Here is a 144,179-nt window from a genome sequence, read left to right as displayed (position 1 = left end):
ATTCAGCGGCCTGCAACGAACTTGAAAAAGTAAATCATTCTGCAATCGCCAGTTTTGTGAATGAGGGTAATAGAAAAATATTTCCAGAATCTTCTGCAGATGAAAGGGTGTTTGTGTTTATTTCAGATGCTGCTCCGTATATGATCAAAGCAGCAAAAGCCCTCCGAGTATTTGCTTTGTTCATGGAGTACATCGCGATGCTGGAGTAGTACGCTTCAGGTTTGTGAAAGTAAATGAACTGATTTCAACCACAAAGAAAGTGTTTATAAGGGCTCCTGCTCGCATCAAGATCTACAAAAAAAAAACTACCAAATGTGCCTTTACCTCCTTAACCAATGTTAACTCGTTAAAGTACGTGGGTCGAAGATGTGTTGTTTTTCAATGATAATTTCGAGGCGATTTGAGGGATAGTAAACGACTTCGATAGTGCAGAGGCTTTGGCAGTTTGCCAGTGCATGGCAGCTTTTAATGATTCTGTTTTTAAAAAAGACATTGCTGTGATTAGCTTTATTTCTCCCAAATACTTGCAAGTATTAAAAAGCTTGAAACTCAACGTGTTGAATGGATCTATCCAGTTAATTAATAAAATTATTTTAGTTAACTCCTAATTGCAGGAGATATTCCCAAGAAAAACATGAAGAAAAGTTTGAACCCTTGTGCCAAATTGATAGTGTTATTAATAGGATGGCTGAACTTTTACCATAAACAGTAAGTACCAACATAGCGCCAAAATTCAAATACTGCCGTCACCTCAGTTGATGTAGAACGGTCCTTTTCTGCTTGTAAAAAAGCTTTGAGTGATCGAAGACACAATCTTACAACCGAACATTGGTAATAGTACTTGGTCATTTATTTATACAATAGCCTAGTAGAAAAATGTAAAATAAATTGTAAATGATGCTTTGGCCCAATGTATTACTTAAATAATAATGCTGTTCAAAAAAATCATGATTGTATGTTGTTTTTTAAATAAAAATACGGAATTTTTGAGCATGCCCCCTCTGCGTGCATTATATCTCGAAGTTGGTCGTGTACATATTGACTGTTTCACTGCGACTCACTGGCATAGCAATCCGACATGAGGTATTCTTACCTCCATGGCATCCGACGACGATAGCAAAGAAAGAACAAGTCTTGAAACACGGCATGCATCCTCATTTTGCATATTTTTAGAAAATAATCCCAGAAAGGCCTCCTTCCTAACCTCTAACAGAAATTATTCGGAAAATTATATCAGCGTTCTAAATGTTCTGATTTTTCACGTGGCCGGCGCTCTTCCTCGTAACTGATGTGCAGATGTGACGCTGAGATATAATGCACGCAGTAACTACCATGTTTTTTTATTATTTGATTTCATATTTCGACACTTTTCATGCACATTTTAAGGTTCTTATGATGCGCATAATCCAGTCTCTACTGATTATTATTTCCTACTGCGTGGCGTCTGATGCAATAACAGACGATTGCGGGATTGCAGTGGGTTGCTTGAACAAACAATCGCACTTGCCACAGTGCAGTCTCCAGTGCAATTATAGCTATTTTTATCGTCGACAATATACTCTAATCGTTTTCAGTGCATTTATTTAACACGTTCACTTTGAATAACAAGTCAGTTTTCTTAAATGTATGCACATTCTGTTAAAAGAAGCACAAGAAACTTCCATATAGGCAACAGTTTAGAGAAGAATGGATAAAAGATGCGTTAAACGACCGTATTCAAAAGATGCTGACAGATAAACTAAAACTACCGTTTTTTGTCAAAGCCGAGGTTGCTGGATTCGGGATCGTTCTAAATCGGACAAGCATGCCAATTGAGGAGCTACTCGACCGAATAGTAGTCAAAGAAATTCATCATAACGACCGGGAGAGCGGTGTGCTGACCACATGCCCCTCCTATCCGCATCCTCAACTGAGGATGACACGGCGGTCGGATGGTCCCGATGGGCCACTTGTGGCCTGAAGACGGAGTGCCGCCGATGACTTGGAGACGAAAGCACCGACATTATCATTACGAAACAGCTAGGTATCTGTATTTTGTACTTCTCGGAAAACAAAAGGCGTTTAGTTTCAACATCATTGATGCTGCTAGAGATGCAAAAACAATTGCTATAAGTGTGAAATCTAAAAATGCTACCTTTGTACTGAATTTTCGGTACATCTCTGGTATAAACACAGATAAGACATTTGTTATGATCGACAAAGACAATGGACTTTATGACCCCCTTAAGAGAGAAATTCCACACCTAATCCTCATACCACTTTGTCACTCCATTCAGTTGGGCCTTCTTCATTCTTGTAAATAATTCATTTTTTCGAAAACACACCAATGGTTTCACCACTCCTCAATAATGCAAAATGCCTACAATGATCTGTATAATACACTTTATGATGCAGATCACTAGAAGATACTACAGCATACTGGAACACGATGTATCTCCATTGAGCTATCTGTGAATGAGTGCTTAATTAGTGGAAGGCCCTATTAGGATTATTTCAGGGAAACGTCAGTGAATGAAAAGTGCTACGCAGAGCAGACACTATATAAAATGTATAAAGACAGTACAGCAATATTTAGCCATTTTTCATATTTCTACTACGAGTTCAATGTAATTCGTAAGGCGGTGAAGTCCGGATCTGCCGACCCACCAAACCGCTGCAAGATATCACTGTTTTAATCAGAATACTTGCACACATGGTAATCGTAAAAGGCTGTCGAGAGGACTTGCTATTTGTATATGTTAAGTATTTTCTTCATCCTAGGCATTTGGATTCCGCTTTTGCAAAGCAAGTAGAAATTTTGCGAACCTTTCTCCCATCGTGCACAGTCGCTGGGCGACATCTATCATGATAGTCAAGAAGCTGAATGGTGCTTTATGTGCTGATTTTAAGGTCTTGGTCAATTCTCAGTCCGTCATTGATGCATATTCTATCCCATCGGTGGATGACATATTCACACGTCTTGTGGGCTCCACCGTTTTCGCCAAAATTGATTTGCGCGATTCTTACTTGCAGCTGTCATTGGATGAGGAATTGCAGCAGATCCTAGTCATCAATACCCCATGCGGCCTTTTCCGGTACAACCACCTCCCGTTTGGCATTGCCGGCAGCCCCACCATTTTCCAACTTTATTTGGAATGCCTCACAAGCCAGGTGCCCGGGGTGGCCAATTATCTGGATGATGTCATCGTCGGTGGCTCGTCCGCTGTGGACCTTCTGGACAAGCTGGATCGGCTGTTTCAGGATTTTTTTGAGGCTAACTTGCATTGCCAGAAAGAAAAGTGTGACTTTTTTGCGCAAGAGGGCAGCTATCTCGGTTTCACGATTGATGCCCGCGGCCTACACGCCTCTAAGGAATATGTCAAGGTGATTAAAATAAAAAAACACTATAATCTATTTTGTGCTGCATCTTTGAAACATACAAATCAGTCTCATTACATATTTCCACTCAATAATGTCTTATGGAATAATTTCCTGGGGTAGCTCATCACTTAACAGTTGCATACCAATGGGGGGGGGGGGGGGGGGGGGGGGGGGGTCAGTAACTGACCCCAACGAAGTTTTTAGGCTAAAACTCCTGTCGTGTTCAGTAGTTTATTTAATAAATACATGACATTTATCGTAATTATAATTGCTACAATCAACAATAAGAACAGCTTTTGGTTTACACTCATTGTTGAGTTATAGCGATTGTTATAACTGAAGGTGTAGCAGGTCAACAATCACCACTCGCAGTCAACCGGTAAACAGTGTGGTGAGTGGAAGGTAATATCTTTGTGGCATTTCAAAGAATGTACAAGAAGATTAAATTGACAGATGACGAAATTAGAAATTTACTTGAGAGTTCAGACAATGAATTTAGTGGTGAACTATCCGAAAGCTCAAGCAGTGAAACTGAAAATGTAGTCATGGAAATTCCAGATCAAGTAGTTTCTGACAGCAGCGAGTTGGATGAAAGTGAACAGGGTAAGTATTGATTTTTATTACTTTTTGCAGATATTTTGGAGTAATTAGGATGTGTGTCTTGGTAGAGTGCTTAGTTTGCTAGTGTTCGGTTCTGTTTTCATATTTTTATAGATATTCAACCAACAAGAAGACGACCCAGGCCGAAAGCACAAATTATCAACTTGATAAAGACATGGTGGCCCCGTCAAGTATGATATGGAAGAGAAGCCCTTACGTAAATCAGAGCAGGAGGTCTGTTGCTAACGTAATGAGAACCCTGAAAGGAACTAAGCCAGGGATAAAACCTGATACACCACGTAAAGCTTTTCTCATGTACTTTGATGATAACATCCTGGATATCATTTTGATGTGTACCAATCAAAAGCTTGGAAATCTTAGGGAATCATCTGAAGATATTTTCATAAAAAATTCGAAAGCATTTGAAAGGGAAGAAATTGTGTCAGCAATTGGAATTCTATTGAACTGTGGAGTCCATAGACAGAACAAGGACAGTTTATGTGATATATTAGTAAAGAAAACTTTCTGATGTACCGAGCTTGATTTTTGGAGCATAGGTTGAGGCTCTTTCTGAAGTGCTTGCATTTTGATGATGCTCTAACTCGAGCAACTAGAAAACAGACCGACAAATTTGCTCCTATCAGGGATATATGGAACATGATAGTTAGTTTTATAATCCTAGTGAGTCAGTCACAGTGTATGAAGAACTTGTGATCTTCCATGGGCGATGCCCATTCAGGCTATATATTCCAACAAAACCAGGAAAATATGGAACAGAGGTGAACCTGTTATGCGATTCAGATACGAAATACTGCTTTGCTGTGGATCCCTACACTGACGCTAATGAGAAGAACTATAACATTGGCCCTGAAATAGTTAGAAGATTGATTGAAATGTCTAACTTGAAACAATCTGGAAGAAAGTTCATTACCATTCCACTCATATCTGATCTTTTGAAAGAGAAAATAGCTACAGTTGGTACTATTCAAAGTGACAAACGCAATGTTCCTACAGAACCTGTCCTGTTTCTTTAAAAAAAAGCTACACCGGGAACAATCCGATTTGCCTTTAGTGATGATGCCACTTTAGTCAGTTACGTGCCTAAGAAAGGAAAGGTTGTTACAGTATTGTCAACCCAACATCATGATATGAATGTGACGGAAGAGAAGCCAGACATCATTCCATTCTACAATTGTACAAAGTCAGGAGTGGATACATTCGATAAGTGTGTAAGAACGTACAACTGCCTTCGAGCAATGCGTCGATGGCCAATGGCGGTGTTTTTCAACTTGATTGACATTGCAGCATACAATTCATATGTTGTATTTCAAGATACACACAAGGAATGGACACAGAATTACCCGTCAAAGAGTTCTGGAAGAAAGAAGTACCTGAAAGATCTTGCTCGTGAACTTTGTGACCTCAACATGAAAAGAAGCGCTCAAAATGCTGTAGGCCTACATTCAAAATACACTACAGCGATATCAACTTTTTGGTATGAGTGTAATCAAAATCAAGGTGCTGTGAGCAGAGGAAACAACGTTACGGAGCCGTGACAGAAAGTAACATGTGCAGCTGTGCATAATCTGCCAAAGAAAGGACGCTGTTACTTATGCGCCAGAAGCAAAGACTGTAAGTACATGAAGGCTTGCACTTCTTGCAGGAAGTATATCTGCCCTGCACACACCAAGAAAGAAGAAGTAGCTCGTACTGTAAAGTGTTCTGGACATGAATCTGAGTAATCCTTGTAATTGTGAAATTAATACAAATAAATGTAAAAAAAACTATTTATTTTTTACTAAAAATGTCCCAGAAACCCTTTCCCAGAAATAATAATCAACATTTTAATGTTCTAATTTGCCAAAATTATGGAAATATGTGATTTATCCTAGACAGAGAATGTGTGATGGTTGTGGGGTCAGTCGCTGACCCCTCCCATTGGCGTTGGCCAGTGCAACATACAGCATTGGTATGCAACTGTTAAAAATAAAGTATTCATTGCACAAAAGCGTACATTCAGAATAATGTGTGTTCACCAACAAGTATCATGTAGGTACCTCTTCAAGGACCTAGGCATTTTAGTTTCGTAGTCACAATACGTATATTCACTAATGAAATTCATCATAAATGGTACATCACAGTTTGAGAGGAACAGTGATGTCCATACCTATACACTATAGGTAATAATGACCTTTATTACCCATTTTTAAAGCTGTCAGTGGCTCAGAAAGGAGTTAAATATGCAGCAACAAAAATCTTTGATAATTTGCCCAATGACATAAAATGTGTGACAGGTAGTAAAGCATGTTTTAAATCTAACTTAAAATAATTTTTCGTGGACAACCCCTTCCATCCATTTCATTGATTAATTTCTACACTCCTGGAAATGGAAAAAAGAACACATTGACGCCGGTGTGTCAGACCCACCATACTTGCTCCGGACACTGCGAGAGGGCTGTACAAGCAATGATCACACGCACGGCACAGCGGACCCACCAGGAACCGCGGTGTTGGCCGTCGAATGGCGCTAGCTGCGCAGCATTTGTGCACCGCCGCCATCAGTGTCAGCCAGTTTGCCGTGGCATACGGAGCTCCATCGCAGTCTTTAACACTGGTAGCATGCCGCGACAGCGTGGTCGTGAACCGTATGTGCAGTTGACGGACTTTGAGCGAGGGCGTATAGTGGGCATGCGGGAGGCCGGGTGGACGTACCGCCGAATTGCTCAACACGTGGGGTGTGAGGTCTCCACAGTACATCGATGTTGTCGCCAGTGGTCGGCGGAAGGTGCACGTGCCCGTCGACCTGGGACCGGACCGCAGCGACGCACGGATGCACGCCCAGACCGTAGGATCCTACGCAATGCCGTAGGGGACCGCACCGCCACTTCCCAGCAAATTAGGGACACTGTTGCTCCTGGGGTATCGGCGAGGACCATTCGCAACCGTCTCCATGAAGCTGGGCTACGGTCCCGCACACCGTTAGGCCGTCTTCCGCTCACGCCCCAACATCGTGCAGCCCGCCTCCAGTGGTGTCGCGACAGGCGTGAATGGAGGGACGAATGGAGACGTGTCGTCTTCAGCGATGAGATTCGCTTCTGCCTTGGTGCCAATGATGGTCGTATGCGTGTTTGGCGCCATGCAGGTGAGCGCCACAATCAGGACTGCATACGACCGAGGCACACAGGGCCAACACCCGGCATCATGGTGTGGGGAGCGATCTCCTACACTGGCCGTACACCACTGGTGATCGTCGAGGGGACACTGAATAGTGCACGGTACATCCAAACCGTCATCGAACCCATCGTTCTACCATTCCTAGAGCGGCAAGGGAACTTGCTGTTCCAACAGGACAATGCACGTCCGCATGTATCCCGTGCCACCCAACGTGCTCTAGAAGGTGTAAGTCAACTACCCTGGCCAGCAAGATCTCCGGATCTGTCCCCCATTGAGCATGTTTGGGACTGGATGAAGCGTCGTCCCACGCGGTCTGCACGTCCAGCACGAACGCTGGTCCAACTGAGGCGCCAGGTGGAAATGGCATGGCAAGCCGTTCCACAGGACTACATCCAGCATCTCTACGATCGTCTCCATGGGAGAATAGCAGCCTGCATTGCTGCGAAAGGTGGATATACACTGTACTAGTGCCGACATTGTGCATGCTCTGTTGTCTGTGTCTATGTGCCTGTGGTTCTGTCAGTGTGATCATGTGATGTATCTGACCCCAGGAATGTGTCAATAAAGTTTCCCCTTCCTGGGACAATGAATTCACGGTGTTCTTATTTCAATTTCCAGGAGTGTATGTAAAACTGGTAGCCAGTAAAAAAATAAAAATAAGAATTGTTGTCTTAAAGATAACATGAGTAGGACTAAAATAATAACATGTTCATTAATGTTCCTAATCGTGCACACGTAGCCTCTAAACTGACTCTTTCCACATTATTTTGATAAAAGAATTGTTCAAATGATCTATGGAATATGTAACTAACTACGCAATGCCAGAAGGTAAAATGACATTCATTCCTCAACATTGAAGTTGTCTTTAGAGCAAAAAGGGGTGCAAAATGTAGCTAAAACTTCTGATAACTTACAAAGTGATATAAAATATCTGACAAGATACCAAAATAAAATTTGAAAACAAACTGAAAATGTTTCTAGGTGGCAACTTCTTCTATTAAATAGAAGAATTTCTGTTATTGTAATATGTAAAAGGTGAGGTGGTGGATAGGAATTACTAACTCACATTTGTATATTTAATAATAATAGTGATGACGGTAACAATAATAATAATAATAACAAGACACCTACAAATGTTCAGCTTGCAGCAATAGTTACAAATTAATTTGTGATGTGAATGTAAAATGAAAAATGACTCATTCTGCATCATTACAATTTATCATGCAAATGATCCATGGAACATGAAACTAACGAACAAAATTTAGTATTAATAGCTGCCACCTGTGGCAGTGAGAATGACTATAGTGCAACTGGACATAGTGTTGAACTGAGCTTTGATGATAGGTTAGGGTATATCTTTCCATGCTGCTCCAACTCCGTCTGAGTTCATCAATTGCAGTGGCTGGTGTGTGGAGGTGTGCCAGTCTCTCAGTAACACAGAACCAGGTGTTCTCAAAGAATTAGAGATCTGCAGCACAATCTGGCTTTGGCAACAGTCAAGTACACTTTGTAGTGAAGGAAGTCAGGACAGCATGGGCAACATTTGGACATGCTGAAATTAAAGTCTTGTAGGCCTGAAAGATGAGGGACAACCACCAATATTAGCATATCATAAATATAATGGCTGCAACCTAAATTATATGCTATCTGAGTCAGAGATGGTAGTGTTGTGTTCACAGTGGCACCCCACACCATCATCCCATTTGCTGGGCTTGTATGACTGTGATACATGCAATCCGGTAGTTTTTGTTTGCCTACAAGCCTCTACACATGGACATGTCCAGCATGATACTACTTGCTGAACCAGAATTTGTCTTAAAAGTCAACATGAGCTTGCGTGAGTAATGATGGGACAGTTTACCTACTGGAAGCTACTATCACATTCACCCATCAGCAGCTGGGGAAGTGGACTGTGGATGGCCACATAACTAATGACTGTGAAAAACTAAGAGAGACCAACAGGTTGTTGGCAGCTTTGTAGACTCACCTTTCAGATTTTTCCATTGACCAAGGCTACCTAGCACCTGTCCCCAGATACCACAATTGGAGGCAACTTGGAAGAACCACCCCCCACTCCTCACTGTCTAAGCTAATGGTGAGCATCCTCTACAGTTGGCTAAATGTGGGCAAGTAGTGCCAAAGGCGGTAGATGGGTATTGTGTTTGGGGCTCTCAATGTCAGGCTGTTTTGTCTGTACTGGTTTCCTCTGCCTAATGTCCACAGTTGGTACCCATTTTCCCAGCCTGAGACTTTTAATGCAGCTTTCTTGCCCTTACTTGGAACATCACCACTTTGCTCAATTTAATGTGCTGTAGATATCACATTTCAAGTGTCAGTAGGACAAGTGGAGGAGAGTTTAGTGGGGTGAATGGCTACCTTGGCAATGTACTCATTCAATTAATATATGTAACTGGCCAATTAATAATTTTTCAAAGTGAGTACAGCAGCTGTCCCTTTGCCATCCATTTGAGAAATGAAGTGTTACAGTAAAAATGTGGAATATTGATGATATTAGCAGAAAACTGGTATTCACCTTATTGGTTCTTGCACACAGTAACTTTCTGATTGTGACTGTCTTCCTCTTTTCATTTTCAAATTTTCTTATAAGCTTTCTATTCATTGTACAAGCCATGGTCAGGTAGCATTACCCCACATTGCACAATACAACAAATTTAAATTAACAGTCTAAGATATGACTAACAGGAATACTGGTTGACTCTTTCATAGAAGATAACAGCAACCATCCATTTTTTATAATGCTATTTATTTATCCAAATAGTGCCGTTACTGGTTTTGAACCAACAGGTTCATCTTCAGACGACTGGTTCATGTTAAGATACATCTTAACGTGAACTATCTGTCTGAAGATGAAACCAGTAATGATGCTGTTTGAATAAATAGCATTGTAAAATGTGGCTAGTTGCTGTTATCTTCTATGCAGTAGTCAATCTATATTTTGTACACAGCCACAGGCTCATAATGTCAGTTTTTGACAAAATAGCATAACATTGATATTGAATGTATACGAAGAAGGGCAGCACAAAAGATCACAGGTTAGTTTGACTCATGGGAGAGCATCAAGAATACGGTTAAAAACCCAAACTGGCTGATGCTTGAAAATAGATGGCTATTATCCCATGAAAGCTTACTTGTAAAGTTCCAAGAATCAATATTAAATGAAGAATCTAGATGTATTCTTCAGCCTTCAACATACCACTGCCTTAGGGACTGCAAAAACTAGTTACAGAGACTTTGAAAGTCATTCTTCCCATACTCTAAGATTATAATGGTTAGAAATTCTTAAAATGTGGTAAATAGCTAAGTACCCTCTGCCATGCAACGTCATGTCAACAACAAGGTGAGATTGAGGAATGGTGGTGACAGAAATCAGCAGTGCCCTTTCTAGGAGCGTAAGCCGCACATAATTTAGCAAACTCATGGAAAGCCTAAATCTGAATTCCTCTCAAATATAAGTCATGTGTCTTAATCTCTGTGCCATCTCATTCCAGTTGGAAAAATTGGGCTAGTGCTGTCAGTGGAATAGCATCTTCCTTCTTGCAAACAATGACGTACCAAAAGAAAAGCCCAAAAAAAGTGTAATATGTGGTGGGTCCTTATTTTATTTTATTTACTGAACTAACAAGAAAATTGTACTTGCCAAATAATTGCATACAACCCCACAGATTTTGCCACACCAAACCAAGACATAGTCATGGGCATTACCACAATGGGAGTTGTATGATGTTTATAATGGGGAAAGGAAGGAAGGAAGGAAGAGTATAGTTTAACATCCCATCAATGACAAGTGTATTAAGAGATAGGCAACATGCTCACCTTTGGGAAGGATAGCATTTAGCTGAAGTGATTTAAAAAAACCATAGAAAACATAAATCTGGATTGGCAGATGGGAATTTGAACCTCATCCTCCAAAATGTGAGTCCAGTGCAACAAGAAATTAAATGTTGTCATTAGTATTGGAAGAACTGCAACCCTGTATTCCTAGAGACTGATGCACTAATACCAACTCAATACTGATTTAGGTTTCAGAATTTTGACCTGAAATGGAAATTTATGGATTCTTTTTCACAGAAAAGGGGAAGAAGATAGAAAGATCTTGATGAGCGGGCTGTCCAGGAGATGAGGGCAAAGGAAAAAGTGCCTTACCCGGTCACTCACAAGTTATTGGCCAGTCACAAATCCTGCATTTTACCATCTGGCACTTACAGTGTCGTCCTTCCTACATCTCGCTTCCTGAAGGACATGTCCACACAAACGTGCAACCTCAAATTCAGCACTGCAGTTGTGAAATCACCCAGTGTCTTGGTAGCATTGCTGTCTCCTCATCCAGCTCTGCAACAAGCCACCAAACATTTGCCCCACAGGGTGAAGCCACCAACTACACAACTGGCAGGCCAGTAAGGATAGAAAGAATACTCCTACGAAGATTCTTGTGTCTCTCCAGCCAACAAACATCTGAGTCTTCCTCTGCCATTCAGAAAGGCTCCAAGAAGTCAAAGAAAGGCAAAGGATCTTCTCCTTTGACCACTAGGAGATCCTCTTCGACAGTGTCGCCACAGGAAACCCTTGCCTGGCCAACCTCTGTGTCGCCAGTGTGCACTGCCAACCATTTTCCTGCCCTGGACTATGCAGATCGACACAGGGAGAATGCCAATGCCTCTGAAGATATCATGGAGCAGGATCCTCCAGGCTCTGTACCCTGCAGCAGTGAGTATTTGAAAGCTGGTACTCGGTAGCCACTGAGGTGACACTCCTTCATTTTTTCCCCTCCTCCCCTTTCCTCATTATGACTCTCCTTCAATAGAATGTTCATGGCCTTTGATCAAACAAAGAGGATTTATGGCTGCTCACACAATCACAGCATCCACTTGTTCTCTCCCTCGAGGAAGCAAAATTGCGTCCTCATGAGCACTCTGAGCTCTCGCATTTCTTCCCATTCTATTTTGATCTCCGCCCCCCCCCCCAGCCCCCCCCCACCCACCCACCCACCCACCCCCCAAAGAGGACGACATTCCATCTCATGGGGAGTCATGCTGCTCACACAGGAACCGTTCACAGTCACTCTATCTCCCTGACTAGGTGCCTTCAAACTGTTGCACTTTTCCTTTCCCTTCCTCACTTGACCTTTTCCCTCTGTACTGTTTACACCCCTCCATCATTCGATGTCACCAGCATCAGGGCAGACTTTCTCCAGTTTATTGGCAGCTACCTCACCCTTTCTGCTGCTCGGTGACTTTAATGCGCCCATTAGGGGTACTCCCAGAACCTGTCAGAGAGGTGCCATCTTGGCTGATCTTCTCAGTCAAATTAATCTCCTCTGCCTTCATACAGGAGCATCCACGTTTCTTTCAGACTCCACCACTGCCCAGCTTGCCAGTTGTCTCGAGTGATCCATTCTCTCTGACACATACTCAACTAACTATTTCCCGCGTGCCATACATTTGCTGACTCCTACTCCACCACTGCCCAGCTTGCCAGTTGTCTCGAGTAACTATTTCCCGTGTGCCACACATTTGCTGACTCCTATCCCACATACTTGCACACCCAAATGGCAGCTTACTGGAGGCTTTATTCCTCTGATGAACAACATTTCCCCCAGTTGTAGTGACCAGGTAGAATATCTTACAAACAGTATTCTGACCACTGCAGAATGTACCACTCCTCACACTTCCTCTCTACCACGCCGTGTTCCAGTCCCTTGGTGCACTGAGGCATGCCGCAACGTAATTCGTGAACAGAGACGTGCTCTCTGCATTTTTAACCATGACCCTATGACGGCAAACTGCATTCATTATAAACTGTTGCGCCAGTGTTGCCCAGTGTTGTCACATTCTTCAGTATAGCAAAAAAGCTAGCTGGGTTTCATTCACTAGTTCTTTTAACAGTTCTGCTCCCTCTTCCATCATATGGGCCAATCTCTGATGGCTCTCTGGGACCAAGAACCATTCCCTAATTTCCAGCCTGATAGTAGCAGATGATGTCATGGGGGATCCTGTTGCTATCTCCAACACCTTGGGCCATCATTTTGTGGATATTTCAAGTTCCTCCCACTATTACCCTGCTTTCCTCCACCAGAAATGAGCGAAGGAGGCTTGGGTGATACCCTTTTCTTCTCAGAATCATTAGTGCTACAATGCCACCTTTACGATGAGGGAACTAGATCATGCTCTCACTTCATCCCAAACTTCCGCTCCAGGGCCATACGATTTTAAAATTCAGATGTTGCAGCGCCTTGCTCTTGTGGGCATGCACTTCCTGCTTCAAGCGTACAACCGCATTTGGGCAGATGGTACATTTCCCATATGCTGTTGTGAAGCCACTGTCATACCCCTACCAAAGTGTGGCAGGGCTAACACCTTCCTTCTAGCTACCACCCTCTCACCAGCTGTTTGCAAGTTGATGGAATGTATAATTCATGCCTGGCTGGTATGGTGGTTCGAGTCTCGCAATTTACTAACCATTCCACAGTGTGGATTTTGAGTGTGCCATTCTGCAGTTGACCATCTCATCACTTTGTCCACTCATGTCATGAATGGTTTTCTGTGGAAATCCCAAACTTTGCCCGTTTTTCGCTTTCGAGAAAGCCTATGACGCCTGCTGGAGGACAGGTATCCTTACTCTCTACATGTGGCTGCATGCCCCATTTCCTTCAGGATTTTTTAAAAGACCGAATTTTCAAGACACGTGGGTTCTGCCTTGTTGGACACCTTCACCCAAGAAAACGGTGTGTGTCAGGGTTCTGTCCTGAGAATTATCATCCTTGCTATCACCATTAACTCTGTAATTGCCTGTCTCCCAATGGGCATCTCCGGCTCCCTTTTTTTGTCTATTTTGCCATCTATTGCAGTTCTCCATGGACTTGTCTCATTGAGCACCATCTTCAGTGATGTCTCGATCGTCTTTGAAGCATTGACAATGGCTTTCGTTTTTCCACTGCCCTACATGTCCTCAATGGTTCTTCCCGGGGAACAGATTGTATCACCCTCCTCTGTTTATATCACTCCCTTGTCTGTTTGAAACTAGACTATGAGTGTTTCATTTATGCATTTGCACATCCGTCCTTCTTATGCCACCTCAATACTATCAACCACTGTGGCTTCTGTTTGGCCACTGGCATCTTTTACACCAGCCTGGTTGAGAGTTTGTATGCAGAAGCTGCTGAACTACTGGTGTCCTTCTGCCATGACTTTCTCCTCAGCAGATATGCATGCCGTTTGTCTGCCATGTGTGGCCACCCATCCTATGCTTCCTTCTTCAATGACTTCTTTGATCGCCAGTATGGGGCATGTCCCTCTTCTTTGCCACCTCCTGGAGTTCACTTTCAACTCTTGCTCCGGCAGCTTAACTTCACATTACTTGCCACTTTCCCCATGCGAGTGAAACCCTCACCACCTTGGCTTCAGGCGGCAGCCCCTGTTCTCCTTGGCCTTCATTCGCTTCCTAAGAACTCTACTCCACCCTCACTCTATTGCCTTCAGTTTCACAACCATCGCACGGGACTTCTTGATAGTACCTTTGTGTACACTGATGGCTCTCGGACTGACCGTGGTGTTGGGAGTGCCTTCATCATTGGCACCAATGCTTTTCAGTATTGGCTTCCAGAACACTGCTCAGTATTCACAGTAGAGCTCTTCACCCTATATCAGGCCACACAGTACATCCAACAAGACAGGCTTTTCAATTGCGCCATCTGCTCAGACTCTCTCTGTGCCCTTCAAAACCTCTGTGTGCTGTACGCCGTCCATCTCTTGGTGCAATGGGTCCAGGAAATCTGTCACTTGATGGAGCTACTTGAGTGGATTCCTGGTCACATCGGTCTGACAGGAAATGAGGCTGCTGACACTACCAAGACTGCATTCCTCTTACCTCAGCCCGCTAGTTCTTACCTTCCCTCCAAAGATATCTGTGTTGCCATCTGTCAGTAGGTGGTGTCACTTTGGCATCACCACTGGTCCTGTCTTCATGAGAACAAGTTCTGGGTTATTAAGCCTCTCCTAGCAGCTTGGAAAACCTCCTCTCACCAGAGGAGATCAGTTTAGCTAGGTTGCGTATCGGGCACTGTTTTTTCAGCCATTGCCATTTGTTAAGTAGTGCTCCCCAACCACTTTATGCTCATTGTGCCCAACCTTTGATGGTCCGCCATTTCCTGATGGAATGCCATTTTTTTTACCCACTTACATTCTCATTTGTGTTTGCCATCTGAGTTGTCAGATGTTTTAGTGAATGACACACAAGCTGTCGAGTGCGTTTTGCTTTTTATCTGTTGTAGCAATATGGCAAAGGACATTTAATTTTTAGTTCAGGACCTCTGTTTCTCTATGGGGTATTTTATAGACATTTTTCCACATCCCTGTTTTTAGATGTCTTCTCTTCCATAGATTTGGATTAATGTGTAGTCCTTTTTAACTCCTCTCTTTGTCTTTGTGTTCTACAGTTCTGATATGGGCGCATATGACCCTAGTTGTTTTTTTGCCGTAAAACAAAGACAAGATAGAAAGATGTATGGAGAATGCTTATATGAGCAGCAAAATTATGTACTGTAGGAAGTGGGGAGGAGGAGGAGAGCATAACAAAAAGAAAAACAGTATGTCCATAAAGACCAGGGAGTGATTGATTTTTAACTCATCATTGTCTGAAACAAGAGAGAAAATACTAATGCCAGTGAAACCAGATTGTGCAGCATTCTTTGTTGTCAGTTAATATGGAACACTTGCTGTTGCTGCTATCTTTCAAGACGCCCCTGCAATCGGGTAGAACTGGATGGAGTTGCAAATACCAAGTTAGTGCACATTAGTGACTGTTTGGCCTGGGGAAGTTTTTCTGTATGAATAGCTATTCATACAATGGGAAATCCAGGCTGGAATAATGACAATATTATGAAAAGTATAGACTCCTACTCACCATACAGCAGATATGTTGAGAGATAAGCACTACAAAAAGACTACTTAACACGTAAGCCTTCAGTCAGAAGGCCTGCTTCTGAAATAGATGCGCGCGTACATATACAGACAGCCAGAGGCAGTGGTTGTGTGTGTGTGTGTGTGTGTGTGTGTGTGTGTGTGTGTGTGTGTGTGAGCTTCATTTGTATGAATGTGTGTATGTGTGTGAATGTTGTCTATTTCAGACAGCCTTCTGGCCGAAAACTTATGTGTTTAGTACTCTTTTTGTTGTGCCTGTCTGTGACTCAAAATCTCCGCTGTATGGTGAGTAGCAATCTATCCTTTTCAAAATAGTACCTATTCATTGATGACAACAAAGAATTTTGTATGACTCTGATAAGGGGCAGCTAATTATCAGTAATAACCATTCCACAAAATACAGTGATCCATATAAAGTTTTGCATCACTTGCATATCTCTGAATGTGTCTAGGATTAGATTCAAGGAAAGAAGAAAATAAAGCAATAAGCCATAAGGAACTAAAAAAAAATAAAAATAAAAAAATAAAAATAATTGGGAAATAAAAAACAATAGCCAAAGACAGTCTGCTGGAATGCTTACATCTCTGTACAGCTGTGAAATTAAATCTACCACAGTGTAACATTTAATACCATATTACTTCTCCTCTGATATCTGCCCACAAGTATATTGAGACATCACTGTTCATGCCTGTCCGTATCTTTGATAATGGTCTCCCTGAGGTCATCCTGTGAGGGAGGAGGGTACCGGTGATATTGCACTATAAGTTTCATATCAGCTGATATCACAGGCCATTCTGTTCACTTGATTGAAGACTCCTGAGGAAGGTGTTCATGAGATGGGAACAGGGTATTTGTGTGTTATCATCTTGAAAGGAGAACAATAGCCAAAATGTTGATCCTAGGACTGAACAATAGGTTGGAGGATCATATCCTGATACTGCATAGCTCTCAAATTACCCTCAGAGATAAGATACAGCCCGCATATATACATCATAACAGTCAAAAACATTACTGACTCAAATCCCTGTTGAATGGCGTGCCTAGGACAAGCATTGGTGCCTGGCCAACTCCACATTCTTATATGATGATCATCAGGCATTGAACAAATCCTGCACTTACTGATAAAGAAAAAACACTGATGTCATTAATCCAGGTTCCAGTCTAGATATCCCTCACCTACCTTCTTCACGCACCACAGTGCTGAAGGTTAGTACTGTTGATCACAAAATGTCTGAAGGCCAAATTGGTCCTGTGGAGGCCATCACATGCGGATTGACACAGCCCTTGCAGTTGCCTCCAAAAAGGCAATGCACAATTCTGTTACATTCTCATCAGGATACTTTAGATTCATCTGTAGGTAGTGACCAACAGCTGGAATGGTTAACTGCAGGTGACCATCATGAAGCACATTTCCAACTTCTCAGGTCTCACAATAGCAGTTCAATGTTTTAATGACATAACATGACAATGCACATTTCGTCTCAGCTCAAAATGACCGTTCAAAGCACGCTGACAGACTGTTCAGATTGTAGATGTAGCATAGTCTACAGAACTGCGCTGAAGGTACAAGTTTATTTTTATCTTCATTACACAGATGTCTGTACGTACCGATTTCTTTTACTTGAAAGAGTATTGAGAAAGAGGCTTCTGATCAAAATAACACAAACCGTGAAACTTTTGAGTGTGGTGCAAAACTTTTTTTTAATGGTTTATATGAAAAACAGTACTGGTGCAAAAATAACAACCTGCTTCATGCTGTAGATGATGTAAATAGTCAGACAAAATACTTTTGACACAGACCTTACTTTGCATCTCATCATGGCATCTATCAACATTAACAGAAATATCAGAGAATGGCCCCTTTTTTGAACATGTACAATGTGGTATTGTATTAAACACCTTCTCGAGATCAATAAAACATTCATATCATGGCCAGTACTTATCTTCAAAGTAGGCACACTTCGAAAACAGATTCAACAGTATTGCTGCTTCTTCAAAATTCCTAGTAACTGAAATTTTCCTACTGAGTGAGATCTTTCTGCTAAGCAGCAGCCTTGCAAAAACTTTCCCTACTCTGCTGAGAAAAGATATTCTGCGATAAGATATTCTGCGACAAGACCTGCAGTCTCAAGTACTTCATATATTCTTGCAAATAGAACAGACCTGGTCAGATGATCTTAAGTTGTCAGGAAATTTCTCTCTCTTCCACATTTTCTGAAAAGTCCATTCACCACATACTGATATCGGATTCCTTCACTTCCATATCTCAGGATTACTCCAAGAAGTTCATTTTCACAAAGAGTCTTTCCTGCATTAAAGTTTTCAACTTCCTGCAGCATTTGTGATTCATTAAGTCGTTTAGCTAACAACTCTAGACACCACTTTTTACAATTTTCCTCCTAGTAATGGCATGTTCACGGTTCAGTGCTGGCTCCATAAGAAGTATACACTTCTCAATGTGCATCTGCAGTTACACTCTGAAAGCCATCTTTCACTGCACATTGAGGGCTCTCCATGTACCCCTGGTACTCCCACAGACCCCTTTTTTTCTGTTTCAGTCGCAAATAGTGCATGGGAAGAACAAATGCTGGTAAGCCTCTGCATGAGACTGACTGTCTCGAATTTTATCTTTGTAGTATTTCCATGAGAAAAAGATAGGAGGAAGCAACATGTTGGGCAAATCTTCTAGAGATACACATTCTAGTAATTTTAATAGTCAATTGCATAGTAATGCACAATACCTCTCTTGTCGCAGCTGCCCTTGGAGCTAGATGGGCATCTTCCTGACACTTTTGTGCTTCCTGAATGAACTCATAATAAAATTTGCTGCTTTTCTTGGGATATCCTTGATTTCCTCTACCAGTCCTACCTGTCACGGGTTCCAGATTTAGGATAAGCACTGAAGTATTGGTTGAATGAGGCTTTTGTAGGCTACCTCCTTCATGGGAGGGGACTACACTTCCTGAGGATCCTTACAATGAATCTCTATCTGGCATCTGCCTTTTGGATGATTAGTTACATGAGATCATTCAGATTAAAATCATTCCATATGCATACTCCCAGACATTTAATGGCTGTGACTGTTCCCAGTGCTTGTTCTTAACATTCCTATTGATACTTGTAGTCAAAGATGCTGTAAGAATCTTCTGATCATTGGTTCCCCACTTTGCATTAATTTGGTCAAAAATATCAGGCCTGTTTGTAAGCAGATCTGAGACGTTACACTCACTCATAAGATGGTTCTGCAGTTAACTGCTCAAGGTAATTTGCAGATAAAGTACTTAGAATATCATCACATGAATCCCTGTGCCTACCATCCACCCTAATCATGTCTCCACATCTATAGCTGTTAATATAATAATAAGTACATAGGACAAATAAATTAGCCTGTCCCAGCAGATATAACACTAATAGCACATAACATGGCGTCTGGTGCCAACAACTGTCTAAATTTGATGAGGATGAGAGTTCAGCTAAAGAACGTCTTGATAAATAAATGCCAAAGAGCTACGAAATTATGAGGATGTTTTCTGATACATTTCACCTACTGCTCTAACCATAAACATTTTCTGTAGGATTAAGACTGGGTTATTTAGTGACCCAGTCAAAGTGCACCCCCCACCCATAAAAAAAAAAAGATTACAAAACCACTTCTGGCCTGAAATAAATACTCCACACACAGAGTTAAACACCCATTGGGCCGTTGGACCTTAGCACACGCCTCCACTCAACCGATGACCAGTTTCTGGGCCACCAAAGATGTGCAGTTCTATGTGCCACTGTGAGCAAGGTACCTGACTACAGATATACATCACATACACAGTATTTGCCTGGAAACTGGTTAAGAAGGATCTGTGTTGACTGGTGGCATCGGCACTTTTGTCAAGTCTGAAACAGATTGTCATTGGCAAGGTGCGATACTCATCCTGGCTGATTAGAATATTCTAGAATATTCGCACAACCACTGTAATTATAGTGTTTAGATGGCGGTACAAATGTTGGACATTCTGAATTGACACACCAACAAATAGAGCAACTCAGCGTGAGGTCACAGGCACATCCAAATGTGATACATCCTCTCCATTATTCTGTCATGTCTTCACACTGATTCCATGTAACCAAATGACAAATACAAACCACATCGGCAGCAAGATATCATTTACTAAAAATGTAATAAAGAAAATAATCAATTGTTGACAGTACAGTGTGAATGGATATACAAAAAATCTTCTCACCAAGCGGCGGCAGGAGAACATGCACACAAATAGCTTTAACTTGCACAGGTTTTCGGAACCAGTGGCTCCTTCTTCTGGCAGAAGAGTTGAAGGGGAAGGAAAAGCACTGGAAAGGTTTAGGAGAAGGGGTGCAGTTCAGAGAAGATCACCCTGAACCCCGTGCCAGGGGAGACTTAACGGATGGGACGAGAAAGAAAGACTGATTGTAGGGGACTGCATCAGACAAGATTTGAAAACCTGAGAGCTTAAATGTGGAAGACTGAATACTATGCAACACAGAGATTACTACTAAAACACCATGTACGAGTTAATAAGAGTGAAAAGATAAGTGTAGTGTATGTAACAGAGGTGGAAGCGGGGATGGAAAACAATAGTCAGGTCAGGAAATGACAGATGTAGAAAAGTAAAATGGAGTGAAGAAAGGAATAGTTGCTGTGAAGAAATGCTGAGATGGAAGGAATTAATGTAAATCAAGGCCAGGTCAGTGGCAAGAACCAAGGACATGTTGTAGTACTAGTTCCCACCTGAGGAGTTCTGAGAAACTTGTCTCTGGGGGAAGAATCCAGATGGCACGTGTGGTGAAGAATGCACCAAGGTATTAATGGTCATGTTGTAGATCATGCTCTGCAACAGGATATTATGTGTTGCCGGTATACAGCCTCTGCCTATGCCATTTATCCTGACTGATAACTGGGTGGTAGTCATGTTGATGTAAAAGTACGCACAGTGTTTACATAACAGCTGATATATGCAATGTGTCATTTCACAGGTAGCTCTCCCTTTGATAGCACATGTTTTGCCAGTTACAGGGCTGGAATAGCTGGTGGTAGGAGGGTGCCTAGAGCAAGTCTTACAGCGAAGACAGTCACAGGGTTAGGAGCTCTAGAGTAGGCAAAAAGGTGCAGAAGGAGCATAAGGTCTGACAAGGATACTGCAGAGATTGGGAGGGCGACGAAAAGCTATTCTAGGTATGGTGGGATAAATCTCAGATGGAATGGATCTCATTTCAGGGCATGATTTTAGAAAGCACAGCCTTCTTGAAGAAGCTGATTAATACATTCAAGACCACAATAATAGTGATTGACAAGTGGTGTGCTCTGAAGTTGTTTTTTGGAGGGATCAGCAGGACTGGATGTGATGGCTCAGGAAATCTGTTTTTGAACTAGGCTGTAGCACTAATTACGCCCAGTGAAGATTTAGGTGAGAACAGTGGTGCACTGCTTAGAGAGTCTGCATCCTAACAAATATCTTTGCCTTGTTCGCCAAGGCTGTATGGGAGGGCACATTTGACATGGAAAAGATAGCCACTGTAAAAATGTAAGTACTGTTGTTTGTTGGTAGGCTTGATGTGGACAGAAGAATGTAGCTGAAGATGAGATCACAGTCAATGAAATTCAGAATAGGATCATGTAAAATTTAACTGGGAGAAGGTATTTAGAGATTCCAGCAATTTTAATAGTTCAGCCTCACTATGAGTCCATACAACAAAGATATCATCAATGTATCTAAACCAAACCAGGAGCTGGAGGCTTATTGATCCCAGGAAAGCCCACCTCCAAGCAGCCCTTGAAAAGATTGGCAGCCCTTGAAAAGATTGGCATAGGAAGGACCTATCCTGGTTCCCATCACCATGCCTCTGATCTGTTTGTATGTCTGCCCCTCAAAAGCGAAGTTACTGTTGGTGAGTATAAAGTTGATTAAGGTAAGCAAGAAGGATGTCATAGGTTTGGAATCAAGTGGGTGTCGACTGAGGAAATGTTCAGCAGCAGCCAGACCACGTATGTGTGGGATGTTGGTATAGAGGGAGGTGGCATCAATGGTGACAAGCAAGGTGTGTGGTGGGAGTGGGAGGGGCACAGATTTCAGATGATCAAGATAATGGCTGGTATCTTTAGTATAGGAGAGAAGTCTTTGTACTATGGGTTACAGGTGTTGACCAACAAAGGCAGAAGCCAGCAACTATAGGATGGCCACGATCACTGGGTTGTGGATCTTAGGAAGAAGGTACAGGGGTGGGTGTGGTTAAGAAGTCCTATGGATTGAGGTATAAGTCCTTGTGAGGGGCCTGAGGTTTTTAGGAGGGATTGCAGGTCATTTTCAATCACAAGGATGGGATCTTGATGGAGATGCTGTATGTACAGGTGTCAACAGCTAGCTTAGACCTTCACTAGCATACTCCTGTTGGTCAAGTACCACAGTGTTAGATCCTTTGCCTGCTAGGAGGATAATGATGGACTCATCAGTGTTTAGGGAATGTAGAGCCTGGAGTTCTGAAGAGGACAGGTTAGGGTCATGTTGTAGGGACCTGAGGAAAGGTTGTGAAGTGATGCTAGATGTGAAGAATTCTTGGAAGGCTTGTATGGGATGATTCTGAGATAGTGGTGGTGGATCAAGTTGGGATCATGGTCAGAACTGTTCAAGGCAGGGTTTGTTGTCAGGTTTGCTGTTGGAAAGGTTTTGGGATTGGGTTGCAAAGTGGTATTTCCAGTTGACTTTATGTGTAAAGGAAAGTATGTCCAAAGGAGCATAGTTAAATGCTGGTTAAACGCTGAAAGTGAGACCCTTGGCTAATATAGATAATTAAGGGGGGGGGGGGGGGGGATGGCAGTGCTTTGGGTGAGAGGTTGAGAACACAGTACTGTTGTGACTGGTTCTTGTGATTATGAGTTATTACTGATCTGGGAAGCAGTGGTGGAGTTTGTAGGGTGGCCAAGCTTGCTTTGTAGGAGAGGAGTGGTGGTTAATGGTGTAGCTGTTTGGGGAGCTGCCGAGGGACAGGAAGGGAAAGACCACTGTTGAGGCAGTTTAGGAGAAGGTGGGATAGATTTTTGTGGTGAAGTCTAGCATGTTGTTGCAATCTGAAGTTGGCTTGGTGGATGATACCATCCAATAAAACATGAGGGGCAGATAACTGCAGGGTTCTGTATAAGGAGAGAAGTCTAGTGGAGTGGAAACTAGCAGATGAGGCATATAGGTCACAAATTAGTCAGGTAAGTGCAAGAGATTGCTGTATTTGAAACTGTGACAGAGCCTGGTGTAAAGCAGGATTACTTCCACAGACAGGGACTTTCAATATTAGGCCTTTGGGAGTAACTCCAAGGGACAAGCAGATTTCAAGAAACAATGTAGGACCTTAATTTTGATAGTGCAAAAGCATGTTTTCGAAAGGAATGGATGTAATATGTGATGGGATTCACCATGACAAGAGGGAATGGTTTGGAGTGTTAGAGACGGTGGGAGTGGCAAAAAGGAGAGGCAGAGGGTGGAAAAACATAGAAAAAGAGAAAAGAAGCAGGGGAAAAATTGGAAAAATCAGAAAAATTTGCACAAAAAGTCATTAGAACAGACAGTGTTTAACAAGAGGCATTGAGTGTGTGAGAATTTCTCATCAGAAGAGTGGTGTATATGAGCCGAATAAATGATTGGAAAAGAAAATAACTGATAGTGAAAGTTGTGAAAGGAGATAAAATTTTAAAAACTGAGCGGACAGAAAGGTTTAGCTTTTGAAGCCAGTGGCTCCTCCTTCTGGCTGAAGAGTTGAGGAGGGAAGGAAAAGGACTGGAGAGGTTTAGGAGAAGAGGTACAGTTCAGAAAAGTCACCCAGAACCCTGGGTCAGGGGAGACTTACCAAATGGGATGAGAAGGAAAGACTGATTGTTGGCGACTGTACCAGATGAGAAGTGAAAACATGAGAGCTTAAAGGTGGAAGACACGTGAGTATGCAAGACAGAGATTACTACTAAAACTTCACGATCGAGGTAATAGGAGTGAAAAGCTAAGTGCACTATATGTAACAGAGGTGAGTGGGGGGACAGCAAAAAATAGACAGGTCAGGAAATGACAGATGCAGAAAACTAAAATAGTGAAGAAAGGAGAAGTTATTGTGTAGAAATGCTGAAGTGGAAGGAATTGACATAAAATTAAGACCAGGTGGGTGGTGAGAAGAAAGAAAATGATTTTGTGCTAGTTCCCACCTGGTGTTTGGGGAAAGAATCCAGATAGCAAGCACATGGGGTGAAACAGGCACCAGGGTCATAACTGTCATGTTGTAGAGCATGCTCTGCAACATGATATTATGTGTTGCTTGTATACAACCTCTGTAATAACTGGGTGGTAGTCATGCCAATGTAAAAGGCTGAACAGTGTTTACGCAGCAGCTGGTATATGCAATGTGTCATTTCACTGGCGGCTCTCCCTTTGTTAGTTTTGCCAGTTACAGGGCTGGAATAGGCAGTAGTAGGAGGATGCTTAGGGCAAGTCTTGCAGTGGGGTCAGACACAGGGATGGGAGCCATAGGCTCATAGGATAGAGAGAGGGGTGCAGCAAGAGCATAGGGTCTGACAAGGATATTGCAGAGTTTGGGAGGGCAATGAAAAGCTATTATAGGTGTGGTGGGCAACTTCAAACTACAACAACATGCTCAACTTCACCTCAAAAAGCTATCCCACCTTCTCTAAACTACCTCAACAGTAGTGTTTCCCTCCTGTCCCTCTGCAGCTCCCCAAACACCCACACCATCAACCACCACTCCTCTCCTACAAACCGAGCTTGGACAATCTTCTTAACATCCTGTAGCCTTCACCACTGTCTCCCAAACCAGTAACAACTCATAATCTCGAGAATCAGTCATAACAGTACCGTGTTCTCAATCTCTGGTCCAAAGCACTCCCCCACCCCCCCCCCACCCCACCCCGAATTATCTGTATTATCCAAGGGTCTCATTTTCAATCCTAAACCTGCATTTAACCATAACCTGACACTGAACCCTGCCACGAACAGTTTCGACCATGATCCCAACTTGATCCACCACCACTGCCTCAAAATCACCCCTTAAATGTCTTCCAAGAATTCCTCATATTCAGCAGTGCTTCACAACATTTCCTCAGGTCCTTACAACTAGACCCTAACCTGCTGAACTCCAGGCTCTACGTTCCCTAAGAGCTGATGACTCCATCATTATCCTCCCAGAAGACAAAAGATCTACCATTGTGGTCCTTGACCAACAGGAGTACGTTAGTGAAGGTCTACGCCAGCTGTCTGACACCTCTACATACAGCATCTGCTATCATGATGCAAACTGACCTGGAGTCCCTCCTAAAAACCTCAGGACCCTCACAAGCACTTATACCTCAATCCGTAGAACTTCTTATCCCACTCAAATCACACACTCCCACCTTTTACCTTCTTCCTAAGCTCCACAAACCCAAACATTCCGGCCATCCACATTTGGGAGGACAATGGTTCAAACCAGTGTCCGGCCATCCTGATCTACATTTTCTGTGATTTCCCTAAATTGCTTAAGGCAAATGCCGGGATGGTTCCTTTGAAAGGGCACAGCCGATTTCCTTCCCCATCCTTCCCTAACCCGAAGGGACCAATGACCTCACTGTTTGGTCCCCTCCCCGAATCAACAAACAAACAACAAACTGGCAATCCTATAGTTGCTGGCTTCAAAGCACCCACCGAATGTACATCTGCCCAAGTTGATCAACACCTGCAACCCATAGTACAAAGACTTCCCTCCTATATTAAAGATACCAGCCATTAATTAGGTTGTCTGAAATCTGTGCCCATCCCACTCCAATCACACACCTTGCTTGTCACCATTGATGCCCTCTCCCTCTATATCAACATCCCCCATGTACAGTCTGTCTGCTGCTGCACATTTCTTCAATCAACACCTGAGTAATTCCAAACCTATGACATACTTCTTGCTCGTCTTAATCAACTTTATACTTACCAACAATTACTTCACCTTTGAGAGGCAGACATACAAACAGATCAGGAGCCATTCTGTGGGAACCAGAATGGTTCCTTCCTATGCCAACCTTTCCAGGGGTCACATGGAGAGAGCTTTTCTGGAACGCATAACCCTTCAGCCCCTGGTTTGGCTTGGATAAATTAATGACATCTTTGCCTTATGGATTCTTGGTGAGGCTGACCTGATAAAATTCCTGGAATCACAGAATACATTCTCCCAATTAAATTCACATGGTCCTATTCCAAATCCCATGCCACTGATCCTCACAGAAGGCTAGCCAGCTACATACTTCCATCCACATTAAACCTACTAAAAAAACACCACCACTTACAATTTGACAGTTGCCATCCTTTCCATGTAAACATTCCCTCCCATACAGCCTTGATATTCGAAGCAAACAGATTTGTTCAGATGCAGATTCTTTACAGCAATACCCCACCATTCTCACCTGAGCCTTCACTGGATGTAATTACCCCATCAGCCTAGTTCAAAAGCAGATTTCCCGGGCCATCACAACCTATCCAGATACTGCTGCTCCCTCCAGAAAACAACTTCGGAGCCCACCACTTATCAGGCAGTATTACCATGGTCTTGACTGTATTAATCAGCTACTTTGACAATGCCATGACTTCCTAAAATCATGCCCTGAAATGAGATCCATTCTGTCTGAGATTTTGCCCACCACACCTAGAATAGCTTTTTGTTGCTGTCTCAATCTCTGCAACATCCTTGTCAGACCCTATGCTTCTTCTGCACCCATCTCCCTACACTATGGCTCCTAAACCTTTGACTGTCTCCATTGTAAGACTTGCCCAAAGCAGCCTCCTACCACCACCCATTCCAGGCCTGTAACTGGCAAAATATATATTATCAGAGGGAGAATCACCTATGAAATGACACATTGCGTATACCAGCTGTTACGTAAACACTGTTCAGCTTTTTACATTGACATGTCTACCATGCAGTTAGCAGTCAGGTTGAATGAGCATAGGCACAGGGTGTATACCAGCAATACACAACATCCTGTTGCAGAGCATGCTCTGCATGCTCATCATGACCTTGCTTCATGATGATGCATGATCATCATGACCTTGGTGCCTGTTTCACCACACGCACCATTTGGATACTTCCTACAGACACCAGTTTCTCAAAACTCCCGCAGGTGGGAACTAGTGCTACAACATGTCATTGGTTCTTGCAACCCGTCTGCCCTTAATTTACATTAATTCCTTCTGTCCTAGCATTCCTTCACAGTAATTAATCCTTTCGTCACTCCATTTTAATTTCCTACAACTTTCATTTTCTGACCTGTCTATTTTTCGCAATCCCCCCTCGCACCTCTGTTACATTCAATGTACTTAGCTTTCCATTCTTATTAACTCGTGCATGATGTTTTAGTTGTAATCTCCCTCTTGCATACTGTCCTGTCCTCCACCTTTAACCTCTCAGGTTTTCAAATCTTGTCTGATGCAGTCCCCAACAATCAGTCTTTCCTTCTCATCCAGTCCGGTACGTCTTCCCTGTCCTGGGGTTCTGGGTGACTTTTCTGGACTATATCCCATCTCCTAAACCTCCCCGGTCCTTTCCCTTCAACCCTCTTCCTTCCCCTTCAACTCTTCTGCTAGAAGGAACCAGTGGCTCCGAAAGCTTGTAAAAGTAAATCGTCTGGTGAGCAGAGTTTTTATCTACCCATTTACATTATAAAAATGTAATAAGTATTAAAAGCATTATTAATGAGCCTAGTGTGATGAAAACAAATGATAATATACTGAATCAAAAATATGAAGCATTATTTTATACATTAATTTATTTTCCATGTGGAGATATTCCCATCAACAATGTAAGCATTAGAACCAGTATACACACACAAGTTCATAATCCATTTTGTGAAAATTTGCATCACAAAGAGCTTCCTCTGTAACTGCTAATTAATATCTCTTAAGTTAGTGCCAGAGCAGCATTACATGTATTGAAATGTATGGGGTGTAGCTAGGAGCATTCTTAACTAATAACAAATATCATTCCATTGACAGTCAAATTGTCAACTTATAAAAATAAAAACATCAAAAATGGAAGATAATTGTAACGTGTAATTCATTCAAGGAGAAATAACATTCAGGAACAATTTAGCAATTTAGTGAGCATATTTCACTCTGTCAGACTTATGGAGGCCGAGGATTGATAATAACCATCCTTCGCAGTAGAATATCTCTGAGAAAGATGAAGTGTTTCCACCAGCTGTTCACCGAAGTGAAAATTCTCAAATATCTGAAAACAAAGTAGTATACATTTCAGAATGCAATAATACACAATGAGGACTGAATTTTGAACTTTGAAAATCTTAGTATCAAATAAATAAGCAAATATTTTTCCACCACAAAATTAAATCAAGCCTACTGAAACAGGCTTTTAAACTGATCAAAGAATTTTACAGAAACTACCTCAATGCCTGTGGAAGACAAAAGAAAAGTAGAAAGGATACCAAAAAACCATGCAACATTGACATCAGTCTCTTCAAAAGATTCTTTGAAAAAGTTACTGTATTTACATAAGAGCACCTGCTCACTAAATACCAACTCTACAAGAGCAGGGCTGACAGAACATACAGAGAAAAACAACTTTCGACTGTCGGTTGAAACAATTCTGACTACTCTGAGTTATGTTTATTCCCTGCATGCAAAGCTGCATTGCTAAGTTACGTATTTTGATTTAGAAAAATCATTTACTTCCCCCAAGTTGTGAAAAAGACATAAAATTTGAAAAAAACTGTGATTTCTTGTGAACTGAGAATAGAATTTATCATAGTTTTGTGGCACTCACTGAACAGAACATTTTTTTTATTTGAGGGGAAGGGAGGGGGATGTACTGTAGCTGATTCCTTTGTTATCTAAAGAGCAGGAAAGGGATAGTTTGCCTTTCACATTATGAAACATTTAATGCTGCAATCTCTATGTCTGTCACAATGTTCTGTACTATTGAAACTTATGCTTATATTAATTAATGACTTGTATTAAACATAACAAATGGTCCAACAGATTTTTACGACAGTGTCATAGATGTGAAGTGTCTGGACAACATACTTAATGAGACGCTAAATACAATGCACACAACAGGACACACACTAATTTAGTTTCAACAAATATGTATGCCATAGCTGGCCACTGTGAATGAGTGGTTCTAGGCGCTTCAGTCCAGAACCGCACTGCTGTAATGGTCGCAGGTTCAAATCCTGCCTCGGGCACGGATGTGTGTGATGTCCTTAGGTGAGTTAGGTTTAAGTAGTTCTAAGTCTAGGGGACTGATGACCTCAGATGTTAAGTCCCATAGTGCTCAGAGCCATTTGAACCCATTGTTGTATGCCATATCCTGATCAGTGAAGCTGAAGAATTAAATCTTTGCACCTAATAACAAAACCAAATTTTTGTGGAAGGTACATATTAATGAACTTTTACAAAAATGTTATACAGCCATTTTCTTTATCAGAATGAAGATGTCTGTTAGAAAATACATCATCTTTCATTATTGCCACAAAAACTTTAGCATGGTTCAACCAAAGTGAAAATTAACTACACAGAGTTTCTGGTGTTCCACACTAAATGACAGGTCATTATACAAATGACTGACAGATGATTCTTAGGTTGGGACAATAGATGAGTAGGTCACTGCACCTACTAAATAAGTATGATGTTCAAAATGAGCTTTGGGATGAAGACCATCTTGTTTTACTTAAAGTAAATATTTTAACATCAACCATATGAAAAAAAAAAGTTTTGATGGTACTGTTCTGAATGTATCAAGTGATTTGCTGTTATGGTATAACCATGATGTATCTATGTATTTGCTATTATGTACCTGATGCACTCTGCCCAAATTTAAACTCACAGTATCTGATACCATATGTAGATAAATATTTTCCATTCATAAAACATGACACCGATTGGCAGTCAGTATAAAGGTCTGAAAGACTTATATTCTTCTCATGGAAAAAGCTCTGCCAAAATAATTAAAATCCAAGAATAAGAAATTGCAGCACCAGTAAGAATATGAACTGGGTAGTTCTGTTGATAATAATGCTGTAACTGTAAGAGTTTCCGACTTACATTAGTCTGTTACAAATAATGAATAATTTTACACCAACCTTCAGTACTGCTGTTGCATCAAATGATTCTCTTGGTTTTTGTTTCTTTTTTGATGTTTCAGTTTCAGACACTCCTCCTTTGTCCTCACGAAATAATGTGTTCATAACAGTTGCATGCAATTTGACTTGTTCATATTGCTTTTGCATGAGACCTATGAAGAATATGTAAAATTCACTGAAGGTAGTATAAATGCAATATTAAATGTAGCAAAGTAAGTATACTCTGTCACTAATTACATCACATACTCTACATATAACTGTATTACGTGTGAGTAAATGAACGTACTTATGAACAAGAGGATTGATCACTACACGCAAATAGAAGAGATGCTAAGCACCAGATTCACAGCTATTAGGCTTTTAGAGGTTTTTTTAGCAGGTTGATATTCTATTCCAAGTATTTATCTGCTGCTCACTCTCTCTTCCACTTGGTGAGTTGTGATCTATCCTCTTATACTTGCCTTGTAGTACTGTGTTGCACCAAGATCTAACAATAATTTATAGGCATGCTATCAAAGTAAAAATAACAGTTATATGAAAACATATGCTTCCAAGGTTATTATTACTAACCTCTATTTGCGAAGTATTCTACAATACCATCTGCAAGCTCCTGTAGCAGGTATTCAGAACTCCCTTCAACTCGAACCTTACCATACAGAACATCCACCTCTGCCGGATCATCATTCATGTACTCAACTCCAGTCATACGTAATTTCAAAGGCCGCTTTCCAAGAAGTGGGCTGGAATTATTTTTGATAAATTTTTGCAGTTATTCACATGCTACATGACACTATAACAACTGTTTTATAGAAATATGAAGCACTTATGCCGATTCACAATTTTAAGATGGCTTGATTCTCAAGCTTTTTCAGTTTCAATTAAGAGTTTATAATTACATTCCATGAATTACATTCAGTAAAACCCAGGGAGTGGTCTCCAAGGTGCCGAAAGAAGAAAAACATATAAATTTTATTTATGTTCAATACAATATTATGATTAAATTAATGAATATTATAACATGACTTGCTAATATGAAAATACTCATTAATACCCATAATTTGAATAAAAGGAACTGAACTACAGAAAATCCTTTAATACGTTCTTCATTGTGCCTTTATTATCCATCACACATTTAACGTGCTCAGCATATAGGAGAGTACATGTGTTACCACATGTCTGATTACTTGCTGTCTTTATCTCCAGCTCTTGAAATTTTGTAAATTTTGTTTTTGGCCATAGAATTAAATATACTACTGGCCATTAAAATTGCTACACCATGAAGATGATGTGCTACAGATGGGAAATTTAACCGACAGGAAGAAGATGCTGTGATATGCAAATGATTAGCTGTTCAGAGCATTCACACAAGGTTGGCGCCGGTGGCGACACCTACAATGTGCTGGCATGTCGAAAGTTTCCAATCGATTTCTCATACACAAAAAGCAGTTGACAGGTGTTGCCTGGTGAAACGTTGTGATGCCCCGTATAAGGAGGAGAAATGCGTACCATCACGTTTCCGACTTTGATAAAGTTTGGATTGTAGCCTATCGCGAAAGTGGTTTATTGTATCGCGACATTGCTGCTCTCGTTGGTCGAGATCCAATGACTGTTAGCAGAATATGGAATTGGTGGGTGCAGGAGGGTAATATGGAACGCCAGCTGGATCCCAACGGCCTCGTATCTCTAGCAGTCGAGATGATAGGCATCTTATCCGCATGGCTGTAACAGATTGTGCAGCCACGTCTCGATCCCTGAGTCAACAGATGGGGATGTTTGCAAGACAACAACCATCTGCATGAACAGTTCAACGACAGTTGCAGCAGCATGGACTGTCAGCTCGGAGACCATGGCTGCGGTTACCCTTGAAGCTGCATCACAGACAGGAGTGCCTGAGATGGTGTACTCAACGACGAACCTGGGTGCACGAATGGCAAAACGTCATTTTTACGGATGCATCCAAATCGAATGTCTGTCTTACTGTAGTTATGTTACAGTATATTAAGCAATGTCTGAATGACAAACCGGAGTTGGTGCCCAGTCAAAATTGTGTGAATTGATTAAATCCTTTTGCAAAAGATTTTAATTGGCCTGAAATTAATGCTCAGCTAATGGCACTTCAGATTTTTCATGCAAAAACCATCACTCTCGTTCATATTCAATGTGCAGTAACAGTCACCCTTAAATAATTCCGGACTGGAGGAAGACTGATGGTTCAAATTTGGTCTACCGGTGTAACAGACCTTGGTCTAAGATAAGTTTTAGAAACCACAATTTTCTGGGAGGTTTTTTGAAGCTCACTACTTTAAACTTGTACGAACCATTTCAAACTTTCCGCAAAGATAAATAAAAGGACAAAGCCAGAATTCTTGTAACCCAACAATCTTTATCAGTTATTACGATATAATGGTTTGAATTCGAGATAAATGCAGCGCATAAGATTCGTTCTTATATGAACTGAATGCATGGAAATGATTTGAAGTGGGTCAAATAAATAAAAAATGCATTCTTATGATAAACTTGCTTTCAAAAATGCAGCTTTATTTATATTTTACTTGCAAAAAACACTTTTTTGTGAGTTTTTTTTAGGTGTGCCACTTCTGTGTTTTAGACTTGTGCTTATTGGTTCAAATTTTGTAAGAAGGTTGACAAATACGTGTAATTAGTGGTCACCCTGTGGTCTTGTGAAAGCTTTACTATTGTCACACAACAGTCTAAAGTTGCACATAAAATGCAAGTAAAAGCTGGTTTACAGCAAATTGCATGTGCTGTGAGAGTTTAAAATGATACAGATGATGATGAAAAATATATTATTATGGTAATTATAAGAAGTGTTTGCAGAAATATTTCATTGTTTAGATTTTACATGCAAAAAATTACATGCCTGCATGTGGAACTGTTTTTTTGTAGAAATGTGTTATGTTTTAAGCATAGCATTTGCTTATAATTAAAGAAAAAGAAAAAAGCATGTTATTACAGTTGATTATTGTTTCACTGATTATATGTTAAAGATTTATTCACCAGTTGCTTAAAATTATCAAAAAATCTTTGGACATGCAAAACAATGTATGTACCAAACAAGAATTATGCCCAGTCCTGAACAAAATGATATACTGTTTGATCAAGCACTTAAAGCTTTAATACAGAAAATTAAACTAATCCAAAAATTGCTATAAAAATAATTTTCATAAAAAAGGTCACATTATTTCTAAACAGTAGAAATTGTTTTACTGTGTTTTCTTCAAAGACAACTATGCTATCTTGTAGAGAATTTATTTTCAGACAAAACAAGCTTAAGTTTGTCATTTTTCATACAGGATTGAAAAGTTGATAGTATATTGTCATGCATACATTGTTTCACGTTTGTTCTGCTTATTTCAGCCAACCTATTATTTCCTGTTTTCTTATTGTTTAGATTTTCGGTTGAAGTTGCTAGAAGCCAGATAGAGGGACTGCATGAAGCATTAGCGATGTACATTTACCACCCCAGTGATTGGAGTGCTTCTCGTGAGAGAATTTCGGTAGCCATAGGGTTTTTAATTATTGATTTTGGTGTAGTGAGAAGTTGGGAGCCTGCCTTGTGGCTGAACGTGAGGCTGCCAGAACTTTTATAGACTGATCTTACCAGTATCGTTAAACAACACACTTATTGCAGTAACACAAATGCACAACATACACTGAGGTGACAAGATCATGGGATGCACATATACTGATGACGGTAATATCGATTACACAAGGTACAAAAAGACAGTACATGGGCAGAGCTGTGAGCTGTACACAGGTGAGTCATGTGAATAGGTTTATGACAAAATTATGGTTGCACAATGGAATTAACAGACTTTGAAAGTGCAGCTAGATGCATGGGACATTCCATTTCAGAAATTGTTAGGGAATTCAATATTCTGAGATCAACAAGGTCAAGAGCATGCAGAGAATACCAAATTTCAGGCATTACTTCTCACCACAGACAATGCATTGGATTGCATTTCATGCCAAAATTATTCACGTGAGTTTTTCTAGTGGTGGTTTTTTAATTTTTGATTTTTATTATTGCATACTTTAAATAAACAATGAAAAAACTTGCAAGATTAGAGACAATAACAAGATGTGTGCTCTTCAGCAGTTTTTTATTTGTTGCACAAATTGTTCAGCATTCATGTAGTGCACAATTCATTACATTTCCACCCTTTTTCTAGTTTTGTTTCAAATGAAACATTTCATTTACGCTATCATCTGGGAAATTTTCAAATATTTCAAAACAATACATTCATTCAGCTGATAGGGAAGGTAAATTTAATCACAGATCCATAGGGTTCCCAGTAAGCTGGGTATACTTTGGTCCATCAGTTAATTGGTCAACAGGTTAAATCCTCAACTACTTAAATGATCAAATGAATTGTCAAATAAATTAAACTGTCAGCTCGACAAATCACTGGATGCTGAAGAGCCGGCCTATCCTAGCGCATTGTTGCTCGCATTTCGTCACTGATTATAAAGCTACTTTCACATTTCACAATGGCCAACTGTATCTTTGTCTGCGTATTATTTTGTACTTTTTCACCACATGGTTGGTGGTCACATGTTTCTTATGGGTTACTTTGTAACTACTTTTAAGAAGCATAATAATGTAGTCTCATGCTGTTGTTTAATTAGGAAAACACCTTTTGCTATCCAAATGCCACCTGACAAGCAACCTTCTTTAGCAGCGGTATGTGGACACAGAGAGATTCACATTTTTTTCCTATGTTTCAAATCTGCTACTTCACATGAACCATATGACCACCTCTTTTTTTGTACAACAATTCTACATTTTTGTTTGCATCATAAGTTTATATATGTAATATGGTCATATTGTATAAGTTTATCTACATAATGTAAACTATTTACATACATTATCATCATAAACTTCACACAGTATTTTCATATTTTGCTCAGTATCAAATTTATGTTTGCTGTTATTTTGTGCAATGTATTAAGTATTTATGGTTGTTTTTCTTATGTTTGTGCGTACAATCTCATGCAGATATGAATAAAATATGTGTAATTATAAAACAAAAAAGTAAAAAGAAAACAATAAAAAATTTAAACACAATTTTAAATAAACTAAAAGATATACAACAAAATAATAAAACTAAGACTCTCCCATGGGCATGTGACCTTGACGTGCTGTTAGTTACCACGCTACAGCGGCCTAATGTCAAAGGCAGAGCAAAAATTGGGAACCAGAATGAAAACTGCTCGTATCAGAGACAAAAAAAAAAGTGAATATGTCCTGGGAAAAGTTAAGGATGTAAAAGGAGGAAAGTAGCTTTTCGACTTATATGGCACCATCAAAGACATTTAAAATCAAAACATTTTTAAGTCTTAGCACTTTTTTACGAGTTAACCCTACATCCTCAGTGCAATGAGCTCTCTTTGCTGCAAGGTACTGGCACACATGCACCTTATATTTTATAGGCTAAAGCCTCTCATCCTGCACCCATAATCCAAAAGATTCACCGGCCATAGTAAACATTACATAATATCGTATGGCTGAAGAGCATACATGCAATAGATAAAAAAAGTTTAACAGGAGATAAAATTTCTGGGGGTGGATTTGTTCATGGAGATACATTAAAAATAGCTTTTGATTTCTGGTTGGGGGTTGATTTTTTTCCCTGAGCGACCATTTCTCTCAGACCCACCCCCAGTTACATGTATGGTGATGCATGTAAGAACAAATACACAAATTTTTGTGCTTAGAGAGAGTGGAATGAATCCACAATAGGAAATACCCACGTTGGATGACATGATGGATGTTATACAACAATACATCATGTATCATGTTACTTTACTTGATATTATATACTATATTACATGACATGGGTACTAATGCTAATAAGCAAAAAAAGTGCAAATAACTGTTTTGATTTAAATACCTTTGAAGCTGCCACAGAAGTCGAAAAGCTAGCTGAACAGCTGTGAAAGTAACCAATACTTTTAAAAGAGTTGTCCTCGACTAACACCAGACACACACCCTTTTTAATATTTATGTATTTTGAAAATGTTCTCTCTATTAGTCAAGTTTTCTCAAACATTGATTCTGTAATTCATTAGTGAATCAGAATATACTAAAGTCTTCATTTATAAATCAGCTTGATGTGCAATAATCTGCAATGCAAATGTATCTGAACTACAGCATTTCATCAAGTGTATTGTGTGGGTTTTCCAAATAATGTTCTACAGTTTTAACCCCAAAAAAGTTAATGCTATCTACTGTCTGAGCATACTACTTTTGTATTCTATGAGAGACACTGAGCGGCTTGCAGTGACTCCTGTCTAGTGTACTGCTTGCCTCCGGCAGCAGACAATGTGCAATATACTTCCGTAAAAGTGAACTTTATTTACCATGAAAAACTTTGTTACAAATTATAAACTGTCAAAAACTGACAATGATGAACCTTCTTTACAAAAAAATTATGAAAAATATTAATTAAATGTGTAGTGACCTACAAAGAAGTGTTATATGGGAAACTAAGATCTATTATCATTGTCATTCTTAGAACAAACGCTCTGATTTTTTTTTTTTGTTCTCACTTCTTCTTCTTCTTCTTCGATATCTGATGTTGTATCATGAGCAGGCTGGAGGCCAGATGTGATTTCTGTAAATGTAATTTGGTAATTTCAAGCACTGGATGAAATTTTACCTAATTTTGTACTCTCTTATTGTGGTATTGTAGTATTTGCTTACCCCACCAGCCTTAAGAAATGTCTGTGAATATTTTAAATAATGCGTGAGAGGTACAAATGTTATTCATATTGTTGTTGGCAATCTTTAAGACAAATGACATTATTTCATTATCTTTCTGGACTAATTAATAATATTGAACACAGACTTGTTTAAAAAAACAATAACCCTAATGATACTCCTTCAGAGTGGATAGGTATTTTGCTTAATTTCAAGGAATTTTATGTAAAAATATCATGCTTGTGTATGCTGATAGAATCTGTGGGAAAGATGTTTTATCAATAGTTAAAGAATGCAAATATTTATCGAGAGAAGTTTAAAATATTATGGGATGGTACATACAGTTGTTCACGCAAAGAAGTAACCCATGATAGCTGGATATTTTATTAAAGAACTATTTTTGGTATTTAATAAAAAGATATCCTTGAGAGCTTACTAGTCAGAACTTATAGCCCTACCCACCAAAGATATTTTAGTACCGTATGGTTGTAGTTTGTGTATGTAGATGAGATGTAGTTTCTGATAAAGCAGATGAACAATTAATAGGGTCTTACCACTTAAGAGAACTGCTGTTATGTAAGTGCATGCTGCTTCAATTTAAAGAAAATTTCAGAGGTAAAGATGACCTGCATTTTGACACATTCACGATCCTCACAGATTATTTTTAGTATATATGTTACCGGCCAAACCCGATTTTAGAATGAACTAGTTTCGCCTAGGTCAAACTCGTTCATCCTGTTACCAATAGGGTACAACAGTTTAGCCTATGTCGAATCAGTTTATCCTAGTTAGAATTTACATGCTTTAGGATAAACTGGTACGCCCTAGTCTGAACTTATTTTGCCCAGTCAGATCGTCATGGATGAGCCTTCGTGTAGTGGGCAAGCCAATCAAAAGCTGTGGAGAGAAAAGTTTCTGGAGGAAATTTTGAAGAGTGGAAACAAAAAGTCTTCTCATTATAATGTGTTATCAGTAGACGAATATGCGGATTTGGTTAAACAAGTAGAAGACGCAGAAAAGTTGGAAAAAAGATCATCGTTACAAAAAAGAAGACTGAAATGTTTGCTGTTTTGAAAATTGGCAATGTGAAGAAACTCACTGCACGATGTGAAGGGAATACAAAATACTTTGTTCCAGTTGATGAACTTTATGATGTGATTGACGCAGCTTGCGTAGCTGTGGATCATGGTGGTCGCAACAGGATGTTAGCAGAGACATCAAAAAAATATGCCAATATCACAAAGGGAATGATATGCCTCTATTTATCAATGTGTGATGTTTGTCAACAATTCGGAAATGAATAGCAGATGCCAAACTGATTTGATTCATTTCCAAACACAATCAGATGGGAATTTAAAATTCATTTTAGTTTACCAAGACCACCTCACAAAATTTGTTCTCCCTCGTATGTTAACATCAAAGAGGGCTGAAGAAGTGGCTTATCATTTGAATGACATATTCCTAACTGTAGGGGTGCCGTGCATTCTTCAATCTGATAATGGCAGAGAATTTGTCAATAACGTTATAAGTGGACTCGCAAAGCTTTGGTCAGAACTGAAAATTGTGCATGGAAAACCAAGGCACAGCCAAAGTCAGGGTTCTGTTGAACGTGCCAACCAAGACATTGAAAATATGATAAGTTCTTGGTTAAAGGACAACAATTCGATGAAGTGGTTAGAAGGATTAAGGTATGTCCAATTCATGAAATATTGAGCTGGCATAAAACAATCACCTTACAAAGCATTATTCAGAATCGAACCTAGAGTAAGACTTTCCACTTCCTCGTTGCCTCAAGAAATTATAAATGATATTCAGGATGAAGATGACCTAATGAAGGCAATTGAAGATGACAGCAATACTGAACAGTACGAAGACAGCAATGATAACATTATGAAATTGACACAAACGACATTCAAAATGCTAGAAAAATTGTGAAAGAAAATCTAAGAAAAACAACCTAATAGAATGAAAGCTTCCTCTGACAAATCCCATCCACCCACTGACATTGGAGACAATGTAACCATACCTATTCCAGATGTAGATAAAGGCAGAGGTGACCTTCGAAACATAATTGGACTAATACTTCAAAAAACTGATGAGGGCCTCTACAAAGTTGGCACCAAACATGGCGTACTTCAAAAACATTATTTCAGTTATAATTTTATTAAAATTTACCGTAATTTTTTGTAATAAAATATTAAAAAATATTTGTTTTACCTTCTTTTTAATTTTTTAGAACTGATTTCGACATATGCATTCAGAAGTTTTTAGATGTGGAAGATATTAACCAGGATACTGAAATATCTTTAAGGACTGCAGCCACAAAACATTCTGTTTGATCAGGGCAATGCAATTGTAAGAAAAACTGTACAACAAACAAATGCAATTGTAAGAAAAACAAACTCTGCAATTGTAAGTGCCACCAAAGTAAACCTTGCAAAAATAAGTAAATAAGCAAATTGAAGATAAGGTGATTTCTGTGGATGGATGGATGTAAGTTGATCTAGTGATAGATGTGAAATTAAAGATTAGTTAATAAATAACTTTAATGAATCATATTGACTATTTTATTTCTATTCCTTTATTCAGTTTACTTTGTAAAGCTTATGGGAAATACAAACAAGGTGAAATTAGTTCAGACTAGGATGTAGCAATTTATCCTAAGGTATGTAAATTCTAACTAGGATAAACCGATTCGGCCTAAACTGTTTCATCCTATCGGTAACAGGACGAACGAGTATGGCCTAGGTGAAACTAGTTCATCCTAAAATCGGGTTTGGCCGGTAACATATATTTTGAAAGTTTCACATAACAAATTACGCAAACAATATTAAACTATGCCCACATCCAAAGATTTACTTTACACAAACAAGCTTTATCAGATTCGTACAATACATTTCACAGTGTGTGCATGTCTTTACAATACATTAATACAAAAACACAATTCATATAGACAGACATTCTACACGTCACGACATGGCGCATACCACATTTGGTGCCTAACATGAGAGGCTCACAAGGCACTTGTATTTACCACAACACAATATTTGTTTTAAGTACTAATGTGTATTGTATTTTTCTTTCATGTACTTAACAACCAAAAATCAGGTACTTCAACAGAAAGTAACTTGGTTACAGCACTGACTATAAATGCTATGCCAATGCCAGCAGTCAGGAATGATTTTTAACCTTACTCTTTGCCAAACTTGATGAGAAAGAGAAAGAGAGAGAATGGATAAGGGAAGAGAAAGATCGAATTAAGGAGAAGGAATGAGATGAGAAAGACAGACTTTTATTGAAAATGGTAGAGGAATCTATTAAGTTGAGCAAAAAGGAATGTGAAGAGAAAGACTGAATTAGGGAGAAGGAATGCCAAGAAAAGCAGTGTTTAAGCAAGGGGAAAGGAAAGAGAAAGAGAAAGAGAGAGACAGAGACCGTGCTTTGCAGAGCAATTACATAAAGTACTTGATGCGTGTGATGAATGTATTATTGAGCAGATCTCTGAGGAGATGAAAAAGATAAAGTTAAAGGTAGATAAAGTGCTCACTAAAACACTGGACTTACCTGAGAAAGTGAACACACTTGATGCGAAACTTGAAAGCTTGAGCGAAGCTCACAAATGCTTAGAAAAGAATGTTAAGAGCGTAGTAAAGACGGTAGACGATTTAACTACGAACTTCGAACAGAAAATAGAGACAGAGGTAGCTGCTGCTCTACAGTGTTTAAATATTACTACATTTCAATTCCCTCCCATGTAACATGCATGATTTACAAATACAGAGGACAGACAGAGAGAAAAATGTAAATGTATGCAGCACTATGGTATAAAATGTTATCCCTTGTACCAGCCATCAATAAGGCAACATGCTAATTCAAAACAGGCAATATGAGAATGTTGGTAACACCCAGCTGTGGCTCACACGCTGTGAAAATTGTATTGTTGTGCTGCCACAGTCAGCTGCTGCGGTACCAACACTGACTCATTTAAAACATGAAGAGACATTATTGAAGCACCACCACTTCCAAATGTTTTTTGAAGAGAAAAAAACAACACATCCTGTCATTTTTATTAAAGGTTTTTGAAAGGTGGAGTGAACACAAAAAGGTGCAATTTGTCACTTCTTTCAAAATGGGAGATGGCACTCTCTGGGCAATGGAGACAGCGGATAATTGCGAAACTTTTACCGAATTTCAAAAGGCATTTTTAGGTAAATTTTGGTCTAAGTCAGCCCAAGGGCATCTTTGTAAAGAAGTTCACAATCTGGAAGTATACAACCTGTGTCAGGGAAACCTATGTAGGTATTTTTAAAAATATTTGAACAAGACACATTACTGGGATGAACTGATTTTGGCAAGGCACAGTCTAAGAATTCTGAAAGGTAAATTTCCAATATTGATTAGGGAAAAGTTATTCCATATTCCAGACACTGATCTGGACTTGCTTATGGCTACAATTGATTCACAAGACTTGATTCAAGAGGATGCAAAATAGAATGAATCACATGTGAATCAATCAAATGGCTATGTGAAAAATAAAAGTATTGAATGTAAATAGCCCAAGAAACAATGGAAATAAGTAGAGTGATGACCAAGGGATGTGGCAACAAACGGTCACAATAACAGTGTGAATAACCAGTCAAATTATCACAGAAACAGAAATAACAATGAGAACTTGTTCCATGGAATGGAAATAGTAATTTTAACTGGAACAACAATAATTTTTCCAACTAATTCCAACCTAGGAACATGCATGGGAATAATGGAATGTCACAAGGTAATAACACAACATGTCCGCACCAGCTAACTCGCAAGGTAACCACAGTGCAGGTCGAAACCATCCTGTGAAAGTATAAATGTTATTCCCATGCTGTCAACAAGTCAAGTGCAGTCACAGTTGCCTCAGCAACCGAACATACCACAGACATTCCAGGCACAACAGCAGAATGTACGTATAATAGAGGTGACTGATGAACCAAAAGTGGGAACATCCCAGGTGTCAAATTCCTCACGTCCAATGTAAGCTCTTCGCAGTCAGTTGTGTGAGAACAAAAGGGGGGGGGGGGGGGGGGCAAAGTACACCTCTCACTGTGTCCATGCTTTGATACAAGAAAGGCACTGAAATTCAAGATGAACTGTGCACTGACACACATCTATGTGCTCAGCAGAACCAAGAATTAGTTCAGGCTGCATTTGTCGGCACAATTCACGATATTCCTGTGAATGTTATCGTAGATACAGGTATGGGTGTCTCGATCATGGATCATGGCTTATATAAGAAAATCAGAGTCATAGGTTGCCTGGTTTGCCAGTTCAGATTGTCGGTGCAATAAGAGGCTGCACTCAGAGGAATCAGCAGAGATGCGCAGGTCAAGATCATCGTAGGAAATGTTTCCATTATATGCTCATTCCTAACTGTAAAGAATCTTGTGGTTCCTTGCATAATTGGCTGGGAATTTCTCTGGGAAAGGGACGCTATGATTGACCTTTCTCGTGCACGCTGCTCGTTGATGTACAATGGTAGAAAGTTAGAACTGGCAGTAATCACTACTATGGCCTTTCATGGACAGTATTGCTGGGGGCTAAAAGTGACTTATGGTGCACTGCAGCTCTTGCACATCACAAGAGAGTACACCGGGAAAGATTATTCTCCTATACAGTCTGATGATGATGGCACCATACACAAGATTTGTCAGGAAATCAAGCATAAGGTTACTGATTCATACTATCTTGAAACTCACCAGCAACAACAACTCATACAGTTGCTTAAAGGTTATGCCATGGTTTTCACTGAAAAACCTGGTATAATAAATGGATATGTGTATGACATGGCAGAAAAGTCACACAAAACTTACTGTTGAGCCACTTACTCGGTACCATGGAGTAAGTAGGAGGCTGCGTCTGAGGAGATACAAAGAATGATGGAATGGGGAATAACTGAGATTTCATTATCACCCTATAGCAGTCCCGTGGATGCAGTACCCAAGTCAGACAAAAGCATCTGACTTGTACTTGATACCCGTGATATTAATAAGATTATTATATCTGTGCGAACACGACGAGAAAGCTTAGAGGAGCAAATACCGAAGTTCCAGGGTGTTAGGTATCTAACTAGCTTTGATCTCCATGCTAGTTACTGGCAGGTCCTGTTATCAGAAAGATATAGGAGATATATAGCCTTCATCTTCGCAGGTTGAAGCTACCAGCTTAGAATCTTACCCTTTGGGCTCAATGTCAGCACAGGGGTGTTTATAGCGGCTCTAGACACTGTAATCGGGCCGGATCTGCTTGATAGTCACATTGTACATTGACAACCTCCTCATAGCCACTAGGACATGGGAGGAGCATCTGGAACTTATACAGAGAGTTCTGAAAGATTCACAGATGCGGGAGTAGCAGCGAACATGCGAAAATCAAAAGGTTTTGGGACACATTGTAACTCCTGTAGGAATTTTCCTAGATATGTGTAAACTTGATGCCATCACACATGTATCATATCCTAGCACCAAGAAACAATTTAAATCGTTGCTCGGGTTAGCATATTTCTTTCAGCATTTTGTTTCTGTACAGCTGTTAAACAATGATCTGTTGTTGGGACTGCTGCAAAAGAACACATCGTGGTTCTTTTCATAAGAGTCTAGGATCACATTCGATAGGATTTGAGATGCAATAGTACACTCAGAGATTTCACACCATCCTGACATGTCTCAGGACTTTTACTTAGCTATGGATGTGTTGAACTGTGATCTGGGCTTTTGCTTTTTCCAAGTAAACAATGTGAATGGGCAAGCCGATGTTAAAAGAATCAGTTGCGCTAGCCACGTATTTACTGGCTGCTACATGGCTTATTCAACAACCAAACTGGAGATTTCGGCCATTTGGTTCTCAAACGGCATCACTACTACATGTACAGGCATCATGTAGTCATCTTTAGTAATCATCATTTGTTGAGTTTCATCTTAACATGCCGACTCTTGCATGCAAGACTTACCCGATGGGTACTTGCATTGCAAGAGTATGACTTCGAGATCAGGCCTGTAAAGGGGAAAGACAACATAGTGGCAGATATCTTAACGCATTAAGGCTTGCCAACGTTCACAGAGTTGGTTGAGCAATCTTCTGAGTATAAGATCCTTCTTGAAAGGATGCAGGAAGAAGACAACAGTACTTACACAGGTGTCGGAATATCAGAGATTTACAGAGAGCTGACCCTTTATGGAGCAAAACAACTGTATCCTTGGCTGGATCAGAGGGCGACGAGCAAAATGATTATTACAAATTGTATGATGGCATTGTGTTCCTTAGGAATGCACCCGATAATGAATATTGCTGTGTGTATACCTGCTGAAAACTTAGAAAATGTAATCTGTTACACCTACCATTCATGGGGACATTTTGGCATAAGAAAATGCCACTCATTGCTAGTATCCTAATTTAGCCAAAAAAGTGAAAAAGCTCATCAGAACATGCCCTATCTGTCAGAGAGTTAAGCCCACAATGTTAGCACACACCGCAAGTTACACATAACAATACCTGCGAAACCTAAACAACTTATAGCTGTGGACATAACAGGACCACTACTGATAGCCTGAGGAGGGAACAGACACATTGTAGCCATATGCGATGTCTTCTCTAAAATGATAAAGCTTTATTCCACTAGAAATGCTACGTCACATGCTCTCATAAGAAAATCTGATAGTTATTACATTCGTCAAGTGGGAAAGCCTGCCATGATGCTGATGGATAACACACCATACTTCAAAAGCCATAAGTGGAAACAATTAATACACAATCATGGAGTTAAAAATATATTAATTTCAGCCTTTAACCTTAAGGCTAATCTGGTAGAAAGGAATTTTAGATAATTTAACAGGTTCGTACATACATTCGCTCCTAAAAAACATATGAAGTGGACTCAGTACGTTCCAATATTTGAAAGTATCTATAATAATCTACCTCACGAGACTAACGGATTCACACTAGTGGAACTGATGTTGAATAAGGAGGAGCTCGATGAGTGGATTAGACCACTCCCAAGGATCAAAAGAAAGACAACTTTTGATAAAAATGTGACTAAATCACTGATGGAAAAGCCGAAGCCAGGAGGATAAGGCATACACGCTCGAGTAAGATTGTTCACCTGTATCAAACAGGTGAACAGGTCTTACTGAGGGCCCATCCTAGAGCCTCTTGTGATAAAAAAGTTAACAGGAAGTGGCAGTTATTGTATAATGGTCCATATATAATAACAAACATTCCATATGATGGATGCTATATCCCAGATGGACGGATGCTATATCCCAGCACATCCTAGGACCTAAAAGTAAGAGGACTCTATCCTCACCACGACATACAAACAGTTATAGAAATGGAATAGATGTCAACAGTGTCATGAGTATTACAGAGAACATGATTCTCTCAAATTGTAAATAGTAGCATTGGTTAGTTATAAGATTTGTACTTACACTCATTTTTAACTTGTGCTCAATTTTGTATTTAGTCTGTAGCCAAAGTTACGTAGTCAAAGTTTTACGTAGGATTAACCTTTCTACCGAATTTTCCATGCAGTTCACAATTGCAATGGTTTCTAGCTAGGTTAGATTCATGTATATGTGTTTTCTGCCTTAGTAGTAAGTTTTATGCTTTCATTGTTTTCCTTTGTGTAAGAATCAGTGTTTAGTTGTAGGTTATTGCCACACCTTAAAGACATTTTTGTGGCAGATTTCAAAACATTAAGCCACTAATGACAAACGGTGTCAGAGGCACCTTCAAATGAGAACTGATTTTAATTTTTGTGTAAAGAATTAGGCTGAGCTCTCAGTAAGGCAATAAACTTACCCCTGAGGCTACTAATTGTTCCTTTCGTCCATTACAGAATCAGGGCGTTCTGGTCAGGTGTGGTTTTGCAGTTATCTACCGATCAGAAAAGTCCGTTTTAGACAGTCTATGCATTTCAATGCATATTTTAACTTCATTTTGTGGATGGGTGTTAGCGTTTAGCTAAGGATTTTAGATGCACACATTTCCGATTAAGTTAGGAGTACCTGCAAGAATTGGTATGCATTACATGAACTGTAAATACTCTTTCATTCAAATATTAGATGAACTTTATTGATTTTACAATGTCAATGGTGTACAAACTGTAAAGTGGCTTTTGATGAACTAACTAAGTGATGACATTAGGAAGTGAAACTTACAAACTGGTGCGCGAACGATTAAGTGACAAGTGACAATGATGATTTTTTCTGCTCTCACTTCTTCTTCTGCGATTTCTGATGTCGTATCTTGAGTGTGCTGGGGGCCAGATGTGACTGCTCTAGTGTAATTTGGTAATTTCAAGCAATAGATAAAATTTCATCTAATTTTGTAATCTCTTATTGTAGTATTTGTTAACCCCACCAGCCTACACTTTAAGAAGTATCTGAGAATATTTTAAATAATGCGCAAGAGATGCAGATGCTATTCATACTGTTGTCTACCATCTTAAGACCAACAACATTATTTCACTATATTTCTGAACTGATTAATAATATTCAGCTCAGACTTGTTTAAATAAAATAATACACCTTCAGAGTGGATAGGTATTTTGCTTAATTTCAAGGAATTTTACATAAAAACATTGTGCTTGGTTGGTTGGTTGGTTTTGGGGAAGGAGACCAGACAGCGTGGTCATCGGTCTCATCGGATTAGGGAAGGATGGGGAAGGAAGTCGGCCGTGCCCTTTCAGAGGAACCATCCCGGCATTTGCCTGGAGTGATTTAGGGAAATCACGGAAAACTTAAATCAGGATGGCCGGACGCGGGATTGAACCATCGTCCTCCCGAATGCGAGTCCAGTGTCGAACCACTGCGCCACCTCGCTCGGTAAAACATTGTGCTTGTGTGTGCAGATAGAATCTGTGGCAAAGACTATGTTTCATCAATACTTAAAGCAAGCAAATATTTATCGAGAGAAGTTTCAAGTATTATGAGAGGGTACACACAATTGTTCATGCTAGGAAGTGACCCATGATAGTTGGATATTTTATTAGAGAACTATATTTGGATTTCATAAAAAGATAGTCCTGCGAGCTTACTAGCGGGAACTTACAGCTCTACCCACCAAAGACAGTTTAATACTGTGCAGTTGAAGTTTGTGTGTGTAAGTGAGATTTATTTTCTGATAAGAACAGATGAACAATTAATATAATCTTATCACATAAGAGAACTGCTATTAATATGTGCATGCTGTTTCAATTTAAAGGGAGTTTCAGAGGTAAAGCTAGCTACCTACATTTTAATACATTCAAGATCCTCAAAGATTGTTTTCAGTGTGCAGGGTTATTATAATTAAAGTTAAACTTTCAAAACGCTATAGAAATAACACCACGGGTCAGAATGACATCAAATTGTAATGGAATATTATCAGAGAAGGGGGAAAACGTACGGCAGAAGAAAAAAAATTGTGTGAAAATTGATCAATAGATGGCACTGTATGTGTCAGAATATGTAAATGGAAACACTTATCATGCGCATTGCCCATTGAAGTTGGTATAAATATGCCGGGTACACTGCTTTACCTCCTTTTGCGTCTGTGACATTCACCATGACTGTCTCAATGCAGGATACCGCTCTTCTTGTAAAGCTGTAGTGGAAGAACGATAACTGTGAACACGTCGCTCTGCAGAAGGGTTGGAAAAAGGGCATTGGTCCAATGACTGCCATGGGTCTGGAGAAAATGATTTGGAAATTTGAAAAGACAGGTTCTTTTGGTGTACAACCTGGTAGAGGGATGAAACGGACTGATTTGACGTCAGTCCAAGCAGTGACCACAGTAATGCAGGAGGAGACAAGTGGTAGTGCGCAAACATGTAGTGCATGGAGAATTGCCCGAACACTGTACATACCCGTAAGCGCAGTGCGTAAAATCCTATGGAACATCCTCCTTTGCTATCCATTCAAAATTACCCATGTTGACCTGCCAGCAAGAGAGACCTTTGCTTTAGATTTTCTTGCTCGCATGGAAGTGGACAATGATTGGCCGTGGAAGCCCACTTCTATACGACATGATATGTCAATACACAGAATTGTCGAATAAGGGCAACGGAAAACTCACACACAAATCAACCAGTACCACTTCATCCTGAAAAGGTCACTGTGTGGTGCAGGTTTACTGCATCATTTAACATGAGAGGAGCTTCTGGTCCTGTTACCTGTACCATCACTGGTAAGCACTATGAGTGAATTTTGCGCAACCATGTCATTCCAGTTCTCCAACAGCATAGATGGGATCATTTTTAAGCAAGATGGCACACTTCCGCACACTGCAAATCCAGTTAAGCAGCTGCTGAAGTGCCATTTTGGAAATGACAGAATTATCATCTGCCATTTCCCTACAGCCTGGCCATCGCGATCACCTGATCTTAATCTGTGTGACTTCTGGCTGTGGGACTATCTGAAACATGTTGTGTTTAGTGTTCTGATTGCAAACTTAGCTGCATTTATGGCATGCGTTGCGCAACGCATTCTGAACGTGACCCTGGAAACACTTGTCAATTGTGGAACATGCTGTTTCTCAATTTAAACTTGTTGCAGAAAACAGTGGACAGTATACTGAACACATTTTATGCCAGTCACACGGAAATTAATAACCTGATTTGATTTTGATTCATGCTTTTTATGCAGTTTGTGGTCTCAGGAAAATTAAAAACTGACGTGAGTGATACTTTTTATGCGGTTTTTGGCCTCAGGACAATTACAAACTGATTTTTCTCATCTAATGTGATATGACCTTACTGTGGGGGATGGGCTTATGTAACTAACAGTATCACACCTGTACACCCATGCACAATGAGTAGTACAGTTTGTTTAATGTCAAACATACACCTCAGGCATTGTTGTATGATTCATTTGTCATTTGCAGCTGACTACTATTAAATTAACATTACTTTGTTTTAACATTACTATTTAAATTATATGGAGCCCTTCTTTTTCCATCTTCAGCACTCATCTGAAAATAAGAACAAAGCCACCTACATGAGCTTATTTTACATTCTTGTTCTTACTTATTCTTCCTTACCAGTACTTCTACCTTTTGGAATACTTGAAACATCTTGCACTTTCTATTCCAAACTTGAACTCTCCCTAGTTAACAATTTTCTCAGATATTGGCTTGTTTTCACTTTTCTCCTATTCTCCCTCCACTTTTGAAATCCAGTTTGTCACTCACTTTGCAGCCTATTTCCTTCATGTAATTTTCATTTTCACTGATATCTCTCAAATTACTGCACCCATTTTTCACATAATCGCTAGTCTCCAAATTAATGGTTTCACTGCATTCAACACAATGACAAATATGTCCTCTCCCCTGATCTCCTCTATATTTCTACACCTCTCCCCTCATGTTCTTCCATTAGTTACTAGTAATATTTGCTTCCAAAGCTGAAGATTCATATTTGTTTTATGCTGTTGAGACCTGCTCCAGTTTTTCCATTACCTGTTCAGCCTTTATAAGCTGTTAAATATGCAATACAGAGCCGTTCCACCAATTTTAATTCCATGTTTACATTATCTGATCTGATGGTCTCACTGTTGGTAGAAATAGTAGAAAGACATGCTTTTTAATGACAAGAAACTTTTCATCCTCCAGAACAGACCAATGATATAAATGATTTATGAAATGGTTTTGACAATCCAAAACTAATAAAACACAAGGGGCAAAATCATAAACTGAATATTAAGAAAAGTTTAAAATTCATGTTATCTATTGTAGCATAAAATTCAGTGGCTTTAAATACATAAAACTGGTATGAGCAAGTGCAAGCAGGATTTTTCAACACTGGAAAAAAAATCACAAATTAATAAAGTATCACATACTACATATAGCAGGGGAAGTACTTGTCTCTATGTTTGCTATCCTACTTATCACTTAGAAGAATTAAATAGTGGATAGGCAGTTAAATCATGTCACGGAACTACTCACTCTATAACAATGTCTTTGCATTCCTTTAGCACTTCACCAGCTTTTTTCCGTTCTTCGTTATCTGCAAGAACTAATGTCCCTATAGTTAAATGTAGCTTCTCTGGTACTTGGAAAATTGATGCATCTATGCCGCGGTTTCTACAAGATTCCAAAACTTCTTCCTGCAACAGTAAAAAGTTATTTCATGCTGAACATCTTTCGCCATAAAAATATTGACCTCAAAAAGCAAGAAATGAAGCTATAAGTAAACAAACAGATTTTATTTTCTGTGGTTATGCAGTTCTCTTCTTCTTCTTCTTCTTCCCTAATCATTCTTCTCTGCTCATATTTACGTTATGTACACTTTTTTTCATCTTCCCTATTCTCATCCATAATTTTCCAATTTTTGTCTCCGTCCCTTCACTTTCCAGGTTTTCAAAATACATTTGCCATTAATCGTTCTGTTATTCTACCCTCCTGTAATCCCCTTTAACTGGATTAATGGCTGTCCATCTTGCCTAATTCTTGCTTGGGAATTTGCGCTATACCTATATAGCCCTTCTGCCAGTGAAGACATCCTAGTTTACATACACTACGACTGTCAGGATCTGTATTTGTTGATCTTATACTATATGACAAGTTATAACCTGAATATTGTTTGCCAGAAAAGGAAAAGATTAACACAAGAAACTAGTACAAAAATTACTGAAAATAATATTATTGTGTTGTTGCTATCACACTATCTGCACGTAAAATGTGATATGTACATGGCAATAAAATATTTATTACCACAAGTACCGAAACCCTGGACTAACTATGGTAAATTTATAATTTCATCAATATCATAGAATACTGTTTGATTTATTAATTTTCTACTCGTTCTCCTTAAAATAGTTGTATAAATTGTTTACATTCAGTTAAGGGGGAGGGGAAGTATAGGGAAAGCACTATCATTTTAATGTAAACTCCATTTCACAATATTTGTAAAGTCATGATTTTACAGCCTGTAAATAAAATAGAACCAATAAAGTTTTACACCCAGTGAAGACTGTTATCAAAAAAGAAAGATATTTAGATCAAAAATATAAGGGGCAGTCAAATGAATGCGAGGCAGATGGAAAAATAGTAAGTAAACTGTTTATTATTTCAAAGTAATTGCCATATCTATTTATCCCACTGTGAGACGAGATGGTCAGTGCCTTCATGAAAAAATGCTTGTGGTTGCCTGCTTCCCAGAAAAAAAGTGTCCCTGTAGACACTTCACAAAAATTGAAGTGTGCCATGAAGTCCAAATAGCCAGTAAAATTAACAGACTGTGTCAGTCTGTTGCAGGATAATGCCCACACACGTTGCCAACATTGTTCAGACTGTGCTGCTGAAGTTTCATGCTGGGAGGTCCCTACACATCCGCCATACAGACTCAATCCCTCCCCATGTGATTTTCATAGTTTTGGAGCCATGAAGAAAGATACTCTAGGCCTTTGATATGCTTTGAACAAAGAGTTACATGCTTGGGTACAATCATGGTTCCGTAGACAGCCACAACCATTTTTCCATGAAGGCACTGACCATCTTGTCTTTCAGTGGGATAAATGTGTGAGTGTCATTTCAAAAGTTCTGTACACTGTAAGATAGAAATGGGAAATAATTTATTTTACGAAATACCTTTACGGGCCTTCAATATGGGCCTATGATCTCCATTCTTGCTTATAACAGCTTTCCAACATTTTCATTGTTTAGGTAGCTGATTACTGAAGTTACCTTACTGGAAGCTTCATCAACTGTATAAACATGTCTTCCACAGAGGTGTCCCTTTAACTTGGGAAACAAATCGAAGTCTGCTGGGCTCATATCAGGACTGTATGGTAGGTGGTGAAGTATCCCCACCCATATTTGTCTAGAGTTTCTCTCACTGGTAGAGCAATATGCAGTCTTGCACTACCATGCAAAATGAGGACATCAGCTGCAAGCATGTCAGGCCTTCTTTTACACATTTTTGGGTGCAAAACAATTCACAGAAACAGCTTGGCATACATGCCTGGCACACACTATTTGTGGCTATGACTCCATTCATGCCATGTTTACAGCTATTGGCTATTTCTGCCAGGTGAATAAGATACAAGTATTGAGAATGTTTATTCATGAAAAAGACTTTGTCAAAGGTATATAACAACAGTATAGCAATTCAATTAGCACAGCTACAATCTTAAATCTGAAATTCATTACAGTGAGTGTCACAATACACTTTTGTATTGTACATTAGATTGTTTGACAGCAAGTGAGACAGTTCTAGTTCAAAAATTTTCAGTGCCATGTATATATTAAACATTCGGAGAGCATTCACTTTATGTGAATTTCCAGATGTAAGTCAAATTTTGTGTTATTGTTGGTGTCACAAGGTGAATTTCTTTCCTGATAACACTTCATGTAATGTCGTTACTGGCAGAGATAAAATAAATATACATATTCAGAACTGCTAGTACCCTGAATGCTGGTAAGAAGAGGCCAACAGTGTTACATATGACCAATCTTACATACTGTGTGTACAATATCAAAAAAATGGCTCTGAGCACTATGGGACTTAACAGCTACGGTCATCAGTCCCCTAGAACTTAGAACTACTTAAACCTAACTAACCTAAGGACAGCACACAACACCCAGTCATCCCTGAAAATCCCTGACCCCACCGGGAATCGAACCCGGGAACCCGGGCGTGGGAAGTGAGAATGCTACCGCACGACCACGAGCTGCGGACTGTACAATATCGTATCAAATTTTTAGAATGTTAGTTACAAAACAGAATGTCTCCATATTAATAAAATATAAATACATACATAAATAGAAAAGCATGAAATACATCATACAGAGATAATTGCTGTTACACCTCTCAATTTCCCCATTGAAACAGAGGACCAGTCACGCCTTTCGACAGATTTAATTAACATGTTCTCCTCAATTAAGTTTTAGTCAAAATGAATCCTAGAAATCTGTACTTTTAATTTCTATTTTCTTGAGTAAATAGAGCTACATGAAACAGATCTTTGGATGGAAAATGATAATGATCGTGATCACCACCACCACTGCCAGCACCATGACTACTATTACAAAAACAACAGCCCTAAAGTCACATAATAAAATCTGTTGAGCTTTATCTGTATATCAAAGGAGTTTACTGGCTGTAAACCAGAAGTGAAGACAGTTCTTTTCACAAAGCACTACTGAGAAAATTTAGAGAACTCAAATTTGCAGCTGACTGCAAAACAATTCTACAGCTGTCAATGTGCATTTTGAGTACGGACCACGAAGACAAGATAAGAGAAATCAGGGCTCATATGAAGACACATAGATAGTTACTTTTCCCTTGCTCAATTTGTGAGTGGAAGAACAAAAGGACTGACTAGTATTGGTACAAGGTACCCTCTGCCGTACACTATACAGAGGCTTGCATAGCATGTATGTAGATGTAGATTTAACCACATGAACTGAATATTAAATATACTCCAAGCATTCATCCAAGTTCCTACATATGGAAAGACTGAAAAAAGATGCCTAATGAAGAATGGCAGCTTCATGTTTTCAAAGTAGCTTGTCAACCTGGGCAGACCGAAGACACAATATTGCAGATCAAAATGTCCTGTGCGCATGTATGTCACAATTGTTTGCTTTTTACTTGTAACTCATGGCAATACACATTTCAAAGTACAGGTTGTTGTGTTTTTTGCTTGCAATCCTACAGTTGTTCCTCTCAATACACAGCCAACAAAGAAGATAGGATCACCATTATGCCACAGAGCTTACACTATAATAAGGGCAATGGTGGCAATAATAAATACTATCACCATTACAGATGAGGTCAGTTAGCTGGGTCAGTCAGCTGTGCCTCCTCACCCAGAAAGAGTGTGTTTAGTGCCAGGCAGTACCACCTCTGCGCAGAGCAACAGTTGTCACAGTCAGTCTCAGCCACAACAACAAGGTCTTTCCATCATTTCAGGTGGTCGGTGGACAGATTTCTGACCAACGGAAGTGACAGAAAGGCCATGCACATTCTGAACTTATTTGTTGTTCATCCTTGGTAGCTTGTGCTTTGTACCTATTTATAACACTGATCTGCCCTTCTGTCAATTTATGTGCTTTGCCAATAATGGCTGGACTGAATCACTGCTTTTCTTCATTTTTCTTATCTGCTGTAGATTGTGTTGTATGACAAACCTGTCAGCAATATGTTTGTTTTTTGCAAGGCATGCCAAAAATCTAGAAATTCACTGCAATACATATGCTGAACCGAAGAGAAATTAAATTGAGATATATTTTTTTAACTGGATAAATTTATATCATTTTGTAACATTACAAAATGATGCTTTTAGGAGGATAGATATTAAAAAGAGCCACACGACAAGAATGCAAAATTTAGAGCTTCTAATTTTATTGTTCATAAATATATGAAAAGCTGGGAAGGGCAAGAAAGACAAACATTTCAGACATGTCAGTCATATTTAAAGGAAGTCAAATCACATGATTAATGGACAAGATCTGAAGTTCTGGGGAATTAGTGTAACAATATCGAGGATTAAACAGTCAACAAGTCATGAACTGACAAGTTGGAAAAGACATAGAAAGTTGAAAACTGGCAAAGCAAAACCAGAGAAAGAAGAGGGAAAATCAGGATGAAGGGAGAGAAAGAAAGAAAGAAAAAAATTCAATTACCACGTGATATCAGCACAAATTAAGGTGAGGTTGTGACAAAGGTGAATTAGATGTTGTAGGATGAGTTTGCATCCATGAATTTAGCACAATGCTGCCATGATAGTTAGCATTAAGCTCAAATAGCACAGTATGTAGCCCACCAAACTTTTATAATATGTATTGACTGACACTTGTATACAAATCTACTCCAGGATATTACAATTAAGATGATCAATGCTGAACATATCAGTATCCTCACTAAAATATTTTGAGAATACTGTGGTTACAACATTTAAAATAGTGTACTAAGAGGTAAAATCTGTTACTGATGTCTGGTTCATTTTATTCCATTCTCATTTATATACATTCATTAATTCAACAGAAGTGCAAAACAGATAATACTTGCTCATTTGTCACTGCATAAAATCCACTGCCTACATACAAGTCAATACAAGAATACTTTGTGTTCTGCCTAATAACTTACAAAGAAGATCAGACACGAAATGCTAAATCTCGACTACATTCACCTCGTTGTCCTCTAAAATGCCTGCTTGAGAAAGAACTGTTCTGGTTAGTCTTTGGACTCTGTACAATTGTGCTTATGATGAAGCCCAGCTGTGTTGCTGCATTCTCCAAGCTGAATAAAATAGCAGTACTTTCACTAGACCTTGTTCAGTACTGCAACATACTGCAAGCAGCCTTATTTTAGAAAATACTTACAGTATTTGCATTGTGGTACCAGAAACATCTGCTCCTACAGGTACAAAGCTTCATTTTAGGAATGTTTGAGAATAGAGAAAATCATTCATCATATTACATCATGCACTTCAGTGACTCCACCTACCCACTCCTCTAGAAGCTTAGCAGTGTCTAATTGCATAATGTTCCTACACATTATGATAGTTTTCCTGAGTGTGGACAGCATTTCCACTACAGTGAAGTAAACCTCTAGTTATTTTTAAATATATGGGTAGACAGCCTGCTGTCAAGTTGCTGTTTATTCTAGCAATGTACTTCCAAACAATTAAATCATTCAGGGTAAACAAAAGGCTGAAATCTTATCAAAAGTACTTGCTTCATATTCAACGATTATTTTGATGTGTGTTCAGGAAGACTATTCTTCTGGGCTTCCTTTGTTTATTTTGTTGGGGTTGGGTTGTTTGGGGAAGGAGACTGGACAGCGAGGTCATCGTTCTCATCGGATTAGGGAAGGACGGGGATGGAAGTCGGCCGTGCCCTTTGAAAGGAACCATCCCGACATTCACCTGGAGCGATTTAGGGAAATCACGGAAAACCTAAATCAGGATGGCCAGACACGGGATTGAACCGTCATCCTCCCGAATGCGAGTCCAGTGTCTAACCACTGCGCCACCTCGCTCGGTGTTTATTTTGTGTTTCTCCTATACAGCCAATCACTCTGCTCTCACCAGCAATTAGGGAAATAAAGCAGTCAATTGCATGGATTCCTGTGAAAGGATCAGGATTAGAACTTACAGACACTAATTTCCACCTGTGCAATGGACTTTCCCAACTCTTGATCCTGGTGTCTGAGAATACAAGCTGGAGTATTTTCAGACAAGAAAGTTGGTGGAAAAGAACAAGGAGCTCCAACAAATAAATGAAACTGAACAGCTATATATGATAAGAAACTACTATCGAATTCCACAAGACGTTAACATAACAACTATGTATGTTGTGCAATCCTGTATCTACCCTGTGCAAATCCCATGAGAAGCTAAGTCTTATACCAAAGGCAGACTAACACAAGTCTAGTGTCTGAGACAAACTGTTATCAGAATATCCAACAGCGATGGATACAATGCTTACAGAGGCTTGCATGGAGGTTGGATGTGGTGCTCCACTGCAGACTGTTACTAAAGGTCTCAGCATATGGACTACATTCCCAGATATGTGAGTGGCTCAAGGGCAAGTCTTAGAAACCAGTACGTTGTCCTCGATGGCAGTGTTCATCAGAGATAATGGTTCTGTCAACAGTGCCTCAGGGAAGTGTGACCACTCTTATTTTCTATATATGTACATGATCTTAGGGACAGGGCAAGCAGCAATCTGTTGCTGTTTGCTGATGACACTGGTGTACAGGAAGGTATCATCATTAAGTGACTGTAGGAGGAGGCAAGATGACTTGCGCAAAATTTCTAGTTGGTGGGATGAATGGCAGGTTGTTCTAAATGCAGAAAAAATGTAAACTAATGCAGATGAGAAAGAAAAGCAATCCCATAATGTTAGAATACAGCATCGTTAGTGCGGTGCTTGATAAAGTCACAGCGATTAAATATCTAAGCGTAGTGATTTGAAATGGAATAAGCATGTAAGGGCAACAGTAGGAAAGGCGAATGGTCAGCTTTGTTTTATTGAGAGAATTTTATGAAAGTGTAGGTCATCTATTGAGAAGACCACAAATAGCACACTAGTGCAATCCATTACTGAGTACTGCTAGAGTATTTGGGAACTCCACCAGGACAGATTAAAGGAAGACACTGAAGTAATTCAGAGAGGAGCTAATAGATTTGTTATTGGTAATTTCGATCAACATGCATTACAGAGATGCTTCATAATCTCAATCAGTAATCCCTTGGGGGGGGGGTTCTTGAAACACTACTGAGAAAATTTAGAGAACTGAAATTTGAAGCTGACTGCAGAATGATTCTACTCCTGCCAGTTTATATTTCGCCCAAGGATCTTGAAGACACAATAAGAGAAATTAGGGCTAGTTCAGAGTTAACAGAAATTAGAGCTTGTATAGACACTTACAGATAGCAGTTTTTATCTTGCTCTGTTTGCGAATGGAATAGGAAAGTAATTGACTAGTAGTGGTGGTACCAAATAACCTCTGCCTCATACCTTATAGTGGCTAGCAGAGTATGTATGCAGGTGTAGATGATGTGCCACAAACACATCACAGGCTGCTCTCTCCAGCCCAGTTTCTCTGTTACTTGTCACTTAGCCACACTACACTGAAAACAAAACACAGTCTCTCCAGCTTCTTAACATCCCACCTGACGTTAAGCTACACTTATATGGGGTGTCTCAAACCTCTTAGATCAAATTGAAACAGGTGATAGTGGATCCACAACTAATTATACTGAGATAGGGACCCAATAGTTGGAAATGTATATTTATTGTGTTATGAACATACACAGCGTAACCAAATAACAACAACGCAGCACATAGTAATTGTTCAAAGTGTGAGCACCAGTCTCAGTGCATGTCCTTCAATGGTGCATGCAGTTCTGCTACACTCTGTAATGATCACAGGTGTCTGTGGTACACTAGAACAGGCAGCGGATGATAAACAGCATACACCTCTGATGGCCACAACCCTGACAGACATAATGTACGCAACTTACACTATGTGATCAAAATTATCCGGACACCCCCAAAAACATATGTTTTTCATATTAGGTGCTTTGTGCTGCCACCTACTGCCAGGTATTCCATATAAGCAACCTCAGTAGTCATTAGATATTGAGAGAGAGAGCAGAAAAGGGCTCTCCGCAGAACTCAGACTTCGAATGTGGTCAGGTGACGGGGTGTCACTTGTGTCATATGTGTGTACATGAGATTTCTACACTCCTAAACATCCCTAGATCCACTGTTTCTGATGTGATAGTGAAGTGGAAAAATAAAGGGACATGTACAGCACAAAAGCGTACAGGGCGACTTCATCTGTTGACTGACAGAGACGACCGACAGTTGAAGGGGTCATAATGTGTAATATGCAGACAGCTATCCAGACCATCACACATGAATTCCAAACTGCATCAGTATCCACTGCAAGTATTATGACAATTAGGTGGGAGGTGAGAAAAATTGGATTATATGGTCAAGTGGCTGCTCATAAGCCACATATCGTCCCAGTAAATGCCAAACAATGCCTCGCTTGGTGTACAGGGTGTAAACATTGGATGATTGAACAGTGGGAAAACGTTGTGTGGAGGGACGAATCACAGTACACAATGTGGTGAACCAATGGCAGGGTGTGGGTATGGCGAATGCCTGGTGAATGTCATCTGCTAGTGTGTGTAGTGCCAACAGTAAAACTCGGAGGTGGTGCTGCTATGGTGTGGTCGTGTTTTTCATGGAGGGGGCTTGCACCCCTTGTTGTTTTGCAAGGCGCTATCACAGCACAGGCCTACATTGATGTTTTAAGCACCTTCATGCTTTCCACTGTTGAAGAGCAATTTGGGGATGGCGACTGAACCTTTCAACACGCTCGAGCACCTGTTCATAATGTACGGCCTGTGGTGGAGTGGTTACACAACAATAACATCCCTGTAATGGACTGGCCTGCACAGAGTCCTGATCTGAATCCTATAGAACACTTTTGCGATGTTTTTGAACACCGACTTTGTGCCAGGCCTCACTGACTGACATCAATGCCTTTCCCCAATACAGCACACCATGAAGAATGGGCTGCCATTCCCCAAGAAACCTTCCAGCACCTGACTGAACGTATGCCTGCGAGAGTGGAAGTTGTCATCAAGGCTACAGATGGGCCAACACCATACTGAATTCCAGCATTACTGATGGGAGGTGCCACAAACTTGTAAGTCATTTTCAGCCAGATGACCAGATACTTTCGATGACATAGTGTATATACATTTATAAAAGGTAGTTCTTCTATTATGAGTGTCAAAAATGATTCATTATACTTGATTATATATATTCTTCTCCAGTATGTAGATTTGCAAATGCAGTACTTTTATCATGAACACTCAAAAACAATTCACCATCTTGAATTACACATATCCTTTTACAGTATGTAATTTTCCTACAAGCTGCACTTTTATCATGAACACATGCAAGCTTTTTCAATATATACATTTTTTAAAAGTAATTTTTCATTATCTTGCCAAGGACAGCATGCAATACCATTATGGATATATGACTAATTTACAAATATACTCATTCTTTTTAATACTGCTTTAATACCTTTTTTATCTCTATCTGCTCGAGACACTAACATCAGAGGTTGCCTTTCCTCTATATCTTACAAATATTGCAGTGACACAAGACCTCTTTCATATGTTACATTACCACTACTCCTTCTCTCATATCTGATGGGCATTCTTTCAAACACAGTTTCCTCTTTCTCTCTGAAATCTCTCTGAGCAGGTTGGTATCTGGCCAATTCTCTGCCAGGATACAGATTCACTATCTTATGCTTAACAATCATTTTTCCACAGCTATTGTCATCCACGGGTCTAAAAACCAACTGCAAATTATCTAGACAATATTTACAGTGTCTACAAATACAGAAAACCACTATCATAATTACTGCACTTGATCCCACATAACTGCACATTCATATAATGCTAAGTGAAAAGCCACTAAAAGCAGCCCTTTGCTGATACAAGATTTCATTTTCCAGCTCTTATACTTCATTTTTTTTGTTCCATTTAAATCATACAACAATCTTCCCACATGTTCAATGGGTAAATTTAAAGCAAATTCTGTTACATTCCTTTTAACAAAACAGCAGTCTACATCCACATTCAGCTTTGGAACTATATCAATATTCATTATGTCTGTCTGAATAATGTGTTCTGACTGTAACAATATTTCAGCACTGTATTTTCTACACTTACCCAGAAATTTCAATTTACCTGTGACCAGAATAATTAAACCAGTGGGTTTATTACTTCTACATGACACTGTGGGGCCTTCATACTTTGGCACTACTAACAACTATTCATTACTCTATATTTGCATTCACACACTTTCATTTAATATAATATACTTTTGAGTGCAATTTGTAGGTATTGCTGTAACAGGCTACATCATTGTGGTTTCACACATAATGGTTGTATGTAGACAAAAGAACAAATATCTGCTTAAATATTCCATGGCTCGGATCAATTCTTTTACACAATAAGTGATCATTACTTAGTTTCCCATACTATCTTTTGGCATCATCTATTGACAACATGTCCACTTCTGGGTCTATATACATAAATTACTGCTTCTTAGCATTTACTTCAGCAGGAAGTGGCAACATTTATATATATTAAAAACACTGCTATCTATGAAGGAAATATTTACTACACAACTTAGAATATTTCCAGGAATGATTATGTAGGAAGTATGGTATTCGGGATGGTAGTTACCTACAACAACAAATATATTTTATTGTCATACAAAGTACAAAGTATGTTGTCACAAACATTGATCAGAGCGAACTAACTGCAGATTCAGAGAGGTTAGTTGAGCTACCTCAGGGCAATGATATTGTTCAAGTGGCTCCACGGAGTTACATCCCCACTGAGCTGCCCCCCTTGCTTCTATAATGTGGTCCTGTGGAAGAAAGCTGTGTGTACAGGCGGGACGTCAGTGTTAATCACTGAAATGTCATAATCAGCAATGTGCGCTGGTGGATACAGTGCGTGGCCAAAGTGCGAAGTGGGAGGAGCACCGAAGGATGAGGAGAGGGAGATGGCACTGCAGTGTAGGCAGTACAATGGTCTGTGACCGTCAAGGCAGCGGGAGGCATGACATCATCATCGGCTATGGAGAAGGGGGCAGCATACCCAATCTGATGATTAGAGACTGGCGAGTCAGCGGCAGAGGCAGTGTTATTCCTGGCATAAGTGACGGGAGTGGCTTATACAGGGGCAGTGACAATGAAGGCTTCATCAGTCATGAGGTGAGATGTTAAACCCACTGTACCAATGAACGAGGGCAGGGGTGTGGCATGTTCAATTGACCTAGAGACTACACTGGGGCCTGCCGGTCTATTTGTGAAACTGGCAGAGATGACAAAGTGAGTTACATAAAGTGACATTGATATCTTCCAACAGAAACTACTTAGTTGTACTCTGAAGTGAATGGTGTTGGCTGTGGAGGCGCCAATTCAGGGCAGAGCGTGCCACTGGGGGGTCAACTTAAGTCCATGGAGCTTCAGCAGTCTGCTTAAAGACACCATAGTGGACTTTCCCAAGATGATAATGTCAAATGTGTTGGTGTCCCGTGATATGGGTCACTGCAGGAGTGGCAGGTTAGTACAAAGCCGGCCATATGGCATCTGTGCGAAGCATAACATGGGAACAGGTGTTTAAGCCCTTGTGAATGAATGTGATTGGCTTTACGTGATGGATAGTTGGTGGTACAAGGATGCTGCATACATGCTCATGTACTCGCTGTGCTAGTTCTGGTTGGTCATCGTCTGGTATAGCTATACCTTGAATGACAAATTCTGCAAGGAGGCAGAGTGATTCACCATATAGGACCTCAGCAAGTGAGGCATTCAAATCTTTTTTACGACCAGTCCTAATTCTGAGAAGCACCCAGGGCAGGGAATCGGTCCAAAACTGCAAGTGGCAGATTAAAACTGCCTTGAGCCTGCAGTGCCATAATTCCACTAGGCCATTTGACTGGGGTTGGTAAGCAGTCATGTGCAAACAAGGGCCCCCGAACAGTTGGCATAGTTCATTGAACAAGGCAAACTCAAATTGCTGGCCTTGGTCTGTCATCAGTGATGTAGGACAGCTGTATCTGGAAATCCAGTTGCAAACAAAGGCCAGGGCAACTGTGTCAGCTGAAATGTCTGGTAACGCAGTGGGCTCAGCCCAATGCATCATACAGTTCATCCTGGAAAAGATGTAACTTGAACCCTATGACTCGGGGAATGGCCCAACTAAATCAATGTGAACATTCATTCATGCAGTGCAATCATGCTTGACATTGGACCAGATGAAGCATTTCATGACTAATTTGAGTATGGGATGTTCACTGCGATGTGCAAGATTGTGCAGTAAGTTGAACACAGTTTTATGATAGGATTGTGGGACAACTGATTGTATTCTCTCACATGACATATCATACCACACAGGCTTGGTGGTTCCTGGCAGTGTACACTGTTTTAGTTATAGCCCAGTGTCTTGTCCAATGAGTAGCTGTTGTAGGTTGGTATCTATGGCTTGTGTGTCAGTGAGTAGATCAAACTCTAGCTGAGTAGATGTGCCCACCAAGCAAGACAGGTAGTCTGTGACTATATTTTCTACACCCCGTACATGTCTGATGTCGGTGGTAAATTGCGAGACCAGGATGAGGCAGAAAAAGTGCCTTGGCGTGTTGTTAACAGAAGGGTTATTGATTGTGTCTGCAAGAGGCTGTGGTTGGTGTAAATGGTTAGAGGGCATCTTTCAAGTCATCCTGGAAATAGATAGAGATATAGATGTCCAAGAGCTCTCTATATCTCTATCAAAAGTCAACTACTTCTGCTGAGTATCAGTCAACTCTCGGGAGAAGAAACACAGTGGCTGTGTTACACCACTGATCTCTTGTTGCAGTATTGCACCAACTGTATGGTCAATGGCACCTGCGGTGGTCATGATTTAAATTAGCTGAAGACACAGTGGCTTTTTCCACATTAATGTTATCTTTGCAGTAACAGTTCACCATCCATACTCACTGAAGCTGTGTATCCTTGGGGAACTAGTGATACATAATTTCAGTTCCCTTTGTCTTCCTGTTATAAGACATGCAATCAGTGACAGCACACCCATGCATTCCTGTCATAAAACACATGAACTATTGAAACAAAACTTTCCCATGTGTGCACTCACCAAATCTAAGCTTCTGCAACAACAGTAGCCTCCGCGCAGCTACAACCAAGTGTTTCAATGTCATGCACAGAACAACGATTTTCTCACTCAGTCTGAATATTCCATTCGGGGCCCCCTCTGGCGCTGCCTATCTCCTCCCTTGCAGGTGGCTTGTACTGACGTCACCTGTGCCCTTGGGAGCAATTTCAAACTTCCACTCTGCCTAACTGTTTTTATTATCCATCTTGCATCCATTTCCTTCTGGTAAATTCTACTGTTTTCTGTTTCATTATTAGCTGTTCTTAGATGTTTTATCCTCGAGAGGGCATCCACAACACAATATCCTTTACCTCTTTTGTATAAAACTGGGTAGTCATATTCTTCCAACTTTAATATGAATTTCAACAATCTTGAAAACGAGTCCGAAATACTACTTAACCACGTCAGTGGTTTGCAATCCGTGCCTACCGTTAATTTTCGACCAAACAAATATGGTCAGATTTCTCTTTCTATTGTGCTATATGACTATTTCACCTTATTTAATGTCTAGATGCTTATGTGGCAGGTAAGTTGCTGCCAATTTCCCCTTGACTCAACACAGCTCCTATTGAGCTCTGACTCGAATCTGTTTTGACAAATTCTTTGTTAAAGTCTAGATCCTGTTACATCGGAGGGCTTTGGGGTTTTCTCTTTAACTGCCAGAACGCAACTTCCTGTTCTATCACCCAGTTATATGTTACCCCTTTCTTTAGTAATTCATACAGGGGTTCAGAGGTTCCTGCAGTTGCTTATAAAACAACAATAACATTTGTGTAGTTTTGTATTAGTCTTTGGTTGAGGAAACTGTTTTGACCTACATGGGATAAGGCTTTAACCCCTCTGCTGTATGTCCCAAAAATGTAATTTCCTTACACAATAATTCACATTTATCTATTTGCAGTTTTAAATTGTAACACAGAAGTCTCTCAAACATCTTTCCAAGTCGATTATTGTGATCTAATGAGGATCCAAGCAGTATGACATCACATAAATATATAAATACCTTCTCTCCTTGAAATCCCATTATAATAGAATTTATTATTTTTTGAACTGTGCTTGGGGATGTCTTCAAACCCACTGCCATTTTTCCGTATTCATAATACCCATATGGTGGACTAATCATTGTTTCCTGTCAATCTTTTTCACCTAATAACACTTGATCCATTCACATCCATTTTATTTGGAATTACAATCAAGTGAAAACTCCATTCAATATTACTTGGGACTATGCTATGGTCTCGCAACATTGTATTTATTCCCTCCAATCTACTTTTTGCCTCTAGTATTAACTAAATCTCATGTCTAATAACATCTGTTTGTGTCAAATGGTTTCCTGGTTGCATTTCTTTCTTTGCTATTCAAATGATCAACTCTTGGAGTTTTCTTTTAATTTACTGGCTCTGGATGTTATCTCTGACTTTAATTTCATCACTTGATGTACCTTAAACTACTCACCAGTGGCAGTTACAGACACTTCACTGAACTGATTTCTTCTGTTGTGTTTAGCACAGTCGTTATGCATGTACCATCTTTTACTGTTACCAGTGTTTCTGGTACATATACTCCCAGTTATTTCTTTCTTAGAAATGATCACTACTGACGCATTCCTTAAATATATTTGCACTATAAAATTTTGTTCCTCTCCAGGATGTATTATCACACTTTTCCTATCTTGTTTCCTGCAGTTTTTCTTCCACAATGACATTTCCTCAGTTTCGTAGCTCCAACTGCAACAGAATTAACACCCTGTTGTTCTGCAATTCCTAATGCTGTTGTACCAGCTTCTACCATGTTTGATGTAACTTTTCCCAGTCCTAAGGCTCCGACCATTAACAAACCAACACTGTGTTGTTTCGTTGTTGCTGCAGCATTCACACTAATGTAGCCGTTTTTCCCACCATTCCCTACTATTAAACTGGTTCCTACCATTTTAGATATAATTTTTCCCAGTTCTGTGCCTCCAACCACTACTGAACAGACACACTGCTGTGTAGCAGTCTCTTCATCTTCTTAACATCCATCCCAGTTGATGTTACATTACACTTCTAGACACACACACACACACACACACACACACACACACACACACACACACACACACACACACACTGATCAATAGTAAAACTCTTGAAAAATATTCTTGATACCTCATGCAACTTATTCGTGACAAAGCAATATGAAATGAAACAACAACATAAGATCAGTAGTAGGGTAAGTGAATGATTGTAATTGGCTTATTGTGAGAATTTTATGTAAGCGTAGCTCATCTATTACAGAGAGCACACATAGGACACTTAAGTGACCCATTATTGTGTACTGCTCAAGAGTTTGGAATCCCCACCAAGTCAGGTTAAAGGAAGACATCTATACAATTCAGAGGTGTGTTCCAATATCTGTTACTGGTAGCTTTGACTGAACATGAGTATTACAGAAATCTCCATGGACTTGAATGGAAATCTTTTTTGCGAAACAGTGTTGAGAAAGTTTAGAGAACAGGCATTTGTGATTGACTTCAGAACAATTCTACTGCACCTACATCTTTTGTAAAGATGATAAAGACAAGACAGGATAAATCCGGACTTGAATGGAGGTACATAAATAGTCATTTTTCCCTCACTCCATTTGTGAGTGGAACAGAAAAGGGAATGGTTAGTGGTGATACCAAGGTACCCTCTGCCATGTACCATATGGTCTCTTATGGAGTATCTATTTAGATGTAGATGTATCTCCAGCTGTAGCTGTAGATTAAAGGTTGATTTAGACAAAGTCTTGTTTTATCGAGACAAGCTTTCTACAAATGAAGTGTGACAGGTACCATACTCATTCTGCCAGTCTTCTATAACCCTAATTCTTATTAACATGATCAAGTGACCACTGTAGACTGTGGAATTGTGTGTGTCATAGGAAACAGGGATTTTTGTTTTGTCGCCAAATTGAAATGACAGTACAAATCATATGTAATACAAGATGCCCTCAGCAGTTGAGCCAAAGTCGCTGTTCCCTGCAACAGCTTTGTTGTTCCACACAGTGGTCACTCAAACATGCCCACTACTTATAGTTATAAAAAACTGGACATATTGAACAGTCCTTGATCCCCATGTTTGCCAACCACAGGCAGACTCAGGATTGGTCAAGTTCCTCAAGGTGCTTGCCACCTGACATGACCTGGAACTATATGTGGTTTACTGAATGTCAGGGATACAACAAGTATTATCATCAATGTACTTTAACAGTCTCCTCTCTGGTAGCAAGGGACAGACCAAACTCAAGAACAACACAAGTTTCATAAGATACAGCAAAGGTTTTTATGTAACTTAATATCATATAGTGTTTTATGATTAGTATTGGTAACTGATGTATTAGCAGCTTACCCTAAACTTGGTAAAGCCTTCTATAATTGAATTCCCTGTAAGTGGAATGGAGATGAAATGTGTAAATGGCTGCTTCTGTCGTGCTGACATAACAATAAGGTTAATTCTTCTCCTGGCTGCTGCAACGCCTTTTTTGTCACTTCCTGTTATCACTGAAATGAAAAAAAAATGAGAACTAGAGTTTGAAATGTAGCAAATTATTACTGATATATGTACTAAACTCCCTAAAACCCAAATGGTCAGCAGAGACTCTGTTTTGCAGTTCAGAATTTTGCAAGAAAACTGGTACCAAGAATTAGACATAAACTGACAGCACTGAACACAAACAGGATTTTCCGAGTTAATTATAACCAAGAAGCACTGAATTTATGAAATGAAATAATAAACAAACAACAATTATTTGATTTTTTTATTATGGGAGAACTCATGTGATGCAGGTTACAGAGAGAGCCTCAGTAACTTTGCAGCATGTTGTACCTAACACCCTTAACTTAAGGGTTAATGAGCTGGATCTTTATCATGAAAGAAAAAAACCAACTGATAGATACTGAAATTCAACGCTCGTTTCTTTGTAAAAATATGACAGACAGTTACTGCCTCTTACCAGTGACTGTCTTTTTGAGCTCCCCTTTCAAGCCTATACAATGAATAAAAGTTAGCACTCTCTTTGTGGGAAACAGGGATTTGCTGGCTACAACAGGACAGCCTCATATCCAAATACCAGCCTCCTGCTTTTCTGCTTTAATGGAATAAGTAATAAGGCCATGGTTCACATTTATAAGAATGCATCAAATATGAATGTTTTACCACAGCGAAAAACTATATTATGAAATCACTCCCACTTCTCTTTGGCACCATTTAATCAACACCTACGGCAGTAATTATATGAAGATTTTGAACCCTTGGTTAAACTGCATGGCAGTTCAGTCGAATCATACAATGCACTGAGTTGTGAGTTAATCACATAATATCTCTCAATGGATAACCTTCATAGAAGTATCGCACTACTTGTACACTGCTTGTACATTCTCTTGTATCCTTTAAGTTCCACTTACTTCATTTCCCCTGCATTATGAAATTTCTTCTCACTTAATTTTCCCATTTCATCTCTCTTTTCTCTCCCTCTGATTTGTCTGTTTCTTTTTATGAATCATGTGCAACGTCTCTGTCTTGGACACTAATCCTGTTCACACAGCCACAGTCTTATACACATAAATATGCAAGCTCTGTTCATTGCATTCCAACATACTACTCCCTCATTAATTCACAGATGTGTTGTTATTTGTGTAAAGTACATCTAGCCCAGTGTGTGGAAGAATGAATGGTACATCACCAAAATTACTCTGATAACATTCTTCATTCTAATATCTAACAACAGTTACAACACACCAATTATTGTTACCTCACAGGGGTATTCTGATGCAGAACATAACATTTTCTCTATTTTGACAACTTCCTACAATCAGCCATGTCTCTGGTGAGGAGTCTGCTGAACAAGATAAGAATAAGTTTTGAAAAGAAGCTTTCCTTACCAATATCACCATCCATTCCTTGTTTTGGCACCCATATGTTTGTTTTTGTTTCAGTCTCGAGACGTTTTCTAGTAGCTCCTTTGGAGCCAATGACATAGGGAAAGTACACCCTAAAACATAAAATAAGCACAATAATAAACAAAATGAAAAATAAATATTGTTACACAAAATTTTAACGCTGTGCACACAGTTGACTGACAGCCACAGTAATTAATAAGCCAATTTTTTTCCTTAGAAAGTGAACATTTATGTGCTGCAGCAGCACATTAATTCAAGTGGCCAATCCAATATAATTAACTAGATGAAAATGGTAATGTCACAATGGCACTGTCAACAATGTTTTATCATAATGATACAACTGCAATGTGATGTAGCACACTCAACATGGAATGGAGGGTGAAAGGAAATTTTACGTAACTACATACACAATTTTAATGTTACATAATTAATAACAATGCCCTCAAGGATGTAATTCATTTGCAACTTCTGAAAATGATGAGAAAAATTTGTGAATTGTAAAATTAACATTGATACATTGAGCTATACATGGTTGGTTGCTTGAAACATGGCAACCAACTGTTTAAACAGCTACTGAGAAACTCTGAACAAATATACAGTTTTACTGACGATGGTCAAAATTAAAATCCTCCCATGACTGATGCCATGCACCAGTCAGACCCACAGCAATTGCCTGTTCACAACTCCAGAGTGATGAGTTACGTATTTTGCTTTTGTGTGTGTTCCTAGTAGGATATTTCTTAAATTTCATGCTTGATTTTTCTTTTTTTCAGTTTAAGAGTTTTCATCTGTAACTGTAAATTCAGGCGATCTGTGGTGCAGTGATTCAAAGAAAGTCTATGACCAGTAGCACGTAAATATCCATATCATACAATACTAGTTGGAAGCAATTTTTACCTACCGAGTATAGACTGGAATGTCTATGGATTCATTGCAGGAGGTATAGATAATCTAACAAAGTACTTTTAAACACTGTTCAGAAAACTGTCTTGAGCAGCTAGTTTAGGAGCCCATGCGCAATGGAAGTATCTTATATCTTGTAGCTAGCAACAGACCAGACGTTATAGACGGCATCAGTATAGATATGGAAATCAGTAATCATGATGTCATCATAGTGACTACGATTACAAAAGTTAATAATCAGTCAAGAAGGCTCGGAGACTGTTTCTGCTAGGGAGAGCAAATAAGCAGTTGTTACCATCTCACTTAGATTGAATTGATGTCATTTACTTTTACTAAGATAGATATAGAACAACTATGGGCAAAGTTTAAACATATTGTAGTTGTGGTCTGGAAATCTAAGTGCCTAGTAAAAGGATTAAGGACAGAAAAGAACCACCATGGTTTAACAATAAAATTCAGAAAATGTGGCAAAGATTAGCAGAGATTTGTGCATCTTTGAAAACTACAACTACAACTACTGCCACAAACATACCTTAGCAAAAGATCTTGCCGAGAACCTGAGAAAACCCTGGACCTTCGTAAAATCACTAATCAGGTCTAAGTCTTCCATCCAGTCACCAATTGAGCAGTCAGGTGTGGCAGTTAAATTTCGTGTTTAAGGAAACATTCATGCAGAAGAATTGTACAAATGTACCATCATTTGACTGTCAAACAGACTCCCGTATGGACGACATAGTAATAGGCATCCCTGGCATAGAGAAACAACTTAAAGAGTTAAAAACAAATAAGTTTCCAGGTCTGCATGAAATCCCAATTCAGTATTACAAAGAGTACTCTTCAGCATTGCCACCTTACTTATCATGGATTTATTGTGAATCTGTCGTACATATAAGAAAGGTAAAAGAACATACCCACAAAATTCCAGATAAGTATCCTTAATATAGATTTGCTGCAGAACTACTTATGCATATTCTCAGATCAAATATAATAAACTTCCTTGAGACTGAGAACCTTATGTTCACAAACAAGCATGATTTTAGTAAGCATTGCTTGTGCGAAACTCAGCACGCACTTTCCTCACATAATATACCGTGAACGATGAATGAAGGGCAACAGCAAGATTCTGTATTTCTAGATTTCTGAAAAGCATCTGACACGGTGACCTACTGCAGATTTTTAACACAAGTAAAAGTGTATTGAATTTGTTCCCAGATATATGAGTGGCCCAAAGAGTTCCTAAGTAATAGAACCCAAAATGTTCTACTTGATGGAAACAAGGCTATTGTCAGAAGTGCCTCAAGGAAGTGTGATAGATATGCTATTATTTTCTGTATACATAAATGATCTGGCAGGCAGGGTAGGCAGCAGACTGCGGTTGTTTGCTGATGATGCTGTGGTGTATGGGAAGGTGATGAAGTTGAGTGCCTGTAACAGGATACAGGATGACTTAGATAAAATTTCTAGTTGGTGTGATGAATGGCAGCCAGCTTTAAATGTGAAACAATGTAAGTTAATGTAGATGAGTAGGAAAAGCAATTCCAGATGAGTAGGAAAAGCAATCCCATAATCTTCAGATACAGCATCAGTAATGTCCTGCCTGAAACAGTCACGTTGTTAAAGTATCTGGGCATAACATTGCAAAGCGATATGAAATGGAACGAGCATGTGAGGTTTGTGGTAGGGAAGACAAATGATTGACTTTGATTTATTGGGAAAATTTTTTGGAAAGTGTGGTTTATCCATGAAGGAAAGATGGAAACCACATATAGGATGCTAGTGTGACCTAATCTTGAGTACTGTTTGAGTGTTTGGGATTAAAGGAAGACATCAAAGCAATTGAAAGGTGAGCTGCTACATTTGTTACCGGTAGCTTCCAACAACAGGCAATTGTTACGGGGATACTTCGGAAACTCAAATGAGAATCACTGCAGAGAAGGAGACTTTCTTTTCAAGGAGTATTTTGAGAACCGGCATTTGAAGCTGACCGCCGCCAACATACATTTCAAATAAGGATCACGAAAATAAAGATACAAGAAATTAAGGCTCATATGGAGGCACAGAGTCTGTCATTCTCCTCTCACTCTATTTACTAGTGGAACCGGATGTAAAATGACTAGTAGTACCCTCTGCCATGTCTTGTGGAGTATGTGCAGATGTAGATCACCTTGGAACATCTGCACCTGAAATGTTCCAAATAAGACTGAAACAATAATTTACTTAAACTTAATGCTGAATTAGGGGAACAAGAGGAACATGAGAATCCACAGCCTGTTTCAGAGGTACATTTAGAAGTTTTTTGGTAGAAATTGCATAATGTTCTTCATGCAGAGTTAGTTTCTTTTCAATAAAATTATAGACACACTTGTCTGCATTCCGAGCACTATCTGTGAGGCAGTCTGTACCATGAACGAACATGGTGTGTAGAAGGTATTATGTAACTATTGTTTTAGAAAAGAATATGTTACAGCAATGAGAAAAACTATATGCAATTTCCACAAGAAATGTATGACACGCCTGAATACAGGCTTCAGCTCAATCCAATTACAGCTAAATAAATTATTTGTTCAGTGAGATTGTGAGTTGTTACAGGGTTTGTCAATATTGTAATTCCAAACAGTCAAGGAGATCTCATGCCATACTACATTAAATATTGTAAAAATATTAACTGCAAAGAAAACTTTTCATTGCTGGAAATCTACCACTTTCAATAAACTCATGTGCCATCAACGGTAAAGTAGGAGGAAGAAATATTAAGATTAATGCCCCAAAGATGACGTGGTCATCAGAGAGCACAAGTATGGGTTAGGGAAAGAAGCTGGCCATGTCCTCTTCATAGGAAACATCATGGCATTTGGCTTCAGCAATTTAGGGAAAACATGGAAAAATGAAATCTAGATGGCAGGTTGGGACTTTGAACGGCTGTGCTCTTAAATGCAAGATGAGCGTCTACATCACCACTGTGCCAATGGACCAATGGAAGTTCCCCCCCCTGCCCCGCCCCAATCTTTAGTTTCTCTTCTGTTTTTATACTCCTCCAACTGAACAGGCTTCTGCCCTTAAATTATAAGTATAGAAAGTACAGCTAATACATATTTCTGTCTCCATGTGGCAGGCTAGTCATTTACCTCTCTTACACAAATAAATATTGTAAAAATAAATAAATAAATAACCAGGAGTAAATGTAACCATCAGAAGGTCAAACACTAATTGATACACAACAAATAAAATATCTTTACAAGATTTTCTCATTCTCTTCCATTGTTGAAAGCAATTTATTTTTAAATCCACAACAGCTGCCTTAGTGTTAATTTCTTACTAATTATGTGAGTTAATTTATTTACATACCTTGTTGGACAGACACCGAATGACTGAGCATGGTATAGTTGATAATACTTGCACAAATTGTGTAATACCTAATAGCAAGCATAGTTAAAATAATTGATAACACATATACCCACAATTTTATGTCTTAATATTAAGATTAAATTATTAAAAATTTTATTTTTACCTTGGTACTCGGAATGATGTCCTAAACCTGCCACCATCTGTTGTTTCAATTTCAAATTCATCGCATGGATCATCAACTGTACATTCAGAATCTGTAAACAACAAACACATTACTTTGCTTGAATACAGTATATATTTTTAAGAAGAGAAAATACAACTTGGGGAAGTTGTACTTGAGACATATATGAAAAAGAATGAAAGAAATAGAATTAAGGAATTTGTAGTGGGATAGTTCTGATAGAATGTGAATACCTTAAGAGTACAGGAGACTACTCAGCAAAAAAGCAGAAGTGTTGAGTTGTTGACAGGACACACAAAAATGAATGAAAGAAAGGAAACAAACAAACAAACAAACAAACACACACACACACACACACACACACACACACACACACACACACACATGTGTAACCATGCACATGTTGGCGTGTCCTTACATAGTGCTCGTTGCACACAAACTCTTCGTCCAGCTGCCACTACGTAGGAGTACAGGCGAGCACATGTTCTTGCATGCATGAGCACTTTTGTGTGTGTGTGTGTGTGTGTGTGTGTGTGTGTGTGTGTGTGTGTGTGTGCGCGCGCGCGCACAGGGTTTACTCTGGAAGCTATCAAGTTTCCTTTCTCTTTTTGCGTTTCCCTGCCAATGACTCAACGCTTCTGTTTTTGATGAGTGGTCCCTTTCACTCGTAAACAGGAAACATAATAGTAACACAATAGTTATAAAAGGATTTAAGAAACAGAGGCCATCAACCATCTTACACAGGAGGCTACAATTATTATTAACAGAAGATAATGATTCTTTCAAATTAGCTAGTTTCTTATCAACAAATGGGAAATAGGAAAGAGTAAAAACCCATATCCATAGCTGAGGCTGCTAAAGCACGCACGAATGCACTGTCAGTATTTGGTCGGCTAAGGGAAGAGAGGTGGTGGTGGTGAAAAGTTCCTAATCACCAGTATCTGCATCAGTGTCTTGCATTATATCTCCATCTACAGCTATACTCTGCAAACCACCGCAAAGTGTGTGACAGAGGGTATGTCCTGTAGTATCAGTTACTGGGGTTTCTTTCTGTTCCATTCACGTATGGAGTGCAGGAAGAATGATTGATTGAATGCCTCTGTGAGTGCATTAATTATTCTAATCTCATTATCCCTATGTAAGTGATATGTGGGAGTTTTAATATATTCTTAGAGTAATCATTTAAAGCTGGTTCTTTATACTTTGTTAATAGACTTTCTCAGGATAATTCACATCTATCTTCAAGAGTCTTCCAGTTCAGTTCCTTCAGTATCTCTGTGACACTCTTCCACAGATTAAACAAACCTATGACCATTCATGCTGTCCTTCTCCATATACCTTCAGTATCCCCTGTTAGTCCTATCTGGTATGGGTCACACACACTTGAGCAATATTGTAGAATCTGTCAAATGAGTGATTTGTAAGCAATCTCCTTTGTAGATTGATTGCACTTCCCCAGTATTCTACCAATAAATCGGTCTACCACCTGCTTTACCCAAGACTGAACCTATGTGATCATTCCATTTAACATCCCTACAACGTGTTACACCCACACCCAGGTGTTTGTAAGAGTCGCCCGATTCCAACAGTGACTCACTGATATTATATGCGTAGGATACTATGTTTTTTTTCATTTTGTAAAGTAAACAATTTCACATTTTTGAAGATTTAAAGCACTCTGTCAATCTTTGCATCACTTTGATATCTTATCAAGATCTGACTGAATATTTATGCAAATTCTTTCAGATAATAATTCATTATAGATAACTGTATCATTTGCAAAATGCCTGGTTTCACTATTAATATTGTCTGCAAGGTCATTAATATACAATATGAACAGCAAAGGTCCCAACACACTTCCGTGGGTCACACCTGAAGTTACTTCTACATCTGACAATGACTATCCACCCAAGGTGACATGCTGTGTCCTCCCTGCTAAAAAGTCCTTGACCCAGTCACAAATTTCACTTGATAGCTTCCCACATGATTGTACTTTTGACAATAAGTATGGGTGATGTACTAAGTCAAATGCTTTCCTGAAATCAAGAACTACTGCATCTACTTGGTTGCCTTGATCCAAAGCTTTCAGTATGTCATGTGAGAAAAGTGCAAGTTGGGTTTCACATCGTCAATGTTTCCGAAATACATGCAGACTGGTATTGAGGAGACCACTCTGTTCAAGCTACTTCATTATGTTTGTACTAAAAATTAAATTAAAATCCAAATTCTGCAGTGCTTCATGAACTGAAGGCATGTGACACTGGTGAGATAAACTGTCCGTCGGATGGTGACATTAAGCTCACTGGCGATCTTGGTGTTATTCAAGAGGAGTAAGCTATGTGTCAGAACCAAATTTCACCCTGTCACTTCTCTTCAGCCATAACAAAACAAACCAGAAATCACATTGTACAAGTGCTCATAACAGTCATTCACATGACAAAAATACACACTCGACACTTCACAGCAGGTTGGAGGAAGGCAATGGCACTAGGATCTTGCCTAGAATGTGCGGTGCAGGTTCCTACATCTACAACCCCACACTCATTCCTATATGTGTCTATCAACAATACTACACATTTCACTTCTGAGGGTAAGCACGACCCATCAAATCTGTCTCATAATTTATTAATTTTAATCGTTGTGAGATTAAGGGTTAGAATGCTTAGTGAAAGACCACTATTCACCTGTTCAACAATCATCAGTCTTCTGTCTGACATGGTTGAGTTTGGGACCTTGAGTAGTATGTTAGTGTCATTAACAAACAACGCTGCACTTGAACAGATCTTGAAGGTTACTTGAAGGCTATTAAGAACAGGTGCAAGCCAATAGCAAACGTTTTAGGACTCCATATTTTAGATTTCTCATTCCAAATATAGCATTATTTGTGAGGACACTAAGTAAATGTGACCCCACTGCCTTCTATTATGGAGGTAACACCCTGCCCATGCAAGTGGGATATCATAATACTGTAGCTTTCCAATCAGAATTTTAAGAACCATGTTTGGCAAACTAAGTAGTTTTCAGAACTAAGTTCCCACTGTCTCTGAAAAATGGGAGTTTGCTATCAGTGACTGTCAACAGTTTTGAACAACAGCAGGGAGACACAAACTTTTTAAGTGAGAACCAGTCAAAAACAATCATTGTTCAGTGAACAATAGAGATAAGGATTTTCGTAATTACTACAAGAGAAAAGATAAACAAATCTATCATAAAATAGATAACTGGAAGCATAAATAAGACTGTAATAAAAATTGAACTGAGACAGGCAGGACCTGTAGCCAGGGGAACAGATGGTACAATAGACAGACCAAGGAAATTATTTGCTGTATTCCAAAAGATATGAAGACATCAGGATAACAAGAAAATGAGAGTTGGACAGATGATATTAGAAACATGCAGGACTAACATGTGTACATGCAAATAAAGATCGCAATGAATGGGAAAGCCTAGAGGAGTCCTTTGTCCAACAGCGGATGTCAAATAGCCACTGGTAAACAGTGAAGATCACTCAGTTGGACCTGTAGTTCTTAACATCACTCTTTTTAACTTTTTTTAAAGATAGGAACAACTTTTGTTGCTGTGAAAGATTGGAGGAAGTAGCCTGACAGTAAGAGCAACTTATTACATATGACAAGGGACAAATTACACGATTAGCAGATTTGTTTTACAAGGTAATTGGTAGTCTCATCAATACCACATAAGAGAGTATTTGGTTTCTGCATTATATTACAGCAGATTTTATTTGCAGTCTCTGGACACAGAAGAAGCAATCTTCAGAGCAATACCAGATCTTAATTAATGTTTGCCAGAAGTATTTTTTAAGTGATAACTGAATGTTTCACTTTTTAGTGCACACTTAATGCTCTTAATGCACATTCTGAGTGGGTCTTTGCCTTTCTTACCAGATGTCTCACAGATTACTTGTCACTTGTTTTTCAGTTGTGGAAATACTGATGTTCCACTCAACATCTTTGACCAATAACATCACCAAAATTGTGGATGTAGCTCACTCATTGAAAAAAATGCCCTCCATAGCAAAAATTATAGTTTTTTTGCAAGATGCTGCATTAATTCGCTTCACTATCTCAAACCAAATTGTCACATCTCAAGCTAACCCACACCTCAAGTTACACTACACATTTTTATGTCACCAAACCTAACATTTTCTTTCCACTAACTCAAAAACAAATTGTTATATACTCATCTAAACTAGACCTAGGGTCATAGGTGTCCATTCAACACGTGTGGACCCCTCCTGCAATCTGGGTACAGTCTTTTTTAATTCATTAGAGAATTCTCCCACATTTCTGGCAATCACTGACTGCAGATTTAATATTGGTGAGTGAGACAGGAAAATGTTACTTTAGAAATCACATGGATATACCATGGAGTTTTTCAGTTGTTGCACTGTTCATGGGAAATTAGGATGGTCACAAACATTTACAGAACAGTGCTGTCACTTCCTTGTCAACTGGGTAGGACTTTATTAAAGTTTAATCCACATATTTCCAATTTTGACAAGTATTTGTATGGCACGTTTTTCTTGCTATCCAACAAGATTCTCACCATCACTCTGTTGTTCTTCTACAATTACAGATTTTTAATATCCAGTACGCAGTGGGGACAAGGTCAAGGAAATAATGGTAACAATTTTGATAACAGAAGGAATGTTCTGAGAAACTAAGTCCTGCCTCTTTCTGAGCCTGGCGGAGTGAGGCAAATAGAAATGGTAATTATAATCAGGCACATTGTGGTGATTTCAGAACGGGAAAGGGTAGAACAAACAGGACTTACCAAAACTATGCATCCAAAAGACAACCTGAAGTGAAAAGAATAAATTTTGATAGGGAATTTTTTTTCTATCCGAAAACAAAGTAGGGAAAGATAATCTGAATTTAAAATACAGGAAAACATTTTGACAAATTTCTTTGATAGTAGTAATGTAGTAGTAGTTACTGATAGTGATGAGAACAGATCTGATGAGTATGGTTTGGTGAAAATGTTGAGTGATCGTGAAATGAGTGAAAGAACTGATATTGGTGTTGTATGTATGGAAGCTGATGATCATGTACTTAGAAATGAAAGTGAGGGCGACAGTGTTATTCCAGATAAAATTTCAGTAAGCAATAAACAGGAAAAATATGTTGTGGTAGAACAGAATGATCACAGTGTTGAAGTTGTTGGTGTATGTGAAGAAGTGTGTGAAGATGGAAATGAATTTGGTGTTGAGAATAACATTAAGTGTGATGATAGTGTTTATGATGATGTTGATGATACTATATTGCTCACAGAATTGGATGGAATGGTATATGCAGAAGTTAAGGTTGATGATCGTATGCTGAATGATTCTGGAAACTCTGATGTAAGCTTGGATGATGATTTTGAAATAAGTAGAAAAGTAGATGATAGTTTAATTTTGCCAGTAGATGTTTGTGATACTGTGTCTGAATGTAGTGACTATAGTAACAGATGTAAGCTTAGTGACCAAAAGTTTAAAATCATAAATTAAATTTGTCAAAATGTGTATTTAGGGAAAGAAAGTTGTTTTGAAAATTTGGAACAGGTACCGAATAGTAATTCAATCAGTAAATGTGAATAAGTAGTGGAGGAAGGGAGTGTATGTGCTGAAATTAGTAGCTTGCAGACAGATTTGAGGGACAAATTCAAATGGTTCAAATGGCTCTGAGCACTATGGGACTTACCATCTATGGTCATCAGTCCCCTAGAACTTAGAACTACTTAAGCCTAACTAACCTAAGGACATCACACAACACCCAGTCATCACGAGGCAGAGAAAATCCCTGACCCCGCGGGCGGGAAGCGAGAACGCTACCGCACGACCACGAGCTGCGGACTTTGAGGGACATTTGCAAAAGTAATTACCCAGTTAGTGAAAGTACTACAAAACCAAATGAACAACCAGCAAATATTAAACTTGTGCTGAAGAATTTATACTCTATGTCACACAGACAAATTCGTGTTGTATACCGTGTCATGCTATGCTATGAATATTTTGATCCAGTAGTAATGAAAATACTAATTGAAAGAAAATTATAACTCATAAGAAGTGCAATTAATGTCCACTGCTTTCTGTAAATTCAAACAGTGAGAAGTGAAAAATCGGTTAACTTAACACATTTGAAGATACAGTAAAATATTTGTTTGTAGTTTACATTTATTTTTTTGTGTGTAAACATCTGCATATTTGCCTATATTTTTGTCTATTCATAGAGTGGGGGTTGAAAAGTGAATATCTGGACATTTGCGTATGCTTTTACCTGGCACAGATTGGAGGTTGTTTAATATTTATGTAGGACCATTTGAAGCTGTTGAAAACCCACATCCAAATGCATACAGACTTGTATAGTTCTTCGATATTTGACAAACCATCAGGAATTTATTTGAAATGCGTCTTACAATGCACTGTCAAGATCATACTGTATACTTTAGCAAACCCTAAGGTAAGTACTTTAACCCTGTGAAAGTGAAGTAATTAATAGAAAGAAATTTATTCTAATCTCTGTCATCACTGAATATTTGAACTTTTTTTTAAATTCTTATATCCATCATGAATTACGAATTAAAAAAGTGATTTGAGGAGATGAGATTACATTATGTGCACTACATAGTCAAGGCAAAGTCTGGGGATGAAAATCCTCTCAGAAACTTTTCAGTACTGTTGCAGTGAAATTTAACGGGTAGGGGGTCTGTAGTACTTACATATACACCATATGGCATATGGTGCCTTGCCCCAGCCAGTGACTCCATATATATTTTCTGGAATCACTTCTCTTCTACTACCCTATGTAGTTAGTAAGAGCAGTTAGGATCCTTCTACTATCCTGGAGTATACAGTGCGCAACATGTAAGGTACGAGACTATATCTTGACCAGGCACTTAACTTACAGTGTGGAGAACAAAACGACACCAATCTCAATTTTTTTTAGTAACCAGTATTTTCAAAATGATATCCATTTTTCTTATTAAGATTCATCATGTAGTAATTTGCTACTGTGTACCAGTAAAATATGAACAGAGTAATTTAGTATATGGTGCATTTTGCAGTCCAGTTATTGTAGGAAATGAAAGCAATCATGATAGGATTTGACTGGTTGTTTGTGTTGTACGGATATTAAATGTCTGACAGATGTACCCTGAATAATGAGTATAGCTACCAAAGCAAACCCAAACATACATACCATGACTCCATTACACTGTAACCGTGTACAGTTCCATTTTCAAAGAAGAAGGCAAGACATAAACACAATCTCCATATTTATTTTTTCAAGGCTATGACTTCTGATGAAACATGTAGTGACAGGCATAACAATTTTATGAGGACAGTAAGAACAGATGCTATTTCAAATGATGACTACCTCAAAACATCCTGACGAAATTCCTCAGAAGGTCGCAAGCTTCTTTTTTTTTTTTTTTTTTTTTTTTTTTTTTTTTTTTTTTTTTTTTTTTTTTTTTTTTTTTTTGCAATTTGGGGGTGGCGAACCCAATGCTCTGAGCTAGTGTGACTCTTTCTTTTTTCAAGTCACATCCTCTCTTACTTTTCAGTCCAAACTGACCCTCCTTCCACTATCCATGTCCTCCAATAGTTAGTTAGTCAGTGATTAGTTAATAGAGAGAGAATGTTGTTTAAATGAATACAGTTGGTCAGAAAATGTAATAATGCAACACATGTACGATTTTTGAGGAGAGTTGGTCTGAAGTTTACTTATGATGTCTGTGCAGTTATAGTGAAATTCTGTCACTTTACATCTTGGATGTGATTACAATTAGGTTAGCCTGTATATAGTCTCCTATATGTGTTCTGATTTAAACATTAAGACTGAATAGGCAAGCTAGTTTGTCCGGTTACTATACCAATTACGTGAAAGTCACTGGATACGATATTGAATCACTGTCAGATACGAAAATATTCTGTGCCATGATCTTGTCTATATTATTCATTGGAACTACTGTGTACATAGCAAAGGAACATTTCTCAGGAAGAAATTTATTATGTTTATATTAGTTGAATGGCTCCGTCTGTGGAGCATGAAGAAAATGAAAATTTATGTTGGAAATAGTTACTGGGACAGAAGCGTTTCTGGTTCCTAGGTTTTGAGATTCATACAGTTTTTCTTTTAATACTATTTCTACTGCCTCAATGGGTATTATGGTCAGCCATTGGTAGTCTTGTTTAATAATTCTTTTACCTTTTAGTACAATAAGATAGGGATGATGTTTGCTACATGTCTGGTATCTGTTTGATATAGATATAAGGTGTTGTGTATATTACTTTTGTCATAATATCTGCTCAAATTGGGAAACTGCTCAGCTATATATCTCATGAGATGCAGGGTTTGAATTGAATATACACCCATTAGGTTGGCCTGTAGTCTGAAACTGAAAATTGTCAATCTTAATATATTAATAGATTATAGGATTTTAAATGGTTATATTCTTGTATGACACCAATCTAGAAACTTGTATATATTTTCTCTAACTTAAATACTTCAGGGACTTAGGTTTATATCTAATGTGATGTACTTAATGAAAACCAGTTAAATTTTATGATATTACATCACTTGAATTCTGATGGCCATAAACAATTCCTATGTAATGAGTAGCAAAGGCAAAGCTATGTCATCAGGATTTGTATTCATGGTAAAGCTGTTGTCTTTCAAATGGAGACTAGATTATTCATTATTCCTTACCTGATAATGAAATGTATAAATCATACCTTTAGAATGGCTGAACTAACCAATTTGAGTCCTAACTTTTGACACGTTCAAATGTAACCTGTGATACTTCACCCTTCGTATTAACCTATGTTGGAACTTATCCTTACCTATGCCCAATTTTCTTTGCTGTCTGATCTGATGTTGCTGCATCATGTCTAATGTGGGGACGATCTACGAGAAGACTGTCAAATGGTTGTTGAGCAGTATAGGTTCTGGAAGTAACCTGCTGGTACTTAATGTACCAATGTAAATCTGATTCTACGGTTGCATGTGGCCATGTTGGCTTACAGTCTCTACAGGAAGATGCTGAAAATTTGGAATGACAACATCTAAGCTAAGAAAACATGATGCCTTTGACAGTTATTGTGGGCAAATCCCTCTATCCACCCTTGTGGTTTCCTGACCTGAAATGTTCATGTTGGTTCAGTCGCTCTAAAGTCTGAGTTTGACTTCTACAGAAGTAAGGTCTTTTGGTCCCTCAGGTGTTACAGTCATTATATCTGACATAATTTTACCATGAAAATTGATGTCTGAAAGGCTATCTATTAATGTTTCTTGTCCACCATGAAATGGGAACTGGATTAATGTTCTTTTTAACATTTCATATTTGTATAGAGGCGAACTTGTTTTATTCCTGTGATTAGTCTTAGATTTTATGGTATGCCTACTTGTTAGAAAAGATAGCTAAGCACATTAAATTTTGAGTATACATGAATTTATTTGAGTATTTGATGAAGGATAAGTTTCCTTTTTCCTTTTTTTGTCCTTTTAAAGTTGTCTATGTAAGCTCTTAACTCAGAACATATGGCCTTAGTAAGTGAACAGAATTACAGGGACATTGGGATACCCTGGGTAAATGTGGGTGATGTAAGCCCAAAGCTATTTAAATCGTTACTGTAGTATCAAGATAAGAATGGATGTGACGTACACAAACTCTAAGTAAACAACATTTTTTGCACTTGGATGATCACCCCAAAGAGTCATTCCACTCTGTTTATTAATGGATCTGAAACTTGTTGTGATTTGATGTGATATTTCTGTACCTTATTTCTATATTTTCATGTTTACGTACTAATTATGTTTGAGCTGCAACAGATATCAGAGGAACTGAGTATTTCTGTATCTCGCTTTAGTTTTTCCATGTTTATGCATCAGTTATGGCACAGGTTTCTATAGTTTCATGTATATGTAATCAATTATGTTTGATCTAAACCAGATATTAGAGGAAATGATTGTAAGTCAGCTGGTTGTATCTAGCATTTGTTACTTGAATTAACCAACACAGAGTTAAAGATGTCAATTACTGTGTCTTGCAGAGTGCTAATTGTTTACCCTTCGTTGATCAGTCAATAGGGAGTGTTGGGGTTAATTTTCGGGGACTGGGAAGGTGAAGCTGTGACAAGTCCGTTCTGTAGGGAATGCTGAACACACTTCTCCCTCCCACGTCACAATGTAGTACTGGAACAGTGGGGGTCCTGGGTAGGGGGGTTTCCTGTCTCTGGAGTCTGTCATCCTCTCTTCTTCAACTCCAACACTCCGAATCTTCTATTTCATTTCTTACTTGTCATCAGAGTACCAAGCTATCCTTCCCTCTGTCTACATGCATATGTCTCTATTGCTGAGACCCTTCTCATTTACTGTGTCAGCTCTTGTTGTTATTGACTAAAGCCTATTGTATAGGAGGATCTGGGAAACAAGCCAGCATTTCTGCAGAATTAAATATACTAAGTTCCAAAAATGTCACATGTATAGATAATCTTTGATATAATTGATGATACACTTTTGCTAATTTTGTTTTGAGATGGATGATTTAAAACCATGTTTCTGTCATGATGTACCGCTTACTTGTGATTCAATTATTGTTTATTGACACCTAAAATGGTGAACATTTAGTGATATATAACTGTACTCTTGTGTTTCATTCTGTTATATGTTAGTAGTTATTGTAAAGGAAAAGCAACAACTGTGTTTCACTAACATTCCTGAGGTAATATATTAATCAATGTTTGAATGATTGTAAAGGTGGGAAGGAAGCATTGGAAGTGTCTTGAGAAATGAAATATGGAGAGATTGGTCATTGGTCAGACATTTCATTCTGTGCATGTAGGGTGAATTATGTTAACTGCTAAGGAACTATACTTCAAGAAATTACAATAATGTATTTGATGAACCAGGGAGCTCTGAAACAGTCTGTGTACTGTGACTTGGTCGATATTTGTGCAGATGGTCCAGGTGGACTCTGTGGAGAATTGTATTTGGTTGGCCCAGATGGCAGTGTGTGGAGGTGAGATTGTTCCGTATTATGTGTTAATGTTAGTGTAAAGTGCAGCGATTAGTGCAGTGGCACTTGAGAATTTTGTACTAGTATAAATTTTAGTGATACATTATCAAAGAACAAGTTAAATTGCAAAATGAGATTTAAGACAGGAAAGTTAAAGTATGAACATTTGGAATTTTGCTAAATTGAACTATTCTATTCAAAACAATCAATTACACGAAATACGATGGTTATACAGAGTGAAATATGAGCCACATTCCAGTATTTCATTCTTATTTATTTATTTTTTTGAGCTTCAGTTCAGTGCTCCTCATTGCACACAGAGGAGACTGAACACTTTGGTATACTATGGTCTAATGCTGTGCATTAATAAGAAGAACTTGGTGCACCTGCCTAAATTAGGAGGTTGCAAGTACAATTTAATATGGATTTTGAGTATTGTAGTATCCGATACTACTGCTTGTTCCACAGTGCATCGGCAATATTGAGAAAGAGTTATAAACACCAGTGTCTCCATTGCACTCAGGAGAACCTGGAGGCTCTAATGACAGACATGATTATTCAGAAACAAGGCCAATTTAGCTAAATTCCATTGGATAATTTCCCTGATTGAAATAGATTTACCTCGCATTCATGCTGAAATACAAGCTACAGACAAATTCTGCAAATTAACTTGTTCTTTCTTTGTGCTATTAATTAATATTTTGTCTAATCTAGTTGAATCTGATACAAAATAATTTATGATGATTTTATATATTTGGTTGAGAATGTAGGTCAAATTTCATTATGATGTATGTGTACACTTCACTCTGCAGATTAAGCAGAAATCTGATCTCATATCTTATGTAAATTGCTTGTTCTTCCAATTGATTGCAAAGTGAGCACTGTTTCATCGATCTGCCAGAAAAAGTTTTGTACAACTTTTTGTTGCACGAACCCTTCTGGGGGTGTTGAATCGTAAAAGCCCATTGAAACCAATTTAAAAAAACATGTATTTTTTGTCCATAAACAGTAATTTCTGACATAGGGGTGTAGGTAAACATATACTTGTGGAATGGATACAAAGAAACCAGTTACTATATTATAATTGTATAATATCCTGTAAATGATAGGAACATTCCCCAAACCATGAACCTTTTTTAATTAATAAAAATAGTAAGAAGATTGTTAACACCACATATCTGAGCATTTATACACAGTTAAGTTATTATATACTTGAAAATTCAATTTTGTACTTACTCTATAAGAGCTATTGTAATTGTTGAAATGTGTCATTGGTTTTAAAATGGGAGCTTTAATTGTAATTTTGTCAAAAAGCCCTTTTTTAAGAATACCAAGGATGAGGATTGTTTGGAATCATATACATAGGGGCAGCCATGTTAGCAGAGGTGGTCATTGTACGAGATGAGTTTGTGCACGTAACATGTACGTCTTGTTTGAGTTAAAATAAAGTTGTCTGAAACAAAAAAATTGTTAAGTATTGTTTATTTTGACTTAACAGTCAAGTACAGTTGACAACATGTACTACGGGACAACTTGCAGCAGCGGATCAAGACACTGAGGATGAATACACCCAATTATAATTTATAACAATATAAATTAATAGTAGCTTTTTCATGATAGAAGCTTTTCAAGTGAGAGTGGTGGTGTATTGCTGTAAAGAGCTGCAAATGAATAAATATGTTTGACTCGAATTTCAAGGCTGTACGGGAGGGAACGTTTGACATGGAAAGTATGGCAACTGTCAAAATGTAAGTACTGTTAGTTGTCAGTAGGTTTGATGTGGACAGAATTGTGGGGCTGGCCTTCGCTGAGGATGAGATCAACATCCAAAAAGTGGAACGGGATTCAGAATAGGATCATGTGAAATTTAATTGAGAGAAGGTATTTAGAGATTCCAGGAATTTTAACAAGTCAGCCTCACCACCTGTCCATAAGACAAAGATGTCATCAGTGTACCTAAACCAAACCAGAGACTGAAGGTTTATGGATCCCAGGAAAGCCCCCTAGTGCAACCTTTGAAAAGGTTAGCATACAAAGGACCCATCCTGGATCCCATGGCCATAACCACGAACTGTTAGTGTGTTTGCCCCTCACAGGTGAAGTAATTGTTGGTAACCACAAAGCTGATTAAGGTGAGCAAGAAAGATGTCGTAGGTTTGAAATCAGGTGGGTGCTGACTGAGGAAATGTTCATCAGCAGACAGAAAATGTATATGGGGGATGCTGGTATAGAGGGAGATGGCATATATAGTGACAAGCAACGTGAGTGATGGGAGTGGGACGGGTATGAATTTCAGACGATCTGGGAACTAGGTGGTATCTTTAATATATGAGGGAAGTCTTTGTACTGTGCATTGTGGATGTTGATCAACTAAGGCAGATATGGGTTTGGTAGGTGCTTTGAAGCTAGCAACTATAGGACGGCTAGGATGACTGGGTTTTGTGGATCGTAGGAAGAAAGTAAAATGTGGGAGTGTGTGGTTTGGGTGGGGTAAAAAGTTCTACGAATTGACACATAAGTCCTTGTGAGGGTCCTGAGCTTCTTAGGAGGAACTCCAGGTCAGTTTGAATTTCAGGGATGGGATCTTGATGGCAGATGCTGTTTGCAGAGACGTCGGACAGCTGGTGTAGACCTTCACCAACACACTCCTGTCAGTCAAGTACCACAGTAGTAAATCCTTTTCCTGCTAGGAGGATAGTGATGGATTCATCAGTTTTTAGGGAATGCAGAGCATGGAACTCTGCAAAGGGCAGGTTAGGGTCATGTTGTAGCGACCTGAGGAAAGCCTGAGGAGAGGTTGTGAAGCGATGCTCGATGCGAGGAATTCTTGGAAGGCTTGTATGGGATGATTCTGAGGTAGTGGTGGTGGGTCAAGTTGGGATCATTGTCAGAAATATTCAAGGCAGTGTGCAATGTCAGGTTTGCTGTTGGAAAGATTTTGGGATTGGGCTGCAAAGTGATATTTCCAGTTGACATTATGTGTAAAGGAAAGTATGCCCAAAGGAGCTGGTTTAGCGCTGAAAGTGAGACTCTTGGATAATACAGATAATTCAGGGGCGGGGAGGGAGGAGGGGGGGCAGTGCTTTGGGTGAGAGGTTGAGAACATTGTACTGTTGTGACGGTTCTTCCGATTACGAGTTATTACTGGTCTGGGAGGCAGAGGTGAAGCCTGTAGGATGGCCAAGCTTTCTTTGTAGAACAGGAATGGTGGTTGATGGTGTGGCTGTTAGGGGAGCTGCCGAGGGACAGGAAGGGAAAACCACTGTTGCAGTAGCTTAGGAGAAGGCGGGATAGTTCTTTGAGGTGAAGTCTGACATGTTGCTGCAGTCTGAAGTTGGGTCGGCAGATGATACCACCCAAGGAAACATGACGGAGAGATAACTACAGGGTTTCGAAGAAGGAGAGAAGTCTGATGGATTGGAAACTGGCAGGTGAGGCATATAGGTAACACGCACATCTGGAGTCTTCCCCCAGATACCAGTTTCTCAGAAACCCGCAGGTGGGAACTAGCATTACAACATGTCCTTGGTTCTCACCACCCACGTGGCCTCAATTTACGTTAATTTCTTCTGTCTCCGCATTTCTTAACAGTAACTGCTCCTTTCTTCACTCCATTTTAGTTTACTGCACCTTTCATTTTCTGACCTGTCTATTTTTCGCCATCCCCCTCTCCCACCTCTGTTACACGCAATACACTTAGCTTTTCACTCTTATTAACTTGTGCACGATGTTTTAGTTGCAATCTCTTTCTTGCATATTACCCTGTCTTCCACCTTTAAGCTCTCAGGTTTTCAAATTTTGTCCAGTGTAGTTCCCAACAATCAGTCTTTCCTTCTCATCCCATCTGGTAAGTCTCCCCTGACTCGGTGTTCGTGGGGCTTTTCCGAGTTGTACCCCTTTCCCTAAACCACTCCTGTCCTTTTCCTTCCCTTCAACTCTTCTGCCAGAAGAAGGAGTCACTGGTTCCAAAAGCTAGAACAAATTACACCCTTTTGTGTGTATTCCCCTGTCGCTGATTGGTGAGTAGACAATTTATCTATCCATTTACATTATATTGTCAGTATTTGATTATTTTTGTTGTTATATCTGTCTTTGAGATATAACAAGTTTTGTGTACTTATGTTTAACTTTAGTTCTTGGGGAATGATGCATTTTTAAACTCACTGCACCATTTATACAAAAAAATGTAAATTTTTGACTCTTGCACCCTTCTGGAAAAACTTCTGCAGAAGCTCAAGTCTTGGGCTGTGCTAGAAATCAAATCTGCTACCAAACCCACATTACAATAAAATATAGATGGCAAGACAAATTTCAGTTTAGCTCAACTTTTGTGAAGAAATGTCATCTGAAACTGATTATGAAGTCATATCATAACATTACTGTAAAATACTCAAACTACTTGATGTTGATGTCAACACTTCTGCCATAATGAACACACCTCAATCAATTTCATTATGTAGTTATGTGAGAGTTGCTACACACATTGCCTATCGATCTTTTGTAGGGGCCTACATATGTTGTTACATCTGTGCTTAGTTACTGTATTGGACATAACAATGTCTAATCATGCAGTTATGATCCACTAAACCATTTCTAAGGTATTGGTTAATGTGCATTCTGTTACTAACGAAAGGAAATCAAATGCTGAGGAGGTAGTGGGTGCTATTCTTGTATGTTTTACAGAAATTTACTAACTTCCAGCAAACTGCTCACTTTCTTTACAGACACCTATATTCAGGTGTTCATATACACTCACAGACAAAAGATTAGTCAACCTCCAGGAGAGCATATTAGTCACAATGGAGTGCTACACAACCTACGGTGTAAAATCGGTAACAGATGGTCACATGACCCTTGAAACCTGACGTACATCATAGCAGTGAAACGGTGTGTATCTGCTGAATGATTGTATGGAATCACCACAGTAAGGTGGATCCAAGTGAAATGATAGAATGGAACTATTGTGTCTGGATGTGTCCATGGGCATAAAGTGACTAAAGTTGACCAAATTATTAATGCATCAACATGGCTAAAAATTGTACCAACAAAGAATGATGTACCTCCCACAGTCATGTAACACACCATAAGAACAGTGATCAATCCCAAAAGGAATAGCTGTCAGATCTATCTCATAACCTCAGCCCACTCATTCAGGTTACCAAGAACATGAACCAGGATGTTTATTTCAAGATTCTCAGTGATCAAGTGTTATCCCTTTTTTTACATCTTCAGAATGAATATGCTGTGGACACTCCCCATCTTTCATAACGACAACTGCCATGTCCACAGTATTGCATATACACCTAGTTGGCTTGACAAACAGTAAACTACTACAAAGAATCTCACCTAGCCTGTTGTATCATCCAATCTTCATCTTGCAGAAAATGTCCAGGATTACTTGGAACAGCAGATGAAACCCAGTAAACAACATTCACACGATTAAGTAGGCTAGCTTTTTGGGTTGAATAATCAAATTAGTGATCTCAGCTAGATGGGGCATATGTCAAGAAACTTATGTATACGCTGAAGCTATTAACGAGGCATCAGTCAATGTCACATGGTATTGGGCATGATGTTTCCTGGAGTACCTAATTTTTGTCTGCATTAGGATACTTTGAGCTATATCATTGCATCTGTTCTTGAAGATAATACTTTACGCTATGGACAAGTAATTAGTAGATACATATAACCAGAACTTTCACAAATTTAATACCCACTGAAACATACACACAGTACAGCACACTCTATGCTAGACTGTAACTACAGTATGCAGATACACAAACCACATAATATATCATTGCAAACGTGATGTCAACATGCATCGTGACGATTAAAAATACGTTACATCACCTAAAACCATTATATCATCAAGATTTAGCGAAACTGTACGAAATGCAAAGTACACGTTAAAGTAATACGAAGTTTACATTCCTACATGGTACCTTCATATCTGTAACTGTCCGCACCATACGTCTCAAAATCGTCCCCTCCACCCCTTGTTACTGATGGATCAACGAAATTCACACGATAGCATTTTCCATCCACCCACGTGAGCTCCGGTCTGAGAACATCCATTCTTGTTTATGTTTTCATTCACCTCGCTTGTGCAGTCTGTGTTGACACTAGTGGTGGGCAGGAAATCGCGTATCTGTTAGAAATCACAGTGACTGAGAAGTCACAGATATCACAGTAGCAACTTTACAGAATCTAACTGCGATTTCAGTCACAGTTAGCAATCGCAAGTAGTATTTCACATTCAAAGACGTGAGCCATCTATTGGTCGAATTTAACACTGCTTTCTGCGATTTCAGTGACAAGTCGCAACTAAGAGTCGCAAGTAGCAACTAAAAAGCGCGGTTAACAGTGGCATCTGTTGGCCAAAGTTCGTACTACGTCCATCTCTGCGGTACGCTATGGAGTCCAACTGCGATTTCCGTGACAAGTCGCAACTAAGAGTCGCAAGTAGCAACTAAAAAGCGCAGTTAACAGTGCCATCTGTTGGCGGCAGTTCGTACTACGTCCATCTCTGCGATACGGTATCGAGTCTAACTGCGATTTCCGTGACAAGTCGCAACTAAGAGTTGCAAGTAGCAACTAGAAAGCGCGGTTAACAGTGCCATCTATGGGTCAAAGTTCGTAATCTCTGCGATACACTATGGAGTCCAACTGCGATTTCCGTGACAAGTCGCAACTAAGAGTCGCAAGTAGCAACTAAAAAGCGCAGTTAGCACTGCCATCTGTTGAGCAAAGCTCATACTACGCTATTCGCTACCGAGTCAAACTGCGATTTCTGTGACAAATCGCAACTAAGAGTCGCAAGTAGCAACTAAAAAGCGCAGTTAACATACTTTTCCTAGTGTCATCTGTTGACCGACGTACGTACTTCGTTATGAGAGCCTTGTGCCTCGCGAGATCGATGTGCTGTGTGTGCATATGAACGGCTTATTTCAATAGTGGTACAAGTCCATTTTTGTTCATTTTGAGATACAGAGTCGTAAAGTTAAATGAGCGCTGAAAAATCTGCAGTTGAGATACCAGAAATATTCAAGCATATGGCTTCTTGCTAGAGATGAACCTTTATTTATGTTTGTTTGGATCATTAATTTCAGAAGCATTATAGACAGAAAAGTGGAGGTAATGGACTTGTACCACTATTGAAATAAGCCCTTCACATTATATGACGACATGCACATTCAGCATCAGTTATGGTTGGTCAAACACAGCTGTGACTCTGGAAGTATTATATTAATAAGAAGCAACATTGCCTTTTTCTCCCGAAAATATCGAGTAACGTAACAAATGTGTTTGATTCTGCTTCCAATATGACAGTGTAATACTCCACATGCCTACAGGACTTTGCAATGTTAACACAGAGGAACTCAGACATCTGTATAAGTGTAGTGAAATGAAAACAGTATTATTGGGTCATATGAATGCCTCACTTTTGTTCCGACACAGTTCGAGACTCAGGATAAAAGTTTTACACCTGGTGTTCCACATGGCAACTTCACACACAAGAACTTTTTGCCGACACTACTACCACCTACATAAGTAAGCTTTTCCTGTGTTACTTTCAAGTAATGCACTTAAGCTATTCATGATTTAAATTGAAGATCTGTACTTCCCACTTTCATATCAACAGCCTCAAAATGCATATTGTAGACTTTGCGATATGTTACAGGTCAGTGTCACACCAAGATCGGGGAGCCGGGGAGGAGGGGGGGGGGGGGGGGCGGGGGGAGCATGTCACTCTCCAACTAGTGTTTACCAGTAAATAAGTGGCGGAAAATTACGGGTATAGGACGGCTTAAACATGTGGAAAATGAGATTTTCATTATTCACTCACTGTATTTAACATTTATTATTCCTTTAAAATCGCACAACAACTTCAATAAAACACAAATAAAATAACACAATAAAAAACAAAAATCACTCATCTGCACACTTATTTCACAATTATGTCACTTTTAAGCTGCAAAATCTTCTAAGAGCTGTCTTGAATCTTCACGAGTCTCTCTCAACAGCCTTGATGTGGACAGATACGTACAGCAACCAGTAATCAGAGTCAGAACTGTGTCTGCAAAATCACAAGGATTATTAAACAATTTTTGCTGTCACTAATTACAAGTAATATAATTGACAGAGTAGATTTCTAAAATTTGCTCTAATGAAAGCCATTCAATAGGGTATATTTCACATTTGCAAGAACGATCTCACTGAAGTAATTAAGTCCATCGAAACACTTAGAAACTAACCTCTCGTCTGACGAAAACGGTCTAAAGACGCAGTGGCAATTTCTCCAGATCTGTTGACAATGATATTTTGAGTTATCACTTTACTGAGTGACTAAAATGTAGTTCGCGTACCTGTGAACATAACAATATGTTAGAATTCATTTTATAAACACGAACTATTACGCTACTGTATGGCTACTTACATATTAATTACACTATTAACATTTTCACAGTTGTTTCTTCAATACAAAATTAAAGCCAACGGAAGAACAAACGTAAAACATACTTACCAATGACGGGTTTGTTGAGATGCAATTTTCTGTGTGGACAGATGTAACTTTTTCGTACGGTGGTAAGTCGCAGAAATCGCAGGAATCACAGAAATCGCAGAAGTAGCAGAAGTCGCAGAAGTCGCATAAATCGCAGAAGTCGCAGAAATCGCGGAAGTAGCAGAAATCGCAGAAATAGCAGTGGCGGAGGGATACACGACCTAGGTTCCTTAACTGCGACTCTTAACTGCGACAAATCACAGTTAAGAATAACAGATACTGAAAAGTAGCATTCACAGAAATCAGTGATATCGGAAAATCGCAGTTTAGCCCATCACTAGTTGACACCCACTCTACGATTTGCGAGACACAATCGAATTGTATCGAAAATGCAATCGCAATCTGGAGTCTCATTTGTTGAGACGCTACAATCGCCCAGTACTGAAGTATAGTACGTTTTCTGAAACGTTCGATAGCTCCGCAGCGTTACATACGTCTTCGAACATACTTTGGTTCTAACCAAAATGCTTAAAATGAACCTATTGTTCACTTGACAGGTCTCTCTCTCTCTCTCTGTTTATAAACATAGTTAACTGTTTCCATAGTAACGAAGTCGTGTGTTAACACTCGGCTTCCTCTTTTGTACACAATTTTCCACGGCTGTTTTACATACAACATTTCGTTGTTGTTACGATGGCAGACGATATTGATGAATTGTTGGAAGAGGTAGAAAATAAATTTTTTAAAAACAAGCCCAGGGATAATTTACAAAAAAGCGAAAGGTGAACTTTAAGCTTAAGTTGCTACCTTGTTGTGTTGTGCTCTGTTACTGTGAAATTGAAACAGAATTACATTTATTCACAGCTCACATTCAAAGTTAGGAAACGTAAAAGGAAAACAATTTCTAAGTCTCGTTAGTAGGATACAACTTGTATTACACGTACAACGACAGGCTGACTTCCTGATGATAACCACAAAGATTACACTGGCTAAGGCAGGTCATAGAATACATAAACCACGACTTACCGGATCAAATACAAGCTACTTCTGACCCAGCACTTAGAGATAACTTCTTATTGCCCAATAAATTTTCTATTGCTAATGGTGATCTCTTACAGAGCCCAGAATGTGGCCAATCCCACATTTTTGCAATGACCCGTTTTTTAATACTCCTGCATGGTCACTTACCAATATCATAAAGTAAAGTTATAGTCAAACTGCTCACAAACTGTTGTGAAAACATTTTTAAAAAATAATCCTGCACAATAGTCAATGAGGAAATCGTGAGTAAAAGCTCGTGACACACTAGACTCAACTTGGCACAAAACTGATCCAAAAATCGAGATATCAAAAACATTTGCAGTCTGTGACCCTCACCTCCTCCAATTTTTTCTTGCTGTCAAGACATTTAAGTCGCAGCATTTTTAAGTAACAAAATGGTTTGCATTTCTTGTTGTGTAAGGAAGAAATATTGGCACTCCATGTCCCTTAACTCTGTCTACTTGTCTAGAGTTCAGACTGGAATTACCTACTCTCATGCTAATATCTTTCACAAGCCCCCATATAGCATAAAAGAAAAAGAAATTTGGATTCACTGCAATTTAAAAAGAAATTAAATACAAAACTCACTAGTAGCAACATTCATTGTCAAGTTGCATAACAAGAGAAAAGTACTGTAAAAAGGTCTCCATTGCTACATATGAAGATAATGCTATTCTTTGTATTCATTTAAATATTAGGATAAACCGATGAATAAACAGTTCTGCTAAATCCCTAGGTTACATTTAGCTGGCATAAGCACAAGTAATAGTAAGCAGTATAATAATAGTTTATTGTATGAGTTGCTTTTCTTTTGTTAGTTTATACCCTGACTTGTTCCACGTCCATGGAGGTTGTCCTTCTTGATAGGATCTATGGTATGAGTAATGAATAAATAGCTAAAGTATTGGGTAGTCTGAGAAGCATTCATTGATTAAGGTGCTGATCTCCTTTATATGTACATTCTCACTTGGGCAGTGCATCTCAACACCCCAAACAGTCTGTAAGAAGTCAGTCTCATCTTTCTCTGGAAAAAAAAAAGGATGCTATTATTGACACATCACTGAGTTGCAAGAAGTTGGGGTAATAGAGCTACAAGAAGCTGGACATTCCTTCTGTGATATTGCAGAAAGACTTGGCAGAAATGTAGCCACTGCACATGACGGCTGGCAGCAGTGGCCACAAGACTGTATATTCGCAAGGAGACTGGTCTTCCCTATGGCACTCTGGAGAGGCAAGACCATCATGTTCAGTGTTTGGCTCTGGCACATCATACTTCATCTGCAGCAGGAATTTGAGCAGCAGTTGGCACCACGATGACACAAAGAACTGTTAAAAATTGGTTACTTCAAAGACAGCTCTGTAGCATGCATTCCACTGAGTCTTGACCAGTGCCACTTGCTACTTCAGTGGTGTCAAGCAAGAGCTCATTGGAGGGCAGGGTGGAGATCTGTTGTGTTTTCTGATGGAAGCTAGTTCTGCCTCAGTGCCAGTGATAGGCATGTGTAGGTTAGGAGGAGGCCAGTTGGGGGCCAGCAACCAACTTGTGAGCATGCTAGACACACTGGATTTACACCTAGCATATGATTTCAAATGACAGTAGGAGCACTCTTGTGGTTATCCCACGCATGCTGACTGCAAAATTGGACATCAGTCTGGCGAATTGACCCATTGTGCTGCCATTCATGAACAGCATTCCAGGAGGTGTTTTCCAACTGGGTAATCCTCGTCCACATACCACTGTTATAACACAACATGCTCTACAGAGTGTCAACATGTTGCTTCCACCTGCTTGATCACCAGATCTGTTTCCAGTTGAGCACATTTGGGGCATCACCAGACAGCAACTTCAGCATCATCCACAAACAACATTAACTATCCCTGTACAGACCGACTGAATGCAACAGGCATGAAACTCCATCCCACAAACTAACAGCTAGTACCTGTATAACACAGTGCCTGCACATTTGCATGCTTGCATTCAAAATTCTAGAAGTTACACCACTTATTAATGTACAAGCATTTAATATTTGCATTGGCTTATCTTGTGATTACATTAATCTGTGATCTTGCAAAGTTAATCACTTAGATATTTTAGTTAGACAAATGTACTCCCCAAATTTCATTACTATATATTAATTTTTTGTGTTGTGATTTATTTCCATCAGTATATGATAGGAACAGTACGTGTTATACACCTTTGTTCTCTTTCTTCGTTGTGACATATTTTTATACATTTATTTTTAATGTAACACTATGTCCACCAACACAACATAGCCATTATCTGTAAGTATTTTCCTTTGTTTACTCAGTTGCTGTATTAGGTTACCTATATTGTCCATTATAATTATCCGGGCTGTATTGTTATCTGTGTGAGCCCTTGTATCCATAGAGCAAAGTACCCTGTGCCATTGTGACAGGTGATGATGTGTGCTGAATTAATAAATCGGCCACAGGCAACAAAGTGAGCTAACTACATTTCTTACCAATGGTAAGAACAATGTTATTTTATGTGCAGGGAAAGATCTTGCTTGTACACAGCTGGCATTTCTTATGTACTGTGTGAACATTATGATATACACAAAAGAGACCTGAATTGCTTATTGCTCTCATATATGTTGGACAAAGTGGCCAAGGGGCTGAACAAAATTTAGCAAAGGGACTTAGTAGTTGATCTCTGTGTTCATAATGTTCTGATAAGAAGATTATGTTGAAAAATATACGAATAATTTGATGAGTTACTCTAAGTTCTTACAGATTGTAATGCAGCAATCACAGTGTCACTTATGCAATCATCAACTAGTGTTATTTTAAAGAAAGAGCCCAAGTGAAGTCACACATCTACCATCTATACAATTACTCTGCAATTCACAGTTAAGTGCCACTTTCAAGCTATTTCTCTACTGTTCTCCTCTTGAAAAGTGTGGGAAAAAGAAGCACTTAAATATTTCCGTGCAAGCTCTGATTTCCAATATTTCATTACAATGATAATTTCTCCTTATGTAGGGGGGCACTAACAAAATACTTTTGCATTTGGAGCAGAAATTTGATGATTGAAATTTCCGGAGAAGATCCTGCTGCAACAAAAAATGCCTTTGTTTTAATGATTACCACCTCAACCCATGTATCGTATCCATAGCACTCATCCACTATTTCACAATATTTCAAAACGAGCTGCCCTTCTTTGAAATTTTTTGATGTCCTCTGTCAGTTCTAGTTAACATGGATCCCACACCTTGCAGCAATACTCTATCAGTTGATGGACAGTAGTAGTGTAGGCAGTCTCTTTAGTAGGCCAGTTGCATTTTATAAGTGTTCTTCTGATAAGTCACTGTCTTTGGTCCATTTTTCCATAAAATTTTCTGTGTGATCTTTCCAGTTTATGTTATTTGTAATTGTAATCCTAAGTATTTAGTTGAATTTATAGACTTCAGATTTGTGTGATTTATCATTTAACCAAAATTTAGTGGATATCAAACAATGGAAAATCCAAGATGGAATGTAACTATATAGTGAAAAGGAAAGTTGCTACTCACCCTCACCGTATAGTGCAGATGCTGAGTCGCAGATAGGCACAACAAAAAGACTGTCACAAATATAGCCTTCGTCAAAATTAGACACAAACACATACATACACACTCACGCAAATGCAACTCACACACACACACACAGGCAACTGAGGCCACACTCAAATTTAGCAGATTCATTTTAGTTCTCATGTGGATGACTTCACACATTACATTGTTTAAAGTCAAATGCCATTCTTCACACTATACAGATACCTCCTCTAAATCATCTTGAAATTGGTTTTGATAATTTGATGTCTTTACAATACAGTAAATGACAGCACATCCGCAATCTAAGAGGCCTGCTCATTGTATCTCCTAAATCATTTATATAGATCAGGAACAGCAGAGACCAATAATACTACCTTGGGAATGTCAGATATTACTTCTATTTTACTCGATGACATAGCATCAGTTACTATGAAGTGTGACCCTTCTGACATAAAATCATGAATTCAGTCACACAACTGAGATGAAAATCCATAAGCACACAACTTGATTAGAAGTTGCTTGTGAGGAACAGTGTCAAAACCCTTATGGAAATCTAGAAATATAGAAACAGTTTGACATCCCTCTTTGATAGAACTCATTATTTTGTCTGAATAAAGAGCTAGTTGTGTTGCACAAAAAAAATATTTTGTGAATCTGTGTTGGCCATTTGTTGATAAATCATTTTCTTCAAGGTAATTCATAATGTTCAAGGAAAGTATATGTTTCAAAACACTACTGTAAATCTACATTAGTGTTGTGTGTCTTTAATTTAGTGGATTACTCTTATTTGCCTTCTTGATTTTACTGGTGTACCCGTTACAACTTTCCAGTCTTTAGGTATGATTCTTTTGATGAGTAAACTGTTGTATATGATCACTAAGTATGGATCTGTTGTTTCAGCATACTCTGAAAGGAACCTGACTGCAATACAGTCTGGACTGGAAGCCTTGCCTTTCATAAGTATTCTAAACTGATTCGCTACACCAAGGATATCTACTTATAAGTTACTCATATTGGCAGTTGTTTTTGAGTAGAATTCTGGAATATTTACTTCATATTCTTTGGTGAAGGATTCTTGGAAAACCTTGTTTTGCAACTCTGCTTTAGTGGCACTGTCATCACTAACATTATCTTTGCTATAGCACAGTGAAGGTATTAATTGTGTGTCTTGTCCCTGGTGTACTTTAAATTCAGCCAGAAATCTCTTTGGATTTCCTGCTAAAATTTGAGACAGAGTTTCATTGTGGAAACTATCAATAGCATTTCACATTGAAGCCCACCCTAAGTTTTGAGCTTCAGTAGAAAGTCTTGGAGATTTTGTGTGCTTTTAAACTTTACATGTTTTTTCTTTGCTTCTGCAGCAGTGTTCTGATCTGTTTTGTGTACCGTGGGTGATAAGATCCATCTCCTATTAATTTATTTGGTGTAAATCTCTCAACTGCCATCAATACTGTTTATTTGAATTCAAGCCACATGTGGTATGTGCTTACAGAGTTCAGAAGGAATGAAGTGTGTTGCTTAGGAACACAGTAAAGCAAATTTTTATCTACTTTTAAATAGATATATTATGCATTATTTTTGGTGGATTACAAATTTGTGCTCACAAATCCCTGTATCCGCCGTGTTGCTTCATATTTGCTCAGAATTATTATTTGTTGCTAAGAGCTCAAGTGTGTTTTTGCAACCATTTACACTTCAAAACGAAAATTACAACACCTGCAACCATGTGTTTTGCATTTAATTTATTTACATAACCATTTTTGGTGTTTCATTACAACGTCTTCAGGCCCTTTGACTAATGTAAATTGCTATGAGTCCAATCTCATGTGCAGTCATAACAGGAGCCAATATTATACAACCGGTGTCCATAGATCTCTGGTTTTACATGACACTATCCATTCATTTGTCAGCCAACAACTGCCAGGACAAAATGTAAGTCACTGGTTGGTGAATGAAGGTATGTGTTGTGTAAACCAGAGACCTATGTACATTGGTTATTTAATATTGGCTCCTGTTATGACTACACACGAGATTGGAGTCCTCTCAACTTACGTTGGTCAAGGGACCTGAAAATGGTATAATGGAATACCAAAACTGGTTGAATAAATTAATTAAATGCAAAAGAGACAGTTGCAGGTCTTGTAACTTTCATTTCATATTGAACAGCCGAAGTCCTGGTAACCATCTATTACAAGGATAGACATGCAAAGATTTACATTTTGAGTGGGCTCCTGAACTAATTGTTCAAAATAATTTTTAGAGGAAGCATTTGGTATGATTTTGGGCTATGTTTCATGCCTACCAATGTATTTTCGCCAACATATTGAAGGTAGATTGGAGTCACCACCAACTATAATTGTATTAGTGGTGTACCTATTTGAAACAGGAGTCAAGTCTGCTTTGAACTGTTCTGCAAATGTATCGTCTGAGTTGGAATCAATAAATGGATCCAATTATTAACCATATAGTGGAGATGCTGAGTCACAGATGGACACAACAAAAAGATTGTCAAAAACTAAGATTTTGGCCAGCAAGATATTCATCAGAAATAGACAAAATACACATACATGCTCTCACACAAATGCATACTGTCATTGGTGTGTGAAGGATATGTTTGCATGAGTGTGTGTATGAGTATGTTGTCTATTTCCGATGAAGGCCTTGTTGGTCAAAAGCTTACATTCAGACAGTCTTTTTGTTGTGGCTATCTACAACTCAGCATCTCCACTGTATGGTGAGTGCAACTATCATTTTCATACCATTGTCATATTCCACCCTGGATTTTCTATTATTTGAACCAGTTATTAATTTATTCCATTTGTCAAGGATAATGTCTACCTGTACTAATTCATAGGAACTTTCTACTCTCTACACAGACACTGGACTTGAAGTTAGGAGGAGCTGTTTCCAAGTCCCCAACCATCCTTAGAGTGTGGATTTTTCCTAAATAACTTCTTAGGTAAATGCTGGACTGATCTTCTCCTCCCAACCCCATCCCCCCTACACCAATTGCTGTTTCAAATCCAAGACACTAAGCAAGCAAGCAAGGTCTGCCATATCATCCTCTGCCAATGGCATCACTTGGATGCGGTATGGGGGGTATGATGTCAGCATGACTCTCTCTCCTGGCCGTTGTTGGCCTTCTTGATGTTGGGGCCGCGCGGGATTAGCCGAGCGGTCTCAGGCGCTGCAGTCATGGACTGTGCGGCTGATCTCGGCAGAGGTTCGAGTCCTCCCTCGGGCATGGGTGTGTGTGTTTGTCCTTAGGATAATTTAGGGTAAGTAGTGTGTAAGCTTAGGGACTGATGACCTTAGTAGTTAAGTCCCATAAGATTTCACACACATTTGATGTTGGGGCCGCTACTTCTCAATCAAGTGGCTTCTCAATTGGCTGGATGAGATTGAGCCCAGCCTGTTTTAGTCCTCTCGCTAATGAAAATCCCTGGCAGTACCAGGAATCAAACCTGGCTTCTCTTCATATCATCCAGGCATGCTGACCAGTGAACTATGGAAACAGACAAATCCAATATAATACTCCACCTCTAATGATACATAATTTCACCCCAGAATGCTGTACTAACCTTATTCACATGATAAAATAGCGGCTATTAGCATTCACGTGCTTGTATTAATAATTATGTATTTGACTTGGTAGCTCAGTTGATTAAGTGACCAAACACTGAAGATGTGTCCAGAGCTTAATTAATAGTCAATAACTGATTTTTTTCTACCACTTGATGCATCTTTGCCACTCAAAAAGCTTGATATGTCTAAAATAGCATGTTACATATGCAATTAGCTTGATGTATCTGGTTCAAAAGGAAGGAAGGAAGATTGGGTTTAACGTCCCATCAACATCAAGGTCATTATAGATGGAGCACAAGCTTGGATTGGGTCAAGAGTATGGGGGAAGGAAAGTGGCTGTGATCTTTCAAAGGAACCATCCCAGCATTTGCCTGAAGCAATGTAAGGAAATCATCAAAAACCTAAATCTGGATGGACAGATGCGGGTTTGAACTGTCATCCTTCCTAATGCGAGTCCAGTGTGCTAACTACTGCACCAACTTGCTCAGTATATTTGGTTCAGCCTACTCCTACATGCTTAACAAAGCTATGAAGTTGTAATGAAGCTAATCTTCAGATTGAGGACTGCTGGAAATCACTGTTTTAGATGCTCAGTTATTGTATCAGTGGCATCCAACAAAAATGACTACTCTGTAATGACATCCAAGTCCATAACATAAGTTTAAGACAGAACTTCTGTGAAGAATTAGTGATATTGATGATAATAAAAGAAGATGATACACATTGTACTGCTAAATATAAGTCTTTTGAAAAATCCTTTCATCTATCTCGACCTTAAATTTGTAACTCGCCTACATTGAAAAAAAAGGAGTTGAAAACATTTCTCAATAAGAAGTTATCATGTTAATCAATAAAACAACAGATGCATAAAGTACTCTTTAGTGTTAATTAAAATTATTTCAATTATACATTCATGATGACCAAGACAATGTAAATGAGGGGTATCTTTACATTTCATTATTGGCCACTACATATGTGTTTTATAGAGCCATTGACCCATATATAAAGGACAGTAATGAAATGCAGGAAAAGTGGCAGACTTGTTGTAGAAAAATCTTGTGGCAGCAAACAGTTCTATAGTTTGACTTGAAATCCTTGTGAGGTTCTCTGCTTACCAGTGCTAAAATGTAACAGAACTTCAGAATGTAATAACTACTTTTTCATAAGCAATCATTCTGCATATATTACAACATAGCAGCCTAGAGAAACAATCTGCTAGCAAGATAAAAACAAAAACTCAGTTGTCCAAATTCATTTAGAATTAACTTAATAATGTGAGGGAGATGTTCGGGTTAGTTACACCAAACGACCCCCATTTCGCAGTAGTTCATTTATTCACCCAAACACTAGCAAGGCTCACAAAGAACTGGACATGGCGGAAGAGACCAACGATAATCTTAGCTTAGTTCAAAGATGGATGCATCAATGTTGGTGTCGATTTCATCGGCGCCACAAATGAAAAGATAGGACTTCTGAAATTTACCAGTGCTTCATATGAAGATAATTAATTTTGAGTAAACATAGATGAAATAACTGCAACACACTTACAGTTCAGTACCTGTATAATCAATTATCAGTCACTTGAGAAGGAACAACTGTTTGCAATATAGATTATAAACAAAGAAGAGAATGGAACTAATGTCACTAAACTGCCCTTGTTTAGTTCAGTCGATTGTGAAACCAAAAAATAATTTGGCTGTGGGTATAACTACAAAATAGTTCATGTTTATTAAGTGTCTAATTGACTAGTGCTGCATCGTATTAAAACTATTTTAGTAAACATAAACCAGAGAGGACACACAGAAATTTGACTGAGTCTAATGTTTAACCTCTGTGTCAGCATCAGTGAAATATTGTTGTCTAAATGAAAGAAGTTATCATCACTTGAATCACAGTTGCCTCATAATCAAAATAAAAAGTAATTTCTATTGGCTGCATCAGGTGCTGTACTTTGCGAAACATTACTGTAGTAAAACAGTTTTGCATGCCTTTTTCTTTAGAAACTTCATACCTATGAACTTGATACTGTCTATAACAACAAATAAAAAAAAAAGGAAGAAAACCCTCAATTTTCTTCCAGAGTTTTTTAGATGTAGTCATTTAATATGTGTTGATGGCTCATAGAAGTGGGAGACAGTGAGACTAAGAAATGCCTTGTCAAGATCTTAGTGAATACCCTTTTTTTCTGTGCATACATTTCATTGGACTAGACTTTCTGGCAAAGCTTTGTTTATGTAAAGAATAACAGCATCTTTTACCATAGGTTGGATCCTGTGTTAAACTGTAGATCCCTCCATATCAGCAGAAAAAAGTTGATTAAGATCTCAGGGAAAGATAAATGCAAACTGTACAAAGTAGGATGACATGGAGTAAAACAATACACTCTTTAAAATCAATTAAACTGTGTGCACTGCTTCTTGCTTATACCTTCAATTCTCTTCTGTGTCAGTTATCTGATTGTTGTTAATCCACTGATAATCTAGGTGTTGACTGGCTGTAAATCATAAACATGAACATTTTGTAAGTCTGGTGTTCATCAAGTCAAAGTTATCTAGAAGTGTTAAGAGTCCGAAATGACTGTGTGATATAGTGACAAGTGTGAGCCAAACTCAAAGTGTATACTCTGTATCACTTAATCTCTGGCACACATATACTCTTTGCTTCTCATCGGTACGCTGTTACTGTTCGCATCCAGTTGCTTGGACTGAAAAATGTCAAGTTGCAGTTGTGGTGTTTAATTTTGGGAGTGAAGTAAATTTGTTTAAATCCATAACATTCTGGTGATACCACTGTGATTTCCAACAGCAGCCAATCTTCATACCACTGATTTCAATGGCTGCTTCGCAACCCGTGCCATCTGGATCCTCCCCACAACCACCAACTTTTCTGAGCTGCACAGATGGAAGCTATCCTTACAGCAAATCCTTCAGTCCTATAACCTCAACCTCCCTGGCCTAAACCTAAGATAACTTGCTGTCTCTCCACCCACCACCCAAAACACCTAGATGTCAGTGATGGTGGTGACTGGCCCCCTCATGTGGCAGCCGTTGACTATTCAACATGGAAAATTATACGAAGTTGCAATTCTTGGTGGACACAAGTGCTGATGTGTGAGTATATTGATTTGCCCAGCTCCATCTACATCTACATGGTTACTCTGCAATTCACACTTAAGTGCCTGGCAGTGGGTTCATCGAACCATTTTCATACTACTTCTCTACCATTCCACTCTCAAATAGCGCGTTGGACACCTAAATCTTTCAGTTCGAGCTCTGATTTCTCTTATTTTTTAATGATGATCATTTCTCCCTACGTAGGTGGGTGTCAAAAAAATATTTTCACATTCGGAAGAGAAAGTGGGTGATTGAAATTTTGTAAATAGATCTCACTGCAAAGAAAACCGCCTTTGTTTCAGTGACTGCCACCCCAATTCGCATATCATATCAGTGACACTCTCACCCCTATTGCGCGATAACAAGAAACGAGCTGCCCTCTTTGCACTTTTCTGATGTCGTCTGTCAATCCTACCTGGTAAGGATCCCATACCACATAGCAATATTCCAGCAGAGGACGGACAAGTGTAATGTAGGCTGTCTCTTTAGTGGGTTGGTTGCATCTTCTAAGTGTTCTGCCAACAAAACACAGTCTTTGTTTCACCTTCCCCACAATATTATCTATGTGGTCTTTCCAATTTAAGTTGCTTGTAATTGTAATTCCTAGGTATTTAGTCGAATTGACAGTCCTTAGATTTGCGCGATTTATCGTATACCCAAAATTTATCGGATATCTTTCAGTACCCATGTGGATGATCTCACTCTTTTCTTTGTTTAGTGCTAAATGCCAATTTTCAAACCATACAGAAATTCTCTCTAGATCATTTTGTAATTGGAATTGATCATCTGATGATTTTACTAGACGGTAAATTACAGTGTCATCTGCAAACAATCTAACGGGGCTGTTCAGATTATCACCCAGATCATTTATATAAGTCAGGAACAGCAGAGGCCTATGACACTACCTTGCAGAATGCCAGATATCACTTCTGTTGTACTTGATCGGCCTCCATCGGTAAGTTTGAATAGAAATTGTAATGGATGTGATACACCCTATTCTCAGAGCAGACCTTTTGTCATTCTATGGACTCCTACTTGACCTCCATCATTGTCACTTCCTTGACACTGCTAGCAACTTGGTCAGTCATGGATGTGTATGCTGTACAGATAATACTCCAATGCTGATGATTGCAGGTGATTTTCCATTTGTAGAACTATTGATGCAGTTCCTGGAAATCACATGACAACAACCTACACTAACATCGGTTCAGCATTCGACAATGCTTTATATACAGATCACAGCAGGACCCCCAGTTCACACTCAACCTCATTGTTTAACACCAAAGAAGTTGAAAGTAGCAAAGCAGGAATTCTCCTTTATGTTCGCATGAGGAATCTGCTGCCTGTTGAGCAGTTGTTTGGCACCTCCACTCCATGGAGTCCCAAAGAAGAATAATGGATGGTGCCCATGAGGGTATTATAGACAGCTCATTGCCAGGCCTATCCATGATCACTATCCAGTATCGCACACTTACTTTGCATTTGGCATCCATGGCAAATGCATCTTCTCCATGTTGGACTTTGTATGTGCATTCTGTCAGATACATGTCACTCTGCACAAAATAGCTAAAACCGCTGTCTGCACTCCGTTCAGACTCTTTGATTTACCAGAATGACTTTCGGACTATGCAACAATGTAACAGACCTTTCAACTGTTCACAGATGAAGTCACATGTGACCTCAATTTTTACTATGTTTACATTGATGATGCCTTCAACAGTTAATGGATGAAGCCACTTGTGTCCATGATTTGTACTATGTATACATTGGTGATGTTTAGGTGATGTCAAGCTAGGGGGTGGAACACCTAGCACACTTATGCCAAGTTTTTACTCGCCTCTGTTCACATGGATTACTTGTCAATCTACCAGGTCCAGTTCCTGGGTTACAGCATCAGTTCACAAGGAATATGGCTGCCACTGGAGCGAGTCAAGGCTATAATTATTTTTCCATACCTTTGACATTTTGAGGGTTGTAATAATTTCTTGGCACCATCAACTTTTATCACCATTTTGTGCACCACCATGCATTCTTAGCTGCTCCACTGAATGGTTTGCTGCAATGTTCACTGAAATCGAGTGATGAACTGCTGTGAACTAGGAACGAAAAGTTGTCATTTGTCAAAGTAAAGATCACCATCACAGAGGCTGCTCTATTAGGGCATCCAGTTCTGCATGTGCCTCTCACTCTAATGGTCAATGCGTCTGCCACTGCAATTGGTGCCCTCTAAAACAACACGTAGAAGAACAGTGGTGACCCTTGGCATTTTTCAGCCAGAGTTATCGCCATCACAACAGACCTGGGTAATCTACAATCATGAATTGTAAGCAGCATATGTCACTATCAAGAAGTTCCACCACATGCTGGATGGACAACAGTTTACACCTGTCATGGATGACAAGCCACTGACATATGCTTACCTTCAGTGAGCAGACAGAGCATCACCATGCCAACTGCACCACCTTGATTACTCAGGTCAGTTCATCACTTGTATTGTTCATATTGAGGAAGAACTGAGTGTACAGGGGGATAGAAGTGATTACACATGCAATAGATTTTGACGCAGCAGTTTGACGCTGACTTGTGAGATCTGCTGACACAACCATCAGGTTTGCACCTCTGTCACATCCAAATACCTTCATCAAGCACATTGTTATACTCAGATGAGGCTATGGTACAACCATAACCGTTTGTGATGAGGGACTTTCATCAACAGGCAATAGCTTCATTAATTGATAGGTCTCATTCTGGGGTACATGGTATGATGGGCCTAGTAAATTGAGCTGTTGTGTGGCCAAACATGACCAAAGACTGCAAGACATTTGTGCACTAGTGTGTGGCATTTCAATGGAACAAGATCAGATGTCAAACACATGCCTTGTTGCATTTGTACCACCAAGCCAATGCCTGGGTCCTGTACATCTGGATATCATCAGCCCTCTCCCACCTTCCAAAGGATATACTTACTGCTTTCACTTGCTGGCCTGAAGTGTTCCCCATAGTTGACCTCACCACCGAAACAGTTGTTACCACATTGCTCTGTGGATGGATTGCCTGTTTCAGAGTATCGTTATTGTATTACAGCCAACAAGGGCAGACAATTCAATTTGTACCTATTCAAAGTGCTCACCTTCACACTGGGCATGAGGCTTATTACAATAATAGCATGCCATCCAGCAGTGAATGTATTAGTAGAACACATGCACCGATAATTGAAAGTGTCCCTTCAATCTCGTGACTTGCAATAGTGCAGAGAATCACTACCAATTGTCCTTGTGGACATCCATGCATCCATCAAGGAAGACCTAAAGGCCATGATCGCAGAGACTGTCTACGGCTAAATGCCTGGTGAGTCTTCAGCAACAGGCCAAATGACCTTGTTGAGGTATAACACTTGTTCACAAATTCAGCAGCTATGACCCGTTGCCCTGAGGGCTCAACAGACTTGTCACCTGTTCATTTTCAGTGACCCCTGGAAGTGCAATCAAGTCTTTGCCTCATATGTTGCGGTACGCAAGCCACTGCAGCTACCATATGACGGACCATATCTGGTTATCAGCAAGCAGCAGAAGATGTTCAAGGATGCTAATATTGGGACACCAACCATTGTCTCCATTTACTGACCAAACTCACTTTCAGCACCTCTTACACTGGTACAAACACGTCACCGGATAGACTTTCAAAGGACAGAACTGACTTGTCTGCCACCCACCATGGACCAGCTGCAATGGATGTCAACTGCTCATACTGATGATTTGATGTCACATTGCACAAGGCCTGTCATTGCATGATCCAGACACTGCATCTGTTTTAAGATAAGATACCATTAGCACTAAGGGCAGTGGGGGAGGGGGTGGTGAAGTGGTCGTGCAACATAGTGATAAGCGTGAGCCGAACAGAAAGTGTACACACTGCATCATATAATCCCTGATATGCATTTATTATTTGCTTTTCATATTGGTATTCTGTTGTTGTTCACATCTAGTTGCTTGAAATTAAAAATGTCAAGTTGTGTTTACTTGACTAGTTCTCCATGTATGTAGGTTATCCTTCACGTATGGATCTGCAAAACATGATAATAAGAATGCATGCTGTGATTTTCTAGTATTGCTCTACCGATGGTGGTATGTAGTAGTAATTTAAGATGGTGGTCTAATGTGCAGTTTTATGAACTGATTGACACAAGACATTCCTTGGAATCTTGGCAGTTTTTGAGCTGAGAAATCCATTGGAGGTATCATGTGAAAGTTACTGTTTCCTTAAGGACAATTTGGTAATTATGTTTCATTGTTGTTCTTCATCAATGGAGTTGAAAATTAACCATATGCCAATTTAAATATATATATATATATATATTTATTTATTTATTTGCCTGTAAACAACTGTGTTGTTGTATGAGAGTTTGTCATTTGCATAATTGTACAAATGGTTTACATATATAAATATTATTACACAGATATAACCTATATTGTACTAATTTTGTTACACAGACTGCATAGACTACACATTACACTGTATGCCATAAGTTATGACTTGGTTTGTTCACAGTCACATTTATAGTAAAAGATAAGCCCTTTTTCCATTATGTACCAGCATTTTCAATTTATTTTCATTCAATTAGCTAGTGTCATATGGTACATTGTTTAAAAATATTTTGCCAACATGTAAAGAAATATTTTTGAATTTACTATACTTATTTTAATCCAAGGAATGCCCAGGTAATTCCTGTTTCTAACCCTATAGCTGACCTTTTCAACTTGCCACGTCGCTGAAACTCCCTACCAACACTCCACCAAAGCCAGAGCTGAAACATTCCTGCATCACTGTTGTTAACCTTTCCACAAAACCCTCAGCTCCACAGAAGTTTCAGTCCTATTGAAAGACCTCACCTTCAGCCCTACACCCAAGTTTAAACATGTTTGACTCACCTTCTCACCAATTCCTCCAACCAAATCTAACCTAATCCCAACACTGAACTGTCCCTCTCCCATTTCATACTGCCATCCAACTGTAATCCCCCACTGCTCCCACTTAAACATTCCCTGGTCACCTTCCAGAAATTCCTTACCTCCAACATGGCATCACCATCCTTCCCCAAGTCCCTTTCTAAGAACCTCAATCTTTCAGCAGAAGGAAAGACATCCATACACACCCTCAAAACTGATCCTCGCCCAATCATCCTACCTGCAGACAAAGGATCCACCAATGTCATTTTAAATTGAAGGCCTTTGCCAATTATCTGACTGCTTCACCTATAAATTCTGCCAGAGTGACCCTATCCCAGAAGTTCTACATAACCTCCAATCCCTGTTTATTGTGTTTCCAGTACCTCTCCCATCTATCCATTTTCCTCCTCATGCCTATAACACCCTGCACACCCACCTTCTATATCCTCCACAAACCTAACATTCCTGGATGTCCCATTACAGCTGGTTATTGTGCTACCACTGAAAGAATTTCAGGCGTCATTGACCAACACCTCCAACCAATTGCCTGTAATTTAGCTTCCCATGTCACGTATACCAATCACTTGCATCCCTTCTTCTTTACCTTTGGATCCCTACTTGTCACTGTTGACACCAGTTCCCTATACACCAACATCCCTGATGTCCATGGTCTTGATGCTATTGAATAGTACTTCTCTCGACATCCTTCAGACTCTGTACCCACTCCCTCGTTCCTCATACATCTTACTACTTTATCCCAACTCACAACTACTCCTTTGAAGGCAAAGTATACAAATAAATCTGCAGCACAGCTATGGACACCTGCATGACACACTCCTATGCTCACCTGTTTATGGACCAACTAGAAGAGACCTTCCTAGCCTCCCAAAATGCCAAACCTCTAGTTTATCTCAGGTTCATGGAAGATATCACAATCTGGACTCAAGTCCAAGACACCCTATCCTCATTCCTTCACAACTTCAGCACCTCTCTCCCATCTGCTACACTTAGTACTCCTCAACCCAACATATTACCTTCCTCCAGTTGATCTCCTTCTCTCTGATGGCTCCATTCACACCTCTGTCCACCAACAGTACCTGCATTTTGACAGCCGCCATCCCATCCACATCAAACTAACCTTCCCATACAGCCAGGCCTCCTGGGGATGGGAAGTCTTACCAAGGCCTTCAAAGACAGGCACTATACCCCAGACCTAGTCTGCAGACAGATCTCCCACGCAATTTCCCCATGAATACGCAATCGTCCCACCATCTCGAAGAACCAGTTACAAAGGAGCGCCCCTTCATCATGCAGTACCAACCCAGACTGGAACAACTGAACCACAACCTTCATCAGGACTTTGATTACCTATCATCGTGCCATAAACTGAGGGACATCCTACCCAAGATCCTTCCCACTCCTCCTAAAGTGGTACTTTGTCACCCAACCAACCTCCACAACATCCCAGTCCATCCCTATGGCACCCCTTTGCCACAAGGATCATATATTTCTCAGCCCAGTAACAAATGTAAAGCATTGCAGAAATGATCTTCTTTCTGTAACATTTTTTCAATTTGGCATATGAATCCATTACTAGAGCAAAATTAGTTACAGTAAGTTTTCAGCAGTCTACTTAATTTTTCAAGTAAGGTGTATACCAGTCAGTCAAACTTCTCTTCTGTTTCTTCTTTACATTTAACATGTTGTGTTGAATGATATGGGGATAATATTCTTTAAGGATAGTCACAACAATACATTGGAAATAATCAAAAATATCTCTTAATAACTCATTCTTCATAATATTATTCCAGTGCAGCATCTTCTGTTTATCTCTGAAATCGTCAGTCTTCTTACCATTAAGTAGTCCTAGTGTGAAGACACTCTTTTATAAACTAGTAATGGAATTACAAAGGCAGCAAAGCTGTTTTGTATAAATGTAATCACAGAAGAGAATGTGGGATCTTACTTGAATGCTGCAAAAGAAAGCCCACCTTTATAAGTTCTCAGCATGAAGGCAATACAAATAACATCAGCCATACATGCACTGCCCAACTCATTTTCTAAAATTTAGCTTTTGTGTTTCCACTAAATGCTTATTTATTCATATCCTTCACACCTGCTGCTCATTTTAAATTCTGTATCCCAGAATGAATCACACATCTCACGTGTCTCAGCTACATTATATGGCAATCTATAATTGAAGTGATTATTTTATATAAAAGAGGAGACAACAGTTTCCAAATATTACATATAAACAGAAAACAAGTAAGCTTACACCCTCACAAGGCAGTGCCGTGGATGACATATAGCCTTAACAAATAATCTGATACGTAAAAAAGTAAAAGTTATACATATCAGTATTGGTGATACTGGTGGAGGGTACAGGAATAGATCTGTAATACGCAAATATTTACCAAGTGTAATTAAATATCAGAAAGCATAGTCAAAAGTGAGGTTCATACATGTCCCAATTACTTAAAACTACTGTTTTAGTAAAATGAGATAAGAAAGATATATGTACTGTTGACTACACTTTCTATTGCACATTACTCTCAGTAAGTATTTGCTTATTAAAAATCTTTCACTACCCCTTCTGCCAGTACCAAGATTTGTAACTTATGTGAGTATCAGGTATATTGTTAATCTATTCAGTTAACTACTGTGTGTCATCTGTCTCTGCCTTACAAGGCATTTTTATGTAATAGATCCATGTTTGTGTTTAAGAAATTATCGAATTGATGATGACTGTAAAGCCAAAACTGGTTATCTCTTCAAATAACATAAAATGTGACAAGTACTGTGAATTGTACAATTTAGAGCACTGATATTTTCCAAATGTCAGTGTCACCTCATTTAATTTATTTTCATATTTCAGTGATGTAACTTCACTGGACAGCATTCTTTTTGATATTGGAGAATATGAGTCATTAAATGGTGAGGTTTTTTCTGAACAAATGAGGAATCCAAGAACACAAAGGAAATGTTTCCCAGTGTATTTAAGTGGAACACAGATCAGCAAAGGATGTACAACTGCAGGAGAAATAAGGTCAGCTGCAATCAGTTTGTTTTGCAAAATATGTAATTTCAGCAACAGCATTCTGATCACAGGAAAACACCTGCCTATGCCACAACAAAATTTCTGTATTTAATTACCAGAATGTGCAGCTCCTTTCATGCAACTGGTCATCATGGTATGTGGCCCCTTGTTGTCCATAACACATGACTTTTCCTACATAGCAAATGTCCAGTGTTTCCAAACCTCATCATTTTTGTCAGAGACTGGAATGCTTGGCTTTTATATAATTAAGAAAAATAAAACAACATGTATTGGGCAGACAGTTTTCTATTAAGAATGTTACTTCCTATTGGTGTGTCATCTGACACCTCACTGTATTCTAAAACAAATTCTTAAATTACATAGATACTTATTTCAAAAAGTAAAGGAATGATTGTATTACATTAATAATGGTCTTTGTCTCTCTACTTGTTCACTGATAGTAATAGGGAAATATTTTATCTTTATAATTAATCTTCAAGAATGTGCCTACAATGGTGTGATTTTGAATGTATTGTATAGGTTCATACTGTAGAGTCCCAAAAGGAATGAGGTTAATTGAGAAGTAAATTGTGATATATGTGTGTTTTAAAAAAAAAATAAAAATAAAAAAAAAAATAAAAAAAAAAAATTTAAATCTTCATAAACTAAGAGGAATGTAAATTTTAGTATTAATAATTAATAATTTTAAAGAAATTGATGTCCATAAGTGAAAAAGTGTTATTGTCACTGCTGTGTAATGCAATCCTGACATGATTCGTTTGAAAATGGCAGGGCTGAATTCCTACCTCATTCTTGACCAGTCTAAGTTTATTCTCCATACTGGGTGCCTCATCATCAGTAGGGTCTTAAAGCCATATTTTATTTCCTTCTTCAAATTAATGCAACAATGATTTTTGGAAGACAGGAAGTAATGTCTGGTTGATCTGAATCAGTTCAGGACGAAGGCTTAGATACTTCAAGTAGAAAAACAATCCCAACAAAAGGTAGGTATCCTGCTCCAGATTTGCAAATAGCTGTACTTCAATATGAATCTTTAAAACAATGAACATTCCATTAAATATGTGAATTTTGCCTGTGTCATTCTGTACATGTTTTGAACCAAATAATCACAGATACTTACGTGCAACCTCTCATTCATCCATATTACTTTAACATGCATTATACTTGAACAGAGGTGAGTATGATTATAATTTCATCTGTGACAACAAGATAAATACTTTTTTAACATGATTTATTGTATTGGTTGTAAAAATTTGCATGATTTTATAATAATATTCTGTTCATAGGGCATGTGACAAGCTACATTGCACATCCTGTGACTTCTCAGTAGCCGTTTATGGGAACATGGCATGGAGAGATGGTACGGATTACTTATTCCTTCGAACAAACATGCCAGATTTTGCCAAAGTGAGCACAAATCTCAAAACTGCAGAACAGTGGCAGGCTTATGCTTGCCAATGCTGCCACCAATCAACACGTGAACTTGTTGACCTAAATACATTGCCAACCATTCAGTGGATCTGCAAAGGTCATTCCACAAAAGATACAAAACATAGCAGTTCCTGAATGTCTGTTATTATTCTTATGTAATTTGTAGCAGTTTTAAGATGTTGCTGTAGCTCTCATAGTATACTTTAAATTCTTCAATTACAAAAGAGATTTCACTGCATTTGTTTTAGTCCTGGTTTTAGTAATGTCTTCCTTTTCAGTTTGTGAAAATATTCTGATACTTCTAGAGTAGTTTTAATGTGTATGTACGTAATGATAATTTTGATAATATTGCAAAAAGTGCTGAATTTAAAAGATATCATATAACTGGGAATTTTATTTTATAAATCATATTTGTAATACATTCTTAGGATGTTGAATGTAGTCTTACAGAATTTACTTACATATAACTGATGTGTAACTACTACTGCAGGCTAAATATTTACAGGGTGTTGAAAAATGTGATTTCCATCTGTTGTTGACCTATGTTATTTATAGCCAAAAATGGCTTTAAAGTTCTTATCACTTACAAGGAAAAAGCTAAATTTGTCTTTTCTAGATACATTGTTAAAATTTCTAAAAAAAATTACTGTTAAGACAATGACAGGTTTACTGTCAGATAACTTTTTTCCTTCCTTGAAATGTACTTTTACCAAAAGCATTTAAATGCTTGAGCAGTTGTATATGTTGAATCGTAAGTTTGTGACTGGTCCCAGATATTTGCATAAAAACAACAAGCTATGTACAAATAAGCAGGAAGAGTTAATCACTAACAAGTGTGGTGGCAAAAGTAGCAATTCAGCACATCTCTGTTTTATTTATGCCATCACCTCAGGATAATTCTAAGCTTTTCTTCCATAAGGCCTCTACTGATGGTTTCCTTTCTAACTGAATGAGTGCTCCATCTTGTATGACATCCCCATTGAGTGGAAGCTAAAATCTGGTAAAATCAGCTTCTTGTGATGCAAGGGAGGCATGTGAAATTGTAAACTTAAACTTAGATTGTAATTTACATTCCAGTATTTTCTATCATACTTACATCTATGCACTGTAAACTTCCTGCAAGCTACCTCAAAGTGTGTACTGCATTTAGTGAAGTTGCCAATGACCAGCAAAATGAAGGGGTGTACAGCCTGTATTACAAGCAGTCCATTGTTGGGTCACTACACAAAGTTGTGATACCAAAAAGGTTTTAAAGACATATTCATTATGTGTCTACAAATAGCTCAAGAAAATGAACATACAGAGATAAAAATCTAAGAAAAGATAAAGTGTTACAAAACACAAATAATGGAGTGAATTGTGTGTAAGGACCTATAAAGTCAATGGCAGAAAACACATTCCATAAAAAAATTATTTATTAGCTATTATCTAAATTTATTAGTCTAGATAAGAAAATAACTAACTGTATGGCTGTGCTTTGGAAAGAAAGTTAAACAAGGACCTGTACAGTTATATACGAAGCTCAAGTGCAAATTGCAGACAGGCAGATATTTACTTACCAGCTCAAATGTACATGGCCATTTACTTAAGAATGCCATTAGCATATCTAAGTATCACTTTGTATCTTAAATTTTTAACAATACTTCTTTGAAAACAAAAGTTCTTTGCCATTTTAGAAGGAGGCAGCAAACATCCAGGTTGTCTGGTGACAGAGCTTACAAGCTAGCACACTGAGTGAAACTGACATTTGGAAAAACAGTCCTGCAATCTGTTTTTCATCATTACAAAGCACAATTTGAGGGGAAACTGCAGTCTCTTGAATTCAAACAGGACATCATTTGGGATCAATATAATTCGGAGCACAAACATTTTTTTTTTTACTGAGAACATCCAGTTAAAATGGTGGCTTCCACTTCTGTAGTGCCATTACAGAGTTTTAGTTGCTATGAAGTTCTCATAAAAGTCACTGGTGTACCCATGTGAAGGTAAATTTATGGTACAGCAGACCCAGTGGATTCAGAGTATTCACAAATTCTACAGATGTTCTCTATACCTATCATTATATCTGTTGAACTATACAACTGTTATACTTCTTTGAATGATTACAGGAGAATATCATTGATGACAGCCTTGTTTGTTTCTTGGGGTAAGAATAGCTGTATCACACAAACATTCCATAATATTGTCCTAATTTTAACTATTTATTTAGATATTACAAAATTAAGTTTTGAATTGTAGTCACTACAGTGCATTGCTCATTCAGAATCTGTATCCAGACATGTGTATCGGTAACTGGATAATACCCATTTCACAGCTTAATCCTTTCAGATGCACTGGCTATAATTATGTTCATTAATGTTTAATGTATCTTAGCTGCAACGGAAATATTTTTCATCAGTGGAAACCTCATGTACAGATTTCTGGATGTTCAGCCTTTTCCTCGTGCAAAAGTGCTGCCAACTTTTGGGAATCACTAGAAAAGTATTGACAATTCAATGTAACAATACACAGCAGCTTGTGACCATCAGAATACTTGTAAGCAGCATGTTGGCTATATCCCACTGCATAACTGATTATTATTATTATTGTAATTTTGCATGGTAATCAATGAATGGTCAGTTTATTTATTTCAACCATGAATGTTTCAAAATTAGTTATTTTACTCCATAAAAAGAAGTAAATTGTAAAAAGTATATTTTGAAAATGCTTGCATATTTTTGTATAAATCTTGCAATTAAAATCATTAAAAATCACTTAAGAGCATTACAGTGCAAAGAAAAAAATTTCCTTCTTTGAGATAACATTCAGACATGTAAGGGTTAAGGAAAATTTAAAAATTCTTCAGCTGACATGTCATGTATCAGATGCACTCTCAGATTTTTTTTGGGGTGGGGGGTGGGGGGTGGGGGGGGTGGGGGGGGGGGGGGCTTTAGAGACGATCTTTTAGGAATGTATTTATTTAATCAGAATGTGTTCCTCTCAGGACCATCACTAAAATATAGTAAAACTCTCTGGAAGTAACCTTATGAACCATCCACTAATGTACTGTTACTTTTAATGTCTTGCAGAATCCAATTCAAAGCTTCAGTGCTTTTCTAGTGAAACATGGTAATTTTGTCCCACACAATGAATTTTGTTTTTATTTGTACTTCAGCAAGATTTCTCTGTTTTGAAATCCTGCATACAGGCATCGACATTTGTAAGGTTTAGGAGCAGCTCTTTGAGCACAATTAGTGAATGGTGAATAGTGTTTTATTCGTGTCATAACATACAATTTCTAATCGTATGATTAGTGTACAGGAGACACTTCAAAAAAATGAATAACACAACTTAGGCCTAATTGGTACAAAGAATTGTAACATTAATATAAACTTTTGTGAAGGACAGCTATATTTACACACAAGACTATATGTAAATTTATCCTGCTCAAATGTTCAGTTCATCCTTCATGAACTCATCAACAGTGTAGTAGCAGTGTTTGACAAGTATATCATATAGCTTTGTTTTCAGTGTCTCTAGGTTCATACTCAGAACATTCTTTCCTTTTAGCTTGTTATGAATTTTCATTGCCATATACTGAGGAGACTGCACATATAGGTTTAAGCGACGAGTGGGAAGCATAAAATTGTCTTTGTTTCTCGTATTATACGTGTGATTGAAACAGTTTTTCTCGAATAATTGTTTTCTAATTCAGAAAATTCCCCTTGTTAGACAGGAAATCTTCAAAATGACCATTTGGTAGAATCTCAGTAAAGCACAGGCACTTTATCAGATAGCTTTAGTAACCTCTTTCACATATAGGTACCATTATGATAAAAGACAATATGGTATATTCTGCTTGCTGATATAACCTTATACAGCCTGCCATATTTTGAAGACAGAATCATATCATCATCGTAATCATTTGGTGTATTGTAGTCATCAGTGATACTATTGCATGACTTGGCTGGAAATTCATCTTTCATTTGTATATGTATAATCCTGGGCTTTTCCTGGGTGTGAAATATTAGAAGGAAAAAGGACCAAAACAGACAGGCTTCGTCAACAATAGTAAGTGGAAAAGATGTCTCAAAGCTTTTGCCCTTCGACGTTTATCATTTCCATAGCCATTTGTAGTTTCTTCATCCAGTAAATACTGACTGAAAAAAGCACAAAAGTATACCACAATGTTTTCCTACTATGTGGAAACAATGTACAAAACATTTTAATTTTACTGTTATCTCCAAGCATAAAGCTCGTACAATTCCAACAACTGGTGTTTCACAACTAAATTATGAAAATGAACTTGCAACACTTATCACAAAACTGAGAATCAGTTTTTCTTGTTCCATTATTACCCATTGCTTACTTTCTTTGTAAATAATTTTCGTCTCTGGGCAATGTTGATTAGCTCCCTGTGGAACAGAATTTTTAAAGTACATTTCATACCCAGTTTATCTATTTAAGAGTTGAATTTGGACAAAGGCTTTCTTGACTACAGTATATAATGAATGTGCACTTCAAATTTTATTTTTCTGGGAAATAGAGTTAGACTGTGCATTGATTCACCAAAAAATTTGAAACCAATTTTTCTGCCTCTAAATGGTTCAACTTTGAAAGCTCCTTTGTTGGTGGGTGCCTACACCACACAAAAAATGTCTCCTCAAAATTTAATGTTTCTTTGAGGAAGGAAAAGCAGGGTTTAACATCCTGTGGTAAAGAGGTCATTGGAGGTAGAGCACTTTCTAAGATCGGGGAAGGATGGACAAGGGAATCAGCTCTACACTTTCAAAGAAACCAAACCAAACCTTACTTTAACTGATTTATGGAAATAATGGAAAAGTTAAATCTGAATGGCAAGCAGGGGAGTCCATTGTCTTATCAATGTAGCTCCTCATTCAGTTTCATGTTTTTGGGACCAGTACACAGACTCCATGTTGTTGTCATGTCATATCCAACTTACGTCACCAAACACCATGGGAAAAATAAGAAGAAGAGGCATGCCCAAGAAAATGAGAACTGCCTGCAGAACAGTATATTAGATATCAGAATGGTGCTGATGATCTACACTGGAGATAGAAATATCTATGAGCAAAGTGACAACTAGCAACATTAATTGTAAAGCTGTATGACGAACAATAATATAACATGAACAAGTCTCTGATGTTACAGAGGTAGGTAACTATTTTCTTTGAAAAATACCAATGTAATCAAATAAATATTAAGTGGCAAACAGAAGATAAACAGCAGTTATTTAATAAAAGTGGAAGCGACAGCTTTTTTCAAAGCAGGTTGACATAAGAACAAGTTGTGCAGTACAGTAATAGTTTATTGTTAATACAATGTGCTGATTCAGTTTCTATGAGTTTCTGTCTTTTGTTAATGTTACCATGACTCATTCCACATCCTTAAGGCTCTTCTTGCAGATGGGATCCATGGAAAATAAATTTATGAATGGGTGAATGAATTGTAGGCAGTTAAAAAATGGATAAAATTCATAAAGCGTATTAAATAGTTATTTGACCAGGCGAAAAGATTTATCATTGTTAACCCTTTACTAGAGTTATTACTTTAAATATTTATCATCCCTTACAGACGACACGGAGAACACAGCAGAAAGAAATATGACTCATTTTACTTGATTCATTCAGGTGTGCCAACAAGAAAGAAATAATTTTGTGCTTCTGAGCAGTGACTTGCATCAGAAATAAGAGAAAGTTGGGGATGAGTCATCAGTCTTCAGACTGGTTTGATGTGATCTGTCATGATTTCTATCCTGAATGTGGGATAAGCTAGTAAAACTTTCTGCAAGTTTCTCTATTCGTACCATGCTCTCCTCACTTGCAGCAAGTTTTTCACAACAGATTCTTTTCTTACTGTTTGTCTTTTCCACATCCGAGCATTGTTAGATTTTGTTACTATTCACCAAGTTCTTACAATTTCTCCACCCACAGTTGCTCCCTTCTCTCCCTTCCAGACATATCAGTAAATCACTAATATTTCTTCTACTTTCACAAAGATACCAAACAAACTTCTCTTGCTTATTAATATGCCAGCTGTGGACAATGTGAACATTATTGTGAACCACCTGCATCCCTTCTTGCATGAGGTTTCCCTGGTGATAATGGCAGCTTCCAGCAGGACATTCACCTGGGCTTTTATGGAACTTGAGGTAGTAATAAAAGGCACAGTGACATTGTAGACTATTAAATATTGTGACTCTTCAAGCTTTCCTGGCAGATGTGTTGTAAATACTCTTCATGGGTTTGCCGCCAGATCACATTGTGCAAAATCTACAACATTTCCTCAGAGCAATTGTCCAACATCTTCAGGCGGTTTAACCTTGCTGGTGGCTAGGTACGACTGATGGTATCTACATGTCGATGCCCTATTATTAGAACACATGTGTGAAGAATGCGGAAGAGTGGAAATCACACATGCGTAATGATTTGCAGATAGATGGTGCCATATTAAACTCCCTCGGCCAAAAATCGCAGAGCGACTCTCCTGTGCGTGCGCTGTACGCTGTGTTGGCCAACAGTGCGGCCAGACATTACTCACCAATGGCCATACTAGACCAAAGTTATGACAGGCCTGTTATCGAAGAATCTGGATTTTCGCATCGTGATTTAATAGCAGCGAATGCAGGGTTCCAGGCTGTGCTCAGTTGAAATTCCAAATCCTTGTTGATGAGATTATTTGCTGAATGAATATGTATTGCTTTCTTAATGATCCAGTCCCAGAAAGATGATTCTGGGGATAAAACTTCCGTCTTTTCATAAATCATCTGATGTCCTGTATTCAGACAGTGTTCCGCAACTGCCGACTTTTCCAGTTGACGAAGGCATGTATGACGCTGATGTTCATCACAGCATTCTTGTACTGTGCAGCATGTCTGGCCTATATACGCTGCTCCACATTGACAAGGAATCTTGTACACACCACATTTCATCAGGCCAAGGCCATCCTTAACTGAACCCAACAGGTTTCTCAGTTTTGCAGACGGTTGAAAAACACACTTAATTCTGTTCATCAGGACAGATGTCAGGAGTGGAAAATTGTGGGTGTTGCAATAATTAAAAGTAATTAAGCTTGAATGGACCCTATTTATTCATGTAAAGATGGTACATGGGTGCCTACGTAGGGCTGAGCAGCCCCAAGAGGGGTTGCCATCTATTCATCAGGAGGTTTGAGGAGAGAGGCAGAGGCTAGAGGAGTGACTACTCGGGGCCGAGGTCTGAAGCTAAGAGAGCATGGAGCTGTTTCAAAGCCACCCTCACCACTCCTGGCCGTGTCCACATGTGATCACACGACTAGTCTCTGATTGGAGGGCTGGTTCCGCTAACGTGCCTTGCTAGTAGCATACTCTCATCAGCACAACCAACCCATGGGACTAGAGCCTGACCAAGGAGCATGTGGCAGGAATGTGCCGACCATGGACTTCTGGCCAGCAGCTTCCACCACAGTATGCCCAAGTCAGCTACGGCCGTACATTATGAATGGAAAAAATTATTTAATAAAATTTTATCGGCAATGATCCCTCTTGGGGGGAGGGGGGCTCTCCTCCCTGCACAATTCCATATCTTCCCTCCCTGCACAATTCCATATCTTCCGAGGACTCTTCCTATTCTTGACAACATGGCACCAAAATATGGCAAAAAGCCAAAGTGGTGGGTGTCTTCGTATCTTCATTCTGCCCCATAGACTGAACTCACCTGGGCCTGAATGCATTACGTATCTGTCTCTCAGAATAACCATTTTGTTGGAACACTGTCTTCAAATGTTGTAGTTCACTTGACAGGCTTTCAGGATCAGATACCACATGTGCTCTATGAAATAACGTACGTAATGCACTACCGCATTGTGCAGGATGACAGCAGCTTGTGGCCTGCAGATATAGATCTGTATGCATCAGCTTGCGGTAGACGCTGTGTCCCAAGGTTCCATCTGCTTTCCTTCGTACCCAGACATCAAGAAAAGGTAAAGTACCACCTTTTTCCACTTCCACTGTGAAGTTTATATTCAGATGCTGAAGAAATGTAGGTTGAGTATCAAGTCCATGTGGCCACACCACAAATGTATCATCCACATATCTGCAGAAAATAAGAGGGCTTGAGAGTGGCTGGCCGTAGTACTTTTTCTTCAAAGTCCTCCATAAAATAATAAATACAGCTATTATGCCAAATAATCATTTTTCAAAAAATAGTGATAACTGTTGAAGGATGGAAGCCTTTTATCAATGAGCATTATCACTAATGTTTCTAGTGAGGATTTTAAATACTCAAATCTGGATAACCAAATAATACGTAGAATCTGTGGTTAAGATTAGTTTTTAATTTTCTTTTGAATTTTATAGGAATTCTTAATTTCTTGTCTTGTGTGTGTATATAGCTCATAAAAACTTCTATCTCATAAGAATATATTTAAGATCATGATTGTTCTCGCATTGTAATGTGCAATCACATTGCCTTTCAAGTTATCGTTGGAGGTCTGCAAGAGATGACTGAAAGAGTGCCCTTACTCAAATCTCAGCAGAGATTAGCAGGAAAAGGAAGAGAACAAAATGATTATGTGAGGTTTTTATGTGAAAATAGGAAAAGAAACATACTGACTGACCCTTTAGTGGAAAACTTTGATCATGATACCATTGCCTAGAAGAAAAACACGTTTCCCTTTAATACACATCTATCCACAAGAAAGCAAATACAAACAGTCTTGGCTAGGATCAAGTGGGATAATTATTGAGTTTTTCTACATTTTATGAAACAAAAATGAAACTTTACAGGATATTTGAAAAATGTCTCACTGTCTTGACTTGCTGGTAAAATACTTCATTTATACAACCAGATAATATATGAAGTCATTATTGTGAGATGATAAAACAATAAATAATACACTGTTATCACATTGTGATATAAATTACATCATCAGTCTATAGAAACTGTGCTAGGGAGTGTACAAATTCATGTTAAAACTGTAATCAATGTTAGTGCTATAAACAAATTCTGAATCTGAAACTATCTGGAAACATATTCAAGGCTACACATGAAACTACACAGTGTGGCAGAAAAACTGGCTGATTTGGATATAGCAAAATAGGCTCAGGATTATACTGTACCACATTTTCAGCCACAAAAATGAAACCCTTGTGTATTGTCATTTTACGCACTGTTCTTTTTTTGTAGATGATGTCCTGTTGGTGGCCACCACCGTTACAGTGACACTCAGTCTGCGATGTAAATCGTTCATGGCATGTTCAGGCATCTGTACAGGAATTTTTCTGACTTCTGCACGAATGGTACCTTTCAGTTCAGCAGTTGTGTGTAGATGTCTAGCATATACACTATGTTTCAGGAAACACTGCACCACAACCTTCTCCCAAAGGAAGTAGTCGCAGACCAATAAGTTGGGAGATCTGAGGATTATCCTCTGATCATTCCATTTGAGATCATTTCGAATAGTCACACCCAGATACTTGACTGATGTTACCGCTTCCAAAGACTGACAATTTATTTTGTACTCATACATTAATGGGGATTTTCACCTTGTTATATGCAGTAGGTCACACTTACTAATATTGAGAGATAACTGCCAGTCATTACACCACACATTTATTTTCTGCAAATTCTCATTGATTTGTTCACAACTTTCGTGCGATACTACTTTCCTGTACAGTACAGTATCATCGGCAAACAGTCTAAGGCCGCTGTCAATACCATCAACCAGATCTCATCAATTCTGTGCACCCTATAACTGGACATTCCCACTATGGCCACAGTTCATCTCACAGAATGCTTAAGATTGCTAGCAACAACATTTTGCACCTCTTCTATTCATTCCTGTGAGTTGCACTTTTGGGCTTTCTTGGCAGTTTCAGCTTAAGTGAACTTCCTGTCGCTTCAAAGTTTTTCACCCATAACCTGACTGCATGTGCTGATGGAACAGGATCGTCTGTCTGTGGTTGAAATGATGATGGTATTCCCATCTAGCAACAGCACCAAAGGCATCATTTTTGCAAAAGGCCTTCACACCCGCAGCACTTTGAGACCCACTCCAGTGCTCCATCTCAGCAAATGGTGTGCCTACCTCAAGCATATTACAAACCTTCAGTGTTGATAATAATATATGTCCACTTTTGAGACTGATTAAAACAGAAACTTGTACAATGAAAATTTGGTAAAAGAAACAATTGATAACAAACTTAGAGTGGGTAGACATGATATTTAATTAGTAAGTGACAAATGGCACAGAAAGTAACAACAAAGAGAAAATTGTACAAGCGGTCTCTGATTTCTTTAAATATATGCACAAGTCAAGAGATAAATCACATATACAGTAAATACTTAAAATGAAGACATTTCAAAAGTAATGCCATATGTGGTGTATCAAATTATTTACAGTATAAAGAAAGGAATGCCACCACGAGATGATAGTGTTTCAGCAGGAAGAGTAATACAAAAGGAACTTGCAAAACTGTTTACAGTATGACCACAGAAGAAAGAATGGTGCAAAAAGCCTTATGGAAATCTAGATATATGGTATCGATTTGCGATTCCCCATCAACAGCACTCATTGCTTTGTGTGAAAAACAAGCTCATTGTGTTGCACAAGAACGATATTTTCTGAATTCATGTTGACTGTTTGTCAATATATTGTTTTCTTCCATAATCCTCGAACACAGTGTATGTCCCAAAATATTGCTGCAAATCAACATTAGTGATATGGGCCTGAATTAAGGGGTTACTCTCATTTGCTCTCTTAAGCATCGGTGTGACCTGTGCAGCTTTCCAGTCCTTAGATACAGATCTTTTGTTGAGTGAATGGTCGTGTATTATAGCTACATATGAGGCTATTATGTCAGCATACTTTAAAAGGAACCTAATTGAAATACTATCTGGACCAAAGGCTTTGCTCTTATTAAATGGTTTAAGCTGCTTTGCTACACCAAGGATATCTATGACTAAGTTACTCATGATGGCAGTTGTTCTTGATTCGAATTCTGGAATATTTACCTTGTTGTCTTTGATGAGGGGAAACTCAGAAAACCATATTTAGTAACTCCGTTTTAGATGCATTGCATACCCTTGGCATTGTACAGTTGAAATACTGATTGTGTCTTGCTGCAGGTGTACTTTATATACAACCAGAATCTCTTTGGATTTTCTACAGATTTTGAGATGGAGTTTCATTGTGGGAACTATTAAAAGCATGTCAGAGTGCAGACTGCAGTAATTTGCAAGCTTCAGTAAAAGGTCAAATATCTTGGAGATTTTGGGTTCTTTTAAATTATGCATGATTGTTTTGTTGCTCCTACAACAGTTTTCGGACCTCTTTTATGTACCATTGGGTATCAGCTCCATCTCTTACTAATTTGTTTGGCATAAATCCCTGAATTGCATCAATGCTATGAGCTACATGTTTGAAACACGGCTCAAGTTTTCTTTGAACTGTTCCACAACTGTTTTATCTAAGTCAAGGGGTTGGTAAAAGGAAACAATTATTAATTTGTTGTTAATTTATTCTGGCTGTCAAGTACAACCTATACCTATGCTAACTCATAGGAACACCTACTTCAATTTTAATAAAAGATAAATTACTACTAACATAATGAACACACACCACCAGCTGTATTTAATCTATCCTTTTTGAACACTGTTAGGTTCTTTGTACAGATTTTCACTAAACTTATTCCCTATGTTAGCCAGCTTTCAGTATCTATAATGATTTCAGCTTTATTGCTTTCTGTTACTGCTTGAAGTTCTGGTTCTTCCCCAACAAAGCTATGATAGTTTATGACTATAGTACTGAAGTTACTAGATCTACCCTTTTCATCTGTTTGCCCTGAACCCTTTGAGACTGAAGCCCTTTCTGTACTTTCCCAAGACAAGAACCTCTTTTTTTTTTTTAAAAAAAAAACCACCCAATTAATATCTCACAGGTCACACTATGTGCAGCCACCTCCTATGTGTAACTGACCCCTGAGCTATTAAGTGAAACTCGAAACTCCACCATCCTATGGTGTAAGTCGAGGAATCTGCTGCCTACATGGAGAGAGAACTGTCTGAGCCTCCAGTTCAGACCCTGCACTCAGCTCCATACCAAAGGTCTGCAGTATGTCCTGTTGAAGCTACAGATGGTGTGTTCTGTCTTCATCTAGCAGGCAAGACTTCACCATTTGAGATAGTCACCTGAAACTAGACAGTCTCTCCTGATCCAAAGTGCATACATCATTGGTACCTACATGAGTCACCACGTGCAGCTGGCTGCACCCTACGCTCTTCACAGCACCCAGAAGTACTTGTTCCACATCTGGAATCACTCCTCCCTGTATGCACATAGAGTGGACACTGGATTTCTTCCTCTCATTGGCAGTCATATACCTGGGGCTATGTGGCCTATCATTGGAGCTCCCGACTACCAGTAACCCCACCCTCTGTGAATGCCCAGATCTTGCAGGCTGAGAGGCTTCCTCTGAAGCAGAACAAGTGACTACATCTAGTTCACAATCTTTATCAGCCACAGACAGCAACCTGAAATCTGTTTATCAGAAGAAGTGGGGAGGGCTTTCGATCAGCCCCATGGAATATTTGTTACTGCCTGCCGCATCTCTAAATTACCTCCCACGTGACCAAAGGTGAGGGGACATCCTCAATTCGGGCAGTAACCAGGACAACATGAGTAGTGGACTGACTGGGGGTCACACAGAATATTCTGAACATCCCTTGGATCCCCACATTCAGCCCACCAATGCCAGTACCACCTGGAGCTGTGAGTGAAGGGTCTCTAACTCAGCTCGCATCCGAACACTGCAATCATAGTCACTGTCCATACTGAAGATGGAAGAACTGTACACTATAATTTTATTTAAAACCCCAGATTGTGGCTAGTAAATAAACAAACACAAGAGAAATTTAAGAATTTCAACTACAAAACACACAGGTAAAAAAAGTCACACATAGTTGGAAGCCCATTAAAACAATCCACAAACAAAATACTCAGATATTAAGGAAACTTTCATAATTTGCTATGTTTCAATTAAGTCATGAGAACAAATACTATGTTGACAAAACTGTTTACAAACATTGGTAGCATTATCTTCTTCTTCTTCTTCTTCTTCTTCTCCTCCCCCTCCTTCTCCTTTGTGTGTTTGTCGGGACTAAATTTTACAAACAGACTGCATCTTACTGACAGCATACTTTAATTTATAGAGTTTGTCTGTATTACAGCAGAGGCCATCACTCCCTGGTAAGTATGACTGTCTTTTGCACTTTCTCTGTCATTGGAATACAGTCCTTCAAATGCAGCTCTCATAATGGTAGGTGTGTAAGCTGAATGTGGCAACATTTGAAGAGAATTGTTCAGCTGGTGGTGTATCTGTTCTATAGTAATTGTTTGATTCATATTTCTGACATTGTTTTTCAAACCACTGAGAGAGTTTATGGACAAGTTGTTGTCATGCTGCATAAACAGAAGTATAATTGTACCATTTAACAATGCTGAGCCTGACGTTCCTTCAGACTGGATTTCACAACATATTTGAACAATTTTTACTACCCTCCTTGCCTCTTGTGACCAATCTTTAGCAGGGAGTATGCTATTTGTTTTGGGAGACAAGAGTGGAGCATAAAATTGACAGTACATCCACATTAGTGGATGATTAACACTAGAAGGGCCGTAACTATCATTCTGATGGGTACTCTGCTTGAGTAGACTTATTTCTTGTAAATAGTTTATTCTACAGTGCCCATTTTCTATGACTTGCAAATAAATATTTGTGAGATGCATGGCTGCAGAGTATGAAGCATGTCGGAACTATCTCAAAAGTGGCACATTGAACTCCTACTAGGAGGACCACCATCTGTCATTTTGATGGGTATGGACATGTGAACAATAGCTTTCGGCTCTGTCCACGGCTATTGCTTTTTGCTTTCCTGATTGGTTTATGACCCTTTGTCAATGACTACGGAAGCCCTATTACTCAAGTGGTGTAGTTTGTGTTGACCACATTCCAGTTGCTTCATAATGGCATTTCCAAGACGTGGTTTGTTTGATGATGAAATTTTAAAATATTTGTTTTCAATGTTAGACGGTGAATTCATTCAGTATACGAGCAATAAATCAGATGAATTTGGAATAAAGTTTTGGCTTCCAGTTGACACAAATTCTAGGTGTCAGGTGAGTGGTTTTCTTTACCTAGGCAAAGTTGAGCAGCAACCCACAGGTTTCAGAGCATGTTGTAACATGTCTCACACCGCTTGTTTCTGCATGAAGAAATATTGTACTTGACAATTTTTTCACAACAAAATGACTTACAGACAGTTTGAAACATAAGTGCACAAGGGTTGTGGGCACAATCAAAAAATTCACAAGGGAAATCCCTCAGTCAACAAAATCTGCTGTAGCACATTAGCAAACAACTATACTTTGTAAGTGAGGTGGCATGACTAACATGCTATCAAGGGGAAAAACACAAAAATGTGTTTCATTTAAGTTGAATGCACAACACAGTTACTATCAATGAATGATAGCCTAAAAAGATACCAGAATGAATGGAGTACTACAGTAACACCAAGTATGATGGTGTCGTCAAACAAATAACTTGACACTTTACCTTGTGCAGTATGGAAATCATAGATGGCTCATGTATATCACCCCTCCCCCCTCCTCCTCCTCTCAATGTATTGATCTTGGGAGTTATTAATGCTTGCGTACTGTGTAAGAAAGTGACAGGTGAAAAAGTAATGAGGCATAAGTTTATACAGAAGCTGGCTTCAGCATGTAAGACCACAGGAGTACAAAACACATTTTCTGATGCAGTACTGCAACACAGCAACATTTGTGAGACTTGGAGGTTGTAGAGGAAAGAATAGGAGCAAGCATTTATGTACAAAGTTCAGAAAGCATGTTGGTGGGCAATGTTTAAGCAACACTGAGAACTCATGTGTTAGGATTCAGCATGCTGCACATGGATTTCAATGAGCAACATCCAGGTTCTACATGTTTTCTGTACAATATATTGTGCTATTGAAAATTTTATGTTAAACACATTTTTACTATGGGGAGTTATCGATTTCACATTTTGTCATCATATATATTTGGAGTAATATTAGGTATAAAATGTTCATTGCGCCATGTAATTCTTGTTTTCAAAAAAGTAAAACAGTACACTGATAAACTGCATAAATATTATGAAATAAATTGGTATGTATTTAAATTTGTTCACCGTTTTAAAAAATTAAATCAAACTGCACCATTCAAAATGACGGATTTGTCCTAGATGGACCACAAGCCCTGGTCCTTAATACTCAAAACTTCAATATTAGTAAGACTTTTATCCATTGTGGATGTGGAACACTGCGACTGTGGTGTGAAAAGGTTTTCAGAGATTACTGTTTATAATGTGTAAATCCTGTATTCGTATCTGTGGCTAAGTGTGTTCAGCGATGTTTACGAAAAACAAGATATATGTTTCCAACAGTGCCTCATAAAAGTAATATACATCTAGTGAAAGTTTTAACTTGTGAAATTGTGAAAAACAAGACACAATGGTTTCAAAAATACGTCCTAAAAGAGATATATATATACCTGCAGAAAGATTTATCTCCACAGATACTCAACCACCCACACAATGGGTACAAAAAAGCACTAAATGTATATACCATCTGATGATGAGTTGCTAGGCAGCTCGAAACCGGTCATGGTTAAATAAAATACATCTACATAAAAGGCGACTGGTTGCAGTAATTTCTGAAAACCTTTTCAATATTAGTGACTGAAACTGTTGCAAAATGATGGCGTTTGTCTGCAGGTCTTACCATTTTAGATAGAGGAGCCTTCAAAGACAATGTTATTAGGCAAACACAGCTACTCTGGAGTCATGGAAGAGTTGATTGGAGAGAGAAATGACATTCTATTGTCTTCAGTGACAACAGTAGGTTCTGTCTGTATGCGAGTGATGGATGTACCAGTTTATGGCATAGACCTGATGAGCTGCTTATTCTGGAATGCATATGACCATGACACACAGGTCCCATAGTCCAGATTCATGGTGTGTGTGTGTGGGGGGGGGGGGGGGGGGGGCACAATCAGTTACAACTCCTCATGGTTACGTCTGATGTTTCTCCAGCATAAAGAAATGCTGTTTCTTTGGCCAGAATGTGAAGTGGTTTTTCAGCTTTTGCAGCGTGTTGGTGGAGTGGCCTATTTTTGTGGAATTCAGAGTTGCATGTATTGTTCTTTATATAAGTTTAATACCGACTTTCAATTCACGCCATCAAGATATTTAATGTGAGAGTTGGGTCAGTCTCAGAGACTACAGTGAACAGAATAATTAAATATTTTGAAAATATAACAAAAAAATACAAATTCTCAATAACTTGTCATTTCAGTTTTGTGTAATCTGATTTGTAAACTGAAAAATGGCATGTCTATAAATTTGATATGCCAACGGCCTTGTGACAGTGGTAACACTGGTCCCCATCAGATCACCAAAGTGAAGTGCTGTTGGGCTGGGCTAGCACTTGGATGGGTGACTGTCCGGTCTGCTGTTTGCTGTTGGCAAGTGGGATGCACTCAGCCCTTGTGAGGCAAACTGAGGAGCTACCTGACTGAGAAGAAGTGGCTCCGGTCTCATAAACTGACATACGGCCAGGAGACCAGTGTGCTGATCACATGCCACTCCGTATCCACATCTGGTGAGACCCCTGGGCTGAGAGGATGACACAGCGGTCGGTCCATACTGTCGGGCCTTCCGAGGCCTGTTTGGATGAAGTTTCAGTTATAGTTTTTATAAATTTGATACAGTGGAGGAGATTCAAGTGGAACAGCAGAGGGTACTAAACATCCTAACAAAGACAGACTTCCAAGATGCATTCAGAAGTGACAGAAATGCTGGGATCAGCATATTTGCTTGCAAGGGGGTTACTTTGAAGGTGACAATGCAGAATAAAAACTAGGTAAGAAATAAAAATTTTAATCAATATATTTCAGAAACTTTTGCATACCACCTTGTATTATCTCCCACACTCATAATTAATTAGTACACAGTGGTTCTTGGATATTAAAAGGTTAAGCTTTCTGGTACAAGAACAGTCTGTATGTGGGCACAACAAAATCACCACTTATTACAGGATAACTATTTACTGTGGAACTGGGCCCTTCATGTGCAGTCAAATTGAAAGGATGATTGGTCAGTAACCTGGCATACTAGGTTAATGCTGATGTCTCCATCAGCATCTAGAAACCTTTCAAACATGTTATACCAACAGCCTGTGCCATACATCCAAGCTTTATGCTATTTTAACTTCAACAATTTCCAACTCACTCACAGCATAGTGGTTGTCTCACCAGGTAGGTATAACAATGAAAGTCTAACTGACAGAAAATTGATGCCATGGTGGTGCTGTAGGAACTGACTGATCATTTGCCCACATTTATTTAGGAAGCAATAAAACCCTAAATAAATTAAAATAAAATGGAAACATAATAGGTTACAAGCTCAGATAAGATCTAAGTTGGCCATTTTTGATTAAGAGTCTTAACATTTTAATACTGCGCAGCCTAATAAGGAAGCTGCTAAGCAGTTAAGAAGCAACACTGAACATGATTCCAAGAGTTTTGCCTGAAACAGCTTTTGAACATGTGATATGGTGAAAATACACTATTTGATCAAAAGTATCCGGACACCTGGCTGAAAATGACTTACGAGTTCATGGCACCCTCCATCGGTAATACTGGAATTCAATGTGGTGTCGGCCCTCCCTTAGCCTTGATGACAGCTTCCACTCTCACAGGCATACATTCAGTCAGATGCTGGAAGGTTTTTTGGGGAATGGCAACCCATTCTTCACACAGTGCTACATTGAGGAGTGTTATCGATGTCAGTCGGTGAGACCTGGCATGAAGTCAGTGTTTCAAAACATTCCAAAGGCGTTCAGTAGGATTCAAGTCAGGACTCTGTGCAGGCCAGTCCATTACAGGGATGTTATTGTCATGTAACCACTCCACCACAGGCCATGCATTATGAACAGGTGCTCGATTGTGTTGAAAGATGCAGTCGCCATCCCCAAATTGCTCTTCAACAGTGCGAAGCAAGAAGGTGCTTAAAACATCAATGTAGGCCTGTGCTGTGATAGTGCCATGCAACAAAACAAGTGGTGCAAGCCCCCTCCATGAAAAACATGACCACACCATAGCACTACCATCTCCGAGTTTTACTATTGGCACTTCACACACTACCAAATGACATTCGCCATACCCACACCCTGCCATCGGATCGACACTTTATGTACCGTGATTCGTCACTCCATACAATGTTTTTCCACTGTTCAATCATCCAGTGTTTACACTCATTACACCAAGCAAGGCATCATTTGGCATTTACCGGCGTGATGTGTGGCACATGAGCATCTGCTCGACCACGAAATCCAAGTTTCCTCCCCTCCCACCTAGCTGACATAGTACTTGCAGTAGATCCTGACGCAATTTGGAATTCATGTGTGATGGTCTGGATAGATGTCTACCTATTACACATTACGACCCTCTTCAACTGTCGGCAGTCTCTGTCAGTCAACAGACAAGGTCCACCTGTATGCTTTTGTGATGTATGTGTCCCTTCATGTTTACACTTCACTATCATATAAGGAACAGTGGACCTAGGGATGCTTAGGAGTGTGGAAATCTCGCGTATAGACATGTGACACAAGTGACCCCCAATTACCTGACCATGTTCAAAGTCCACGTGTTCCGCAGAGCGCCCTACTCTGCTCTCTCACAATGTCTAGTAACTACTGATATGGATGGAGTACCTGGCATGAGGTGGCAGCACAATGCACCTAATATGAAAAACACATGTTTTTGGGGGTGTCTGGATACTTTTGATCACATAGTTTATATTTCAAAGACATAACACTAATGGGATCATCAGTTAAGATGATTTTCTTTTCATGTGTTCACTATTCGCAGAGACAAATACAGGATACACGTTTAATACCTTCTGGAGCTACAATTAAAATTATTATTGGTAGATGCTCAAGTAAATGCTCTGAATGTACTTATTGCACAATACATTGACCATTTATCTTGGAATGGTATATTTGCACTGTGAGAAAAAGGCTTTCATCATTTATACATAACAGCACTTTGCTTATATGAGTCCTTATTCTGCTGGAAGTTGACCAAGTTTTCCAAGCTACATAAAGTAAATGCAACTACTCTGTAATGTATAACATGAAACAACACTCAATGGACCAATAGAAGGCCACAGTTGCTTCCAGCCACACACAATAGTAAATTTTTCTTCTGCCACATTCTTAGCTACCCTAACAGTCAAATGTGTAAAAATGAGTGTATGATGTGAATGGCATGCCTTCAAACAAATATTTTCTCCTTTACAGGCACTAACTTTCCATTCAGCAGAAAAATAAGAACCAGTTGATGGGTGTCAATGTTACTGGGCCCATTATGACACACACACTATGATGTAACACTAGAACAACGAAATGGGTCAAAAGACACCTTTCACTTTTGTTTCTGCTGTTACAAACTCAGTTTTGAACACCTTTCCACCAAATTTCATGACTTTTCCTCATTTAATTAAAACTGTGAGCCACCACAAGTTGCATGTAACTTCTATGTTTGACAACAGCTTACTGCACTTTGCTGAATTTTCATGATTCCATGTAGTATACTTAGAACATTAAGAGAGGTCAGCTGACCTCTGGCATAACTCATTTTTAGAATATTGCTCGTCTCATAATCTCAAACATACTCATGTTGCATTTTGCTTTGGCCAACCATCACTGCCTCAAATGGTGACACACACATTGTCAGAAAGGTTTCAATGATGGACATCGTAATGTAACTTTCTAGTCATATTTCATGTGTTCTGTTGTTACTCACCTGGTCAATTAGATAGAGTTTAGACAGAGATTTTGTGAATTCTGGAGAACTTGGAAAATGAGTCAGAAAATGACTTATCAGGTTCAAATGGTGATTTTCTGCCAGAGACAGATGACTATGAAGATACCAAGACAGAGAGGATTTACAGCATATGTCTTTGCATCTCATTTCTTTCCACCACAGTTTCAGGATTCAACTGGTACTTAGTAAAGATGGCAGCTGGAGATGGAAGAGAATGGAAGGTCAGTAACATGCCATTACATGGAACAAGGGTTGCTTTGAACATCTCAAAGAAAAGATGAGGAACCACTGCATACGCCTGCCAGTGAGTGGATGACTCTCTCATCAAAGACTTCCGACTTCTTTTGACAAAGCAGTGCCATGTATCATAAAAACACACACACAATCAGATGCTTGGAATGAAATAATAAACCACCACTTGGACTACTGGGGAGGAATTGTAAGGCTATCAAGTATGCCAGAGGCACATTTTGTGCTAAGGACATTTCCTTCAATGACCTTTAGTTGCATTCCTTGTGGCCTAATTTTATCAGAGATAAAGGGAAAAGAAATAGATTCTGTAAACTTATCAGATTCCTCCTTTCTGATCAGAAGTCATCCCGAGCTCAACTCATTCCTGCTGATAAAATCATTCTTATTTATGAAGTACAGAAAAAGATAATGCAAAACTGCCTCTACTGTCACAGCCCTGGTGAAAATATTGTCACACACTAACAATATTTGAGTCCAACTTCAAAAGGAGGGTTGTCAATGAAAGCACATTTATTACGAACACCAACGTACGGTTAGAACGAAACTGACCTCCTGGATTGAGCATGCAGAAATTTAGACAAACATCGCATATTGCAGAATATTCCAATATTCAGACATTCCAGAATATTTTAATATTACAAAAATTAGATATTTCAAGAACTTTTCAAAAACAATAAATACTGAATAACAAACAACTGATGGTGTTTGGGATTGAACTGGCAACCTACAGCACACCATCCAGCAATGATAACCACTCTGCCACACTGCAAGCACCACAGCTTGCAATATAGCTTCCTCTACTGTAGAAACAGTGATCTGCTGTTTCTGAAGTTCTCATTAAATCGAACTACAACACCCTGGAACTAGATCTCACCATTGGTTTTTTGTATGGTGGCACTGGCAGATCCTCACATTCTAGTCATGTTACATTCTCCTTACAATGAAGACTATTGAAGGCAGCCACTCCCATCAAAGCTTCGTAACTAGTGGTTCTTCAGTTTCCTTGAACCTTCCATTGTCAATCTGCACTTCTGGCTTCATCCAGAGGACATGGATGATGTGTCTGCACTTTTGTCTTCTTGATGAAGGGTCATAATCCTTGCCTTCATATGTAACATTCAATATGCAACAATGGATATGATACAGCCCAAAATAGCACTTTCATAGCTTTTCTGATGGACCCAGCTTCTGAAAGGTTGTAAAAATCCAATTTGTAGCCTACTGTTTTTACCTGCACAGTTGACCTCGGTAGCAGCACCTTCATTGAAACTGGCTGAAACGTTGGTGGTGGGAACAATTTGCTACCACTAATGTAGCCCAAACCAAAATTTACAGTTCACATGCTTTAGTTTTACTTGGATGTTGGATGTACTACTGTTTATGGCCAATTCAAGTGTCTTCTTTTTTAATTACACTACAAATTAACGAGTATCCACATACTGAATTTCATACATGTCCTCCAATATTGTTCAAGTGCATTAACCTAACACTCGTGTAATTATTCACGAAAGTCCATGTGTGGCAAACGAACATAATTAACACAGTAACTGAATAAAGCTCTTAAATCACAGTCTTTCAGATCTAACAATCATATCAATATGAATACAATGTGTGCAGTAATCATCATTTTGAAACAATGCAATTTGTAGTCTGTCTCTATTGTCACACTTTACACTAAGCATTATCAAAGTTTAACACTGTCAATGAACAGTAATTACAAGTTCACAGTAAATAATTACAAACATTCACTGGATCATTGAGCAAACTCCCAGGATGCGAAATTAAGATAACACTCGGTACATTTCCCGTCTTGTAATCTGTACTAAATCACATGTGGTACATTGGACCATATTTTTGGACATAGACCTGGCTCATTTCATAACTCGCTGCTGACTGAACTAGAACTGAACCAAACCTAACATGGCTGTCATCCTGCTCCTTATATAAATTTACAATAATTAAAACTAAAGTCTCTGTTGTTGTTTACCAGATTTTCACAATTTACAATCAAAGATTTACATTTTTGGGTAACTGAATAGCGGATGGAGATACATTTACACATTACCTCCAGATACAGCAAAAATTTCTGTACAATTATGCCAGTTACTTTGCCTGAATATGCTGTTCTATTTCAGTAATGACATTTTAACTAAAGGTCTTAATTATCTCAAAATTGAGTGTAGTTTGCTAACACATTTTGATTGTTTTCTGCAGCGTTTTTATATACTTTATCAGGCAGTAAGTGATCGAATGTATGTTTTCATATGAACAATGATAATGAAATCTGAAATTACTAATACTTTGTAATTAGTACATTTTTTCAGCCAAACTAATCACACCAACAGATTTAGAATAACCAGATGAATGTAACAGAAAATAAAGTTAAGCTGAATTAGCCCTCAGTCAGTGTTTCAGATTTTTAGGTACTGACATGTTAGACAAATAAAAGTATCGAAGATATAAGAAAAAAGGACATAATCCAACTGCTGTGTCACAAAGCCTCCTGGGCTGTATCTCACTGGCTGGTGCTTGGCATTACAGCACTCTCGGTCTTCCTCCTGGAAAACAGGGTTCAATGCAAAGCAGTTGCCTTGCTTCTTTCGTCCTGGTGTGTGTTTCATCCTGAGTATCGTCTGTTGATTGAAGTGGGAAGAGTGTATCCATTGTTGTATCGGCCTCACAACTATGGAGCAGAAAGAACAGGGTGAAGATGGTAGTGCCTTACTTCACTGTGTTGTATGTGAATGTCACAATGGGCAGCATTTCATCCCAGTCTTTATGTTCAACACCAACATATGCTGAGAGCATATCTGCTAATGTCTTATTAAAGTGTTCTGTGAGGCCATTTGTCTATAGATGGTAAGCAGTTGTCATGCTGTGGATGATATCACAGTATGATACTAGTTATGACAGGAAAACTTTTCCACAATCAAATATCATCACACGGGATACTCCATTACTCATAATGTTGTCTTCTACATGGAACTTTGCAATTTCTACAGCTCCAGAAGCCAGCACAGTTTTGGTGACCACATAGCAGGTGAGATAATTAGTGCAGAGTATTGCCCATCAAATTCCATTCATCAGCTTCAGAAACCCTCGTGAGAGGTTGATTCAAATTCGGTAGAATGGCATTGTTGCAGACATGATTGATACCAGATGCCTCTGAAATAACTGCGACATGTGCTCATATTATTGGCATTCCTCACAGTTGTTCACAGAGTGTCTCACGAATCGGTATAGAGCTGGCCAATGACACCTGTGTCTGATTCTTTCAAGAGTCCTCATGAACACCAGGTGACCAGATGTTGGAGTGTTGTGAAAATACTTCAATATAGCTGACCACAGATGAGCTGGGATGGCATTCATAGTTACTCTTATACAATGCTTCATTTATTGACTGGAATTCTCCTTTGGTTGGTTCCCCCTCCTTCAAGGCCTCTATGGTTCTCAGCACTGCAAGATCTTCCCTCTGTTCAGCAGAATTGTTATTTAATGCAGTGATGCCCGAGATTTCACTCATGCTGCCAAGTTCTGCTAAAGGAGTCCTTGAAATGCAGTCAGTGACCTAATTTTTGCATCCACTTTTGTATACCACTGTGAATTCATGCCTTAGGACTCAGTGCTCACCTCACAAGTGGATCAATAGATCGTTTAGGCTAGTCAGCCAACAAATAGAATGGTAATCTGTCACAACAGTGAATGATTTGCCAAATAAATATGACTGGAACTTGTTGATGACCCAAACAACTGCAAGGCACTCTTTCTCGGTTGCAGAGTAATTCTCTGACTTAGAGAATACTCTGAAAGCATATACCTTACCAGCATCTTCCTGAATTAGGACAAGAACTTCACCTATCCCATGACATCTAGAATTGATGTGAAGTTCTGTCTTGGCATTCTTGTCACATTATGCTAGGACTGGATATGATGCTAACAGCTCCTGAAGGGCAAAGAAAGATCTTGCTCACGTCATGTTCCAGGACAATTAGGTGTCTCACTCCCTGCAGTAGTTCCTGCAATGAATGTCCTGTGGTACAGAAGTACTTTAGGAATAACAGGTAGTATGAGCGCATTCAGAGAAAGTCTCTCACATCACAAATTTGCTGACTTGGAAAATCTGTGACTGCTCTTATTTCTCCGGATCAGGATAGATTCCATCACCGTTCACTAGGTGCCCCAAGATTACTATTTCTTGTGTGACAAAGAAACCCTTTTTTGGATTCAGACAAATGCCTGCATCTGAACACACTTCAAAATGGTTTTCAGATGGCTCAAATGTTCTTCAGAAGTCTCCAAAAAACGACAATGTCATCCAGATAGCAAAGACATGCTATCCATTCAAGGTGTCGAAGCAAGTTGTCCATCAGAAATAAGAATGTTGCTGGACCATTACACAGTTCAAATGGCGCAACTTTAAACTCACAGAAGCCGTCATTTTCATAAACTTCAATTTACCAGTAGCCTGTCTGCATGTCTATAGTTGAGAAATATTTTGCTCCTATCAAGCAGTCTACGGTGTCCCAACGGGCGGCAATGGGTAGACATCGCTCCTCACGATTTTTGCTCAGACATTGGTAATCAATGCAGAAATGCCACTTGCCGTTCTTCATGAGGACCACAGCAGAGGACCAATGACATTCTGAAGGTTCAATGACATCATCCTGCAGCACCTTATTCACTTCCTCCCATCATGCAGCCAGCAACACACTGTATGGGCTCTGGGTAATTGGTGGATGATCCTCAGTGTCGATACCATGTTTCAGCATGGGCCACTTTGTCTGTCTTTTCTCCATGCCAGATTTAAAAGGATCCGAAAACTGAGGCAGAATGGCTGTTACTTGCCAACGTTGTTCCTTGGTCAGGTCAGATCCTATTGGCAGTTCAGTAGTAGCTTCCTCCCATTTATATAGAGTGGTAGCGATGTCGATAACATTAAGCTGCCCTTCCTGGGCTGATCTAGCTGCCCCTATGCACATATCTTTCAGGGAGGAGTTATAGCTGCTCACGACAATTAGTGGTCCTTGACCACCTGTAGTGCTTATGATCATCACTGGACTGTAGATTTCTTTTGTGGAAATGAGTAGCTTTTAGGCAATCAACAAAAGCTTCACAGTTTAACTGACCATCTCAATAGACAACTGGATGATGATGGCAGGATAACATCATGTTCAATAGCAAACAACCACCAAGAGCAATCTTTCTTATGTGTACATTTTGAATAGCTTTGTCAGTTTGGAGCTCTTCTCTTTCACTGCCTACAACTGCTTGTGATGTCTGCACCAAGTCCCATTCAAGAATAATATTCTATTCAAGTAGCAAAATTAATGGGCTGTTTTCTGTCATTGATAGTGTACCACACCATCTGTCATTGATAGTGTACCACACCAACCATATTTGGTCATAAAGGCACGAGGTGAATAGATAGTGTAGCACACTGACTATATTTTGTCATAAATGCACGAGGTGAATTGCAGGCGCCATCTGCAGGCAAGTATAGGTGTTGTGCTTGATACGTATAAACAGCTGTCACAATGTTCGATGGAAGCTGACCTGATGCTGTAAGTCTTTCCACACCAGTGGCCACTGAAATGTCTAGTATAAAGGCCGCAATGTATATCAGAGCCCAACCAAGCACAGATTGAAAGCATACAAATAGCTAATCATTTTATACTAATGTCACTTCTGTTAGTATCACAGCTCTTTCACCACAGGGTTGTACCACCAGCCCCATCTCAAATGCAAATGCCGTTTGAGGATCACAGTTCGACACTGTGTCAGGGCAGTTCCCCTGAGACTACAGGATCTGGAGCCACCGTATCAAGCAGCTTGCTAGCCATGAACTTGGGGGCAGTGAGTTACTGCCATCACGTCAGCAGGCCGCCACCTTCTGTACAACACAGGATGCATGAGCCTTGCCACAACACACTTGGTCACAGCCAGTTGACACCACCCAGAGTTAGAATCGCTATTGACAGGAGCAATTGTGTCACAGGCCACTGCTTGCCCAATGCTGCACTCTGCCAGCATCACAAAGCAACACCAACAGGGAGGTGCGGAATGCCGTGGCCAACCTACTGCTTCCTGAACTGAGCTACGGCGGGGTGCATTTTGAGTTACAGGCTGTTTAATTGGCTGCATGGCGTTCCCGCACGGCCGGGCTAGTAGCCCCATGTTCTTCTTCCCATCAACAGATGGCAGTACTTTTTCCACTCTGGTTTATCAGTTTGCTTCCTCCTTCCCGTCTGCTACTCCATGCTCTGCACTCGTTGGCAGCACACTGCATCTTGTACACATCCATGGTGGCGCTCGGGGTCACAGTACTGTCTGGTGTCAATTTGGCAAAGACTTAGATTTCACAGCACCTAGCCCGACTGGTGGTTTTTTAAATGTTTTTAAATTTTTTATGGATTTTTGTTTTTGTGTGTATTGCTGTGTGTAAAAATTATCTCCCTTCTCTTGCTATTTTCAGTACAACACCCGAAAATGGGTGTATAAGAGCCCGAAACTGGTCGTATGTTAAATAAAAAGAACCCTACAACTGCAGTGGCATTTTCAACCTCTGGCTTGCATTAAATGTTCTTGTTGGCTGGACGCATTCCGCATTTGTGACTTTTAACACAAGCGCTTTTGTATCATGGAACATAGTCTTCTTTAGCTGTCAACAATAAGTGTCCAACATTACTGAAATGGGGGCTCAAGAATCATCTAGCGCTCAGACAGGTCAGCCGTTGATGATAACATCAATGAGAATTCCGGATTTCTTTGCATCTGTGGCAGCTTCAACTTCATAGGTGGTCAGCCCATTTAGTTTTCCTGAAGCTGGCAGCTAGGCAAGCGGCTGGTGTCTCCATATGGCAACAGGGAATGGCTATGGCATGTTGGAGAGGGACCTTGTCCAGGATATGGCGATAGGTTTCATTCCATATGTCAACTATAAACATCTGCTATTGAGTGGTGTGAACAGAACTGTTGTGACAGTTGGTGTCTGACAGTATAATAGTTGTCAAAAAATCGTCCTCTTTCTTTGCAATAGTGTGCAAAATATCCAGGGCATCCAAAGTGGAAACAAACTGGCATGTTGCCTTCTGTCTTCCAAATGCTCTTCTATGGGGTGTTATAGTTGGATAGAAGTTTGTTGTATCTGCACTGTTTGGGTGCTGGATTGTCTTTTGATGGCTGCTGGTAAGTCGGAATTGACTGGGTCCATTCTTCCTGGCGCATTTAGTTGGTGGTATAGATTGATGCTAAAGATCGATAAACCTCTTCTCGAACATTCTCTATTACCTCCTGAAATACTGGGTAAACATTTATGACTTCTGTGGTGACATCATAGATCGACTTCGATCCTATTGACCACAACGAGTCAGTGATCTTATCGCTGAGTATTAAGAACAGTCTTTACTTCATTCTACGAATGTTGCATAATTCATTTATCTCTCTCTTCACAAGTGTACCTAATGTTATCCATTGGTAACTAACACAGTTATTTATGAGGAAATTATCTGTCTTGAATTTTGCATATTGGTGACACCACAAAAATGAAGAAAAACATTGTGAATGATGCAAGTCAGTGCAATGTACAGCAACACAAACAACTGATTAGTCATTTAAAACAGCAGAAACTATAATTAGGAAGTAGCAGAACTTACCTCTGAACTCAGGATCACCTGCTACAACTATTAATTCACTGCCAAAAGAGCAAAAGAAGTCAACCCACAAGATATGAGTGCACATGCTTGACATAGAAATGTTAAACTTCCCGCATTCTAGCCAGTGTGACCATAGCTCTGGTTCACAAAGGCTGAATGAATATTTCAGCAGCATAATGTGTCCACTAGTATTGATAAAACCTGGGCTTAGAAGTTTTAGAAGAAACTATCACGTTACACTATGCTAAAGAAAGCTCTTGTGCAACATCACACATTGCTACCAGAGCTGCAATTACAAAAAAAATTTGCAGGTGAAAATATGGGTGACAAGTCTCCATCCCTAGTGCTCAGATTCTTCCTACATTAGTAGGTCCTGAACTTCTGCCAGAACAATATTTACACGTGTCATGGCTTCGTAAATTCCCAGCCAACATTTACGTCATCATAGCAGCACAGACGAATTACCATTGCAAATGTTTAGAAAAGAAAAGGCAGCCACCTTTGAAGAAACAGCTTACGTGAAATTACCCCATGTGCAAAAGTTAGCAACAGCCAAGACAGCAGGCCTCGAATGTGACAGCACTGACCCTGGAAGGTGCATGGATCCTTCCTACCAGCAACATGTGTGCAGTGTGGTTTGCCAGACTGATGGGAAAAGTTTGTTGGTAATTAAATTTACTTTGTTTTTTCCATTTTCGTTCTGATGCAACACAACTGTGTTTCGCTGTAAGGATGTGGTCAGACCAGGGCTAGTACACTGGATATTGGCACCTACCCATGCTCAGTCTATTTAAATGACTCTCTTACACTGAGTATCGCTTCGCCAAAGCGCTGCCAACTAGTCAAGCTTTGCAAAGTGTCCTCCACCTGCTAATCATGAGGGCTGTGAAGGATCATGTGGGAGACGCAGGGCAGACTAGCGAGAATGTGTTGGTGCCACCAGAATGCTCTCTTGCTATCTAGCCCTCAACCCAGTCATGTGTATCTTCCTGCTTCTCTTTATTTGGGCACCGTGCTCTATCAGTCTTGCTCTCAGTGGTCTCCCACTAGCTGTGGTTTTATGCCTGTATCCCTTAGGCTAGATTTACTGGAATAAACCTCCAGTCAGTTTTTTACATTTTTGTTCTTATGTAACTGAAAGTCTTCTGCTCATCCAAATGTTCACATCCCACCTTCCATACCTCAATGTCAAATCTGCTCCACATGCATGCATCCACTGGACCCACTACAAAGCAGATGGCAGCACAAGTGGTAGCTACACACCAAATCCCGCTATCAATACTCAGCTGGAGGAACAGCAATTCAGATGTGAATGAAGACTTGCTGGTACCACAGGCATTCTGGCTACTCTTCCCTTGTCCCAATCCCTGCAACTACCCAAACTTAAAAGACAGGCCTTAAAAGAGTGCTGATATCCATCAGCAGTAGCAGAGGTGTGTAGTACGAAAATGTGCAAACACAGTGCTATCTGCGATCAATGATTTTTCATGCAGGATCACACATCAGGTGAGGAGTTTAATACTGACTCGAATTCAGAAATCAGCATCTACCAAAAATGGGCCAATCCACACTGATCATGCCAACACAACATTTGCTTTCTGCACCCAACTTTTCCACGAACTTTTACTGTGCAGCTACAACCAGCTATGCACTACAAGCTACCATCTGAACAGTGTTGGGATGGGTGGAGCAGTTACAGTGCAGGCTCAAAAATGCCCAAATATGTAGCCCCTCTTTGTAGTCTGAAGCATTGCCTCTGACCCTGCTCAGATTGAGAATGACATTGAAGAAAGGTGTACAATGCTCTCCACACAATTAGTCGACAGTGAGCAGCTGCGGTTCCAGGAGAGGATCTGTCTTACATCCAGTTGTCCCTGATCTATGTACACAGTTCACGCAACAACTCAGTGCCAGAATAAGGAACATCCAGTCTACCAACCCTGTCAGACATGGAGACCAGAAGGTGTTTGTGCACAGAGATCTGAGGAAACTTCCCAGATGCCACTCAGGGATGATGCAATGCAGCCATTGCTCATTTCACAGTGCTCTGGGCCCTACAGGGTAATCTCAAGAGAGAGCCACAATTTTAAGATTGGCAAACAGGAGACAGTTTCAAAAGAGCAACTCAAAGCTATGTACACCTATGAGGGTGCACGCTTTACTTAGCCTGTGACTCTGCACTCCAGGTTTGAGACTGACAACTTCTACACACAATGATTTTTTTTCTTCGCGGGGGACCAGATGTGTATAACTTTTAAAAGAAATGTCTGCTATTTTACTCTAAATTACTACACATTTACTTCACACAATCATGATTTCAGCTTTACAGCCATTCTCATGTGCAAGCTGAAATGTCACAAAATGTCTGACCTCCCTTAATGAAATGTCACCATTAAAATATCTGGTCTTATAATCCAGTCGTCATATCACAGAATTTGAGTAGATATCAAAGACAGATAATATGGCTGGCATTCTGTACAGTGAATAAACACTAAGAAACAAACTGTGGTGTTTCTGACAGCCAATACATCTGCTGTGAACATTCAAAGTGTGTCTTTTTGAAGTCTATAAATTAAAAAAAGTACTTACAAGCATGGTAAGTTAAGATTTGCAGCTGTACTATGATTATGAAATAAAAATCTTCCTTAAGATATCCAATAATATCTGAGGATCTGCAGCTTCTGTCTTGCAGCGTTCAGCCATTGGCTTTTCTACATTGTAGAACAATGATTCCCAGTTCGATTTTACAGAAATTGTACCAAATCATCAAAATATCTTCTCACACACCTCTGTGCTGCTGCAATGTGCCAGCTATATACACAATGCTAGGACTGCAGTTCTGAAGGATAATAGGGGTGAGATGAAGGGATTGCCTGGTGGAATGGGAGAGGATAGAAAGGGGAAGCAGGAAGGAGGGTTGGTGAAGGATGGCTGATGGCTTTGAGTGAGACAGCAGGTGTATTAGATAGGAATGCAAGAGGGAGAGGCAACAGGTATATGACAGAGGTACCAGCATTGGTGAGTTGGTGCAGCACACAATAATGATGAGGTGGAGGAGTCGTTTGGGAGTGGACGAGAGAACAGAGGAAGAGGAACTATTTGGGGAGGAAGAGTGACATTACAGGATGCATGAAGTTAGGGCCATGAGACAAGTTGGAGGTGGGTTTGGGGCAGGGGGTTAAAGGAGATTGATGCAAAGAGTATTTGGAGAGGGGGGGGGGGGGTGGGGGGGGAGGGGGCAAAGGATGTGTTGGGATGACAATGACCACAAAAATGTAACACACCCAGAAACATTTTCAAACACGAACATTTTGGTAGTCAACGTGTTATGTTGTGGGGAAGACATAATGTTGCATGGGTGTACTGTCCTCAAAATCTCTGAACAGAGTACACTAACCAGTCAACATTATTGTGACACTGTACTCATTCCCCACGAGAGTCTTTTCAGGGGTACATTTGGCCCTGACCTAATTTTTATTGCTGATAATCTCTCTCTCTCTCTCTCTCTCTCTCTCTCTCTCTCTCTCTCTCTCTCTCTCTCATGTTCAACCCTGAGTTTGGTTGGCAGCTTTCGCCTCTTCCGCCTGACTTCCTCTTCATTTCTGTGTATGTAATGCATCCCACATTG

The 144,179-nt window shown here is 39.1% G+C and overlaps 2 protein-coding genes across 3 annotated transcripts; one reads left to right on the top strand and one right to left on the bottom strand.

Annotated features, from left to right (window-relative positions):
• Positions 1-27,856: 27,856 nt before the first annotated feature.
• On the bottom strand, positions 27,857-89,640 carry LOC126457761 (activating signal cointegrator 1 complex subunit 1). The gene is made up of 8 exons (XM_050094322.1): positions 89,460-89,640; positions 72,484-72,574; positions 68,055-68,164; positions 66,523-66,674; positions 49,887-50,047; positions 30,776-30,945; positions 30,206-30,357; positions 27,857-28,335 (listed from the first exon to the last, which is right to left on the bottom strand). The coding sequence occupies exons 1-8, from the start codon at positions 89,590-89,592 to the stop codon at positions 28,216-28,218; spliced, it is 1,089 nt and encodes a 362-aa protein (XP_049950279.1). The 5' UTR covers positions 89,593-89,640; the 3' UTR covers positions 27,857-28,215.
• A 2,996-nt stretch (positions 89,641-92,636) lies between these two features.
• LOC126457762 (cilia- and flagella-associated protein 418-like) lies at positions 92,637-112,986 on the top strand. Of its 2 annotated transcripts, none has more exons than XM_050094323.1 (3): positions 92,637-92,802; positions 111,135-111,305; positions 112,604-112,986. In XM_050094323.1, the coding sequence occupies exons 1-3, from the start codon at positions 92,714-92,716 to the stop codon at positions 112,881-112,883; spliced, it is 540 nt and encodes a 179-aa protein (XP_049950280.1). In that variant the 5' UTR covers positions 92,637-92,713; the 3' UTR covers positions 112,884-112,986. The 2 variants fall into 2 exon arrangements, with proteins under 2 accessions (XP_049950280.1, XP_049950281.1); XM_050094324.1 differs by having other exon boundaries at positions 92,653-92,746.
• Positions 112,987-144,179: the final 31,193 nt, after the last annotated feature.

Source organism: Schistocerca serialis, chromosome 2 (assembly GCF_023864345.2).
Source record: "Schistocerca serialis cubense isolate TAMUIC-IGC-003099 chromosome 2, iqSchSeri2.2, whole genome shotgun sequence".
NCBI lineage: Eukaryota > Metazoa > Arthropoda > Insecta > Orthoptera > Acrididae > Schistocerca > Schistocerca serialis.
This window is presented reverse-complemented; position numbering and strand designations above follow the sequence as displayed.

Bases quoted from the DNA above. Each gene is read 5' to 3' on its own strand.
- LOC126457761 (XM_050094322.1), bottom strand. From the start codon at position 89,592: ATGGATGTTCTCAGACCGGAGCTCACGTGGGTGGATGGAAAATGCTAT. The intron at 30,946-49,886 runs GTGAGTAGTTCC...AAATAATTCCAG, and splicing joins TGCAAAGACATTGTTATAGA to CCCACTTCTTGGAAAGCGGC. The intron at 28,336-30,205 runs GTTGGTGTAAAA...CTTTGTTTTCAG, and splicing joins ATGCAACAGCAGTACTGAAG to ATATTTGAGAATTTTCACTT.
- LOC126457762 (XM_050094323.1), top strand. From the start codon at position 92,714: ATGGCAGACGATATTGATGAATTGTTGGAAGAGGTAGAAAATAAATTT. The intron at 92,803-111,134 runs GTGAACTTTAAG...TTCATATTTCAG, and splicing joins AATTTACAAAAAAGCGAAAG to TGATGTAACTTCACTGGACA. The intron at 111,306-112,603 runs GTCAGCTGCAAT...TTCTGTTCATAG, and splicing joins ACAACTGCAGGAGAAATAAG to GGCATGTGACAAGCTACATT.